This window comes from Chlamydotis macqueenii, chromosome 3 (genome assembly GCF_036417535.1).
Source record: "Chlamydotis macqueenii isolate bChlMac1 chromosome 3, bChlMac1.mat, whole genome shotgun sequence".
In the NCBI taxonomy this organism is placed as follows: Eukaryota; Metazoa; Chordata; class Aves; order Otidiformes; family Otididae; genus Chlamydotis; species Chlamydotis macqueenii.
The window spans coordinates 43,109,736-43,233,813 of NC_141558.1; the positions used below are offsets into that span (position 1 = coordinate 43,109,736).

Consider the following 124,078-nt stretch of genomic DNA (forward strand, 5'->3'; position numbering starts at 1 on the left):
GCAGGAAGACAGTAGAAACAAACCTACAATAACTTCTAGATCTAAACATTCAGAGAATTCTTCATTGGTTACAGTGAATCACATTCCTTGCCTTTTTTACTCACTCTATATCTTTAACACACACATGCAAGAATACTTAAAAAAATATTGTTAAAACTTAATTGATTAAACATGCAATGTTATTATATGTCTAAGACTATAATTACTACTTCTTATCATTTTCTTTTTTTTTTTTCTCTTTCTTTTGCCTTGAATGTGAAGATAGCTATAAAATGGCACAGATAAGTCATCTTAAAACTCCTACAAATCTTTGAAGCTTTTTTCTTTGTCTGGTCTATCAAAACACAGTGTGACCTGAATGATTGACTTTTAGTCTGATTACTCATGAGGGCTTCCAACACTAATGTTGCTAAAACCTTTAGACCTCATCATGCTACAGTGTAGTCTCCTTACACACCTTGTTCAGATCTAGATGTAAGAAAAAAAAACCTTTCAAAGCATAAAACATTCCATCATCTGTAGCTGTGTCAAGCGGTCATGTTGTTAAAACTTTTTCTTTTCTCATCAAGCTATGACAGGTATTGTGCCTTTGTTAAAAGGGAATTGAGAACCAGAATGAAGTCAGAACTGCCATTGGAGATCTGGGGTTTCAAAGTGAACCTATAATGAGTTCTACATGTGGGTAAATGAAATCACCCTCAAACTTTCCTGCTTATCAAGCGCTCCACTTATCTAGCAAAATACTTAACTATGCTCAACAGGCTTTTTCAGCCACTTGTCTTTGCACTCAAAATACACAGTCATCTTGTTGTTGCAGTAAACATTTTTCTGAAATCAATCAAAATTCTAAACAGAAAGGAGTTCAATCTTAATAAATGCAGATAAGGCAGAGTATCCCCACTTCCAACCCAGCCTGAACTCAGCTTTTGGAAATTACTCTACGAATAATGGTGTAGAAATAGTCTGGAACAAAGCAAGTAAAGTTAACAAATTTTTCAAGTGGAACTGTACATTACTGTAATTTCCACTGATCTGAAAAAAAAAAAAACAACCCAGATATTGTATCATATCAAACTTTTAAATCTAGCTGGTTTGTGTCTGGCTAGCTCAATGAGTTCATCTAGTATTAGATTTACTAATATTCACTATTCAACTAATACTACTTGCACAATTCATTGTTAGAAAACCTGAAATAATTGCTATACAAAATGATTGCATAAATATGTTCCTAGTTTTCCAGCTTTTTACCATAAGAAGTGTGTTGAAGTGCAGGATACATCGGCCATGTTCTGGAAAGGCAACAAGGTTAAAGATAATGCATATATGCGTCAATAAATAATAAAGCAAGCTATTAACCTCCTTTATAGGAGTCAGTTTTTGTGCTATGATATCTTCTGTGCATTTTTATTCGGGCAGTAATCATGTTATTGGCACTAGATTAAAAATGCTATATGCCTCATATGAATAATTGGTTTTAATTATAATTGGCTAAATAAATGTGAAGTTAAGCGTAACAGTTTGTACAACCATAGCACTAAACATCTGGATTAAATGACTATGACTGTGAGTATGAAATATAAATCTTCTGATAAAGAAGAAATAATTTACACATCTAATTCATTCTCTCTCGGTTTTATATGTGCATGAATACTACATACTACATGTGCTGTCCTACCTTCTCTTTTTTTTTCTACACACAGAACTCACATTGTGCAAGTAGTGTAAGTAGTCTGTAGCTAGAAATAATTGTGTTCAAGAGGCTATAACATTAGTTTGTTCATCGCTATGTTATTTTTGTCAAGAGCACAGAAAATGAAACTGAGCAGTCCTGAAATTTCTCAGAATGACTCATGACAGTGTGAAAGTAAATTATATTCTCTTCACCTATAGGAATAAGGGTAGTGATATTTACAGTGTCTGTTATTGTTTATTAAGTGTTTTGGAGACAAAAGGTGCTATCTCATGCTGACTTTTTCTGTTATGCCATAAAAGTGTTCTACTTTTTTTTTTTTTTGTGGAGCAATATGTCCCACGCAGACAAAGCTTTGCGTGTCAAAGTGCTCTGCTGATACAGTTAATATTATTATTAGGTTAATAATGTGTGATGCTGCTGTTAGAAATGAGAACACAATCTTTGGCAACAATATTATCCTGAGTGTCACTGCATAATATTTTTTCCTAGTATGAATATTATCTTCCATGTGATTTAATTTGGTTGCTGTGCTTTTGTTTAAATTTTAAAGAAGCATCAAAATAAAGGTACCTAAAATTCGTGTCAAGAACATATAATGAATGTTATTCTGATGCTTTTTAGCTTCAGAAACAGAAGTCTCCAAAAACACTTTTAGGGAAAGACTTTCTGTAATTGTATGAAAAAGCTGTCTCTTAATCTGCCTGTGGGAAAGCCAGCAGAAGGCTATATCGCATTTTCAGGCACGTATCCTTAATTGCAACACATTACACAGTGTAAGACACAGTTGCAGTACTGGCGGTAGCTGCACCATCTTCTCAGAAATTATGTAGGCTGTCTCTTTGTCTCAGCAGGTGCTATTTTTATGACCCACAGCTCCTATTTTCAGTAAGACTAGGGAATATAATTCCCCCTCTGAAGAATTCCAAAAGACTATAACCAAAGTTTATAAATTTTAATATTAGCCTTAACATTAAGAACTATGGAACTATCTAAGTGCCCTGGTTTTCAGAGATACTCGGTAACACTAATTGCCCAGCTCCATCTGGAAATCCTGCCAGTTACATAGATGCCTTAGTGAGTATTAGACAACCCAACCAAAAGAACTTGAGGGGAAAAAGTGTTATGTGTTACTGCAAAACAAGAGCCTGTATCAGGGCCTGAAAAAGCACATCACTTCCTGCTGCTTACTTTTTATGACTGGGTTCCTGAAAGTGTTTTCAGCATCCCGGATCAGTTTCATGTAGTGTGGTCATTTTAATCTATGAGCAACAGATCATAGATTGTTTCTCCATCACAGGTATGGATTTCATCAATCAAAAACACTAAAATATATGCCCACCTTCATTTTTAACTTGTCCCAACCAACATGCTTAATTACATTTCATTTTTTAATCAAAAATTTGAAAATAGGATATATGCTTCAAAATTATTATTTTTTATAATATTTAAAGATGAGTGCCCGATGTGAGCTGTGACAAACAGCAAAAAAACTAAAAAGTAGCAAGAGCTCCACATCTGTTAGTTCATTATCAGTGTGTGAATATGTCGGTTCATATTGTAGACCTTTTCATAAATGCCTTCCTGTAAACATGCAAATACAGATGCACCATTCCACCCTCAGTCCTCCTCTTTGTACTGCTGTAAATCTACAGTAACTCCTCAATCAACAATCCCTTTGGATTTGTATTGGTACAAACAAAGGACAAACATGGCCACTCTAGCTCAATATTTGATATGGTCCTCCAAAACCTCACTCAGAAAACAAAACTATGGACAGCTTCTCCCCCTTGATCAGCTTGTGATAAACAGAACAAAGTGGACAAATAATTTCTCAAGGACTCCTAAAGAAACTGTCATTCTGCTTAATCCCAAAGTACTTTTTGAGTAAACAAGTGTTTATGTTTAAAAGCCACAATGTGATTTCAAAGAAGACTTTCTATCCCACTCATTGCTCATGGTCAGAGGTAACTCTCACTCTATTGATGATTAATGAGTGCCATTTTGATTTTTTAAACATACCATTCTTTAGTCCAATGTAGAAAGGCAGTAGAAATCAGTGGCTTAGTAACTTAGATTTTCAGAGCAGAGAACAATTGAAACAGTGAAAGACAAAGGAGAGGACACACAACAAGCCTTATTTAAACAAATCCCCCACTGAGACCCAGGAGAGCTTGGGACCAAAAGCAGTAAGCAAAATCAAGTAATTTTGGTCTAACTTGAGTAAACTTATTGATTTTATATAAGGATTTATATAGATTTTACATAAGAGTTTGATCCACCATGCTTGTTAGTTGTCAGCATGAAAAATGAATCTCATTTGACAGCAGAGTGTTGAATGCGGAGACTGCAAGACTTTTAGTTGAAAAAGAAAGGGGTGAAAGACACTCTGTATTCATGCATTCTGAATTGCTTGGGGAGGGGGTGTCTTTCATTCTTTCTTTTTTTTAAAAAAATATGAAACTATGAATATCCATACACAGTTTAGCTTTCTTGTCCAGCACTGTGTGTCCTTTCATGCTGTCAGCACAAAAATGATGACCTACCCATGTGTTTGAATAGATGTCTTCATAAGCTAATCAAAGGATAATGAATAAAACCATTCACATAGCTACTTCCATATACTATAACCAGACTGGGAAAAGTGCTCCAAAGATGCACCCAAGAAAAAGAAACAATTGAAAAAAATGCAAGTTATAAACAGCAAAATGTGAACTATAGTAAGGTGGAGCATCAGGGATGATATCACTTCTAGCTGGCTCTGGAAAACAATAGCCCTCTCTAGCCTTTGATTTTGTAGTTACTGAAAGTAGAAGATTTCAGAACAAGACCTGGTATTTCAGTTTCCAAAGATTAAGAGAGTTTAGGAGTAGCCAGCCATACCACACCATTCTAGATTTGTATTTTCTGTATAAATCATATTTGCTCTCCAGTAGTTCTAGATTATGTAGATTTCAAAGAGAGGTCAGTAAAAAAAAATGTTGCCTTAGAGGAACAATCAATGACAAAGATCTTCGCATTTCTGCTTCAGGATTCTGGGAAGGCATCCTTCTTATTCTGTGCTGCCTTGCATTGTGTGCAGTCATCCAAGTTTCACCTGTGTGGAGCACTAAGCAAGTGTCCATATATGCAAAGCACTGATGGAACATACCACTTGTAACTAGGTATTAAGAACAAGTCAGGGAGCGGGAGGAAGCCTTATAAAGTTTCAGACACTGTTTTATAGACTTTTCCTCTTTAGTTTATCGATTTCCATTGCGTCAGTGACTTGCTCTGTGCTGCTATTGTATTAATTTTCACGCCTTTTTTCAGAGCAGGCAAAATCTTTCTGTCCTATCATCTGAAGTGTTGATGAATTATTGGATATTGTCACCTTGCAAATATCACTGATATCTGATGGTCTCTGAGAAATTACTATAGGGCAGATATTATCATAAACACATTCCCACAGCAATTAAATTTCAGTGACAACTGAAAACAACAGAGACTAGATTTTCCTCTCAACTCAAAAAGCAATCTCTGCTTTCCAATGCCAAGACATGGTAACAAGCCACTACCCAGGATCTGATGTGCAAAGCAACTGTACGGTACCAACATAAAACAAAAATACCTCTCACTTCAAGAAAACAAAGCAGACCAAGGCACAGGCAAAGCAGGCAGATGCCCTGGGCAGGACACTGCTGAGGAAGATGAGCTGGATATGTCTTACTGCTCAAAATTACTATTTCAGAGCCCTAAAAAATCATCTTGCTCTGCTGCTGCCCCCCAGGAGAGGGTGAAGGATGAAGGCCACCGCTTGGGGCTCTGACCTCCATAAAAGCTTCAAACGCTGTGTTCTGCCATTGTCATCCCTCTTGTCACAACTAGAACAGCAAGATGGTTTTCTCAGGGTTTGTCCCTTAGCTCCTCATCCATCTCCATCCCCTTTCTTCTGCTCCTCTTGTTCCTCTGGCAGCAGTAACCTCGTGTCAGCCAAAACCTGAACCTCCTTTTTAGAGCAGCATATTAAGCTTTGTCAGCACTGCTGAACATTGTTGTGCTACCTCTGAGAAAACATAAGGGCAGAGTCTTGAGTTACTCCTGTGTAACACAGCACTGAATCCTGCCCTGACCTTAAAGTATGTTCTAAACCTCCTGTCTTCAAGCAGATTAGCTGGGTTTGAGCATATGCTTAATTGCTGTCTTGAGCTAGGCTAGATTAAACCTCTGGGTCTGTCAAAACAGAAATACTTTAAAGAGAACATGAAAAAATAATCCAAAACAGGGACACTCAGTGAAATTCCATTAGCCACAATATTTTTTAAATTGTGCAAGTCGAAAGTGAACTGGGTCATTCAGCATTCAGCGACTTTTTTTTTTTACGTGCTTTACCACACACAGCGATTACTACTCTAGATTTAGATCACAGTCACAGGAGGTTTAGTGATTTAATATTTTAAAATCAAAGTGGCACTTCAAGTTAAAGGGACACAAATACTATTTGAACACGGTAAATACTGATCATATAATTACATGGTAATTAATTTTCATGTGGTATCTGTGCAATTATGAGATGAATATATGACTTTTCTATCTTCTAAACAGTACTGCAGCTTACTAGTTAATTACTTTTAGATCTGCTTTCTTAGTGTAATTACACTATAAGCCCAGAAGTCTGTACATATTCTGTCATTACTTCATGTTTACTAATAACAGCACCAAACTGCCTTAGGCCAGATCTTGTCCCTTCCTCTTCAGCATCCTGACATATCGGAATAGGTGCATTTCTTTCACAGAGAAAAAGGAGTGCAGGAATTTGTGAGGATTTCTTGGGGGCTCCACATCTTATATACGATGTACAAGGTACTCTGGTTCTACTGGGATTTCTTGCTCTACAACGTAATGAGATCTCTAAGCTCACTGTCAGAATCTGAAATTTCTAATTTTGGATATAGGGCAAAGAGAGGGGCTGAATAGTTTTGCATCCATCTAAATACATTTTTTTTATCTGGGTTGCTTATATTTAAAAAGAACAATACTTAACATCCTCTGTGCTTCCTCCAGGCTTCACATATCACCAGTTCATGAAAATATCTCAGTGACTCAGACAAAGAAGTAGTTAAGTTGAAGAAAAAGAATCCAAATCTCATCAGGCAACATCTCTGTATCCAAGAGAAAGATTCTCCCACCTGCAGCTGGAAGAGGAGTGAGGGAAGGGCAAGAATGTGCATCTGGTTGTTCTCTGTTCTCACTGGCGTTCAAAATTAGCAGGCTGCTGCTCCAGTGCGAGAGATTACAATGATGGCCATTATCCCATATATGATATAAATGGAGAAAAGGCATAATAAAACTATAGTAGCTGTATATAACACTTGTGTCTCGTGGTTTGAATAGTTGCTTATGGCTCAGTCTGTGTGTATTGTTCTTATTGTGCAAATGCAACTCTTTTTCAGGGGGAGAGAAAATGCCTACACACACTCGTGCTCAGATATGTAACTTAAGCTCCTCTCACTTATCTACATCATTCTGTGTTACCACATTTTGGTAATCTTGATTAAACATGGTATGAAAAAAAAAAATGGGCTAAAAGAAAACATAACTAACCCCTCCATGTCCAAATCAATGGGAAAATTCTTCATTTTATTAAATCAAAGGGGTGGGATTTAGGAGTGTCTAGATCAAAATTTTGAGAGCCATGAGATACCCGTCCTGATGAAAGCAAATGCCAAGGGAATTGACTTCACCAGGCCATGTGAGACAAATTATTTCCTCTGGAGTCATGATTCATAAATCATCTTCAAGGCAAATCATCGTGACTTGTCTGTGATGGCAATTTCAGCATCATAAACCATACATCATTCTAAAACAAACAACAGCTTGCAATGTCCTTCTTAATGGCACACTAATACTAGATTTTTCCTCAGATAATGAATTTTCAGTGTCTCCAAACTTAGGGCATCAAACTTCAGCAAATCCTTGTTATTATGTTTCACTCGCTAAAATCAACAGTGTTTTAAAAAGCCTTTTAAAATGTTAATTTATGCACTGGAAGTAAGACATGATTCACCATCTGTCACAGAAGGTCACTGGCTATATTTAGATCCATTAATAAATTCATGGGTTGCTAATGAGTAGAGGTGAGCCACCCCCTGCAGTAGAAGAAGCTGGCCCAAATCTTTGCCTTGTTTCTGGGCCAAACTCATAAAGTTCATTTTGAGTCAGATAAATTACACAGGGATAGCAAAGATAAGTTAGTCACTCTGCCTGCAAAACAATCCACCTGGATGGATCACTGTCAGATTGCGAGTCTGGCAGAGACATGCCAATTAAGGAGGATGACACCTGACCTCCACCTGTGAAGTTCAACACGAACTTCAGGAGACCCACAGAACTTAAAAGCCTCTGAGGGACACTGTGCGTATCTCTTTGCTTTTTAAGTTTGAAGTCTGAGCTAAAGGGTTCAAAGGTGGCAGCAGTTCTGAACTTTAGCAAGGAACAGACAGCACTTATGTCTCTCCCTGCCATTACCTGATTGCATCGTTGTTAAGTATTTCTGCTTCCTTCCGTGGTTTCTAATTGGTCTGCCTGTTGGAGGTATTTACACCGAAGGGAACTACTTTTCAGCCTAGCATTGTCCAGGCAGCACAAGATGTCTCAGACATTACATTAGTATGATTTAAGCATCAGTTTTCTGGGTGCTTTTCTATGGTATTTCTGAAGTTCAAAAAATAGAGGTAATCTGGAGATAAGAGAAGCTAGAGAATCTGCTCAAAGCCTTATCCGTTCTCCTCCATGACGAAATTGCCAGAGATAAAACTCTTGTGGGAAAAAGCTAAAGAGGGATTTTGGGTCATTTACTTTAGAATTTTAGTTCAGATCAGGAGTGTATTTTTGAAGAAAATCTCCAGATTGTCCCCACTTACCATGCTCTAGTTCACAATGCAAAGTGGACTCAAAATGCAGGAACGGCACTTCTTTCAGATGACATTAAATTGGGATATGAGCTCCATAGGTGCAGGACATGCTCTAGCTACTAAAGGACAGTCAGTCCACACAATCAGATCACACCTAATCTGTGTGCGGTCTTCTAACATGGATCCAGGAAAGATGTATCCCCTGCCCACAGGCCCAGGAGCCCCATTCCTGCTCGTCCTGGAGTTGTCAGCCCCTGCCCCAGCAATGCCACAGGAGTACCAGTCTCCAGCCCTGTGTCCATCCCAGCCCCCTGGATGAATCCAGGCCCTACATTGTAGGTAACTTGTTTCTGGGTTGGACCCCTCAGCTGTATGTTGTAGCTGCATCGCTAGTCCTCACTCTGGCCCCATCTCCTTCTGTTCCTGCCTGGACTTCCCGGCTGGACTCTTGACCTGGTTCACTGCTTGCCATGTTGGGTGCTCTCAATGGACCCTCTTACCTCCACCCAGCCCTGCCTCACCATGCTCAGACCCTTTGAGATCGAGTCCCATCAGTGAGGACACTGTCTGGGCTGATTTCACCCTCAACTCTCTATTCTTTAGGAAGCAGCTGCCCCTCATTGCACCCTGTCACGGACAAGTAAAAACAGAAGTTTACGTATGCATTCCTTCTTTTTATATGAACATTTACTTCAGGTTTATTCATTGTATGTCAGAAACAGGGACTTTAAGTTTAAAGACACAAGCTGACATCAGTCTGAGAAGGACTCAATACGCTTAACAGAGCACAAAAGCACAAAAGAGTATTTAGATATATTTCAAGTTATGCTTTTTTTCCCTCTTGGAAAATAAAATTCACAATTTGCTGCAAGCCAGAACAGATCCTCATCTTCACAGTAGTCCGTTATTTTGGAGGAGTTGTGTTTCAAAGCCGAGGAGACTGGGAGCTGTAGTCCATCAGGTAAGCAAACTGGCAAAAACTCTGGGAAATTTCCAGTTCAAGGCTATCTGTCAAGAAGGGCTCATTAGATGTATCCTATGGTTTCATTAGAACATCAACAAAAAGTTATTTTAGAAAAATATTTAGATTGCACCACACCAGAATGTAATGTCAAAAAATTTCCATCTGATCCTTATCTTGAATTGGCTCTTTTTCTCAACCATTTACCACAGATAGGAGAGGCCAGCATCACACTAAACCCATAATCTGGCAATAAAGCATAGTTTCTGAGTCAGAATCAGAAAGAAGAGAGACTGAATAAGACACCAAGGAGAAATGATCTTATTATCTGAGGGAAGAAGAAAGAAAGAAAATAGACAGAAAGGGAGTGAGATAGTCTCCCAGTAGTGCTAATGATTCCATATGAAGAATAATGCATGCTAACGTTGTATGGAAAAAGTTCATCTTTCTAGTTTGTATTAACCTATCACATTGTGAAACCTTGAAAATTTGACTTTTCTGTCCCTGGAGTTACAGATACTCATCTGTTAAAACATCTGGAAGGCTGTTTTCAAGAAAACTTAAACAGAATCCTGATGAAGGCATATAACTTCAGATGAATATATAAGGAATAAGTAGTCACCCTTCTGCTTCCTCTGATCATGAACAGCAAATCAAATTTGGTTTGTCAGTGCTAATTTCACACGGTCAAACGTACCTTAAAAAGTAAGGTTCTTTAGTTCATGCCATGCTTGACACTATAGTGAAAATATCACTAGGATATCATATTAAAAATATATCTGAAAACTCTATTGAATTTAGTGTTATTGCAATGAAAAATTAAATAAAATGACAAACTGAAAATTCACAAAATATCAAACACTTTAGCTTAAAAGAGAATGAGCCAACATATTCTTTCTTGCTGTTAATCGTCATGTTGCCTCATCAATCTTTAATGGCAATCTGTCACTGGCAATATTTGGCATAGAAAAACATATCACATGCTTGTATGTAAGTCTGACTGTGCACACGAATATATCAGCATATGTGGGCAAGTATGTCTTACCCCAAACACACACACACAGAGACACAGGTAATCTGAAGTGATTAGAGAAGACTGTAAATAGAGTGGCATTTTCACTTTCTTCCCAGGAGGGAAAGAGTAGGAGAGATCCAGCCTCAGAAGGGTCTTTCAGTGAAAGTCTAACAAAGTATGTAGGAAACTATACTTTCATCCATTTCTCAGCTGCCTTTTTCTCACAGCATGCTTTACAACCCAGACTAGCCCATCCTCAGATTTCTCCTCTTTATGCAGGTGCTGTCCATTCCTTCTTGTCAAGGCTCTCATCATAATCATCACATTGCTATTAGGATTATTCTAGTCCTAAAAATCAGTCTCTAAGAGTGGATTTTTCCCTTGCACAAAGATACATCCATTTTCAGCTTCATTTTCAGAGGAAAAGAGCCTTATGTGATCTTGCCTCTTTGTGTAGATCTACGTATCTATCCTTGAAAGTATTTGAACTCAGAGGCCACTTTCTACCAAACTTGATGAAGAGGTAAAAGCTCAAAAATACTCACTTCTGGCAGGTCTGGGAGTGGAGCTGAGGACAAGCCAAGTAGAGGAGACATCTCCTATTTGTGTCTCCACTGCAATGAATTTCACTCGTTATTAGATGTTAAGACAAAGACACAAATCCATAGGGATCCCTCTGTTTTCATAAGGGAAGCTTCTGACACCAGCAAAAGAGAACTAATTCGCTTCACTCTGGGCAGGGGCTGTGACAATTTAGCACTGACTACACAACAAAAGAGATACAAGATATTATAGCCTTTCTCCTCATGGCAATAAAACCTTTGTTTATATTTGCCAGCCTCTGCAACAGGAACCTCAGAGCATCAATTCTGTAAAAACCAAGGACCCTACAGTAAAATGCAAGTCCAGCCTGCTTTAGAGAAGGCAGGAATTTTTTTTTATGAAGACACAACAGATATAAAACAAAGAAGTGGCTGGAAGATATGCATGTGAGTTCACCACTTATTTCTTTGACAGCTAAAATTTTCTGGCTGGTACTACTCAAACAATGAAAAAAAAACCCCATACTTGTAATGTATTTTAGAAAATAGCAATAAAAATGTATATTCCAGTGCATTACTGTTCATTTATATATATACACAAGCAATGGTTTAGCTATGGAGTGTCCTGCGAGAGAACTATGAGCTGGAAAAGCCTCTGCAGAAAGGCAGGGAGAGGTCAGAGGCAGCTGAAGAAAAACAAGACTTGGTTCATTCCACATACTAGCATGCAACGACAGTTTGTAAGAAGGACTGTGACTGCCTTTACATCATGTGTCAGCTTCCCTGCCTGCTCAGTCTTTATTGGTGTCAAAATCTTATTGTTCAGACTGACAGACAACTGAACATGACATTAAAGGGTTAGGGCATTGTATTCAAATACAGTTCCAGCTGATTTAGACCAGGGAGTTGCAGCACCCCTGATTCCTCAACCTGTTGCTGCCCAGTCCTTGCACATTCATTCATGAAACCAAGGAGCTAGGTTAGTGAGCTGGTCTAACTGAGCCTGTGTTTACACAGGTATATATTGTAAGGGCAATCCAGCTAGATAGTCAGCTTTCCACACAGCTTCCCAAGCACCAGAGGAACCAGAGGGGAACATGAGAACTACATGACTGCAGGCAGAAGATGGGACCTCACCATCCCTATTACGGCCAGTTTAAATTCTGGTGGAAGCACTTCCTGAGAGCATGTTCCAACACATGCTAAATGCAACAGAGGAAAAGAACACACAACATGCAAGAGCAATACTAGGTACACAAAAAATTATGCTAAGCAGTGTTCATGTCCACTGATCATGCTCAGAGAATAACTGATTTCCATCACAGATTTTTTTTCAAGGGTGTCCAATTCTCTTCCTGTCATTAACATAGCCATGCTCCTGGTTGTACAACTGACATCCTTCCTTAAGAAACCCCTGCCATAGCTTATAGTTCCTTTGTGCTCTATCTGCACAGTCACAAGGTCTGGATAAGAGAGCGGTACACTTTGATTGCCAGCCACACTCAGAGAGACAGTAAAAAAAAAATTTCTTACATTTAAATGGAACTTCCTGTGTTTCAGTTTGTGCTCACTACTTCTGCTTCTGTCACTAAGCACCACTGAGAAGAGTTTGGCTTTGCCTTCTTGCACTATCCCATCAGGTACATATTGATCAGATCCCCCCAAGCCTTCCCTTCCTCAAGCTGAACAACCTCAGCTCTCTCAGCCTCACTCCACTGGAAAGATGCTTCAATCTCTTAATCATCTTTGTGGCCCTTTGCTGGACTCTCTCCTGTCTGTGCCTTGGACTGCGGAGTCCACACCTGGACCCAGCACTCCAGATGCATCACACCAGTGATGAGTGGAGAGGAAGGATTGCCTCCCTCAACATGCTGCAATGCAGGGGCTGCTGGCCCTCTCTGCTGCAAGGACACATTGCTGTCTCATGTCCGAGCTGTTGTGCACCAGGACCCCCAGGTCCTTCTCTGCAGAGCTGCTTTCCAGCTGGTCAGCCTCCAGCCTGTCCTGGGGCATGGGGCTATTCCTCTTAGGTGCAAGGCTTCACATTTCCCATTAAAGCATTAGCATGTAAAAGAATATTAGACATGAAAATCACTTGTTGGGCTCCATTCTCAGAGCTCCAATATCTCAGAATATTAAATACTTGAGAGGACAGACGCTGTCTGAGCATGTGGAGGCAAGTTTTTAAATAAGTATAGAGTTAAGTCTCTTTATGTGTCAGGGCTTCTCCTCTCTTGTAGAAAACACCAAGAAGGAGAAATCAGAGCAAACTGGTAAAATATTGCCTGTACAGCCTGGGCTCTATCACTTCCTTAATGTAAACATAAAGTGGAGGGAAAAAAAAAGAAAAGAAAAGAAAAATAGTCCTGTGTGCCAAAGCCCAGTTTAGTTACACAGGTGAAAAACGTGAGAATAGGTACAAACGTAAAAAAAAAAATATAGATTCTATTTATTAAGAATTTCAATTTCCAAGGCTTTCCCTTTAACAGAGCTAAATGAAAAGATTGTTAAATAATTTTCCTCTTGCACTTTCCCAGAGTAAAAGTTAGAAGTAGAACAAAAGACTTGATTCACTGAGAAGATGAGTGCTCTCAACTTACACTAAAATGAGCTTCTTACTAGATGAAGTCCTAATTGTTTTACATAAAATGCCGGAGAGGCAAGCTTAATGCTTGTTTGGTTTTTTTTTTTTCAAAATGAGGATATACACTCCCACTTCTTGTAGATACCTGCAGGCAGTTGCAGGTTTTTTGGAGAGGAGCTTTAATTTCAATTTTATTTCCATCTGTGGTGCTTGATTTAGGAATTATATATTCACAGCTTGATGCCATAGAGATGTGTGGTGTGCAAAGAAAATAGATAAGATAATACAGATGGGATAAAACACCTTGAAGTCTTTTCATTTTTATGTTGATGCTTTTACGACAAGCCTTGGAAGCTCAGCTCTCAGTGCCTGAGAGCACAGCTGCTGAGCAACTGTCATCCTCTTGGGCAGCTAGTGTGAAAGGTCTCAGGTTTAATCTATCTTTTAAAATGACAAGCATGAGAAAGTTGTTTGCAATCACAGGGGTTCCCTGCAGTGTGGCGCTCTTGCTATAAAAACCTACTCCTCCTTCCCTCCCTCCTTCCCCCAGTAATATCCAGCCACTGACCAGCGCATACTGCAAAGCCCTTCCTAACCTCACTCCTTGGCTTTGGAGAACTACAAACTAGGATAACTTTATACAGCAATATATTTATACAACAAATTTCTAAGAGCTGTCCCAAAAGCCTGAGTAAAACTTTTCTAGCTCTTTCCACATCTTGACCAGCCTGAAGCCAGAATGGGTAAGACTGAGCACAGTGGATTCCCATGGCTCTATGCCCTATCCTTGGATAAGCCAATATGTATTAAAAATGTGAATTTTGGTAAAAGCTTTTCTTGTAGTTAATTCCTACATCTTTCTCTCACGTAGGTCCTTTGGTGTCTTTAATAAAGTTCATCTTTGGCTTCACCCTTTCCTTCAGTGGAGAACTAATCTAGTTCACTTTCTTATCTTTCTGTTTCATGACAATTATAGGGAAAAAATATCTTTCAGACCTTTACCTGTAGTTAAAATTGGCCACGGCGATTACATTTCTTTTGTGGGAGAGACCAAGAACAGCTGACAGCTAAGCATTTTTTGTATGGTATCTGGATAGAAACAAATGAAAATACATAATATTCTCAGGTACTCTAAATCTTTACGTATGGTAGATGATGGAATTAACTAATTTCTATTTTTTTAAATAATATTAAGAAAAACTTCTGCTACATACTCCATAAGAAAATATGATTTATTTTATTTAATGCCTGAAACTTTTGAGTGAAGCCACAATGGTAGGTTCCTTTTAAAGGGATTTTTTTCCCCCCTTCTTAATCCAAACCATAGAAAGCTACTGTTGTCAGAAACCTTTATGCTTTTAACTTAAGGTCTGATCCAGCAGTCAAAACTGCAAATTGCAGTCCAGTTACAAAAACAGAGTTGTAGACTGCACAAGTGTTGAGCTTTTTAATCTCTGCAGTCTTGCACTCTACTTCATGTTACTATTCATTAAACAGGAGCTGTTAATGCTATTTGTTGACAGCAAGAGTTATCGCTATTTGACAGTCATTATCCTGCAGCAAGGCTTTTCAGACCTTTTTGGACCCTTTCTCTGTGATTATGCTGTACTAAATTCTTTCTGTTTGCAGTAGGTCATTTATCATTTCATGTGGGAATTACCACAGAAGCCCAATTTCCCACTAAGAAATATTGGTTAGGAAGCAAAAGGGAAGTAATATTTTAAATTAAGTTTGGTCCTTCAAATCTTTCAATTAGGAAAAAAAAATTATATTCTCCATCTAGTCTGGTACTTTCCCTAAGAGTGTTTCAAATGTGGCTGTATTACTTTCACTGATCAAATCTTTTTTTGTAAAGGGAAGAAAGAAAGGAAGAAAGGCATGACTCCTGATGCCTGCAAAATTCATCACTTAAGCAGTAGGAGGAAGACAATGAAAAAAAAAAAAAAAAGATTTAGTGGGATGATGGAGAAGAAGGGAATAAGATGATCTAAGGGAGTCTGTGAGTCACCTTGCCCTTTCAGTAGGATTTTGTAGCCCTTGGAGTATCACATTATACTGCAAAAATAATATAAGCAAAAGTTTGAATTTCTAGTCCTTCGGAAAAGCATCTTCTCATTCCAAATCAATGTCAAAATATTGAGGTTTTTTTTTCTCATCAAAAAGTTCAGAAAAAAACTCTGATTCAGAAATAGTTGAATATTTTGTTATGAGTCAGTTTGACATTAAATTGGATTATCTGCCATCTCACATGGTCTCACAGGAGCTGTATCATCACCAGCTCATAGTCTGCTCCATAAGCAGTGTCAGGACTTCATCTTTCCCAATGTACTGATACTTATGAATCTTCACATGTTTCAGTCAAAAGGCTGCTATATGGCATTAAGAGAGTTATAATCCATCTGGGGAACATAGATTACAGACAGTCTAGAGAGAGGACTCTAAGCACCTAATCTACAGATGTTAGAAAATTTCAGTGACAGGAGGAAATCCAGGATAATGCTGAACTGAAGCTAACATTTCAAAATTTGGCAAAAAGGAGTGTTTAAGTATTCCTAATGGAACTTAAAAAAAATATATCAACATAAAAACATGGTTTTATGGAAAATTTATATTGTGTAGAAGTTGGCCTCCTCTACCTGAAAGAAACAAACAAAAAATTTCATGGTCATGTCTTGGTGTGATGCAAGTTGATTATTTTAGACTATGTAGGAGAATGAGAGGTACTTGTAAAGAATGGAAGTACTTGTTCTCTTAGATTCTGGCAGAAAATAATTGTATATAGTTTCTAAATGAAGCACTGCCTCAAAAAGGGAGAACAGGCGTTAAGAGCCTGACTACTAAAAAAAGTAAGGTGGAAGGATGTAAGGCAACATGGCTAGCATATTTTGATAAATCTGTAACTGGAATGATCTATTTCAAGCTAGATTACTGACTGATTTAAAGCAGCTAATTCATCTCAGCAATCAATTTATCTGAGGTATACAGAATCACATCAGCAAAGAACTATTACATATCAAAGCATAATAAAATTGAGGGCAAGTTGAGAACCAAGGATCACTGAGGTGTTGCTTTATCCTTTATCCCCACTTAAAAAAAAGGGAAAGAAAGAGAATCTTCTAATCAGTCCAATATGAAAATTTGAGATGAGATAAGATGTCTTTTTATACTCTTTGAAACATTTCCTATGCATTTGCTTTTTCAGCATCAGAGTTTTCTCAAAATTTAGATGATTCCTGGAAAACTTTCCTCAATGCTCTAATTACAAAAAAAAAAAAATCTACTTCATAGGATATTTTTCTTTCTCTTTTTTTTAAATTTTGTTTTAGAAAATGTGAAGGAGGACACAAAAGGGTCATATCTCTTTCAACATAGTGCATTCTATTCTTAGGAATGTCATCCCCTATTACATCATGTTTCCTATTTGATGTAACTCATCATTTCTTAATCATGCCCCTTGCCTTTCCTGTTATGAAAAGATTAGCACAAGATACAGCTAAGGAAGAATCAAATTACAACTACATTTAATGTCACGTGGTGTGGCTAGAAGGAAAATTTGTCTTGTCAAACAAATAAGATTCAATTTTGGCTAAGATTACAGGCTTGATTGATAAAGATAACTGCAGAGATATAATTGAATAGTTAAGTATTGACATCTAAAATTCTGATTTAAAAATTAGCTGTCTGTATGATCGATGAGTTAAGAATTATCCAGCTGACAAACCCCCAAAAGTCAGTGGACACCATCACTTAGGGCTTTTAACTGGAACAGAGTAGAAAAGACTTTCCCATCTCTGACAACTGTGATGTAAAAAGCCTTAGTATGTCATGTAGAAACTGTTACAAAATTAGAGATAATTTCTCACCAGAAAGAACTTTCTCCCTCTCACCCAGTGAGTATTTAGCTATATATACAAAGCAAAGAAGAGGTATTGAGACTCTTCTAAGAATGACTAAAGTATGGTAAGAGATTTCATTTCGGAGATGGGTAATGTGGGTTGAAATCCAATCCTTAGGCTGACTCAAAAAAAAAAAAAAAAAAGAGAGAAATCCGCACTTGGACTTTCCAAATTTCTAAGAACTGTATTTCTCATTATTCAGGAAATGAATTCTGTTATCTTTAGTTTTCATTACATATTCCTGAATCTGAGAAATATTTCTGTAAAGTTCTTATCAAAACCAGTACACTCTATGAGGGATTATTAATTACAATATATTAACATAATCCATTTAAAAAGACCTTTAAAAATACTAACCTAGACCTATTTTCTATCGAAATTCTGCATGGTCTGACAACACAGCTGACACTGATCTGTATCTTCTTCAATGGTATGGAAATAACATAAAACCACTGCTGGTAAAATCATATCAAATGATACAAAGATAAGTGGAATGCTAAATAGTGATGAAGAAGCACTATTGCACTTGGTAAATTGCTCAGTAAACTGAGTCCATTCAGGCAGAATATGTTACACTGAAATGTGTAAGAGGCACAACACTTATAGTACTGAAGGAGGAACTATTTTGTGGACACAGCAGCTGTGAACAGGACTTAGGACTCCCACTATCTGAGTGAACTACTGCAGCAGAGGATGGATGCAGACCTTGTTCAGATGACAGGTCACTATTTCAGGCTATATATGTGTTTCTGAATGATGCTGAAAGATCTCTCAAATCTAACAGAAAAAGCCAGTCACATTCAAATTAGAAAAAGTCTTACATTTGTAACAATCAAAACACTACAGAAATAGTGAATTCATCTTCTCTCAGTGTCTTCAAGTGAAGACTTGATGTCTTCAAAAGAAATAATGCTTCAGTCCAACAATTTCCAAAGTTTTCCTAGGTAACCTTGCTTCTGTGTTCATGATCTCATCTTTGATTGCAATCCTGTAGCCTGGGAACCACTACATAGCTAAAAAAAAAAGGTTATTAGCCTTCAACATTTCCAGCAAAATGAAATTTATTAGTTTGTAAAATACAGAAGGTTTGATGAGGTTCAGTTCTTTGAAGTGTATCAGATATTTCAAGTACATCATGTGCTTCAGCTGACAGTTCAAGTGACAAATGTAGCACCTCAAGCTGCTCCACAGGATAGGTACTTTCCCATTACTGATATGTGTAATTCTGCCACACCCCATCATTGGTGTCAACTACATTATGGATCAGTCTTACAACAAAGTGAAAAATCACTCCAAACAAGCGTGTAGTTCCACAGGTTCCAGCACTGAGGAAGCTTGGCTTCCCATGAACTTTTAACCTATGTCATAGACTTTGGTATTTAAAAAAATGCTAACTCTACCTGGAAATTCAATCTCCTTCCCACATGGATTGTTCAGTGGCTCCAGAGGGTGAGGTCCCAGAAGTCCTTTTGCCTCAGGTACTGCACATGCAAAGTATTTTTCCTTCACTTATCCACCTCTTTTCATGAAACTGGAGAACTAGCCTGCAGTGTAGACAAGCAAATTCAAGCCTCAGTTTTAGGTACCTAGTGATGCTGTTTAAGTGCTTTAGCACAATAATCACTGACTGGAAAGAAGTAGGTGTTTCTGAAGGCTTTTAGAAGCACTTATTGTCCAACTAATTTTCATGCCTAAATTATGGTCATCAAGATCTCTCCTCACAGAGATTTCTAAAGGCACCTACTCCTCTGCCTTAGCTCTACAGGGAATTTAGCCAGCTACTTTAGGAGCACTTCTTTGCTAGAGCGAAAAGATAAACACATTATGAGTCTTCAGTTGAGGAGACTTGACTTTGAATGCTCGTCCTTATCAACTGTACAAAAAAATTATCAGAGAAGAGCAGAAACACAAAGGCCATATTAGCACATTAAAAATGCATGTATTGTTTGATTCCAAGTCTTCTTTCCATAGAAAGCATATTGAACATAAAATGTTTTATTTTTAATTTATCTTTCATTTTTATCTCTAAAAAATATAGCATATTTTAGAGTAGCTAATTCAAATCTTTGGAATAAATTTCTGTTGTAAAGAAATTTGAATAAAAATGTTTTCCCAAAGTCTAGCAATTTTTTTAAATTATATGAGATTTGTATTGATATCTTTATTTGTCCAAAGAACAGTGCTTTATAAATATCAACACCACTTCATCACATTTTTCTAAGCTAACATTACCACTTACCATTATCGCTGAGATGATGTTACAGCTGGCTGAACAATCCAGGAAGAATTTAACTGATCACCAGACTGGTCTTAAATACATCAGTAGAGTTGCTAGCAGCAAAGTCTGTGTGCTGAGAACACACAGATTTGCTAGATAGGCACTTTTGTGCATTATAAAGCTCCAAACTTTCAGTTAGTGTACACAGAGAACTTTTTATCCTTGGGCTACCTGTAGTTCAGGATTTGATTTGGATTTGTTTTCCTCCCTCCTCTCTGTGATAGCCCAAAGGACAGTCCTTTTTCTTCCTGAAATTTTTGTTGCTTTTTCTAGTATGCTAGCCTATGAGGGTTATTTTCTACATTATTCTGTCTTTGTCTTATTTCTTGTCTTCCTTTAGCTTGATACATTTGTTCCAAACTGATGGCTCTTTTACGTCAGTGTTCTTCCTGAAATTCAATAGGAGACATCCTTATAGAGATAAAGCTGCTCATCTCATAAATCTTCCCAGTAAGCTGGATTCATATGCTCCATAAAAGATTCAGCCTTTGATTAGAGATTCTTTTCTCTAAAATCATATGGGAATGGAAAAATTCTTAACTGCACAAGTTTTTGGAACACCTCTTGATCTGCAGTTTTTGTCTCAGAACTCATCAAATTGCTCTCTCCTGTGTTCAGACACTATTTCTAACAATGGTGCCCTATTTATTTGCTTTCTTTTTTCTCTCATCAAAATATTGAAAAGGTATTATTATTATTTCCATTTTTAAAAATCTTTATCATAGGCAGGCTTTTATAGACTCAATTCTTACATCCGTTGCTTTTATGCATAGATATTTGGTGCTTCAGCTTGAAGCTGTTTGATCTTTTTCTCAGGACTGTATTGTCCAGCTGTTAATCACAGTCTTTTCCTCAGCATGAATATCACAAAACTGAACATTACTACTGTTCTTCTGGCATCACATGTTGAGTAATGTATAAGAAGAATCTTTTTTTGGATGACCCATTGTCTTTTTATTAAGACGTAGAGATATTCTGCAATTGCAGCCAGCAATCTAGCCACACATGGGCTTCTCAGTCTCCCTTTCAACAGCTTGCTTTTGCAAGCTGGATGGTTTCTTTCCCTAAGAATTTTCCAGAATTTTTAATTAATGCAAAGTCTACTAGAGGGTAAACAAGCAAGCAGCAGTGCTGCTGATATTCAGTAGCTTTGGTTGTCCTTATGGACTAGTAATTTAGTAATCCGCTGCACATTACCAGTATACTAGTTTCCCTCTATACTAGCAGCTGAATAGCAACTGATAGGAAAAGTTTCATTGAACCATCCTGGAAATGCCACAAACTCATCTGGAACCATGAATCTCCAAAATACAACATCCATGAAATCTGTCTCTCAATATCATTTAGTGGATGTACAATTTCTCTTGTTTTCCCTGCACTTGGGACACAGACTGATTCATAAAGCAACGCTAAATTGCAAACCTAGCAGAAGACATGAGAATACAATGATCTGTGATCACAGCAAAGAGTTGTGAGGTTGTTATGTGTAAGGTAATTAATTATTGTACAAGTGTTTGAAACTCATACGACTGAAACTGCCAACACTTTAAACCTTTATTATTCGTAGCGTTAACTAATAATTGCAAAGTAGCTCAAGGCACTATAAATAAGTGCAAAGCATCTTCAGTACTTTCTCAGTCCCTGTCTCAAACTGACAAAACAAAGTATGTCTCAGATACCTGAAGAAAACAAACAGTAAGCACTAATGATTAGTAGTTTAAAAACACAGCAGTACCAGAAGGGAATGGAAGAAGGTAAAATACTAATAACAGTGTTGTTTTTTTTCAAAGGCAGGATCTAATCTGAGGTCATTAAGTGTACTCACAGTTAGCAGGAATGTGGATCTCCCATTGGCAAAAGATGTTTTACTGAATGCAACAAGCAGTCAAACATGCAAGTCACCGCTTCAGCACATTGGTACCCTTTCTCAAGCTGATGCTGCCCATTTGGGGGTACAGCTGTCAGACAGTAATACACATTTTTTAATTGTTCATCAGACTTTGAAAACAGTGATGCAGCAAGTCAGCCCTTCAGCTGGGATGAGCCACTGATGGTCCTTCTTCGAGATCCTGTTTTCAAACTAGAGGCTGGAAGTCCTGAAACGCGTTCATTTCCAGAAGTTAAAAACATTTGGCTTCTTTTCTATACCTCAACTTTACACACTTCCCTGTTTGAAGATGAGCAGAGTAGAGGGAGTGGCAAGACCTTACTCTGTCTCTTTTCTTTCCTTCTTTGTTCTCTGTAGGTTTGTTCAACAATGGTATTTTTTGTTCTGTAAGTGAAACCACAACAATGACCTTTGTTCAACAAGGACCACCAAACTTATTAGCTGGCAGTGGTGACAAAAACAGAGCCTGAGATTTTAGAAAAAAATCACGATGTATTGTTTGTTCTGTTTCTTTTCACTCCATTTTTTATCATAAAATTGTCACATCATATGTCTTTCCTTAAAAATATTGCTTTTTGCCTCCAGCAACCCACAAATCACAAACATAGATTGCTAATGATGTTTCTGTCTTCTTTTCTTCCCCTCAGAAGTAAACTTTTTGTCTGATATTCTCTCTCCAGGAGAAATGATCTTTTAACAAGTGTGGTATGTATTTATTCTGAGATCGTCTTATCCTATCATGCATCTCTTCCGTGACTGATTTTCACTTTGCTGACTTTGGTTTTTATGTCTTTTAGGTCTTCTGAAAGCTAACAGTAGGCATCAGGACTCTCACATGAGCACAGATTCTGGCGGTGTAAGTTATATACAAATTCTCCTGCCCAGCATTTTCTATTCCCCGTTGGTAGACCCTCAGAGATGAGTGGCTAATAGGAAGCACTGTACAATGAGACTGAAGTGGAACTCAGGTTGTCAGAACCTGCGTCTTTATCCTTACAAACCTGAAGTCTCAAGGAAACTCTTCCTTTGTCTGAATTGAGAGGGCTTTGTACCGAAGTACAATAGGTAGCACCCTTCAGATCTGGAGTTAGCTTTACATGAGTTAGTAATCTTTATTAAATTATATGCCTTTCCAGGTTTCTCAGGGCAGATTGGCAAAGAGCAGTAGCCAGTTGGCTGTCTTCGGTAATGTCAGTAACTCATCAAAGGCCAGTTCCATTACCACCACATATACCTGTGTGGAGCATGCTGAACCCTTCTGATCAAACAGACAGTTTGCATTAATTTAGAAATGTAAAAAATTAATGTGGTGCAAGAAAGGCACAAGTATGTATTTTATATATGGTCTTGTGCTCCTGACTAGAATTACTCCAACTTGTGCAAAGAATCCAGCCATATTTTTTATTATCAAATCATTTGTAGCAATAGAACAAGTAATTTTCCTCAAGGGCTCTCAGCAAACCAGTTTATTTTACAACATACTGGTTTTAAAGGATATTAGACTCACTACAGCTATTGAAGTCATTTAATTGGATGGAATTTGCAGCTTAGGAAGCTTTGCAGCACTACAGACTGAGAGAAGGAATAAAGAAGGAACAGTCTTTGATATTTTTTTTCTTTAGTCAGACACTACCAGAGAGCAGAAACAGGACTCCAGCCAGGTGGTCCTCTGGCCATTATGTGCATCCTTATCATGAGCTACCTCTATACTTGGGCATCTTTCAGCTTCTTAAAGCTTTCAGCGTACAAACAGGGATACAGCTATTCTGGTATGGACTGATTTAGTCTGGTTACTGACTACTATGTGAATGTTCTGGGCCGGATTTAAAAATGAGGAGAAAAAAAGGACAAATCTTAATGGAAGAGTGTCACTTCTATTGGCTGGACACAGCAGGTGGTTGAACCTGTTTTTGAAAGAAAACAAGTAATCTGTTGTTGGGTTTTTTATTTTTCATTCCTTGGTTGGTGAAACAGAAGAAAGTAAACATAAGTGTTTCAATTAATAAGAGGACATAGCATAAATGAATACTTGTGTTAAAATTCATTATATTAGTGGGATCTGCAAGACTTTTCACACATACTGGAAGTTCCTCATTTCTTGTAAATATTTAACATACAAAGTGACAGTTAACATTTCATTATTTGAAATACTTGTGATGATATTCTTTTTAGAGGAACAGAAGCCATATACCATGTCCCATTAGAGGAATTTCAGCATGCATGTTTATTATTTCTGGGTAGAAATTTGTAGTAACTCTTCCAAAATCCCATCCTCACCAATACCACTTTAGCTTAACCACAGAATCACAGAATGGCTGAGGTTGGAAGGGACCTCTGGAGGTCATTTTGTCCAATGCCTCTGCTCAAGCAGGGCGACCTAGAGCTGGTTGTCCAGGACCATATCTAGATGGCCTTTGAGTATCTCCATGGATGGAGACTCCACAACCTCTTTGGTCAACCTCTGACAGTTCTTGGCCATCCTCACAGTGGAAAAAAGTGTTTCCTAATGTCCAGGGGAAACATCCTGTGTTTTGGTATGTGCCCATTGCCTCTGATTCTGGCACTGGGCACCACTAGAAAGAGCCTGGCTCTATCCTCTTTGCACAGTCCCTATAGGTATCTATATATATTGATAAGATCCCCCAGAGCCTTCTTTGCTCCAGGCTGAATAGTCCCAGCTCTCTCAGCCTTTCCTCATTGAAGAGATGCTCCAATTCCTTCATCTTCTTTATAGCCCATCACTGGACTCTCTCCAGTATGTCGATGTCTCTCTTCTAATGGGAAGCCCAGAACTGGACGCAGCACGCCAGGTGTGGCCTCACCAGTGCTGAGTAGAGGGGAAGGATCACCTATCTTAACCTGCTGGCAATGCTTTGCCTACTGCAGCACAGGATTCCATTAGCCTTATTTCATGCCTATATTGAATAATACAAGAAGGGAATAAGTCCTTGTGTTTTCTCCCTGGAATACAAAGTGTTAGGTACTTAAATCTTCTTATAAAAAAAGGAATCATTAAGGAAAAACAGCTCATCAATGGTTATTACAAGTGAATTAATCTTCTTTATTACCATCCATAAATACTGCTAATGCATTAGTGTTTCACACATTGAACTCAGAAATGAGAAAATATAAATCATTCACACATCCAGCATTTTCCAGCCACCTCATAACACAAAAGCCTGAGGTATCTGTAGAGTACCTTGCAAAAATTGTGAGACTTTCCATATTCTGAAGAGCTGAGAGACATATGTAAGGTTATCTTCTATAATCAGCAGACAGCTAGTTGTAGGACTTCTCAGTAAATTCAGTTCCCAGAGGACAGACTCTTCAGTGTTCATAAGCCACTTGGCATCGAAAGCAGACCAGTTTGCTCCTCCATACATGGTATGGAGGTATGAACCTGAGAAGTATTCTCAGGTATGGTATCACACAGATGTGAACAGTACAATTGTACTGTGTTTATGAGGGACACATGTCTCAATCCTCCAGCAATGCTACACAACTATCCATTTTTTTCTTTCATCTGACATCTTGCTCTACTTCTGCCTATTACACACCTTTGATTTTCTTTCTATTCTCTTCCATATCTTTCCAAAACACACCCTAATGGAGAATTCTCCTCTCTCTAGGAATTGTCAGCTACTCCATGTCAGTGCTTTTTTGTTGGTTTTGTGCAGCTGATGAATGAAACAGATACAGCAATCAAAGATCTGGTTCTTCACTTTGGCTATAAGCAACATGCCAGAAGTCTGGAATTTGTAAGAAATGAAACTTAACCAGGAACTCCTGCATATATTTCATATATATCCATAGTAACAGAGCTCACAGCAGACTTTTTCACTTGGTCAGCCACCCTGACAGTAGTTGCTATGGATGTTTTGATTATTTCTTTCTGACTATTTGGCAATTAAAATGTTTTGTAGGAACTGATTTCTTTGACAGGATATAATTTCCCTGAGGTGAATTTCACATTTGACTACATGCTATTCTGGCATTCCTCTAAGTACTGCAGTAATCATTACAGATACACACATACATAGGCACAAACCAAATAGCAGAATATGCTTATTTGAGTCAGGATAGTTAATGAAAACATTCCACATGGAGATAATAACCGAAAGCAAATATGGGCAGTCTAGTTCAATGTAGTTGCAACCCATCTTCACTATAATCACTATCTGCATGGCAACAAGGGATCACACAGCCTTGCAGCACGTTAGAACCCAAACCATGCCTCTAAAGATAAAAGAAAAAAAAAAGCAAATGCTTATAGCATCTTATATGTTTTCCACATTCTTGTATACCACAATGAGACATTTTGTGGCTTTTTATTCCAGTGCAAGAATTAAACTGGAGAATGCTAGTACCAAGTGATGTGTTGCAGATTTGGAGCACATACAGATGAAAAACAGCCTGTATGGCTTTTGGATAAAATTAATAACTACAAAGCTGCAGAATACAACCATTAAAAGGTTGGTATACTAACAGATTAATTAAAATTTGTCTTTACAGGACAGATATCTTTTATTATTTCAATTTTCATCTAATTTTATTCATCTCTTTCTATGTATCCAATTAAATTCATATGAGCAATTAATATTAATCAGATAAAAGATTTGAATTATTCAATCAAATAAATCTTCCACATTTTTCCTCCTTCTAATAAGTTCTTTATATTGTAGATGTTCCAGCTGAACAGCACAAAAGTCATTTTGCATTCAACCTTTGTCTCACTTAAATGTCAGGAAAAATGATTTTTTAATAATAAATAAAAAACCATTACCATTCACAGATATACAAAAAATGACAATCAGTCATTCATGCTATTAGGCAAATCAGATTATTTCCATCCCCTCCCAGTGATGAAACTAAAATACATTCTGTACCATCCACAGCCCATGTTGGAAGACTGATTTAGAGGCATGCTGCTGATTTCAGCAGACAGGTATGGAATGGCTTCATTCATACTTGGAAATAAGAAATAATATGGGGGAAAAAAATTACTTTGAGCAAGAATTAAAATTGGGTAGTGTAAAAATGATTATCATATGTGTTAACAGATCCTAAACAGGAGTGAAAGGTGTCGTAGTTCAGCCCCGATCGGACCAGACTACGCAGTCTCTCTCTCTCGCTCCCCCCACCTTCCGAGAAAACAGGGAGAAAAAATATAAGGAAAAACAGCTCGAGGTTTGAGATAAGGACAGGGAGAAATCCTTAAAGTTACCGTCACGGGCAAAACAGACTCAACTTGGGGAAAACTATTCATTTATTACTACAAACAGCAGGATAATGAGACAGAGAACAAGATAACCTCCCTCCACCCCTCCCTCTTCCCAAGCTTAACATTATCTCTACCACCTTCCCCTCCCGAGTGGCACAGGGGGGAAGAGGGAATGGGGGTTGCAGTCAGTTCATCATACGTTGTTTCACACCGCTGCTTCATGGTCAGGGGAAGAACTCCTCACATTCCTCCTCTGCTCCATCATGGGGTCCCTCCCATGGGCCACAGTCCTTCATGGAACTGCTCTGGCGTGGGTCATCTCTTCCACGGAGTTCAGTCCCTTCAGAACAGCTGTCCCAGCGGGCCCTCCATGGGCCACAGCTGCCTTCAGGCATCCACCTCCCCCGGTATGGGGTCCTTCACGGGCTCCAAGTGGATCTCTGCTCCTCCGTGAACCTCCATGGGCTGCAGGGGGACAACCTGCTCCACCATGCTCGTCACCACAGGCTGCAGGGGAATCTTGGCCAGGAGCCGCATTACTCCTCCCCCTCCTTCTGAACTGACCTTGGCGTCTGCAGCCGTTCCTCACAACAGGCTGGTAGATGTCTCTCAGGATCTTTTTTACATCTTATTCACTTCTCATCTCCTCTCCACTTCTTGCAGCCGGGCTGGACCGAGTCAGGCCCAGTCGGCTGCCTGGCGAGAGGACAGAGGGTGAGGCCTGCAAGGCCCATGAGGCCTGTGCCTCCCCCTCTGCGCCTCTGCCCCCACTCAGCTTCTTCACATCTTCTCTCCTCTCTCTTTTTTTTTTCCTGTTTTCCCCTTTTTAAATACGTTATCGCAGAGGCGTTATCACGAGACATTCTGCTACCAATCAGCTCGGCCTTGGCCAGCAGTGGGTCCACCCTAGGCCTGGCCAAGTCCCCTGAACAAAGGGGAGCGACTTCTAGCAGTTTCCTACAGAAGCTACCACCTTAGGCCCCCCGCTACTAAACAAAACCACGACAAAAGGTAATGGCCTAATGATTGGCTTTGGAGGTCAGTCGGTGCTGGCTTCAGTTAGCTCTTAAGGGATGATCAGGTAGATAGAGTGAACGGGACAGTAATTTGAAAACATTCCTGTTGAATGGAGCTGTGAAAAGCAATGAGTTAGATGACAGAAAGACTGAGACAGACTACAAATCTGTGCCAGAAGGAGCAAAATCAGTTTTCACTCCCCAAAAAAATGCAACATAATATTCCTGGGGAAATCCAATTTAAAAAGGATAAAAAAAATACTCAATTTGGTGGACGGGCCTGGGTAAGATTAATAATATAGAAGTCCCAAGGGTGAAAGCTGAAAGTGAATGAGACAGAGGTAGGCAATGTGATATGGCTGCAAAACCAATTTTACAATTTAGGGTTATATTCACAAATGCAACACATTATGGAACAAGGTATGGGATTTTGATAGCACATGCTCATCTCCCAGCACTTTACCAAAAGAGATGCTGACAAACTTGAAGCAGTGCATAGAAAAGCAAGAGCATTTGAAATTAAATTAAAGATTTCAAGAGTGGAAACAGAAAACTGTAAAGACCTTTGACATGTTGGGGTTGAAAGGGCAACAGTGGCCATTCTTTCATATTTAAGGAAAAGTAACTTAACCTAGGAGAATTACGTGCAGAATTTAACACCATTAGGAGACAATGTTCTCACGTGCTCCTGCAAGATCCTTCTTTATGACAGCTCTCCAGTCAATTTTAGTAACAGAAACAATTCATGAACTTTTCCTGTAAAATAACTTAATAAGTAACAGAAAGACATTATTGTTGCTCAAATGCATGTTTATATGTGTACATTGTACAAACAGACAATACATAGTTGTTTAACAGGAGATATGAATTTACACCAAAGACTTGTGACAAAAAAAAAACTCTAGACACACATTTTGCAAATCCAGCCCTTGAAGGGAAAGTATATTCTTAATAGACAGAGAGGTATTGTTGGAGATCTATTATATGAAACTCTTTAAGAATTCAAGTCATCTTACATGTGAACTGTAATTCTATAAATATGATCTAATTAATATTTCAGGATGTGAGAAATTAATAACACAGTATATATTGCTACACAAACATAATTAGTGCAATAATAACTCCTCATATTCTACTAGAAATTAAGACTTTACATCAATTTTGATAACTAAACCTTTTGTATTACCGGAAGTGAAAGATCCTGCACATGAGCTGGGGCAATCCCAAGCACAAATACAGGCTGGGTGGAGAATGGATTGAGAGTAGCCCTGAGTAGAAGGACTTGGCAGTGCTGGTGGATGAGAAGCTCAACATGAGCCAGAAATGTGCGCTTGCAGCCCAAAAAGCCAACCACATACTGAGCTGCATCAAAAGAGGTTTGGCCAGCAGGTCAAGGGAGGTGATTCTGTCTCTCTACTCCATTCTGATGAGACCCCACCTGGAGTACTGCATCCAGCTGTGCAGCCCCCAACACAAGAAGGACATGGAGCTGTTGGAGTGAGTCCAGAGGAGGGCCATGAAGATGATCAGAGGGCTGGAGCACCTTTCCTATGAAGACAGGCTGAGAGAGTTGGGATTGTTCAGCCTGGAGAAGAGAAGACTGCAGGGAGACCTTATAGCAGCCTTCCAGTACCTAAAGGGGGCTTACAGGAAAGACAGGGAAAAATTCTTCAGGAGGGCCTGTTGTGATAGGACAAGGGGTAATGGTTTTAAAATAGAGGGAGGTAGATTCAGACTGGATATAAGAAAAAAATTTTTTACAATGAGGGTGGTGGAACACTGGAACAGGTTGCCCAGAAAGGTGGTAGATGCCCCATCCCTGGAAACATCCAAGGCCAGCTTGGACAGGGCTCTGAGCAACCAGATCTAGTTGGAGATGTCCCTGCTCCTTGCAGTGGGGTTGGACTAGATGACCTTTAAAAGTCCCTTCCAACCCAAACTGTTGTATGACTCTATGATTTTAAGTGACAGAATATAGGTAATTCAAATGTGTAAAGCTGTATTGATATTTGGGAAAAGTTAAGGATCAAGATGGAATGTAGAGAAGGCTGAAATCCCCTTTTGCCAATTTACTTAAAATTATAATAGTAATCTGTGTAAAAAGCATTTCACAAATATTCTCCAATAAATTATAATTAAGGAAGCCTTCATGAATGCAACCATTGCTAATCAAATGCAACTTAAGTTTTCATCTCCAGGCACTGCGTGAAATTCATGGTGTAAATCTTTGATATGAAGTGAATGAATGTGCCACAGTGATATGGAACTTTCATTAAAATGTAAAAAACATTTTATAAGGGAAAACAACCTACAGTTGTCATTTGCTTCCCTGAGCAATGATTCAATACACAGCAAGTTTTCATGGAGTTATATCTAATTTGTGATGAAATCACAACTAATATTAAAAGTATCACAGCAAAAGTTCTCTTGATTAAAGCTTCCGATTGTCCCTCTTCTTTCTCAAGTGCTCAATCCAGCTTATAAATAATCTTTGAGACAATAAAGGACATAGATACATGTGTTTTATGAGACACACATTCATTTCATTTGAGAATCCTTAAATAAGATGATTTGGAAATGTAAGATGGAGGAAAGATACAAAGTATTTCAAGTTTCCAATAACAAAAGTCCAGGCTTCTCTTGTATTCCTTGAACTAGCTTTCTTCAGATAAACATTGAAACATTTTTCCATATTTTCCTCTACCTGCTAACAAGGAAAAATCTACTCTGTCTTATCATAATTGAGAAATTGCATACAGTGTATAATACTGGCAATGACCTATGTAATTCAGAAAAAAAAAAAACACCTGCTTGTTCAAAATAATAAACTCTGCCAGGAAGCCAGCGCTGCCTGGGAGCAATAACGTGCATGAAAATATGTAGGTATCTGAACAAGTTACACAAGCTTAGGCCTGGGTAAAATGACAACTAATTTAGAAGTCATCTCACAGCTGCTGAAATGCTGACTTCCTTACAAGCATGACAGTGAAATACTGCAATTCCAGACAGGAACATTATATTTCAAAGGAATGTGAAGGGATAGGAAAGAGATGGGGAAGGGGGGTAGGAAAAGGGAAAATATTCTTTGTTTGAATTATCTATATTCTCTTAAGAGTTTTGAACAAAAGAAGACTCAAACACAGATAAAGCAATACCTTACATTCAGTAAACTTTTGACAGAATTTTGTTGCTGCCACTGACTTAATCTAATGGTTAAAAGGAAAGTTTCTTCAAATATGCCATCTAGCACTGCCAACAGTCACAGTCCAACCCATAATTCTCTAGTAAGCTTCAAAATATTCAAGCCATTTAAACAAAATATGACATTCAAGTTTGTTACATAACAAATGAATAAAAATAAAATGCAAATACTATCAATGAGGTGCCTGATCAGAGAAAAATGCTTTGTATAACATTATTTCTATGCAATTCAGAAGCAAAAAAAAATACTTTTGTGGTTCTTTACTCCCTCAAAAATTCATCCCCTCAAGTCAAATTGAAAATATCATGGATTCAAATTTATGCATACTTAATTTGGTTCTGTACTGACAGCCTTATAGGTCTGGACTGTCTTATGGATGTGCATTTAACTTGCTGGGAGTTAAATAAAAAGTGCTATTAAGAAATAATTTAGCAATGGAAAAACACTCATAAGCAGATAACAAGAGAAGCAAAAAGAAAATAACATGTTTTTTATTTTAAGAAAAATAATTTGCATACTTCTCTATCTGTACATCAAGGCAGGAAGTAGCATTAGTATTATTCAAAAAGTAGTATCACTTTCCACATTTCAAATATGGTCCTTATAACTGAGTACTGCGGCACGCTGGCCTCACAACTCACTGATTTAGGAACCTGGCTGGAGCTGTTGAGGGCTCCCAAAACTCCCCACGCATTATCATCTTTCATACAGAGTGCAGCCCATTGTTGAATTCAAAAACAGTTTTGCCTTAAGAGTTAAGATGCCAAGCCTAAACAGAAATCTGTGCTTCTCCCTTAAATGTTCTTTTATCAGTCAGGTTTATTAATGACATACAATGCTGTCATAGTGCAACAAAGGTAACATTTAAAATGGAAGTAACATGTTAAAAGAAAGAAAAAAACAACTAGAGATAATATTGTAGGATCGTCTGTGATAGGGCTGGATAAAGGAATTATGAACATACAGAATTCACACCTGCAAACACCGCTCAACTGGGCCAGTGCACACACACTGGACAGCTGGTAGGGTAAATTAACAAGTTGGTACACATAAAAGAAAAACACAAAGTACAAAATTCCATTTGAAAGAGTCTGGAAAAGGGCTGATAAAGAAAAGTGTGATCTGCAAAAAGACCTCTGTACTGAGAAAATTTTGTCGGGACACGGGTTGAATTTCCTTGCCATAAGCTCCCTCATTCTTAGGGTTATGGCTGGAGTTGAGACAAAGAGAAAACTCAAAGCTACATTGTCAAGAAAAAGATCTAGAAATGAAAGTAAGAGCCGAGGCAGAATGGACAGAACAGTCCTTAGATGAATACAGCACCTGTGATGGGACTGGTGTCTCTGCCTGTACGAGCAAGGAAAGAGAGAAAGGGAAATCACAGAGGCACAGCTTTGAGGGCTCTGGAAAAGTTCCAGCAAACTAAAAAGGACAGGTTGATACCAGAATTCTGATATGGAAATATTTGAGTCTGGGATAGGAGTAGAATCAGTGGCAAAAAGGTCAGGACACAGTAAGGTTATAACTTGTGAGAAAGCTGATATCATCACCAAGCGCAAGGGTTACGAGTTAGGTCTAAGAAAGAGAGAAAATCTAGAGCTCTGATTGTAATAGTCTGGTTGTAATAGGGCTACAAAAGGAAAGCAAAAACAGAGCTGGGGAGGGGTGAGGTTGTAAAAGAATGAGGAAATCCTCTGAAAATTTTCTCAGCTTGGTATTGTCTGGGAATATGGATACAAAGCGCAGCATGTGCCTAGGTGAGGATTTGGATTAGGATTCTCTTGGGATTAGGGGAAAGAGAAAGCATAGAGCCTCAGTGCCCCAGGATGTGGGTTGCAAACAGACTGAAAAAGTGAGGGCAAAGCTGTAAAAAGAATTGTCCCCTGAGAACTCATTCATCTGGGCCACTGAGTCTTGGACAAAGACTCAGCTAAGGCCAGGACCAGTATCAAGGGTTAGGGTATTGGTTAGGAAAGGGACAAAGCCTACAGATGTGCTTAGAGAGAGGCTGCAGAGAGGTTGACAAAAAAAAATGCTGCCAAAAGAATTGTCCCCTCAGGCCAAGGAAGATGGTTAGGGTCAGGAAAGAGAGAAGTCCTACAGCTGGAGCAGGAATGGAGCTACAAAGGGGTTGCTCCAGGAAGGTGTAGGTGCAGAAGGAATTCTCCCCTCACATCTTGTTGGTCACGGCGCCAAGGCCTAGGGTTAGGGTTAAGGTTCATGCTAGGAAAGAAGCAAAGCCTTAAGCTGCACTTGCAGTGGGTCTACAGAGACACTGCCAGTGAAAAATGTATGCTGCGTAAAAAATTCTCCCTAGAGAGCTTGTTCATCTGGGTCATGGCACTGGGTCTTGGCATAGGGTTCATCTTAACTTGGATGGTTTTGTTTTACAGGTTGTTTCTTTCCTAACCCTAATCCTAGTATCAGCTGAGCTTTTGTCAAAGATCCCCCAAATGAAAAAGTGCTTTGGGACAACATTTTTGCGAGTCCATGCCTTCCTTTGGCAGCCCCTCTGCACCACTCCAACCACAGCACTAGGCTTTCTCTCTTTCCTCATCATAACCCTAAGGCTAAGTCTTGACATTCGTCTTGACTGGATCTTATCCCAACACATTGAGCCAGGGTCCACATGAACAGATTCCCAGACGACAATTCTGTTTGCAATCTACACCTTCCTTGGGCAGCCTCTTTGCAGCTGCACTCCAACTGTGGCTTTCTCCCTTTCCAAACCCTTGGCCTCGGCCTTTGTCTTGGCTGAGCCCCAACTCGAGAACCAGCGCCACACCCCAGATGAAAATGTTTTCCGGGGGACAAGTCTTTCTGCAGCCTAGATCTTTCTTGTGGCAGTCTCTTTGCAGCTCCACTCCAACTGGATTTTTGTGGTTATTTTTTTTAGAACCCTAAGAATCCCAAGTGATAGGCTCACCACCCTGGCCGTGGTTCCTGGTCCTACCAGATGCTCCACATTCCTGAGAGGAAAATTCAAGTATCAGCTGTTCCTTTTCTTAGAGGATTTTCCAGACTCCTCAAGACAGTTATTCCACAGTTTATCTTTTTCTCTTAACAGTAATTTTATTCCTAAATATAATCCCAACCGTAAAATAAGCCTAGAGTCTGGCCTTCTTCATTGTACACAGGAAAGGATTTACTCAAGAGGGAAATCTAGCCTACAGGATTTTTTTCAGACAGCCATTCTCCTGCACCACTCAAGCTGTAGCTCTAGGCTTTATTTCAATCATTAAGGAGCTGTTAAAGGAACTGAGTGGTGCAAAAATAATTGTTTCCTTAGAAATTGTTCATCTTCACTGGCATGTTTTTCCAAGGTTCATTTTAGGGTTGGAGTTAAGGTTATTTTTGACTGAAAGTCCAAAGCTAAGTTTGATCGCATCTGGATAGCAGCTGACAAAGAGACCTATGGGCATACTCTAATATCCTCCTCAGAAGAACACTGAATCTTTGCATGGAGGACCATCTTTGGCATATGCACCAGCCAAGCATTTGTGTTAGAGGAGGTTTAGAGACAAAGGGAACCAGAGATGAAGGGATGCCATCCAGAGAGACCTCAACAGGCTGGAGAGGTGGGCCCACATAAACCCCACAAAGTTCAACAAGGCCAAGTGCAAGGTTCTGCACATGGGTTGGGACAATGCCAAGGAAAAAGAGAGGCTGGGCAGAGGCTGCCAAGTCCTACGGAGAAGGACTTGGCAGTGCTGGTGGATGAGAAGCTCAACATGAGCCAGAAATGTAGGCTTGCAGCCCAGAAAGCCAACCACATCCTGAGCTGCATCAAAAGAAGTGTGGCCAGCAGGTCAAGGGAGATGATTCTGTCTCTCTACTCCATTCTGATGAGACCCCACCTGAAGTACTGCATCCAGCTGTGGAGCCCCTAACATAAGAAGGACGTGGACCTGTTGGAGTGAGTCCAGAGGAGGGCCACGAAGATGATCAGAGGGCTGGAGCACCTCTCCTATAAGGACAGGCTGAGAGAGCTGGGGCTGTTCAGCCTGGAGAAGAGAAGACTGCAGGGAGACCTTGTAATGGTTTTCCTGTACCTAGAGGGGGCTTCTGAGAAAGATGGGAAGAAACTCTTTAGCAGGGCTTGTTGTGAAAGGACAAGGGGTAAGGGTTTTAAAATAGAGGGAGGTAGATTCAGACTGGATATAAGGAAAAAATTTTTTACAATGAGGGTGGTGGAACACTGGACCAGGTTGCCCAGAAAGGTGGTAGATGCCCCATCCCTGGAAACATCCAAGGCCAGCTTGGACGGGGCTCTGAGCAGCCTGATCTGGTTGAAGATGTCTCTGCTTGTTGTAGGGGGGTTGGACTAGATGACCTTTAAAGGTCCCTTCCAACCCAAACTGTTGTATGATTCTATGAAGTTTTAGTGGGGCTGCAAGGTACCCTCCACTGTTAAGTGAGAGTTGGTGCTACAACTGAAGAATTGCATTGCATTTATCTAAGCATATTTCTGAATGGAGAGTGTTTCCTCTCCTATGGCCTAGGCTAGGCTTAAGGTACACAGTTAGGGTAAAGTTTGTGGAGGAAAAGAAGAAGTCCAGAGCTTTAGGGGGATGAGGTCTGGAAAGGGGCTGCCAAAGGGAATTGGGAGTTCCAAAAAAGAATTCTTTTGGCCAATTTTCAGTATGGATAAAGTCTGTCTGGCCTTTTGTGAAAGTCAGCTGAGGTGCAGGATTTGGTGTTAGGGCTTTGGTTACTATAGTGAAAAAGAGAAATCTTAGAATGATGCTTTGGATGAATCTTTTAAAGTTAAGTAAAGACTAATGTGAAAATTCTTTTGAATTGTTTCATTTTGGTTGGAGTGTTAGCCCTGTCCTATACATCAAACTAACCTTAAATAACTTGCAGAATAGTGATGCATTCATGTGTTTGCATGGTACGATCAGTAAGTATTCCTTGTGCTAACCACAAACTCACAGAGTAGGCATATATTCACTTAGGCTAAGTGCAAAAAGTGTGGAGGAGAAAGTTGCAAGGTCCTTTGTAAAGGAATGGACTTTTTTTTCCATTTTCCAACATACAGCAGCAAATACTTTCACCTTGCTGATATTACATTAACAATGAAAAATCTACATGTTCTTGTTTTGTAAGATACTGTTTTCTTGACCCTCTGTTGCATTGTAGGCACATGCACACACACATAAGTGTGCTCCAGGGTTTTCTGTTGAGATAGTAACATTAAAAAGCCTTAGAACCACCACCAGTGGTTAGAAGCAACTGAATGTGTCTTCAGTTACTTTCAAGGAAAAAAAAAAAATTCTATACAATTTTTCTACATGATTATTTAAATGTAAAATTTCATTCATGCTCATCATCGCAGTATCTATCTGTTTATGTGTGCTATGCGCTACAGCAAAGCATCAAACCAACAGCTTTAGGACTGTAAATATAGCACACATGACATAGCTTACATTTGAGAGAACATAAATAAAACTTTTTTGTTTCTTCTGGCAGCATGGATAATCTTCCATAAACAAATTGAGGATGACTGGGCAATGTTAGCCTGAGCGTGTCTATTTAGGAGGTCTTTTGTAATAAAAAACCCTTTCTCAAGGAAAGGCTTATGCCTTAGGCCCTCCTCAGTAAGAACCAGAATCTAATTTCTTAACTTGAGAGAGCGTAGATTCTATTCAGTTTAGTTCAGTAAGAGCAACAGAGACCCAACTGAAACATGATCAAACAGGTTAGTGTATTCATGCTAGGATTTGATTGAGACCTATCCCATCTTCTTGTCTAGATATAAGCAAATCAGTATCGGCGAAATAACGAGCCTCTCTGAAAGGCTCTGACATAAATAAGGATAGTTTTGGCAGGAATGGTTATGGGAATAATCCTAACAGTATTGCACTGACAGCTTATATTTGGTTTGCTTCTTCGGACTAAATTCTTCCCGTGAAGCTGACCCAGTTTATGGCTATGTTCCTTATTGCTTCTTTGAGCATAGCATCCATTTATCAAGTCAGAATTCAGACCACTGTTATGCATTCTGCATCAGACATCACTCAAAATCCTCTTCCACCTTCTGCATGACAATCTTTGGAGCTTGAAAGCAGTATTTTGAGTAAAGTATACGAGCTCATTACTTCCCAAGAAATGACTGTTATTAACCTCCCCATTTAACCTCTTATCATTGTTATCTAAATATATGTGTATACAAAATATTTAACATTTTTATATTCAACACTGTATATATTCAAATTAAAGTATAATGTATAGGTATTGTGCTCCATGTACAAAATAAATCCTATACAATTGCACAGTATCACTGGACATATCACTAATGCTTACAATGAAGATATTAGAGAACAAGAAAATGTGATACTGCAGCATTCAGCTAGATGATATTGAAAAGTTCCTCAAATTGTTTGCTTACTGCCTAGAGCGTAAGACCGAGGCAAACATAGATATGTGGCATATTTTGTTGTTCTTCCTGCATAGAAATCCTGAAGATTCTAGCCTGTAAATCTCTGCATATCCAGTCATGTCCTAATCACAGAAGCAAGAGTATCACAATGGAGAGTCAAGTCAGATGTTAACAGCTGGAAAAAAGAATCTGCGCCATTTTCAAGTCCTTGCCTGTTTGGTATTAATGAGAAGTAGAGATATCTCTGGAGAGAAATGAAATTTTTAAGGACAAATGTGAATTTTAGCAGTTGCTATATTTCATATTTCATAGGTTATAGAGAGTCACTTTCTAGTTACATAGAGGAGGTAGGTGAGCAGGAGTGTAGGCTGAGGGTAATCAAAGTTTAACAGATTTTGCTCACATATCAAGCTCACTCCCTTCTCAGTGCCCATTCTGGAACACCAAGCAAGCAAATTTAATCATCTCTCTTATTTTTAGTGGCTTTATATGTGTGTGCACACATGTGGATAAGGGTTTGGACTGGTGTCCTATCTACACATTTTTTCCTTTTCTTTTTTTTTCCCTGAGTGCTAGTATTGCTGTGTAGTATTGTAACACCAGATTGCTACAGATAAACTATTTTACGGCTCTGCTCATTGCACCCAGGGATCCAATTGTCCAAGCCTAAGGCAATATCTGTACAAATACTCTAAAGAAGCAATTTAATCACTACACAGTATCACTGGAAACAGCCCGAAAGAGATTTACCCAGGTAGTGAGAGCAGTCATGTTTATACCATGTCAGGGCACAGGCTTGTCCATGTATTTGCCCTATGGCAAGAGGGCTATAATTAGACCTGTAGCTGCTGGATTAAAAGAGATTACACGCAAAACTCTTGTTACGAGCAAAAGGGAACATACCATATAAACGAAGCTAAGAATGGATTTTTATTCCAATTAAAGTTTTAGTACTCTAACAGTCTGTATTAGATAATTAATTGTCATGGCCCTCAGTGCATCAACAGGTTTTAATCGCTTTGACCTCCACCCATGCTCGTTGGTCCAGGAACTGCAGTTAAGCTCCTTGCCTGAATTACACTGTAGGTATGTTTGTGCTTAGTTCTGGTCCCATCTTGTTTTGGCTTGTTGCTTTCTGTATCTCAGAGCATCACTAGACTGCAAATGAGTCTTCTAATTGTCACCATCCCTATATTTGTCCGGTCTATGCCTCCATCAGAATGGATGCTGCTCTTCTTCACACTGTTGCTCCTGGCTTGTTTTCTCTCATGAAGCAGCCCCACTTTTGTTATTCCCTGACTGTACTACATCAGCCTTTTTCATAATAGACCTAAAATTATTTTAGACAGAATAAATTTCTTGTATCTAACACTTTTCTCTGCTGTTATGGTCACCCTTCCAATGTTATCCCAGATCCTACAGGAGAGGAGTGAGTGACTGGATGAGCGCTCAACTGCTCGTTGGTACAATACATTGCTACTGTTCTGGTTTCACTATGGGTCTTAAAAAATGTTTCTGGCCTTGTTTATTAGTTGCCGATACCCGAGTACACTTTTCACTAGCCAGACTTTTACATCAAGTTCTACATTAGATTAGCCAGATACTTGGTGAGAGCTAAGAAGAAAGGGAGACTTTCTTCCCAGCCCAGAAAAAGCTTTGCACACCAGAGGGAAAGAATGAGCATGGAATAAGAGTCCTGTTTCTGTAGTGCCAACCAGCTTAATCTTTTACATATTCCCTAAGGCTCTTTCTCAGGGGAGATCAATAACCACCTGCACAATCTGACATCAGGACGTAACTGCATCTTATATTGTGGAAAAAAAAACCAGCTCACAGACATTCTCTAACCCACCTTCACTTCCAATACATTTAAACAAGGACAGCTAGAAAAGCCCTTGAGTACTGGTTTCTGTGGTGGAGAAGACTTGCATAGATACACCCCCAGCCTTTCATAACCCTGACAAGGCATAGACTGTTACAGCATAAGCAGCTACTGAAGAGCCAAGGCACAGATATGCACCTTACTTTCTATGTCAGCAGTAAAAATGCACATTTTCTACCAAGCAAGATCCACTCTGTCCAAGACTAGGATGACTGAGTGCCCTGTGCTGCCCTCCCTCATCTGTGCCTCAAGCTACAGTAAAGGACAGGAGTCTGCTCTGAACCATCGGGAAAGCTCCGTTAACTTGCCGATCTGAACTCTTTCAACACTTGTATGTTAAGCATATTGCTAGGTTTTCTAGGATGAAAATAAAGACTCAGAGGACAAAAAAAAATAAGTGCTTTTAAGGAAGACTAGTCCATAATGGTTAGCAATTGAGACGTGTTTGAAATCAGTAGTTTAGCACAAACGTCTAATATTCACTCACAGATGCTGCCACCTAGAGCCCAGCATCGTGACATTATGAAAACATGGATAGCAGACTAACTTTCAAGAAAAATTATTGTATTTGTGTGGTTATTTTAAGAAGTAGAGAAAGGTGGAAGTGTTTGTATTCAGGGAAGTAGGTGGAAGGAAAAGGTGGAAGTGCAGACAAGCAAGCAGCAGGTGATAATCTTAAACTTGAATTTTGTGTCTTCCTTACAAAATCTGTAATGGAAAAATTCAGATTTTACACTAAAAAATGGAACAGTGGAATTTAGCACAGGAAAGCAAGTCAGAGATGCTGTTCTGTACGTTTATCAAAATACTTTAAAAACATATTTATTTCCAGTTCAATTTCCAGGTCTGCAAAATAATGGTCAGCAGACTCAGAGATGTTCTAGTTGAGCAGCCTTGCCTTCAATTTTGATGAAAAAGCCTGAAAAGATACCTTAAAGAAGGTATCTTTAAGCTTCTCTCTCTTCACTAGCAGAATATTGCAGAAGACAAAGTATCCCCATGAGGTAGTGTAACTGAAAATCCAAGGCAGCCTGCAAAATGAGTTATCCTGCTATGCTTTAGAAATTGCAAACAGCAGCAACCCAGTTCCTCAGTTAACCTGAAGGAGCTGGCAGCATTTGCTACAGGATGCCTAATTCAGTGCCTGGACTCTCATACTGTGTGTAATTTGTTTAGAAATGAGCTATGAACTTGGATCTCAATTTGCGCAACGGGATATGGTTTGATTAAATGTGTCTGGATGCATTTGTAATGGGATTATAGATTTCAATTAGGAGTAAGCAACAATCATTACAAGGTAATATTTTTTCATGCATGTTTTAACACGCTGAATTGGGGCAAGAAATTGGAATATGATGGAAAAGTCTTCCATTTCTTTCTCCCCTCCACAACATTGAGACTGCTTCTTCAGGCTCAAGTACTGTTTCTTTCCAACATAACCTTATCTTTCTTTTCTTTCCCTTTGCTGGCCTGCTGTCAAAGCGATGGCTTCTAGTTCCCCTGAGCTCTGAACGTGGCTGTGCCCCCAGGAATAGGCTGATCTGCCTGCTAGTGAATGACAATGACTAGATCTTTACCATATTTGATTGCTGAGCTAGGAGGGTTAAGCCAGTTGTTTCCAGACTGTTTCCATGCTGGGGCACTGCTTGACTGAACTAGCCACCACTGCCTTACCTGGGCTTCTGTCTACACTGCAAGGTGGAGAACAGGCTTGAGAAGAAAGTGTCTGTTCACCAAGCCCCGTGATTGTCACAGCTGGTGGTACCTGAGGAAGAGCCAGCTCCCAATACTTCCTGCTCAACAGGTGTTTAAGCATCACTCATACCAACTCTATCAGGCTGCACCTACAAGAGTCATTTTGTAGAACCATGCACACTTGGATTCTTTCTTCTCCAGAAAGCTTTAGAGCTTCGACTAGTTTGGCCCCGTAGTGTAAAAGTGAGGATTTACACCATGGATTGTGGTCAGCTCTCTTCATATGAGTGGACTCAAATCTCTGTTCCTTGCACTAGAGAAAGACTGTTACAGAGGCATGTGCCAAAGAACAACATGCAGACAAATTTTCTTTCCACCAAACAAGACAGCCTCATTCAAAATGGAAACACTCCCTGGTCTGTACCACTCTCTCGACCCTGTACAGGAAGTCTGAGAAGCTGTTACCTGACACGGGCCAAAATCACGCTAGAAAGAGTGTTAACAGTGCTGGACTTTGTATCTGTACCCTGTGTCCTCAGAGAGCAGGAACTTAAGACAGTGGTGAAAGTAGGCATACAACTTTCTGAATAGGATTTTGTTCCTTTGTTAAGACATACTGTTTGTTAACTATGATTTAAGTGCCCTGATTCATCCTGTGGAAAAACAGGAATGCTTAATGGAGAGGATGAGAACAAGGCAAAGCAGATTATTCTCCCTGCTTCATTCTAGGGGCTTTATGAATAACCACTGAATGATACAAATAACAATCACTCATGACAGACAAGAGAGTAAGTTTCCAAAATATGTTTTACAAGCATGCTGTCAGGACATCCATTCAGTCCCATAAAATATCCTCCTGGGGTTGCTAGGAGTGGGACAAGAAGGGTAAGTGCTTATGTTAATACACTCTCAAGAATTTACCTGATGCATTCCTTATGGAAGCCGAGTGAAGATAGGATGTCAGAGATAGCATCTATTCCTTTATCTTTCTCCATTCCTCCTAATCTCTTGAAAAATGAAGCTACTTAAGACTACTAAAAGTAAGAAATCACACAGGATGACACATAAAAATGTATATATATGTGTTGTGGTTTAGCCCTGCTCAGGACCAAGGGCACTCTCTCTGCCCTCTGAGGGAATCGGGGAGAGATATTACAACAAAAAGCTTGAAGTTTGAGATAAGGACGGGGAGAGATCATTCAAGTTACCATTACAAGCAAAACAGACTTGACTTGGGAAAAACTATTTCAATGTATTATTAATAATAAAACCAAAGCAGGATAATGAGAGAGAGAACAAAAACAACTTCCCCCTACCCCTCCCTTTTCCCAAGCTTAACTTCATTTCAAATTATCTCTACCTCTTTCCCCCACCCGAGCGGCACAGAGTGGGAATAGGGAATGGGGGTTGTGTTCATCACACGTTGTTTTCTGCTGCTCCTTCCTCCGCAGGGGAAGAACTCACATTCCTCCCCTGCTGCAGTGTGGGGTCCCTCCCATGGGCTACAGTCCTTTGTGAAACTGCTCCAGCGTGAGGTCCTTTTCCATGGTGTGCAGTACCTCAGGAACAGCTGCCCCAGCGTGGGCCCTCCAGGGGCTACAGCCTCCCTCAGGTACCCACCTGCTCCGACGTGGGGTCCTCCTTGGGCTGCAGGTGGATCTCTGCTCCTCTGTGGGCCTCCATGGGCTGCAGGGGGACAGCCTGCCTCACCATGGCGCAGATAGTATGGAAAGGATTCATAGGCAATGCTCTAGTTATATTTTTCTCAAATGGGGCAAAGGATTGGCAATTTTGTTTTATCTCCAATAATATTCAGGCCAGATTTCTCTTCTGCAAAGGAAAGCAAACAGTCTTTCAGAACAGATTAATTTAAAAGGAAATATGACAAATTCTACCCATTTATCCCTTTCACACATTTCTGTTGCCTAGTTAAAGTATATTCATCACTGTTTTATTTATAACCTGTAAAGTAAGGGGAGATCTGGTGCATCTTTGCACCAGTGTTCTGGATAGCTGTTACCAACCCATGGAATTGAGTAGACTACTAAGATCAAACCCAGATTCTACAAGAGTAGCTTAAAAATATGCAGTTGCTTAGCCTGAGTTGATCACCTAGTCTCTTGCTAATCCTTTCTTTGATGGGGTCCTAGTTTGAGTGTACATTTCAGGAGTGTACATGTCAGGAAAAAAAGTCAGAGTTTAGCGTACACATAGAGAAACGGAAAGTCAACTGAAGAAAGAAGGACAAGTGAAAGTGAGACACACAGGTAACATTTCCAAAGCCTCAGAGCAGATTCACATGAGGAATTATCATTAATCGTGGCAGGAAGGAATTAACTGTATCTCGGACACATCTCCGATTACTTCAGCAAGTAAGAGAATGGGAGGACAAAGGGCTGGTGAGCTGCAGTGGCATGAGATTAACTTATCTGAAAAGCAGTCCATAAGGGAAATAAATTTTAAAAGATATAGATATGTTTCTGAAAAGTATTCACCTCTATCCCATTTTCCAGGATCACCAAGCACATAATGTTAGAGGTTCTTTAGACATGATTGTCTGAGGAGCAAACCAAGTTTTAGTTAAATATTAGGGTTACTAGACCAGACGATGTCACTGAAGGCATCTCTTTCAGAGGGTATCTCCCTTATGTCTGAAACCAAAACCTGACCTGCAGATTCGCTATTCTGCCCAACTTCCTAAACTCCCTCTAGCCCTCTCTGCGTCCTGTTGACCACTCATGGAAACCCTCCAGGAGAAGGATGTCAGTCAAAGACTCACAGATTAGAAGTAAGCCTGAGATGTAGTGTGGCCGAGAAGTTCAGAGTAACTCAAGCAACCAGCAGACTGATAGAAAATACCTTAAATTGTCTGTGTGATTCTTCCATCCAATTTAAGCTAAGCTGCCTGAGCCAGCACTGACTCAGGAAAAGATAAGAGGCAGTGGAGCCCATGGAACCGTTTAGAAAGGGGTCACCCTTACACTCCCCTTCCTCTTCATCCTCTCATCATCCAAACTCACATTTCCTAAGATTTTAATTTATATTGCAATACTGTTTATAACAGATGCTCTTGCGTTCTGTTTATAACAGATGCTTCGTATTCAATCCTTTTCTCCACAGTTAAAACTAAGAGACAGGGAAGTATAAATATGATGGGATTCATGCAGTGATGGGATTAACATATAAAATCCAAAAGGTATGCCTGGGAGAACTAAATGTCAGCAGCCATAAGCAGTGGTAAATTCTTTTCACAACATGCAGACAAGCTTTAATGCTTTAAATCAGAGTACATTCAAGTTTTAGGTGTGAGGCTTGGAGGGTCTTTGGGGGGGCTTGGTTTTTTGTTTGTTTAGAGAAAATAGAAAGTATATCTAAGACTGGATACTAGAAGGAATGCAGTCCTTCATCTTACAGCATCAGAGAAGAAAGTATCGGGTCTGTGTTCCCAGTAACTCATCTGCTTCTACTGAGCAATGCCAGTACCTCTGCATTCAATGTGACAGCATAATGAAGTTCTTCAGAAACTCAGATGGCCCATATTTATTCCAGTGCCTCATTTTTTAGTGCTGTTCTAGATAACAATTTTGATCTATAATTCCCTGTGTGGTTAAAAGCTGCTGCTCTTCTCCTATTTTTCACCAGTAGCTGAAATCTGCTAAACCAGCAGCCACTGCAGTGTGTTTGTCAGGAGGCATGGCTGGGGGTTTTCAGCAGTTAGCCTTTGGAACTTGCCCTTGATTCAATGAAGCTGAAAGACGTCTGACTTCCAGTTAATAGGGTGAGGCAGACAGCATTTTTCATTGGATTGGAAGGCAATTTCAGCAGGATTGCAGGCATAAACATCGTGGTGTTTTCTTTGGAAAGATAATTAACACATTATGTGGATGAGGACATTTCATGGACATATACCTTCTCTGCACCCTACCCTCAAGGAAAGGGCTTCACTGTCCATGTGGCTAGAAAAGCAGAGGCAAATCCTACTCTGGGTTTACAGAGCTGTTAGCTCCCCAGTAAGTCTACACCCCTGACACCATGCTTAATGTGGGAACGCATATACATATTTAAACCAACTACAAACAGGGCTATTTTCTAAACAGCTACTTGCAAAAGTTACAATATTTCAGCATGCTAATTCTTTCTTCACATTCGCCTTTGTTTTGATTCTTTATTCAATGGAAAACTGGAGAACAGTAGAACAATATTAGTGCCTTTGGGGCTTCCCATAATAGGAACTGAGATGATCAGTATAACATTCCTGGTAAGCACTCTGTCAAGAACTGAAATATATAAAAAAAAGATTACCAACTTTCTGCTTTAGGCCAGCTCTGCCTGTTCAGCACTCACAGCTTTACTACTGCTGAGAATGTGGTACTAACAGGAAACAAACAGCACTTACATGTGGAGCATCTCTTACACATCTTGGGTAACTGTAGAATGCATGATTCAGATCAATTCACTCCCAGTGGGAAGCATGGACAAAACACATCATTGCAGGAATTACAAATTCTGACTTTTTATGCAAAGGAACTTGGTTCACTCTATGAAAGGTATTGCATTTTAAAAGATCTCAGAAAATACCATCTGTTCTCTGGGGATGTCAATCTTTCCATCATATTAATGTACGATTTTCCCCAACGTCTCTGGTTTCAGATTTCCCTTTCTATGTCTCTTATACAATGCCAGACCATTTGATTTAGCAGTCATACTACCCACCTCTGAAGTCATTCTACTAAGGTAGCTGATTGGCCATGGGAAACACAAGAAAAATAAAATCAGAAAAAAACAAAACAAAACAAAACAAAAAACAACCAGAAGGGAATATGTTCACTACCTCAGGAATTTTTCATTTTAAATAAATAAGCGATGCAATTTAGATACATAGAATGTGACAATCCAAGTTTTGGCTCCAATTTGCAGATGTTACTTCATGCAGAAAAGCACGTATTTAAGCGGATAACTCTTTTGATTCCAGAATTATAAATTTATAAATGGTGTCAATTTTACTCTACTTTGAAGCAGTCTTCTCTATTGTGAGGTTTTTTTTCTATAATATAGACATCTGAGTTTCTGAAAGGATGAAAAGCTGTACTATCAGTGTTGAGCTGCAGCTACTCAAATTCACTGGCATTTAGGTTACAGCTTTCTTCTGTGCAAAATCCAGGAGTAAAATAGTGGAACTTATTTATAACCATCCAAGCTGCTATCAGCTGGATGGTTATAAACCACGCCTTTGATTTCTGTTTACTATGCTTTCCAGTCTTTTAAAAGATTATTGCCTCAGCTACCTGCAAGCTGCATTCCTGTCATGTAACCTACACCTCTCATAGCCCACTGCAGACTAATCAGAGTTTTATAAAAGCATATTTAATCCATTGGCACGCATATTTTCTTCATTATGTATTTCATGCCTCATGCCATGAGGTTTTTTACTGTATGGACCTAGAGTGCCTGCCTTAAAAATGTCTGAGTCTCTGAATTTATTAAATAAACTTTATTATAAGAAGAGAAAAAAAGGTTTAAAGAAGTCACAGCTGATTTCTGAACTTTCAAAGCAGCAACAAACAGATTTGGGTTTGTTATAGGGCACTTGTATTACCCTACCAGATTTTGCCTCTACAATTAGGCTTCTGTGAAATCCACTCCACTTTTTTTCTCCAGTTTTAAAAATTCCATTCCCTAAAAGGTCTGCTACAAGATGGTTTTACCTACACATATATTTCCTTTTCCTACATAAGATGAGTGTGCTGCTGTCCAGAGGGACCTTGACAGGCTGCAAAGTGGGCCTGAGAGGAGTATCATGAAGCTCAACAAAGGGAAATGCAAAATCTTGCCACTTGGGAGGCATAATCCCAGGCACCAGTACATGCTGGAGGCTGAACAGCTGGAAAACATCTCTGCAGAGAAGGATTTTGCAGTCTCGGTAGACAACAAATTGTCCATGAGCCAACAACACACCCTCATGGCAAAAAAAAGGGCAAGAGCATTAGGAAGAGTGCTGCCAGCAGGCTGATGATCTCCTCTACTCAGCCATGGTGAGTCCACACCTGAAGTACTGTATCCAGTTCTGGGCTCCCCAGTATAAAAGATATGGAGCTACTGGAGTGAGTCAAATGAAGGGCCATGAAGATGATGCAGGAACTGGAGCATCTGACATATGAGGAGAAGCTGAGAGAGCTGGGTTGTTCTGCCTGAAGAAGGCTCAGAGAGGATCTAATCAGTCTATATAAATACTTGAAGGGAGGGAACGAAGAAGAGGGAGCCAGACTCTTCTCAGTCGTGCCCACTGACAGAATAAATTGGAATACAAGTGATTCCATTTAAACAAAAGAGAAATCTTCTTACTCTGAGAGTGGTTGAACTAGCTGATCTCAAGAAGTCTGTTCCAACTTCAACCATTCTGATTCTGTGAAGACGCCTGCCACTGAGATGGAGGAAGCTGTCTTTAAAATAGTCTTTCAAAAGCAGTCTGGAGTTCCTCTGCTGCTTCTGGTTTTAGAGTTCAGAACTGTGAATTCAATGAAATCTGGCATCTTAGGCCTTAATTGCATGAGTTTAAATTTTCATTCTTGGAGGAATATCAACCTCCATAGCGTCCAAGAAAACATAAGGAGTGAATCAAAAAGACTGTAAACCAAGAAGGCAAATAAAGAACTCAAAAAATATTCCTTTAATAGAAAAGAGAAAAATATATATAGAAAGTTAAAACTCATAATTTTGGGGCTAGGTTCAGGTTTTGCTGAACATTCCTTGCCCAATCGCCAAGGAAGTTAACTGTTGAGTCTCTGTTTGTGTCTCCTGTTCACAGCACTCCAGGTCACTACAATCTTGAAATGCCAATTAAAGAGCAAACAGAAGCCAGGCACAGGCATCTCTCACTCTTGTGCAAGACCTCCCCTCAGGAAGTTCCTTCTTGTAAAACTAAACGTGCTCCTCATGTACCTCCTGGCCACAGCTCACTAGCTCATGAACATCATTACCACCAGATGCTCCTTCTGCCCATGCTGACCTCACAGCAAACTCAAGTATAATAATAAGGAATTTCAAAGGAACACAGGTATTGGTTACAAATTAAATGGACACTTCTCAGTGTGACCTGGTGTGATAGTCTCAGTGAGTGCTGAATAATCAAACGCTATACATATTTTTTTTTCTCCAGACTGCATTTAAGCTGTTCTAAGCAGCTTTGTTACGGATTCTCATGGCTGAGTAACGGACAAACTTGAATAATTTCCTGTGAAACAGCTTTGGACGCAATACCAAAAGACCAGCAGAAACATCTACCATCTGTAAGCTAAATCTGAGTGTTCAGTGGCAGTGCAGCTTTGATGAAAAGTGCGAGAGCTTGTTAGCACATTCTCAGCTGTGCACTTCCAATTACAAAAGGGAAGATTAATATCATCAACTTCTGTCGCCTGAAAGTTAGTTGACTACTTCAAAAGCGTAACCTTAAACCCTGTATGTATCAAGAGAATGAATGAGGCACCTCCAGAGGGTAATTCATCTCATCCTAAATCTGGTGGTTTAGACAAGATGAATTTCTCCCTGCAGACACTTGATTCATTTCACTGACTACAGAACTCAGAGTTTAAACTTAGGATAACTTCCAAGACTATAAGTCAGGTAGGATAAAGGTTGTATAACAGATTCTTATCTAAAGTCTGTTATATCAGACATCTACATAGGCATTTTCATCGGGAATACACGTGGGCTCTGGGTGCAATTCTTTCAGAGTACAGCACAATTATTATATAGCCCGTAGTTACTAGTATCTGAAGATATTACATAGTGCTACATAATACGTAGGAGCCTTCAGTAAAAAAAAAAAACCACAATTTTGTAAAATTCTGCTAATGGACTTTTCAAATATCCTGTTTCGGACACTGCTAAATGAGCAAACAAATTTCCAAGGAGAGGAGCTGTTGACGAGGCTACAGTAGTTAGAGAAACTAAACAAAGCACAAACTCTAAATCTAAAGCACCCAATTTACTTGTGGTTTTACTATTTAAAATGTGTTACTCATTTTCATGCTTGGATTTCTGCATATACAAGGTAAGAAAAGGTAATTTTCCAGTTTTCTTATACAGCAAATGCCAAAAGTACTGATACCGTACAGATGTGCCATGAGAGAAGGAGTAAACATGTAACAAAACAAAAGAGCACAGGAGTGTTATGGAAATAGTTAGGGAGTTGGCTTACAAACACCTCAGACTGAAGTTGTTAACGTCTTATGTTAAATTAACTGGTGTTATCCTTTCTGTTAAAAGGTGGACTATCCTCCTCAGTCTTTTTTTGTCACTGCACACTGACAGGAATTGGAAATTTGACTTCTGATCACAACATTTGGGGGCCATCATAGGAAATGTTTTCCTTCTTGTCCCTGAGTATAAAATGAAGATAATGGCCGGGATTCAGCTTGAGGTTAAGGGACCTAGAGAGTAATTCAGTTGCCCAAGTGCAGACATCTCGAGTATATACAATGCTTTCAGCTATTCAAAACGTCTGCATCGGGCTGATGAATAAGACACAATGCCTGAGAAAGACACATGCTTCTACACTGGCAGTGAGAGAGCAGACAAAATATCCCACAGAGCCTAAATGACACTAGGGGTGTCATATATGCAACTGAATCTTTCCACAAGGCAGGTGCTTACAAGCATGCTGCTTCCTTAAGCTCTCATTCCAACCAAAGAGATCTAATCAGCATAATCAAAGGAGCCTTACAAGTGACCTCTCACTGAGTAGATATGGACAGCTTGATTTAGTTGCCCATCTGCAGACACTCAGTATTATTTAAGACTCATAGCTGCCAAACATGGTACTGGACTTGAGGAAGACCTCCTTCTGGAGTGGTGGCTGCAGGCCAGCAGGGTAGCTCTTCAGTACTTCAAATAGCACTAAATACCTATGCAACCACCCCTCATGGCTGGTCACCTGAACCTTGCTCTGGGCTCCACTGACTATATTCACTAGATGCTCATTTTAGTTGCCTAAGCATAAGAATCTAATACCATTTGAGATGTCTAAAGGTCTTCTGTGTGGCTTCCAGAAATACTTAGGCCTTTTTTCAGACTTACCACATCCATGCAGATACTCTGGACACTTTATTACATCTCAAATGTCTCTTCTTCCTCTTATTTAGGTAGCTGAATAAAGCCTTAGCTCTCCATTGACTATAGAAGTAGCTTAGACATCTAGTATATCTACAGATAGCTACAGACAGATGAAAAATTTAGGCACATTAATCTCAGACTGAATCCCATGCAAGGTTCCTTATCTAATCCTAAAATTAACTACCTCAAAGGCTGTTAGAAGAGGGAAAAAAAAGCATGAAGTGCTCAAGGACTTTCAGTTGAGGGCATTTTCAAGAACACTATGCTGTTACTAGTAAGAAGAGTAAAATTTGTACTGTGTTATGGGAGACAATGTTATGCACAGAGCTTCAGTTGCACGTCAATGTAATTGCTGGGTTTTCCTCAGACAAGAGTGCATTCCTCCATTTCTAAAAACTGCATAACATTGTTCTGCTACTTTGCACTGTCACAGCTATTAGGTATTCTTTTCCCAAACTGGGCTTCCATTTTATTATGGGATATATATAGCCAATAGCAGGACAAACCTCTGCCCTAGGAATGTGCAGTCTATTAATAAGGCAGGAGATAGCAGATGGAGACTGGCTGGCACATAGAAGCAGCACAACAGAGCTTTACAATGTCAAGTGATCTCTGTATACTGACAACCCAACTGCTAAGTTCTGTAAGAAAATATAATTTCTACGAGAAGTTTTTTGTTCCTAAACTGATGTAAATGGTTTTTCCTTATTTTGAAGCAAATTTTTTAAAAACTTACCTCAGAAACAAAGACATAAACAGATTTTTTTTAAATTGTAGATTGTATCTAGATTCGAACAGAAAAATCACTACTCTTGACACTATTGACATTATTTCCCACTCCAGAATAAAGGCACAGGTAAGATGAATTAATTACTTCTAAATTTTTTCCCTTTTTTTTTGGCTTTTAATCTTCCTATCACCCTCCAGCTGCAGTTTCCTCTGTGTTCTTTCATTAGATTGACACTATATTAAAAGAGGGTGACTTCTGTAAGGAAAGAGTTAATCATGTAATATCCAAAATACTGAGAGGATGTGACACATGGAGAAAACAGAGGAGAAAAATGTCTAAAAAATTAATTTTCTGAGATTTAAATTTTACATCAGTCCTGAAAAAAAAAAAGCATTGTGATAATAAATACATGGTACAGAAGACCAAAATCTAAGGCTATTTTTCCTACTTAAACAACTGACTCTTTAGCTTTAGTGGTTATCATTTGAGCACTTAGGAAGATTTTTTTCTCAAATCTAATATTTGCAGATGAAAATTTGTTAGAAGAAGGTTTGGATTTATTTTTCTTTCTTTTTTTTTTTTTTTTTTGCTGTGTTTGTTTCTAATAGGATGAATCTGCTTCTCAGCGTGCACTGGCATTTCATAGAGATCCATCTGAAAGATACTGGAGGTTTTTTTATTCTAGCACAGCTGTGCTATTTGCAGTGTGTGCAACATGAAGGCACCCTCTAACAAAATGATACAGAATGGAATGGATTAATATGTTGAGCTAAAATAGAACACAGTTGTTTTGCTTGAGCATGCCTATAATTTCAGAGCCTTGGTGCAGGACTGAGTTGAAACAAAAAAAAAACATACTGTCGCAGTTCAGCCCCGATCGGGACCAGACTACGTAGTCTCGCTCTCTCGCTCCTCCCACCCTCCGAGAGAATAGGAGGAGATGATATAAGAAAAACGGCTCGAGGTTTGAGATAAGGACAGGGAGAAATCCTTAAAGTTACTGTCACGGGGAAAACAGACTCAACTTGGGGAAAAGTATTCATTTATTTCTAAAATTAGCAGGAGAATGAGACAGGGAACAAGATAACCTCCCCCCACCCCTCCCTATTCACGGGCTTAACATTATCTCTACGAGGGGGGGAAAGGGAATGGGGGTCGCGGTCAGTTCATCACACGTTGTTTTACGCTGCTGTATCATCGTCAGGGGAAGAACTCCTCTCATTTCTCCTCTGCTCCAGCGTGGGGTCCCTCCCACGGGCCACAGTCCTTCGTGAAACTGCTCCAGCGTGGGTCATCTCTTCCACGGGGTGCAGTCCCTCCAGAACAGCTGCCCAAGCAGGCCCTCCATGGGCCACAGCCTCCTTCAGGCCTCCACCTGCTCTGGCGTGGGGTCCTCCACGGGCTGCAGGTGAATCTCTGCCCCTCCGTGGACCTCCATGGGCTGCAGGGGGACAACCTGCTCCACCATGGTCGTCACCACGAGTTGCAGAGGATTCTTGGCCAGGAGCCGCATTACTCCTTCCCCTCCTTCTGAACTGACCTTGGCGCCTGCAGTCGTTCCTTACAACAGGCTGGCAGACACCTCTCAGGATCCTTTTTACATCTTATTCACGTCTCATCTCCTCCACTTCTTGCAGCCGGGCTGGGCCGAGTTGGGCCCAGTCGGCTGCCCGGCAGGAGGACAGAGGGTGAGGCCTGCAAGGCCCACAAGGCTCGTGCCTCCCCCTCTCTGCCCCCTACTCAGCTGCTTCACATCTCTCCTTCCTTTTTTTTTCTGTTTTCCCCTACTTAAATACGTTATCGCAGAGACATTATCACGGGACATTCTGCTACCAATTGGCTCAGCCTTGGCCAGCAGTGGGTCCGCCCTAGGCCCAGCCGAGTCCACTAAACAAAGGGGAGCGACTTCTAGCAGTTTCCTACAGAAGCTACCACCTTAGGCCCCCCCTCACTAACAAAACCAGAACACATACAAAATTCACATTAACATTTGAATGCTTTCTCCACAAGCACTTTTACTTCTTTGAGTTTGTTTAACTACTTTTCTAGAAAGATGTTGACATTAACTTTTAAAAATAATTTTATTGTTCAGTTCCTAAAAGAAAAATCAAATAATAGGACTGTTAACTTACAAATGTAAATGAATTTTTTCTAAGAGCAATCAGGAAATGGATTAGCAAACAATGTGCAAGAACAATTAGAAGCATTTGGGCTACTGCAGCTTGGCAAGATACCACACATTAGCTGAGATGTGATGATTGACCCCTGCCAGCTCCTAGCCTGTCCCAGCTGCAACGTAAGATAGTCGTTCCAACCCTGAGTTTATTTCATTTCAGTTGGAGAGGGCTGGAGCACATTCATCCATGGATATTATCATGCTTTTTGACTCTCTCCACTCACAGAACCTAACTTAAATCTAACATGAAGTTATGTATTAATATCATTAGACTGATTTACTAGGGAATTCAGAGTCACAATACATTTCAAATAATCATATTAGATCAGAACTTGAAATGTGTTGATCACCTTTAATTTCCTTTACTCACATTTACAAAATGATCAGATCTCTGAATCATATGAGCTCTGAATCATTTGTGATTCATTTTTCTTACAAAATCACTTAACCGCACACAAGACCGCATGTAAGAGAGAGATGTCCTACAGTGTTCCAGACCCCGGATATTTTAGACAACTGAGTCTCATAGTTCTACCTTAGAAAATTCCAATAGAAAACCAGTACAGTTTTTTGCCTCATAACTCACATCTTGAGGTAGTTCCAGAACCTCATTGTTCTGGGGGTTTGTGCCAATTTGGTCTCTAACTTAATTACAGCTTTCCCCTGTATACCAGTTGTTTACCTTCTGATTAAAGGCTCAGTCATATTTCAGCCTTTTTAAATTAAACAAGACAGATCCTTCTTGTAAAACAGTTCCTCCATTCCCCTGCCCCCATAAATTGTATCTACAGATCTTAAAAGGTTTGGTTTTTTTCTTCTTAACTTGGACACTTAGTATTGTACATGATTCTGATAACCAGTGGCATTAACAAAGCCATCTCTACCAGAAATATCTTACCTCAAGCACCCTTGCATCATACTGATCCTTTTCACAAATATTACACATTTTTAGGCCACACTGATGCTATGATTGACTAATTCAACTAAAGCACTAGAGTGACACAAACATTAATGCTCACGAATTAATTCCGTCTGGAAATCAGATTATTTCTAATCATCTAGACTGACTCCAAAACAGTCTTTCACAGGGAAGAGAGCATGAGGGAACAACTAAATTACTAATCATACTTTGAAATGAGAAACATAATGTGGTCACCTGTGAGGTGATACAAGAGAAGGCAAACCAGTGATCCAAAGTCTCTATTCTTATTCAAGCCTGAAAGCAGCCCAAGGAGGATGGGAGAGAAAGAGAAACCACAGTCAAAAGCCTGCTTGCTTGTAAAGTTATGGAAACCACAAGATTCAAAGGGGCAATTTCAGAGGTCAGGAGGTGACAGAGTGGCAGGCAGGCTTGAAACATGGCTCCTCTCTTCCTATTAAAATTCCTCCCTCCCTCATGTGAAATATAGAATGCTGTACTTGTCTGAAGTACTCTTCCATTTTATGGCAATGGACTTTCAGGACTTTTAAGACTTGAACCTACTGAGCTGGCACTCTGCTGAGGCTTCAGTGCCTGCCAAGAATATGCAAAATCTGAGCTGACTGCTGCTTTAGGACGGGATCAATGATACCTCGACTGCCACATAAGCTTAATACAGAGGAAGTATCACAAAAAGTTATTTGAAAATACATCACTGTGAAAAAAAGTATTCTGGGATAAAAACATCTAGTTTCCTTATATTTGCATGTTTGTTAACATTGCATTTTGAAATTACATTTGAAATAAATCTGTACTTCCCTTCTGTCTTTAAATTCTTTTATTTTATTTCTCTGGTCTTAATTGCTACTCAAGTCTTTGTTTGGCATTGCATTTCGAGAATTTCTGTTGACAGATCCCTTAAAAGTTTCTCTGTTGCCTTGGATGGTATAAATGCTTGTTTATTTATGCAACAGCATATATTTTATATTGTTTGCACTATCTTACAAGTGCTTCTGGTTTACTATGAATAAAAATTTTACATACTGCTTCAATGCTCTGTTCCATGACAGCTCAGTATATCAGAGAAAGATATACTTGATGCTTACAGTATTTCACTATGACATGCTATGCTATTACTGACAAATTGGTCTTCTATTTAGCATTAATCAAAATAGTCAGTTGAATGGCAAAATGTGGGTATTTACAGTAGCTTTTGTTCTTCTTTAACAAACACAGAAGTACATTGGACTTTTAACTGGGCATACGGCTGAAAGTCTGCAGAAATACGTCTCTCTTCCCCTAAATATTCTGCATTATATTTGAAGATCAGGTGAAAAAAACAGTTACTCTAGATTCTGTATATTATGTTTAAACGTTTCTCAGAAAAGATCAAAGAGAGTTTTGTCTAACAGAATGTGGGAATTTGTTCATTTAAACACTTCAGTACCCTCAGTCTTCTCATACAAATAGAGAAAACAACCCTGCCAAACAAGGATATAAACTAGACTTACTATTTTGAAGCAGAGAAAATTTAATTACCTCTATATACAGACTAATAAAAATAAGAGTTACTTAAAACAGTAAAAATGGTATCTATATTAATAGAATTTTCTGAATATATGTCTGAACTACATGCATGAAGTGCACAAACAAGGCAGCTGCTGATGCATGTAGTATTCAGTTTTCCTTGTGAGACTTCCCACATGCATGTGCTGTTTCATGCCCCATACATCTATAAATATTTTACTGAGGGAAGGCTTTATTATTGATATGAACATTCACTGCAAAGGAAGAACCAAATGAATACCAAGTTTCTCCTATCTAGAGCTAGGTAGGTAATCAGGCTAATTAACTGATAGTATGGTGTTGCGTAACTAAACCAATTATGTAGAAAAGGCTGCCTGAGGTTGAACTAAGCACCCTCCCATTAGCATACAGCACAGCCACTGTACAACAGGACAGTGACAGAGAAAACAGTACAGTGGAAAGCAAAACATTACGTTATTTATTACTGTGCATTAAAGAGGAACTGTGAAAATGAAAAAAAAAAAAAAAAGCCAAAGCTCCCCATGGTACACACAGCCAGGGTGAAAACTCTGTCATTCTAATATATGTCCAATATCCTGTTATCATTTTTAAAAAGCTTGTGCTTTATCTCGCCAGCTCTCTCTGATAAAGGAAGAGGTTGTTAGGCACCTATTCCTTCATCAGAGTAATCCCTCTGAACCACCACATCAAAGTTGTCACTCAAACTTTATATACCAGCACAACAGAAACCAAATGAGACGTGAGGTTTTGATTGTTAAAATCAAAGTATGCACATTAAAGAGCAAACCCTAATAGCTACACTTTTCAAATTCACAAACTCAGCTGTTTGGTATGTAAAGATGACCAGCAGGTGATGAAGATAGTATCATGACATATGCAGAATGAAAGAATCATTTAATACAATTCTAATTTATACTCCATTTAATCTAGTTTACAGACTGGTTTTTTTGACATCCTGTTGGACAAGCATTTACTCATTTCCACTTACATCATTTCTACTTCTTCATCATTACAGTGGTTACACTGTTTTGTCCTGTCTTTGCAGATATCTTAACAAAATGCCCCATATCAAAAACATACAGTCTGCACACAGTCCAGTCTACCAAATATTCACGTCTTTATGCTTTATTCCCCCATTAATATCAGATCAATTCCATTCCCAGATGAACAAGGTGCGACACTACTCTTTCTGAGTGAAAAGAAAATATACTATGCATATCATAATTCCTCTAATTCATTTTTTATGACAAGTAAAAAGTTTTGTTAAACCACATCTCTTAGGAAATTTGTTCTTCTCTACTTTGCATTACTCATTCTTTCTATGCACATCCTATATACTGCTAAAAATACTTTGTGTGGTCAAAAAAGCCCACCTACTATTTTATCAGTTTAATTTGTCACGTCCTTTGCATGGTAATTTAACATTATAGTCCTGTCCTCTTGTCTTGTGGATTTTCCTTTATCAATAGATTCATTTCCTAATCTATCTTGAGCTGAACAGGAGCTACATCGTCACATAGAAATCATTTAACATATTATCCCTAGCTAGTCAGATTCCAATGGCATTAATAACAATACCTTTTCATGACAGGTTTAATATGGGAGGCTTGACTATACCTTTACCTTTCTTTCTTTCCTAAATAAATGCTAACAATTTCAGACAGGATCATCAATGTTTGAAAAATCTACTCGGCAGTAAAGGAGGATGCACCAGGGAAATTTTTGCTGGGTCACTAATTACTTCAAACAGGCATCGTATTAACATCTTCTTTCAATTATTTTTTATTAATTCATCTCTTTTTCAGGATAATTGCTATAAAGCAACATACAGATACCATAAAATACGCAACCAATTTATGTGTGTACACAGAGATCACAATGGAAAATAGAAAACTGCAGATTTTTCAGAGCTCTTGCCTTCTTCCAGGATGGCTTCTAGAGTTGAAAGGTGAGTTCTCAAAAAATTAAAGGATACTCCAATTCGGCCTTAGGAGTGCTCCAGAGTATGGAAATACATGTGCCTGGAGTCTTTTGACACAATTCCAAAGCAGAATTGTGTATTTCTACACAAACAATAATAGAAGTTTGTGTACTTGAGTGTCATGTTTGTCTCCTGCTCTAAATGCTCTCATGATTGTATGAACAGTCATTACAGACCACAGAGTGGTCTTTTAGCTGTAAGGCGGTACTATCAGCTGACTGGAATAGGGAAGTATTAGACAGAACTTTCTGTAACACTTGGCAGCCAGAAGTGACTCAGTCCATTTCTTCAAGTTTCGCTCTTTCGGTGGTTAATGCATTGCATTAGCAAGTAGAACCAACCACAGAACAGAAAATCTGTTCCTTTAACTCACGCTACTTCAGTGGACCAGTAGAAATTCCAAATTCCTCAAGGAGAGTTCAGAATAGTGTATGAACATACATAAATATTACAATATGATCTTTTACAGCGTACTTTATGTCATACAGACAACATTGATTCATTTTGACAGGATTAATAACCTCATCATTTTCTTTTATTGTCCCCAATTAAGACAGGGTAATTGATACTCCCAGAGTGATTCAATGCAATATTGTACATGACCTTCATAAGAAATTATCGGCTTTGTTTTGTGTCAATGAAATGTGGCCATCAATCCATATTGTAATGTTATGTAAAGGTTTATTTAAACCTTTGCTATCATTGAAGCTATAAAAACCTTCACACTTAGTTTATATACCTGCAACAACAAAACAAATACATTTCTGTTACCATGGCGGCTCTGGAATCAGTAAACTTTGGAGTACTGTAGTAAAATAAATTGTATCAACTTTATTTTTAAGCAACACACTTATTGCACAAAATATATGCTAATAACATTGGAGTTCAGTTAACTGCAAGAGGTTTGTGCATGTATAGTAAAATTAGTTACTGTATTTTTAACAGAAGATTTAACTTAGTTTATAAACTATCTAAAGAAAACTGATTTCTATAGCAAAAAAAAAAATCTGAATTTTTACTTGAATAACAATTAGGTATAGAAAATATTAACATAAATGTTGTGCACATGTACATATACCTCGAAATAAAAGAGTCCTTATAAAATCTCTTTGATTGCAGACTCAAAACAGAACCTGCAATTTAGAAATATCAATATGTTTATAAGTGTTGTGTGTTTATATGGTTTATCTGCCCCTTCTTTGCATGCTAGTAAAACACAACTCTAAAAAAAAAAGACCCAACAACCCAACTCTATTTACAGATTACTACTTCCACAGATCTTGCAACTGTGGCTTGAATTCAAGTCGTACACACACAACTGAAGGTCAAAACCATTATGCTTCACTTTTGGATCTTAACTACAATGCTCAATTTTTCCAGCTCAAAGAGAGATTCAGATTTTAGGTGGGATTCTCCATAGCCTGTAGTCTACAGTAACAATTAAAGCACTTCAGATACATTTAAGGTTAGGCAGGAGGAACCCAGTTCTAAGTTCCCAGTTCTTTTTTCTGGTGGTCCCTGTGATAGCCTGTCTCTAGGTCATCTTCATAAAAGTTGCCCCCACAATTGCTATCACATTTTTTCCCTACCCTTCCAATACACTATTCATTCCACCTAAATACTGATGTTCAAATCAAAAATCTGGCTAAGAAATCTCCTTGCTGTCTTCTTTGGCAATGGAGAAAAACAGGCACCTCCAGTGAGTAATTAGTTAACTTGTCTCAGATGAGTTTCAGGAAGAGCTGAATAACAATTTGAGGAGCCTGTCTCACTGTCTAGGAAGGGCTCCAAGCCTAGACCTCAACAGCCAACTCCAGATACCTAAGCTAAATGAATCCTGCCCCAAGTTTCTCATCACAAAGAAGATGACCAGTAGAACTGAAGCCACGTACTTACCCCACTACAAACATGCTGCTACAATTTATTATGCCAGTATCTTGCAGAGTTCACACTATTTAGACAGCACCCAGCATGACACAAACCATGCCAGAGACATTTTCCCGTAACTTTTGGAAGGCGGAGGAAACAGTGTCAGGGAAATCAGCGGCTATGCAGCGTCTGTGGCAGGATCTGTGGCAGGAACAGTGGCTATGCAGGATCAGAGAGAATTTTGCCAGCAAGACCTACAGCAGGACAGGGGTGCAGCCTCAGCAGCACAGACCACCTTCCCCATGTCAGGCCCCTCGCAGCCTCCTGCCACTGCTTCGCGCGGGCGATATCACGCGTTGCTGACCGACACTTTCTCCGCTTGCCCTGGGACGGGAGCGGTCCTGGGTGCAGTACTCCCAGTCACCACCACAGACAAGTCAAGCTCCCCTAACAGCCAAAAAGGCCTTTAAAACTGTGCGGCTGACCTCTGATCCACAGCTAAGTAAATTCAGCTCACCCCTCACTGTGGGATAGCGGTGCCGTTAAATGGCGACACGATGCGCCTCATACCCCACTTCTAGTCAGACGGAGTCCCGTTTCAATATTTAGTAGTGTCAGCTTCTAACGTTACTCATATTTCCACGAGTACGCTGAAAGCTCGGCTCACGTTTCAGACCCAAGTTTTAGCCCTTGCCCCGTCTGAGAAGTCACCCTCATGTTGACAGTGGGTGAGGCACACTGCCCAGGCCTCAGCATGGGACAACCTCACTGCTGACAGCACGTTTCCGGCTGCACTCGTGGCTACGTCCCCCTGCGCGGGGAAACTGCATTTTTCTTGGTTTTAGGTTTTTTTTTTTAATACCGACCACGGCTGCGGCGAGGCCCGGCAGCCGGGGAGCGGCTCCCGCCCGACAGGTGGCGCTGCGGCGGCTGGCGCAGCGAGGAGGTTTGACCCCGCTCGCCGCCCGTAGCTCGGCCGGCGGGGGCTGACGTGTAGAGGCGAGGCGGCGATGGCGGCCGCCTGGGAGGAGATTCGGCGCCTGGCGGCCGATTTCCAGCGGGCGCAGTTTGCCGAGGTGGCCCACAGGTGAGCAGGGCGGCGGCAGTGCCCACCGCGGCCTCTGCTACCCGCAGCCTGCAGCTGCAGGCCGCCTGCCCGAGCCCCCTCCCCACTCCCGGCCCCCGGGAGGGCTGTGCCGCGGCCCGCGCTCCTCACACACAGCGGAGTGGTCCTGGAGGCAGGGCCCCTTCTCATTCCCGCTTTGATTTGCGCTGTCCGGTGTGTCAGTGCTTGTGTCAGGGCTGACAGCTGTTCAGGAGAAGAGTAAAAAGTAGTTTTAGAGAGATGACTCACGTAAGTGAAGCCATATGGATGATTTGAGGGGTGAGAAGTAGGATCCTGAAATTAGTTTTTTGTTGTAAAAAGTATTCACACAGAGCAGCGAGTAATCCTCACTACATTTCCTGTGTTTACTGGTTTTGAAACATCAATTTAAAGATAGCTTTAGCAAGTACTTAGTTAGAATAACTGAATATTCTTTATGGTGGTGATAGGTTGTCAGAACGGAACTGTATAGAAATTGTCACGAAACTGATTGCGGAAAAGCAGCTGGAAGTAGTGCACACACTTGATGGGAAGGAGTATGTCACTCCAGCACAGATTAGTAAGGAGATCCGGGATGAGCTTCATGTTTGTGGTGGTAAGTGTGGCATTTGCTTTCTTCCTCTGGATTTGGAAATTAATTTTGAAGACTACAGAAAGAATTTGAACGTTTTCTTCAGTACCCTTAACCCTGCAAAAAAAAGTGAGCTTGCTTCCTTTTGCTTCATCTTTACGTGAGTTCACCTGATATTATTTTATTTTCGCTTCACATCTCTATTAAGCTTTTAGGTAAGCATATCAAGGTATAGTACTTGGTTCATTTTCACCCATGCAGAATTTCTGAGGTAAAAGTGGTTTAAGAACCCTTTTGAAGGAAATTTGACATTTTAGTATGGTTAAGTAGTTTCAAAATCATTCTCCTTTCACGTCATTAGTAATAATGGTGTTTTAAAATTATCATTGACAGGTCTTTTATTTTGCTGGTATGAAGAACCATCTGCTTTGTAAGATCTGATTTGGATATGTAGGGAAGCAAATATGCTTCAAACTGCATTTTGTCAATGATTTTAATGAGAAGACAGTGTAATGTACTTTTAGTTCTCTTTGAGGATTAATTTCACAGCATTGTATGTTTGGAAAACTAACTTCCTTCTTATGTTCATAGAGATTAGTAGTTTTCTTATGATTACCGTAAGTGTGCCTCAGTTTGTGTTATGTCATTGTGTATTATATCAGTATGATAGCTTGAATTGAATTTAAAGTTGCTAGGTTTTGTTGGTAGCCTCATGCAAAGCTTTTGGCAATCTCTGTTTTGATACCTATGGACTAGTGGCCAAATCCAGATCAGCATCATGAAAAAACTAGTTGGAAGGGAATTTGAACAGCGATTTTTACTTCTGGAATTTCTGTGTTGGATTGTCAGCAAGGCCATAGGGTAGAACAATATGGGATGTCCTGCGCTGACCACCTGTGGTTTCTGTGATTTGACAATATATAAAGCTGAAATTGGTTCAGTTGGTCTACAAAAAAAGTTATAAAGAAGTACTTTGTACACGATGGACTATGCTATATTCTAAAACTGTTTCAACATGTTTTATATACTAAAAGTATATTTGTGCTTTTTTTTGAAGGTCGAGTAAACATTGTTGACTTACAACAGGTAACTTTTTAGTAATAAAATACTATATACGTCTTTCTTTTCCACACCATATGTATTGTAAATATGGAGTTCGTCAATTATACTCCAGCTAAGTTATTTTTTTAAAAGAGAATAAACTTTCTCAAGAGCTGGTAGCTCACGTCAGAGTACTGCAGATTCATTAAACCATCCATTTAGTGCTTTATTAAAATCTCCTCTCTGCTTAATGATAATCTAAGACCTCTGAAATCACCACAAAAAAATATACAGATTTTCTTTATGAACTCTTCCTTTGTGAACTAAGGGAGGGCAAACAGAAAAGAAATATGTTTCCCATTTAAATTTAAAGCTGCAGGAGCATGCATAATTAACTTTGCATGCTTTTTTGGATCTTCCCTCTTCCGTCATTAATCTCTTGTCTCCACTAATCTTTATCCTCCAGTAGTTTTCCTCTGTGACTAATTTTCCCTTCTGGCTTGAGTAAAATTGCTTGGAATCGGGAAAACGTTTCTGAAAGACAATTTAGTATTTTCTGTTCATAGCTTTCTGGAATTTTTAATTATATAGGTTTCTTTTAACCTTATCATAGATGCAAAAAGAGCTTTTCCCCCCCTGAAGCATTACTGCTTTATTCCAAATCATAGATTAACTGCATATGTGTGCAATAGCAGAAAAAAATAAAAGGAGATTTCCTCAAGACATAGGAATGTGTAAGTATAATATCTCAATGTTTGAGAATGATTTTCAATTTAAAGTTCTGATAAGAGGTTTTGCTGGGTTTTTTTAGGTAATAAATGTGGACCTTCTGCATATTGAAAATAGAGCTAATGACATCGTTAAATCTGAAAAAACTATTCAACTTGTACTGGGACAGCTTATAAATGAGTGAGTACTTTCAGGAGCAATATGTATAATTCACATCTCTTTTATTTTGAAAATGCAGACTAAAAGCGATGGCCAGCCTTTTTTGCTTCTGAAGTGAAATACATTTTTCTTGACTGCTACTAGGGCTGCTTAGTGGTGATGAGTGCTTCTTTTCCAAATGGTGAGTGAGGCCTGTCTCAGGAGAGCATCCAGTGAATCCATGGAGCAAAGGCATTACTGCATTTCTCTGCCCAGTACCCTGCGCTTAAGAGGCTTCATTTGTTACGCAGTATCTTTGTGTACAGCTGCCAGATCTCACTTGTTCTGTGGCTTTGCTGTCTGCCTCAGCTGTTGCCAAACCTTCTCATTTTTTCCCACCTCTTGCTTTACCTCACAAGCCTAAGAGGTATGAGCAAGTTATTTCATGGCATTCAGCACATTAACAGCCACCGAAGTAATACCCTTATGGAGTTGTCTCTATTATTGACTGCACTGCAGGATTTATTCTTGGCAAAGAATGTGAAATTCCTGGTTCTCTTGAAATAATAACTAAGACCTATCTTGCTCACTAAAGCCTTTTTTCTAAGTCTCATTGACATATGTTTTCCTTTTCCTGCTTTTTGAAAGTTCCAAACAAGCAGATAAATGGCCAATTTTAATACTAGCTCCCTGGTTAGCAACCTTTTACGAAGAACTCACATTTTCACTAACATAATTCTTAACTTTCAGTTTATTTTTGCAAAGATTCAACAGGAAGAGGTATAGTGCCAGATCAATTAATAACTCAGCATGTGGCTGACAGGTTGACCTTGAATTTCACAGTTAATGTGTTGGGATTTTTTTTTCTTGTTTTTAAACAAGGAGTTACCTGGATCAATTAGCAGAAGAAATAAATGATAAACTACAGGAAACTGGCCAGGTGACAATATCGGAACTCTGCAAGGCATACGACCTCCCAGGAGACTTTCTAATACAGGTGATGCAAGCCACCAACCTAGCAAATGTAGAATTGATTGTATTCACCTTCTTTTGTCATCTTTGCAATATCCATGGCTTAGTGATGATGAGCTGTTTGTCATTCTAACCAGAAAAGTACTAGATAAATACAAGTTTTAGTGTAACAGTTGTTCACAGATTGAGGTTGATATTTTCCTTTTTACTTTTGGGCAAAATTTCTTCAGTATCTTTATGACTGTTAGGAACAGATTAGGATTAGGAATGTTAGGAAGAGGTTAGATTAGTGGAAGATCTGAAAATGGCTTTGTTTGAAATATTAGAGAGAAAATGTAGGGGTAATTTAATCAGTCTCAGTAGCTACCCAGGAAGTAGAAATACAGTGGTAGAGACCTTTCGGTTTATTCAGAAAAGGTAAAATAAATGTTTGTTTCTAGAAGCTGAAGCCAGACATTCCAAGTAGAAACGAAAAACTATTTACCTTTGTTAGTGACTATTATAGTGTTAGGATAAGGGAGAATTCTCTTACCATTGTTGACTTTCCATCAAGGTTGGATTTTGTTTGGAAGGTATTTTTTTCAAAGGGTAATCCTGTGGGTTGTGTTAGGTGAACAGTCATGTTGAGCACCACAGACAACCTTGTGGACTCTCAATTTATGAACAGATTTCCTCTTAATATTTTTTGCATGATCAGCTTCTACAAAAACATTTCTAACATATGAAAATTATTACATAGTTTCTCTTTGTTTTCTGGGCAATATTTCCTGGATTTAGTTCACTTTGCAAGGATGCACATTTATAAACTGTTGGCACCTCTTTCTTTTGCGTTTATGGTTGCTAATTTTTGTCTTGACTGTTTGAAAAAAATGGATAGTGAATTCCTCTGCCACTGTTTTATACGAAATTAATACAGAGGTTAAATCTTAGTTTTCATTGTGCATTTCCAAACCATACTTATTTCTTTTGCAAAGTTTTCTTTCATCATTAGATACACATATATCTGATAGAAGAGGACACTGATAGGAAAGCTGAATTCCCTGAAGTTTGGACTGTGGGCCCTAGTGGCAGCAACTTACATGTAATAAGACTCATTCTCAATACCCCTAAGTAATAATTTCCACTTGTAGTCCTTATTTCTTAATATTTTGTCCATCTTAGCAAAACTAAATTGCTGATCTGTTAATACATATTTATTTATTAATTTTTGTTCAGCGTCGTTGATATACATTTTTAGCAGTCACCTCAGCTTCTATTTACAGGTGTTATCCAGGCGTTTGGGTAGAATTATTCATGGACAACTAGACCAGGAAAACCGTGGGGTGATTTTTACAGAAGCCTTTGTGTCCCGGCATCGAGCACGCATTCGTGGTCTCTTCACTGCAATTACTCGGTAAGTTGCAACACCTGCAACCAGATAGTAAAATATTTTTTACTATAGGACTTTATAGACGAAATCCACTTGTGATTGAAAAAGAAAAAAGAAAAAAAAACCCTATGGATAGCTTTCTTTAAGTGTAGTTTGGTTCCTGGGGTAAAATATTTAGTTATATCAGACTGACTTTTTTGAAATGGGGACCTCCTTTTGAAGGAGAACAGAGAAAGTATGAGAGTATACAACATACTTATATTTTTCAACTGGAGAAGACATTTATCAGTGGTTCTTCTGTTTGTTTGATGAGTATCTATCCTTATTGTCATTCCACTGCTCCCCAGTCAATTACATATTGATGTCTACCCACTCACTGCATGTGATTGTAGAGAACTTTTTCTTATTAAATTAATAATCTTCTGTGTTAATTTGTATGAAGAGGAAAACTTGGGACAGCAAAAGTTTCCTTACGGTAATTATTGTAGCTTTGTTATAAGATATAACTTCATAGTAATTAAAAATTAAAACCTTGTAAACTGTGTTAAACATCAGTGTAGCACCCTGAGGCTAAGATAGTAACTAATTTTGTCCATCTGGAGTAACCTCTTATTTCTAGATTCTACACATCAATTTCAGGTCATTAACTTTGTTGTTTTGTTTTCCTTTTTTCCAAGGCCTACTCCTGTAAGTAACTTGATCACTCGATACGGATTTCAAGAACATTTACTTTACTGTGAGTTTCATTCAGACTCTTGTATTTTTGTTAGTTAATTCATAGATTCTTCATTACTAGAAGTGTGTTTTCAAAGAAGCATTTTAGTATATAGACTTAGTTCTGGAATAAAGAACAATATGTTACTCTCTAGTGTAAAAAGTGTTAAACTTTTTGTGCTATCCGTAACTGAAGAGATGTTCTCTGTATCTAAAGCAATGAAAGCGTATGCTGATGAAATGCCTGTGGGGGCAGAACGGTGCAAGTACAGTATTCATTTTGTCATCTGTTCTGTTATTTGCCCTTAGCTACTGGGAGTTTTATCAGTGGAGCACACAAAAGGGGACAGATTTTATGTAGTCAAATGGCATTAACTGCTCTGGATTTTATTTATTGACTTTCCTCTGTGATAGCAGAGGCAGAGCTTTTGTTATGCTCTTCGTTAAATGTCTTTATATGCTGAGAGATAAAGCACATCCTTAAACTGTTTGCTTTTATTTTCCGCAGTTTCTTTTTAAAATAGAAATTTATAAAGATTTCCTAGCCAACTGCTGAAACTTTTAGGTAGGGCTTAATTCTTTCTCACTTCTACTGTTGCAGCTTTTTTTTGACTACCAGCAATCTCCTGCCATCTGTACAAAATGCTGCTTCAAGCATCATTAGTCTTGTATGCTGGTTGACCAAGTGCTGGTGGTCTTTGGAATCCTTTACTGTTTTTCTGTCTCATCTCATTAAAGTTAATATTTCTCTTTTATTTGATTGGGTCTTCTTGCCTCCAGGGCATTGCACGCTTTAGCTGCACTGTAGTATCCCTCTGCTTACCTTCTTGTTCTTTGCGAAAAGCTTGTTCATTAAAAATGAAAATCTTAGCATTTAAATAAGATCACATAAACACTCTACTTTCACATAATCAATTTAAAACTTCCTCTTTTTTTTTGGAATGTGCTGTCTAGGTATTCATAGATTAAAAGGAAAATCTGCTGAACTGCGATATAGTAATGTTGCAGTACCCAACAAATTTCGGTGTGCGGTTACAGTCTTTTTCAAGCAGGTCCTGCAAGTACCTCGTAATGAATTGCTCATGTACAGTGTTAATGTGAATTGAAGTTCTAGTATTTTCCTGTCACCAGTAATCATCATGATGACTAAGTGTACTTAGTACTTTATTTTTCTTGTTTGTTTTTTTTTTTACTGAGTTTGTTAATCTTTTTCTTTAGTTTATCTTACTGTATTTCATTTCCTCTGTAGTTTCATGAGTTTCAAGGAGCTTTTTACTCACTGCCAGTGCACATTTGATTTTATTCTGTCTGTTTTCTGAGATACCATTTCAATTCCACAAATGCTGGAAACTTGAGAAATATCTTGTAAATTATGTTAATTATACTCTGCGCTTTTTATGTTTATCATTATTAGCGATGTGTTTTAAAGTGATCTTTGTCCGTTTTATGTCTTTTCCAGAAAGAAACGTAAGTTTGGTGTAATGTTTGTATAATTTATGAACAGCTTATTATTTAATGAACACTTAGTGTTAGACAAGATAAACAGTAATCTTTGGTTCTGTCGCGTTGTTGTGCTGCTATTCATGTTAAGCTGACATGAATTTACGATAGAAAATAAATAATTTTAGAAATGAGAAACTGTTTAAGTTAAAACACTAAGTACAAAGCATAGTAAAAGCACAGATGTTTGTAATTTCTGAATATTGTGTTGCTGATGTAGGACAGGCATGGAGTGATGCGTATTGTTTTTAACAGACTTTGACAGAGACCTGATAAGACACTACAAACTAGTCAATCAGCTTTAAAAATACGTGTCAGATTACAGTAGTTCTGCAAAGGTCCTGTTGTTTTCTTTTAAAACAAAAGATGGCATTAGGCGTAATTGTAGTAGGGGCTGTGAAATCTCCTATGAAAGCACCTTCCCTGCCCTGGAGTTTTAGAACTAGCGCTTGCAATAATATAGAAAGATTAATTGGCATCTTCATTTCTCCCCCTTTCTCTACAGAGACTCTGATTTATTGCTAGTGCTCCACAAAATTATTTGAAATACCTATAAAAGTCTTATTCCTTTTCCCAAAAACCTTGAATAAAAACAAGTTGAGATTGCAAACTGTATTGTCTGACAATTGTTTACATAGAGTAAGCACAATGACTCTTATTTTCTAGTGTAACTAAACTATTAGTGTAAAAATCTAATTTGATTTTCAGAAAGCTCCATTTTATACAAGGTAACTGAGCCATGGCAGAACATGATTTCTAGTTTTTTTCTTAGATTACATAAAACTATATCTTGTTTAAATCAGTTTCTTTCTTCTACATTTTTTCAGTGTAACTATGGTTCAGCTTTGTTAGTGGCAGTCATGTTCAATAGCTGCTAGCTTATAGAGATTTATCTACACTGTAGGCATATCTGACAAAAAAAAATTTATTATTTAAAATGTAGTGTTTCTTCTGGAACCAGATTTTTCTGTGTAGCTGAGCTAAACCTCCATATGCTGTACTAACCATGTTGAAATGTTGACTGCTACTTGTATTTAGTGAGGAAGGAGCCATACCATGTGATGTCATTTGATGTTCAGTTCCAGGGTAAAATCTGTCTTTTAATGAAATAGAAATCAACACAAATGGAAGGTAAAAAGGCTGTCAAACAGAGCTGTAGAAATCAGCAGAGCTTGGTAGTTATGTCACTGATTTTTTTAGTATATCTAGTGACTTATGAAAAGGCAAAAGGAGAACATAGAAGGCAAACCAGATACTCCTGTGCACCTTTAATGGACTGAATATACCTTACTTAGCATCAAGAAGGTCTTAGTACTTTGGTACTACCAGTTACCAATATGTTCTTTGTCAGCAATATTTGTGCATTATTATTAGCAACAACACTGTGAATGTTGTAAACCATGAAGACAATCACCAGTGGGCAGTGCTCACATTTATGTGGTTTAGGTCGCAATTTTTCATGTCATTTTAGTGTGTTCGAATCTCTCCTTTTTCCATCTTGGTTATCATGCAAGCATGCAAGTGAATTCAAGGAGAACATTATTAATAAAATGCTCGTATAGTTTATTGTCTGGCCAGAGAAAGATTCTTTTATGACTACATTTTCTAAATTAAGAGTTCTAAACTGTCTAGGTGTATGCTCAATAAAAAGTGTTTTGATCCTACCGTTGTGACTCACTATTTTGAAACATTGTATGACTTCCAGAGCTTTTATCAAGACATTCTCATAAGTGTTAAAAATAATGGATAGAACTTAGAAATGTTTCATTAGAACAAGAACTTGTAGTTTGGTCTTCAGTTTCTTTCAATTGATAGTAAAAAGAAAAACAACTAATGGGTGAGAAAAAAAGAAACAAAACAGGGAAGATAATTTCTATGTTTTGGTCAATGGATATATCAAAGTGGAAAATGTCACTTAATGTATTTTCTTCTTATAGCTCTACTAGAAGAACTTGTTAACAGTGGTCGTCTAAAAGGCACTGTGGTTGGTGGGAGACAGGATAAAGCTGTGTTTGTTCCAGACATTTATGCAAGAACACAGAGCAACTGGGTGGATTCCTTTTTCAAGCAGAATGGTTACTTAGGTAATTAATCTTTATTGTCATAGATAAAATATCTTTATAAAACTAGTATAATTGGTCTTATCCTAATATAGCTAGTGTCTAGAATGAAGCCTCACAAGAATAAGTGGAAAGTAATACAGTAGTTGATACTCCTGTGTTAAAAAACCATCTTGCTTATAACGATGTGTGTTGCTTTGTCTTAAGGAACCGTATTTCCACAGGGAGAACCGTATTGCTGAACAGTGACTTTATTTCTCACAGACAGAGTTACAAGTGCTACTTTTGTTACTGTTCTGAAAACATTTCTTAGACTGCTAATTGTGGGCTTTTCAGATGATCATGTTTGACCCACATGGTTGGAGTTTCAGTCCAGGTGTCCAGATTACCACCAAACTTCAGCTGTTAATAGTCCAGATAGCTAAGCGTGCAGTGCACAGGAAGAACCTTTCCCAAAATAAAATTTGTAGAACTGGAGTGGGTAGCACTAGTGTTCTGATTTGAATCCAAATAAGTCTGTCAGACTTAAAGCTGAGTGATGCTGGATGATGATGTTTTAAAACAGGAGCTGTGGGAAAACGCGGACCTGAATAAATAGAGGAATGTACCCATATGGTCCCAAAGGGCCAGTCCCTAAGTAACAGTTAGTCTTGGAAGTTTGAAAAGGTTCAGCATAATTTAGTGTAGTAGTATTAAGTGTTTCTGTAACACTTGATAGAGTGTTAAGTGTTAACTTAACGGAGTGTTAAGAGTTATTAAGTGTTTCCGTACACTTGACAGAGTATCTGTCAAAGTCTTTGAATGTTTTCAGAATGTCTTAAGTAAAAACTGCCGAATAACTGAAATGCTTTGCTTGTGAGGCATTGCACAATTCTAGGAGTAAATTGGAGTAACTTTTGAGAACAAAACATTTTGATGTTGTATATATTGTAAATATTGTTCATGTTGTATTAGAATACTTTGGAAAGATATCATTGCAAAGATAAATTTAATGATCTAAGAATCTGATTTTTTTTTTTTTTTCCAAAACTCAGACCAAAGTCATGTCTGTGATTTAATCTTTGTATTTCTATTACTATGTTTAGGTGTGGCTTGTACAGAACTAAGTTTTAGGTCAGCATCAGCTTGAGGCTGTATTTACTTATATGAAAACTATATGTAATTCTTTTTTTCCTGCTTTAAAAAAATATTACTACATAAGATCCTGTATGTATATGAAGGTACTTAAATGTAACAGACATCTAACTATTTTCTAGAATTTGATGCATTGTACAGACTTGGCATCCCCGACCCAACAGGCTACATTAAAAAAAGATACAAGTCCACACAACTCTTATTTCTGAGAGCAGCTTGTGTTGGTCAAGAAATTGTGGATCAAGTTGAAGCCTCCGTAGAGGAAGCCATCAGCTCGGGAAACTGGATAGACGTAGCAGTAAGCAATCCTTTCAGTTGCTGGTTTTATTTATTCTGTCTTATTTTTGTGTCAAATGGTAATTTATTGAAACTACGTATTGTAGTTGTATATGTACGTATAATGAAAATTCCATATTGTCAAAGAAGAATATTCAGTTTAAATAAAATAGCAAGCGGAAAGGCGCTATTTGCCCTTAACTTAGTCCGAACAAAAACATGGGAAGGACATGCCAGTATTCAGTTGACAGGTACCTAGTACTGACTTTCATTTAAAAAGTAGTGCTAATGTGTTCTGCTAGAGAGCAATGTATTTCTATGGGGGCTTTGGGGGGAAAAAAGTTTAAACTGAGCTCTTTTGGGCCCAACCCTGTTCAACATATTTGTCGGCGACATGGACAGTGGGATAGAGTGCACCCTCAGCAAGTTCGCCAATGACACCAAGCTGTGTGGTGCTGTCGACACGTGTGGTGCTGGAAGGGAGGGATGCCATCCAGAGGGACTTTGACAGGCTGGAGAGGTGGGCCCGTGCCAACCTCATGAAGTTCAGCCAGGCTAAGTGCAAGGTCCTGCACCTGGGTCGTGGCAGTCCCAGGCACAAATACAGGCTGGGCGGGGAATGGATTGAGAGCAGCCCTGAGGAGAAGGACTTGGGAGTGCTGGTGGACGAGAAGCTCAATATGAGCTGGCAATGCGCCCTTGTGGCCCAGAAGGCCAAGCGCATCCTGGGCTGCATCAAGAGGAGCATGGCCAGCAGGTCGAGGGAGGTGATTCTCTCCCTCTACTCTACCCTGGTGAGACCCAGCCTGTAGTACTGTGTCCAGTTCTGGAGCCCCCAACATAAGAAGGACAATGACCAGTTGGAGAAGGTCCAGAGGAGGTCCACGAAGATGATCAGAGGGCTGGAGCATCTTTCCTATGAAGACAGGCTGAGAGAGTTGGGGCTGTTCAGCCTGCAGAAGAGGAGGCTTCGGGGAGACCTAATAGCGGTCTTCCAGTACCTCAAGGGGGCCTACAAGAAAGATGGGGAAAGGCTGTTCAGTAGGGCCTGTTGCAATAGGACGAGGGGTAATGGTCTTAAAATAGAGGAAGGTAGATTTAGATTGGATATTAGGAAAAAATTTTTTACAATGCGAGTTGTAGAACACTGGAACAGGTTGTCCAGAGAGGTGGTGGATGCCCCATCCCCGGAAACGTTCAAGGCCAGGCTGGATGAGGCTCTGAGCAACCTGATCTAGTTGGGGATGTCCCTGCTTGTTGCAGGGGGGTTGGACTAGATGACCTTTGAAGGTCCCTTCCAACCCTAACCATTCTATGATTCTATGATTCTTGTGGCAGTTTCAGTAAGCAGAGGGATATTAGCCATTTTGGCCTGCCTAAATCTGTTTTAGGCCTTAGAGCACTACTTTGTCATTAAGGAGGCCTGCTGTTGTTTTGTGTTTGGTGTTACTCTGTATCTGTTGAGCAGCATTTCGAAGAAGTTGCATTTTCCCAGAGGTAATACATATTCTAGAGCAATGTTAATTTGGGATGTTAGAAGATTTAAAAGTGTTTATTCTTAAATCACTAGTTTAATTTTGAAAGTGCAATACATTCTAAGTAGTTAACAGATGTCAAATGGGATGTCTGATGTCTGTGGATTCTATTTATCTACATACGAGTATATCTGTCCATTCTAGAACACATTATTGTGTGTAAATGATTTTGATTTTTCTTTACCCTAGACTCTTCTGCCCAGTTCGTTGTCAGTAGAAGATGTTGGGATTTTGCTTCAGCAAGTGATGCGATCTTTAAACAAAAATTCTTCAGGTTTAGTCTTCAGTGACACCATTGTGGTCAGTGAGAAATTTCTAAGCAGCTGTGCTGATCTGTTTTCTGATATGATGCAACAGAAGGCTGAAAAGGTACAAATTTTTTTTTATTGATGAAGATGCAATATACGTTGAGCGCTGGAGTACAGTTTATGTGACTTTCTATTTGCTGTTACCATCTCTTTACATCTCATCTGAAATTCAACTTGAGAAGAAGGGCAAAAATGAAGAAATGGTTTGTATATGTGATCGGTGTAATTTTATGTATATTCGGTTGCAGTCAGGGAGCACCATCACACTAACAGTATGATCAGATGCTGAATTTTCAAGAGAGAAATAAATGTCTCTTCATGTGTTGCACTTGGAAAATACGGTGTTAGATGAGTATGCTTTAAAATGGCCAAATGGCTTAAATGTTTCTGTATTTATCTTTTGTTGCTGTGTGTATCTTTTTGCTACTAAGTGCATGTTCTTCATTTTAGGAAATGAAAAATAACCCTGTTAATTTAATCACTGAAGAAGATTTAAAACAGGCTTCTGCTTTAGAGAATTCATATGCTAATAAAAAAGACAAAAAGGATGAAAGAAGAAAGAAAGCAACAGGTAAGTCATCAATATTTAGCTTAAGCCAAAAAAAAAAAAAAGGATTGTTTAACTTTGGAAATGTTCAAATATAAAGTTACTGTATTTTGTAGTCCATTACTTGCCTCCAGTTCATTGCTGAAATATTCCTTAAGAAATAATCCATCCACTTCTTGTCATTGTACTGTAGGTGTAGATATACCTGAGCTATGTCCATGAGGACTAATTTCAGATATAGAAGTGCAGACGAAGTACCGTAAAGATATCTTGAGTTAGTCCAACACAAGACGACTGGCTTTAGAAGCAAGGAGTCCATGGTGGTTTATTAATGCGTGTGGTATGGTCACGTAAGATTGAGTTGTGCAGTGAGGACTGACCAAACCAGTATTAGCTCAAGGGCCTCTGTACCATTTTTTATTACACAGTATAGATGCACTCTGACTCCTCACTTTTTAGGGATCTAAGAAAATGAAAATATTTCTTCATAGTCTTGAGAAGTTACTTCCAAAATCACTGTGTCTAAATTGAGAAATGAGGTATTAAGATGGGGGCTTTTTGGAGGATATTGTACATCTTTTCTGAGAATCCCATGGCAGACAATTTTCTGTTGTTTGCACACATAACAGTTATTTGAAGATTCACACAGTTTACTTTAAGGTATATTCTGGGTTAAATTAGTCACAAACTTTACTCCATTTCTGTGGCTGTTTGGAATAGAGCTTAATCAGAGGAAGAATAAAATTGCATGGGTTTAACCCTTTCAAATCTTTCTGGTTTTTAAAACATTATTCAGACTAAAGACTGTATTTTCCGTCCCAAAAACTTTATGTGGCTATTGTGTTGCTACAGCACAGCTGAGCAGTCTGTGTTGAACTCACATGCAGAGTTTCATGTGCTACTGAAAGTAACAGAATTAGGGCACTGATGCATCTAGCCTAGCTTAATTGAATATACTAATCTGAAAAATAAAACATTATATTCTGCTCTTAAAAAGGCCATCACTGAGTTGGCATGGAATCTAAACTTATTCTTGCCACAGAAGACAGCAGATTTTTCTAGTTTAGAGCTAAAGCAGAGAAGCTTGAACTTTAATGGAACTTTCATAAATAGAATAAGTTCACTTTCCAACCCTCTGAGGAGTGAGCCTCTACTGAGCATGTGCTACACATTCGTGTCCACAGGTGATGTGTGCTTCACCATCAGCAAGCACTACCCTGAAGTGATTTTTTTTTTTTTTTTTTTTATGGACTGTTAGGTGTATGACCTTAAAACAATCAACATCATGGTTTAAGGATTAGATATTGTTATTGCGTAGTGGCAGAGTGTGGCCAATGTCACATTGCCTGTCTTAAGATCTGTGCGTGACTGTGTCAATGTCTACTGTTTAAGTGTAACCTGACGTGGTGAGGTGTTAATGCAGGTTGTTACAAATAGGGATTCTGCCATGTGTTAGATAAATGAAAATTTTCAAGGTCAATTCTGTGTTCTCTATTTACAATACCATTTGCAACGGTCAAACAAGATACAAACAGTTATCTGTAGAGGCAGGTACTATTGTAATCCTTTCTATACGTTACAGTCCATGTATCCTATTTTCACAAAATATGGCTTGTCTGGCAGTGGTCTCTCCTACTTCATCTCTCTGTGGATAAGATCTTGACTGCAGATTGCAGCTCTTTCTGTATGGCTATAAAGTGGAATACAGAATGAAGGAGCTTGTTTCCAGAATAACTGGTATGTTGCACAGTTGACAAACAGCTTGTATCTGCTCAGCTGAATGCAGTCACATAAGCTTGTGGAAAACACAAACTTTTTTTCTTCTTTTTTTTTTTTTTTTTTTGAGAGGTCAAAAACTGAGAGAGTCTCACAGGTACACCATCCACTGATGGCTGCAACTGAACTAGTTTGCTGTTCCTGCAAAGAAATGCTTAAAAATCCATCTATACCGCATAACAGATGCAGTTAGCTTTGTGAAGTAGTAGCATCTTGTCTTTGTGTTTCCTTTTCTTACATGATATTACTGTTACATAATACAGCTACTTGAAATCTTGGACCTTATATTTAAATTTAAAAATAACTACTTTCTCAAGACTTAGTGCCTGCATAGAACCAATTATTCTGGAGTTTAAATTTATTTCAAGTGAAAAAAAGAAAGGAACAAGCTGTGATAAAGGGAGCAAACAGCAGAGCAGTTTACCTTGTGGAAAGGGAGTGTATTGCAAGTTGAGATCCTGTCTGCAGTGTGGATACATCGATTATGGGACCTTTAAACTAAATAATTTGTTATTTTTGTCTGAATTAGGACATCTCGTTGCTTTGTATACTAAAGGTCAAAGAAGAATTAGTGTTGTAGTTAATTGAATGCACACTTCCAATAATATTTTGGATAAATGCTTAGTACATAGGATTCTTTCTCTGAAAGTTAACAAAATTACATTATCTGGGATATTTTTTAGTAGCTTAGTTATTCAGCATCACTGAATAAAAATGCTAAATACATACGAAGATGCTATTTTCAGCCAACAGAAAATCTCCTGTTATGTTATGGATACTGGTATTTCATCTATTTTCAGATGAAAAAAGATACTGCCGTTTTTTAATGAAATGTACATTTGATATGATTAGTATTTGTGTGTATTAATAATGACATTAGCTTAAACAAAGCTTTGGCTCAGTTGCTTTTTTTTTTTTCTTAAGAATAAAACTTCTGGCCCTACAATTCTGGAATATGTATTGTAGGTTACGTTTAGCATCAGGTTTTGTGGGTTTTTTTTAATTCCACATTAACAAGTTATGCAGATAAATTACCACAATATTGTAAACTTTTTAAGTGCTAGAACTTTACTGTATCCTAACCAAATAATTGTCCACCAGAGGGCAGTGGAAGTGTAAGAGGAGGAGGAGGTGGTTATGCTAGAGAGATCAAGATCAAGAAAACCAAGAAGAAAGGAAGAAAGGATGCTGACAGCGATGAAGAGTCACAAGCAACTAGCACAGGTTTGTCATTTTATTTGGGCACTACGTACTCATACTGACAAGTTTTTGTAACTTACTTTTCCACATCTCTGTTTTTCCCCAGTGTATTCACAAGGTCAGGTAGAACGTAAAAGAATTTGAGAATCCTATTCCATTAGAATTGTATCAATGGATATGATCTTGCTATCTAAATGAAATGGACATACTGTATTCACTGAATAGTATAACTTAGTCTTCTAAAAAGAAATTTAAGTAAAAAAAATTAAAGCAGGTGGGTTTTTATAAATTTGATTTTATGTAGAAAATGTCTTAGATTTCAGGATACATATTATAGTTGGTTTCTTAGCACCTGCTGTGTAGCATATGATAAATAGAGATGTTCTCATCAAGTTCCAAAGCTTAATTAGCTTGAATTAAGAAATCATAGCAACGAACGGTTCTCAGATGTTTTTCCTCATAAGGATAAAATATACACTCTAAATGAAATTTTACTATTTTAAATAAGATTGCTTAACTGAGACTTCTACATATGAGCTAGCTACCTTTGTAACTATTGATTGTGTAATGGAGGAAAGTAGGTACTTTGAAGGCCTATTCTGTCTCACTTAGTTTAGATGCGTATTACAGGATGAGTTTGAATCGCTCCCTATTGGTGCCTGTTTCACTACCTTTGTTAGGAGAAGGAGCATGGGTGGCTTCCTGCTTGCATTGTTAGACTTTTAGCAAACCGATTGAAAATGAAGCAATCATAATCACGTGTTATTTCTTTTATTCGATGGAGTACCAGAAATGTGTACTTCTAGTTGAAGATGTCCCTGCTCCTTGCAGGAGGGTTGGACTTGATGACCTTTGAAGGTCTCTTCCAACACTAACTATTCTATGATTCTGTAGTATCTGGGATTCCAATACTGACTGAAAAATACTTTTAAACATATTTGAAGCTGTGAAGTACTGCATCTTAATTTTGTATGATACTACTGTCATAAAGTACTGTAATTCACGTATAAAATTATTTTTCAAGACTGCTCAGTTACTGTGTAAAACAGTGTTAAATCACCTTTTTTTGGTGTAGCCTTTCATGTTTTACAATTGTTGCTCTTTCTATTGCTCTATTGTAATAAATAGGTTGAACCAAAATCCCCAGATAAATTCAGATGTAACCATTCAAGTATAAATAAGACCCTTTCAAAACCTGATTTAAGCTCCCTTTCCACCTGTTTATATAGCCTTATATGTTGTTCACTGCTACTGTGCCGCAACTAGGAACATCATTCATACAGTTACCTTATGTGCAGAATAAACCCGTTCTGTGCTGCATTTGGAACGTGGAATGCCTGTCCTTTTCTGGTTCCCTGTCATCGTCTTGATGCCATTCTTATATATAAAAACTAAGTTCTGCCGCATGCAGACAAACTTTGTATTTTGCCCAAAACCAAAATACAGATGCACTCATTTGTTTGCCTTTACAAGCAGCACGTAAGTTGATTTTGTTACTGGAACTTCTTGTCTGGTTTATCCTGTCTCAAATTTTATGCTGTAACCTCAAGTTTAGGATACTCTCTGTTACATGATCGTGTGCCTTGTTAAATGGGGTTTAAAAAAAACCCAACAACTTTGTAAAGTCTTTCAATTAGGAACATTATGTTCAGTTTTGGTATTTTAAAAAAATTGTTTTGTCGTGGTGACATAGTTTCGAAACTAATGGATAGGCCAGGCAGTTTGAAATCTCTCACCAAAAATGCATATCCTCATGTACTACTTAACTTGTCTGTTACAGAAAATAACTTTGATGTGATCAAAAGAGAAATTCTGTCAGTTTTTCATATGTGTAAAATTTAACTGTCATGGGTAGTCATCCCTTTTTTTGCATTGTTGGTGGTACATTTCTTCTGTGAAGGTTTGGACTCAGAGGCATTTCAATGTCTCATGCCACAGAGTAACTGCAACAAAACTAAATATGTTTTCTTCATGAATGTTGCTCATGGCCACTACAGGTCGGAATAAGCAACCGGAGTTCCCTTTCATGTCACGAGAGGAAATTCAGGATGTTTTAAAGACCCACATGCAGGATTGCCCTGAAGAGCTTATTACAGAACTTGCTGAACATCTAATAAGGTAATTTCAGTAATTCAACTGGAGTTAGAAAGTCTGTGATTCACTTCAGATTAATCTTATCTTCAGCTTGTTTTCTTGCTTAGAAAAAAATGTTTGGCTGATGGAAGTGAACCACAATATTATTTTTCTGTACAACTCTGTATTTCATACTTGTGTATGTATTAGAAAACCATGCTGACACAGTAATGAGAAATAATGCTTCTGCTTAGTAGTAGGTGCTTCTGTGTGCTTTGTCAGCAGGCCTATTTTCAGGTTCATGGGTGTATTTGCACCCCCTTACACTGATCTCCGTCGAGGTTTCACCAATCCCATATTCTGTACGGCCCTTGGTGTATATTCCATGTTCTCTGTCTTGTGCGGCTCCGCTGGTACCTGTATGAACTGAGTAGTGAGCTAGGTCAGCAAACTGATCTAAGCAAAGATTAATAACTTCTTTTAAAAGATGTCCCATACAAGACAAGGATGTGAATGTGCGTGTTGAGGGCAAAAAGGACATGATAGGACTGTAACAGCCCAAGCTTGAATAAACTTGGAGTGCAATCGTAACTGCATCTTTAGAAGGGCCTCTGCTATTTTAATGCAACTTAAGTCTTGTGCTCTTATAGCTCTCATTGATCTGAAATTTGTCCACAGTCCCCTGAAGGAGTTTGTGAATAGCATTGCTTCCGAAAGGCTTTTGTATATTTCATCTTGTTGCCATTTAGGAGTTGTTACGAATTAAAACCTTGGCAAGCACTTACGTACCATGTGTACTGTAACTAATAGTACTTCTGCAATTAAGAAGTACGTTTTAATTTCCTAGTGCTTTTTTATTATTTAAATTATTTGCTTTTTATTTATCTCACCATTCTGTGGCATTCATGTTCCGTTCATTTACTGTATAATGGGGTAGGTTGCTTTATTGGTGATATATTTGGAAATGCTAATGTTCCCTTTTTGTCCTTTCTTCTTCCCTGTTCTAAGACCTTTAACAAAAACTTACCAGGAAGTTGTGCGTTCTGTTTTTACGTCTTCAACATCTTCCTCTGGAGCTAGCAGAAGACAGACTATGAAGGACTTGCAGGAGGAATTCTCGAACATGTACAACAACATCCGGTTATTTGAAAAGGGAACAAGGCATTTCACAGGTACAATAAATATCTATGTTAAAAAAATAATATTGTCCTTCAAGGATGTTGAATTTATTCCTGAATCTACATTCAAGGTCAAAGAGGAGCAACAGTTTAAAAAGGAAAAACTTAGAGATATGTTTACACTGTCTAATGCTGACCTTATGCTGGATTGCATTGCTTTACACACTTACTAAAATACATTCTCTTTATTTCAAGATAATTGTGGTTTCTTGTCCTTCCTTCCAAAGTGTTTGCATCGCTTCCCAGTTTTGATTGTCTGGGAAAAAAATAAAAAGAAAAAGAAAAGAAAAAAATTAATAAGCTTACTTCATTCTGTCACCTGTGCCACTAATGAAAAGAATTGAAAGCTGCCTGATTCTAAGAAACCCCTGTTAAAACCTCTTTTAAATTTGAAGCTGAAAGTAGCTGTGCCTCGAGTGTAGTTTTTCAACAATAGGTAGATTCATTTTGCAGTGGGTTACTTTATAAGGTGTCTTCCTTAGCTACCTGTATTTTGTGACAGAAAAATAGCATTAGTAAAATATTGTAGACATTTCCAAGATTCTCTGCTCTATTCAACTTTCTTCTAGAACTTGCCCCACACAAAACTTATAACAAAAGGAAACACTAGCCATGAACCCCAGTATTCCTGTGTTTAGGAATAAAATGGATTATTTCCCGTTGGCCCCTGTTCTTGTACATGTGTTCTGTGGCCTCTTTTTTTCTAAAATTCTACTGTTTCAGTCTTAAGTCATGTGCCTGCTATTCTGTTTAACGGCTTTTCCTGTAGACTTTTCTTTTACATGGTTTTTACTTGTTGATGGATAGCAGTGGCTACCATCATTAGTGGTTCAGGAGGATTGTACAGGGACTAGTTTACTGGTTATACAGATACACCTTCAAAGTACTAACAGTGCTTTAAAATGTGCTTATAGATCTGAGAGCTCGCATTTTTCACTGAAGAGTGTTCCATAAGCAGCTGAAAATCAGAGATGTTAGCTTCATTTATCCAATCTCATACTACTCATGGTTGATCGAGTCCACGTTTTAGGAAGTGCTGTGCTAGCTGTCATAGGCATCAGATAACTATAATAAGTTACTTATAATCACTTACTTCTTTTAACAGATGACACTCAGGCTAACCTTGCCAAACACCTGTTGAAGACCGTCTGTACGGACATTACAAATCTTATTTTCAACTTCCTAGCGTCCGATTCAATGATGACAACAGAAAATTATTCTGCAATCACAAGTGAGGTACACAGATAACAGTTCCTTTTTAACAGTCTCAAGTAGATTGGTGATGTTTATTTAATATTTGTCTTCTGTTTAAATATGCTTACAGCTGAAATGGTAATTAATATTATGGATTATTTCCATTCTTATCTCATAAAGGTCCGGACCAAGATTTTAGGTAAATTACCAGAAGACACCAAAGGTCCTTTAACTAAACTGCATACTTCTCTGAATGGCAAGGTAAAATGATCCAGAATCTTTGAGTTCAGTTTTTCCATTCTGCTGTTACAATGCTAATAAACGACTGACATAGGTAGTGTAGTACGTAACTGCTGCTGCTGTGAAGGAGGAAGGCAAAGTCATCTTTTGAATTTGTGTAAGTCAGTGAGAGTAAGTACATTTTGATATCCATGAATTATAAGAGGTGAAAAAGTGATCTTCCATTTTGATCCTGATAGTCACCTAGTTCTTCACTTTCAGATGGAATCCAGTATATCTTTTATGTGCAGATGAGAAAAGTAAAAGCTGAGAGAGAATCTGCAGTTTGAAGTGGTTGATGTTTTTTGAGGTTTCCTCCTAAAGTTCCTGATTGCTCTCTAATATATTTCTTAGTTAGTAAAATCCTGGATATTAAAAAAAAAAAAACAGCTTCAGATTATGGCAGTGTAACTACAAAGGAGAATAATGTATTACTTCTTTTATGCAAAAAGCCATACTGATGTGTTTCTTAAGAAAAAAAAGATCTGTAAATAATTGTAGAACATGTATTCCTTTTTAAATTCTATTTCTAAGACTAATGGATTATAGTTTGTTTTAGTCTTTAAGTATATGAACTATTGACAGATTAACAAAGTTAATTTCTGCTAAATACTTTTTTCTTTTCTTCCATAGGTTATTACAAATGTATTTACAGTGATCTGTGTGATTTAATTGTGAACAGTAGTTAACCTTTTTTATAATCTGCTAACAGAGATTAAATATTTATACCATTATTTAACAGAGTGTAGAAGATTTTCTTTCGTGCCTTGATTCTGCAGTGGACATTTGTGGTATTATGGTGAAAAAAGGAGACAAAAAGAAGGAAAGGTACCTATTTTATTTATTTTATGTACTGTATGTGAAATTTAACTCTCTTGCTGCACAAATGTCAGATGGTTAATTTCGTAGCAGTCACACAGAATGTGTAAGAAAGAGGCAGTCTTTCTTTCCAAACTAACTGAAAAATACAAAGCCAAGGAGTCCTTATTCCATGGGAGAAGGAGGAGGGGAGGGTTCATCTTTAGCTAATTTGCTTGACTGATTTACTACAACATAGCAGTTTCTAATTCTCTAGGGGGCTTTTCAAAATCTGAGCTCCACCAGTGCTAGCTTGTTTGTTTGTTTGTTTTTGGGTTTTTTTAAATGTGGAATTTCACATAAAGAAGGAGAAAATTAGAAATAATTTAAGTTAGATATGTTTAAAGTCTATTATCAACTACTATAAGACAGAACAAGAAACACGGTTTTATACAATGTATTCCTGTTCTTTAGGCAAGTCCTATTTCAGCATAGACAAGCTCTGATTGAACAGCTGAAAGTCACAGAAGATCCAGCTCTTGTTCTGCACCTGACATCAGTGCTGTTATTTCAGTTTTCAACCCACTGTATGCTTCATGCACCAGGAAGATCAGTACCGCAGATCATTAGTTTCCTAAGTGGCAAGATCCCAGAGGTATTCCTTTCCAGCCTTTTAAGGGGAAAGTACTTTTTTTTTCTCTGACAGAACGTAAAAGTTGTTCCTTATACTATTTCTGCTGCATAAGACTGACACCTTTGTATTTCATATCTAATCATTATTTTCTGCACAGAATATACAATTTCTCTGATCTGATTGTATTCAAACCTATCATTTCAGGGATCTGTCTTCAGTATATTTTAAAACAACATTAAAAATCAGTCTGTTATTATTACTGTAGCTTTTGCCTTTATCCATAGAGACAGCTATGTATTGGGAGATGTTATAATTCTTGCAATGGAAAATGTTTTACATTCTCTTTCCTCCCAGCTAGAGCATGATTGCTTTTTAAACTTTTCTACTTCAGTTTCAAAGAAAGATATATCTCTTCAAAAATAAAAATATTTAAATACTATATTCTAGTCTGCCAAAACTGGTGGTATTTACTATCTGCAATGCTTTACTGCTTCAGCAGTTAATTGTCCCATTCTTGCAGCATGGATGCACTTTCATTTTTCTACCTCTTTGAATATCTCTCAGAATTTAGGTTACAAAATACCTTGATGGAAATACACTTATGTATCACTAACCCTTTTTAGGCAAGAATGGGAGAATACTTTTTAAAAAATTTAATCTTTAATGAAAGGTCTGTATACCTTCTCTGTAACATTGACATTCCTCTGTTCTGTTTATTTTTTCCTCTCAGGATCAGCATTCTCTGTTAGTCAAATACCAGGGATTAGTAGTGAAACAATTAATCAGCCAGACTAAGAAAACTGAACAGGGAGACTGTGACACGCCAGATAACCTGGAAGAGGAGGAAGGAGCAGATATCATTCAGAAAGAGCTCCGGGAGATCACTGCCTCTGTCAAGGATCTTGTTCTCAGACCTAGGAAATCTTCTGTAACAGAGGAATAAAATTATTATTCAGTGCATCCACATCCATGATACAGTCAGAATTTATTTTTTCTATCCTGAAGGCAGGGATAGCAGAAAATACTTGAAAAACTTTAAAATCTGGTTTCTGACAATTGCAAATCGCAGTCAGGGAACACAGTTGTTGGGTGGTTGGTGGCAAATGGAGTTTTGTTATGTAGTAGTACTGTGTCTGTAGTACTACACATTGAACGTAGATGTGACGGAGCACAGTTGTGAACGCTTTGGGTATGAAATCAGTGGTTTTTAATTGCCATCTTCATGTGAGGCCTCAAGAAATGGTTATTCTTTGAATAATAATTATTCTGTTCCATAACACACAGGCTTATAGTTTTACTTCTCTGATTTGTATTTATAATAATCTAAGAATTACTTGTAACTGTATGTAAGCCTGTACATCTTAATTTCAAAGAGGGGTTTTGAAACATATACTGATACCTAATGGTAACCCAATGAAAGGCCACTTTTAATTTTTGGTATCATTAGTGAGTGTTCTCAGCTTCTGGTCACTGGACCGCAACAGTAAAAACATTGGGTACCAGTGTATATTGCTAAACTTAAGAGAAGTGACCCAGTAACTAATGTGAGTTTCTAAATGTACTGAAAGCTTATGGAAATCAGCGCGCTCATGCTATTAATGTATTCTGTTAATGTCCGTACTAGCAGTGCATTTAAAACTTGTAGTTGGGACAGAGGAGGTGATGCCCTTTTGCATTGGTGTTTTAGGGGTGGATAAATAACAGTTTTGCCTCTCATATTTTACCTGCTGTATGTTCATTCAGCGGACTTGTTAAGTTCTTTGTCCAGTTTCCATAGCAGTTAGAAGCACTTGCTTGTATTCTGTCAGCTCGTTGAGAGAACTTGTGGTATTCTGTTTATCCTGAGTTTCTTGAAAATAATTTAGTTTATGATCATTCTACATAAACTTTATAGACCAAAATATTGTCTAAAGTGTTTCCCTCAAGTGTTTTACCAGCCTTATTTGTACATGAGGGGTACTTTATGTCTTCAGGAAAGTAGAAAAATATGTAAAATAGAATTCTGCCACTGCTAATGACATAATTCTTGTATGTCAAATGTACTTATTTTTAAGAGAAGATTATTTTCAAACTGGAAATATTTTAGTTTTATTACTTCAGTAATGCCCATTGATTTCATGTGTGTAATTTCAGGTTTTTGCTTAAAATCAAATTTGAGTAGTAAGACAAGAAATTGAGTTCTTTTCACTAAAAATGTCACTCACCCGTTCTTGCCAAAATTCTTCGATGCTGAAGGAAAGCAAATGCTGTGCAAGCCCTACTCTTCTCAAATATTTCTGTTTTCCAACAGTTCACGTATTCTATAAGCTTAATTATAAATTTATCCAACCCTGAAATTACAACAAATGAAAGTTGAAGAGGCCACATATGGAAGCTCTGTAACAGATTAACCAAGGTTAAATTAATTTTGGTAAGGTGAAAAATTTAATTTTATGCATATATAAAAGGCAGTAATGTTTAGCAGTGTTCACATCAGCGCTGATCTTTTACCAAGTGTAAGGCAAAACAGTTTGCCAATTGTAAGGAAGAGGCAAAGGTAGCTGTTTCTCTTTCCTTGCCTGGAGGCTGTCATAGCTGACAGTAAAGGACAATGTGGAGTAAGAGATGAAAAATACTCGGGCTGTTTGACTTTGTTTCAGAAGAGTTTGCATACTGGGAGTACGTTTGATTTCATGTTATTTAGCCAGAATAATTAAGAAGTTCCTATACTGAATGTAAACAATTTTATATGACATTGAGCTATTTTATAAATAATATGCGATATGACATTCTGTATGCAAATATGAAATTATTTTAATAACATTAAATGATGATGTATTTAAAATGCATTCTAGTGACTGAACCAATGATTGATCATCTTGCAACTGGCAGCTTTCAAGCAGCAATTGGTAAAATGCATCATTTGATTTAACATGCCATTCTGAGTGTCCCTGTATTTTTGTTTGATACAATTTTATGCTAGAATAATAGTGAACTTACTATAGATTTTACTATATCATGTGTTATGCTTGATATATTGTAGCCAATGTTATAAGAATATTTTAAAAATACATATTCGTCAAAGCAGATATGAGGGAAACACTAACATTCAGATACATCTGGCTACTAACAGAATTCAAGGAGACATAGATTGAAAGACCTCAGATATTTTTGTTGTCTCTTAGATGTGGAAAGTCAAGCTGTAGTTTATGAAATAGAAGTATTTTGAAAGAGAAAGAAAAGGAATATTCACATTTTCCTGAATATTTTGCTAATTCATGGGTTTTTCCTCTCCCTAGGAGGAATGTATGCAGGAGGAAGAGTACTTGTCTTAGAAATCAGAGGCTCAGTTCACAAAACAAAACTGCCCTCTAGAATATCTAGCAAAACGAAAGGCTATAGAAATTAATGTTTTTACTTTGGTTTCAAGTATTTAGTGTCAGCCTCCTATGCCCTACACCTGTGGTATTTAAACACCACCATTGTATTTTTAGATTTATAAAGCCGATGTGTAAATATGCATGTGTGTATTTATAAACATGCATCTCAGAGCCTCATTTGCTGCTACTCTCAGCAAATTGGAATGGGTGCATTAGCCATAGGTAGAATAATACCTTTCTCAGCGACAGCATTTCCTGTCCCCGTTTTTAAGTGGCAAAATGTGACTTTTGTAGCTGGTTATTGGCATATCTAAGCAAACTGTTGCTCTGTTAGAACTTGCAGCCTTCTTTCCAATTCTCTTGTTTCACAGCTTCTTAAAAAAAAAAGAAATGGCATAAGTTTCTAAGTAATAGCATTGGGATTTGTTGTCTGCATGAATCCATCTTACAGCTTGTTCAGATAAAACTAGAGTACTTCTCTGTGTAGGCTCATGAGTAGGCTACTCATGCCGTGCTGGCTCATTTATTTTTATTTTTTTTAATAAGTAACAGTTACATTTTCCTTAGACCGGGAAAATGGAAATTTCTATAAAATTGAATAGATTTTTGAATTTTTTTTTTTAATTGTAAGTTTAGTACTCCTGCAGAAGACACAAGAGCGTGCTGAATCAGATCAAAGATCTGTGTAGCACAGTTTCGTGTCTCCAGCAGGGGCCAAAAGTGGATGCCTAGGGAGGAACAGAAGAGCAAGGCATGTAGCGGTTTTTCCCTTGAGTGCTTTTTGAGGCTCTCAATATGTGCTACGCAAACTTTTGGAATGATGGTTGTACTTTAAACGTAGAAAATGGTAATTATCTGAAACTTTTGGATAAACAGGATATTTGTAAAAGCAGGATTCCTTTCTCTGCAGACCCAAATAACATTCAGTAAATGCCAAAGATGCTTTCTCAGGAAAACAACAAATTATTTATTTAATTAATTAATTATTTAGGAATTGTTAAGGAATGACATCTTTAAAAAAATAAAAATAAAAATATGAAGGAGAAAGAGCAACTTGAGATGTTTAAAGAGATACAGCTATTTTGTTGATGAATTTCCCAAATCCGCAATGTGAAGAGGAAGCTAGGTCAAGACAGATCATGTCTGGGGACAGATGAAGTAAGCTGCTTTCTGTTTCAGGAGGTTTAGAAAGAGATGTGGGAGGTGTATGAGACATCATCTAACTGATACTCTGAAGAAGCAGCAAAGTTTTTGTTTTCCTCTTCAGTGGTGCTCAATTTGCACCTGTTGGCAAAAGCTCTTCACTGTTTTAAGTGCTTCTCAGGGCATGTCTTCTATTAGTGTAGTTATGATCTCTGTCTACAGTGAGAGAAATCTAAGGATGGTCTTTGAAGTTTAAGGAAGGTGATACACTAGAGGAGATGTCTGTACCTCTCAGCCTTTCTTGAAAGAACATATTGTGTAAGAGCTACTTCTAATTGTTGTTGGCTCCTTTGACAGGTCTGTTTGGATAATAATTCTGTCTTGCTCTGTCTGACAAGCTTCAAAAGGTTCTTAGTCAAGATTTGTACTTTCATTTTTTCTTTTTCGTTGTAAAGGTAAGAGGAAGCTATTCATGATTCTCATTCTAAACTCAAATTCAGACCTAACTTGTCCTCTTTCTGAGGACAATCTGCAAAAAAAAATTGCAAGCTTGAAAAATCAATATAGAAGTGTTTGGTATAAATAAAGCTTATAGTTGTATAACAATGGGAGGACAGAATTCCATCTAGTCTGAGTATATGACAAAGTAAGTGACTACAGAGATTTAATAAAACAGTCATCTACCAATAGAGATGATGAATTCTTGGCAATAATAAGCAGATGATCAGTCTGATGCAGTATCTTGCAAGATACTACCTAGACGCAGATAACCTCTGAAACATCTTGTCCAGATTTGACAATTTTAACAAAGCCTTCAGATAACTTAATACATCTTTAAAAAATTTACATGTTCCCTTCTTTTTTCTATCACTGATATAAAACAGCCCCCACCCACTTGACATTATAGACTAAATGATTCAGATGCATTGGCTCTTGGTTATGGAAAAATCTGCCTGGAAGCCAGTAGTGGTTCATACCACAAGCAGCCATCTTTTTTTTTTTTTCACTCTGCTTAACTCCATCCTGCATTTTAAAGTGGACACAATATCCTTACTTTCAGTTGTGATTGATTCAAGGTCTGCATAGAGTCTTATGCAAAGTGCCAGCACTTCTGTATGCTCCATGCATAAGGTAGACTGACTGTGAAAGTTAGCTGACCTCTCCTCTCTGTCCAAGCAAAAAGTAAGAGAGGTTACTGCAATTGAAAGATGGCCAGAACTGAGAAATACAGAGAGAGAACCTAGAGGAGGTCATTGCTGCCACTCTGATGAACACCTTCCTGCCGTCTGGAAGAGTGTCCAATCGTTCCAGCCCAAAAGTTGCTTTAGTAGTGTCAGAGCAGTTCTGCTGGGTCCCCAAAAGTATTTTTGAAATTGGAATTTGAAATTGTTTTTCCCTGCCCCCCATTTCCTGTACACAGCAGTCAGACTTCAGTAATCACGACTTTTCTATTTCTTTTCTGATTTACAAGCCCACATGAAGCCTTTTGAATTTTTTATGCATGGACCCAAATGTGTCTGGGAATGAATGATGATCCATCTTCTTTGTTTTTTTTTTCTTTCTTTTTTCCTTGTACTAAACAGTTTGGGCCTTTGGGGTGTTTTGATTCTTTAGTTTTTTAACAGAAATGGCTTTTTCCTTTTGACAACTGTCTGAAATACGTTCCTTTAAGAACCTCCTACATGGTATGCATTTGCAATTTGTAAACACAATATGTCAAAGAATGATTTGATTCAGTGGTGAGGCAGCCAGCTATTTGCATGTCATGAGGTCTAAGGGAAACAAACTGACCCTCAGCCTTCCTTCATCCAGCCAAATTCTGATGAGACCCTCAAATAGCTCTGGCAAAGTCTTCTGTTTCTTTTGGACTTGAGGAATGCTTGTTTCTGTGAAGACGTGTAATTATTTCTTCCTTTATTTTGCTGTACAAGTTACCGAGAGAAGCAGCTTAAAACCAAATGTGAGTATTGAGGCTCTTTTCCATTATTGCTTTATCTGATAATGTTTAAATGTGGGAGTATACAAGGTACGTATTTAACATTTTGAGCAAGTTAACAGTTTTTTCTTCGCATACAAAACTACTAATTAAATTAGATGTAGCATTCTACACATATATCTTTTTTTTTTTTTTAAATTTTGTGTACCAAAAGAGATACCACACTTCTTTTGGATGCAATTGTTTTCATTTTATTAATTGGCTCACTCATTAATTTATGGGGAGATTGTTTGGGGTTTCCTTTGTAGTGAGATTAGGATTCATTTTGTTTACTCCAAAGAACAAGCCCGCAAAAAAAATGTATATGCTGTTTCCTGTGACATTTGAATCACCATTTTTGTCTTTTAGCAAGCTTTCATAGCTTTTCACTATTGCAATAAAACTTTCTAGATTGTACCTTTTCTGATAAGGTAAGTCACTTGTTTCTAGCATAACTAATTTTAATGCCTGATGTGGTTTATTCTTGCTTTTTTTTTTTTTTAAGTAAAACCAGTTTTCAAGCTGGTGTTTATAGCAATATTTTGGCTTATTATAAAATCGAGTATCATCTCCAAATTCTCCCTCCGTAAGACATTTTGGTTTGTCTTTCAACTACCACATTTTTAGGATCATAATTTTGGTTTGCAATCTGAAGGGAAAGAGAACTGAAAGGATATACCACTGTTTGCTAAAATAGTGCTGGAAATGTGTGCCTGTATGGCAGAATTTAAAAAGTGTGAATAATGGTGGCAATAGTCCTTAAATTAAAGTGTGTGTACATTAATTGTACTGCCAACTGATTTCATAATGGCAGTCTATTTGATAATGAGGTTACGATTAAACTTGGACAAAACTAGCACATGTAATTTCCATTTCCATTTATATTATTTTTCCAATAATATAAATGTTTGAAAACATATTTCTTTAACTGTGCTTGTTTTCAAAAACATCTGGTTTTATATCTGGAGCTGGGCACAAAATCTCGTACATTGAGAAAACAAGTTTCAGATGCCTTTTTTGTTTGTGGTTAATATTTTCACCCATATTTTTCTTCTGTTTGTATGACAAAATTGACATTTATAGAGTATTTTAACAGAGCGGGCTGTAGTGGATTTCATATATTAACATTATAACAGATTGCTGTTTGTCTTGCTGTGTAATTTTATTGCAGTATCTCAAAAATCACTTTGATTCAAAGTTGTGTAGTTGGTAGAAACTTAAGATGACATACTAACCTTCTTGTAGGATTAGAGCAAAATGAAATCAAACGCTGCTTGAAAGATTCTGATCAGTTGTGACCCATGATATCTCCAGGTTGTTTGCAGACAGTCATATTTTATGGAGCATGTATTTTTGGTTGACGTGATAAGACATGTGGGGGTCTATACCAATATGCCCAGCTTTCTTCATTTTTTTCCTGTATCTGAGTTTTATTTCTCAAAAAAAAAAAAAAAGTTTAAAGCTTTTAGTATTGCCTAACCATGGACAGACAGAAAGAAATGTGAAAATCTTAACCAGTGTGCTTCCGAATATCAAGCCCAAAATCAAAGAAGGGTGAAATTCTGAACCTGTTTGAATCAACAGATGTCTTGTTTACTAAAAAAGCTCTAGATGCTGTTCAGGCTTTTGGAATACCTGGGGAATAAAACTGACTTGAGTTTTTCTGCACACTTCCTTGCCAGTTAAGGATAACATGATGTCTTATGTCTAATTCTTGAATGCTCATAAAATTAATGATTTCCAGTTCAACTGTTCTATTAAAATCTCTAGAGCCCCAAGTTTGGAAGTTGGCATGGCGAAATGCTGCTGATGCTCCACTTGGGCTCCTGCAGTGGAATTCATTCTTCTGGGAACTGAGTGTGCAGCTCCAGTGAGAAAGGAGGCTGTGAAATCCTTGTTTCACACATTTGTATTTTCCTGTAAAATGTAAGAGGGATGAAATAAGGATAGTTTTGTAGAAATATGCAAATATTACTTGAAAAATACTGAACTAGCATATTGAAAACAAGTTAATAAAATACCATGACATGAAATTCTGTAGCAGACATACAGTGAAGGACAGAACTGTTACGAAGGCGAACTAATCTCCCCTGGTTGCTTTTATAATGACAGCTAAATTAAGTTTCTGCTAGGGATCACCCTGGAGAGGAACGTATCCTCTCCCTTAACTATAAAAAATGCCTTGTTCATTAGCCTCAGTAGTCTTAGCTTAGCTTTTGTGACTATCATCATTCTTCTCTGATACTGTACAGTATGCATCACCTGTCATCCCTTCCTGTTTCCCTTTCTTAGACTGAGTTTTCTTTGATTTTACCTTATTCATGGTAGTATGTTCCTTTTCTTCTCAGCCATGGTTGCATTTGAGTTTGAATTTGTTCTCGGTCTGTGCATAAGGACTGGTAAATTCTTGCACATCTCAATGTATTATGGATAATGGATCTGAACAGGCTGCCCTGGTTGGTTGCTGGCTTCATGTTTAGAGGCTTTGTAACTCAGAGAAATATTCATCTTGCTGTTATGTGTCTTTGTGCATAGATAGCAGAATTGAGAGAATGACAAAGTGACAGAGCACAGAGTTGTTGACAGAGCACACATGCAGGAGACCAGAATTCAGTCCAGAATGACCTGTTGTCTCAGTTCCCCATCTGTAAACCAATTTTGTTATGTTGGGGAGAAAAAAAAAAATTAGTTCAAAACAATATTATCTGAGACGGTCTGGAAACAACCCAAATTCACTGGAAAGTCCTTCATAATTGGGACCTCTCTCAACCACTGTGACCCTAAGAGGTTTGACACAAAACTGGAAAAATTCCACCCAGAACATTTTGCATAAGAATACTAATCATAAGCTTAGAGTCATTCTGGACAATTGCAGAGTTCACCACTGCAACATTTTATTGTTCCAGCTGATTTTGGAAGTGCTTTCTACCTCTAGCCCTGGAAGTTGACCACCTTTGTACAGTGCTTTTGACTTTCCCGGGCCAGTGCCATAGGTACAGCCTGATGAGCAGACCCATCTAATGGCAAAGGCATGGTGACTGGCTTCTTTTCTTCCCACTCCTCCAGGTTTGCTCTCTGACCTTGAGCAAGTCAATTACTTTGGTTTGACAAGTTTTAACCTTTTCTCTAGACAAGCATCTTTTTTACAACTGTGTTTTAGGATTACTTTATTATTGTTGTTAGAAAAGCATTCTGAAAACTTTGAAAGGAAGGCTGTGAAATACTTTAGAGTATTAGGTTAGAATTTTGTTTCTTAGAAGCCTAGAACAGTGTTAGACTGTAAATCCACTTACCAGGAACCTAGTCTTCCTCAGGTCAGCTCTTCAGGTTCCAAATTCAGCCACATTACGATTCATTTATGTATTATAAACATGGAAAATTGTGGCATAATTAGAGTTCTGTGAGTCTGGGATCCTATTTGCATGAATAAAAAAAGGAAAATATTAGGGGAAAACTGTTTCATGCCAATCTTCTAATTGTCAATCTTTGTTTAGTTTGGTGCTTGAAAATTGAAGACCATTGAGAAACATTCCAAATTAAAAGCTAAAAATATTTTGGGGTTTGGGTGATTTTTAATATAGTTGCAGAATTCTTAATTTGGTTAACCACTTGCTTAGGCTTTTTACTGAAAACATCTACCAAATTTAACATAAATTAGCAAAAAGGACTTGAATTTTATTTGTTCCTTAATGCAGTTTCTGTTCCTTAATGCAGTTTCTGCCTACCACTGTCCTCCTCCTCAGACCGACCTTATCCCCCACAGCTGGTCAGAGTTATGGCCTCTGAGCATCATCCTGTACTGAAACCGGACAATTCCATTCTAAGAAAGATGGTCATAGAATCATACAACAGTTTGGGTTGGAAGGAACCTTTAAAGGTCATCCAGTCCAACCCCCCTGCAAGGAGCAGGGACATCTCCAACCAGATCAGGTTGCTCAGAGCGCCATTCAACCCCTGTTTCCAGGGATGGGGCATCAACCACCTCTCTGGGCTTCGTATCATCACTTGAATAGACTTTACAGGATTCAGTAGACTCATTCTTCCACAATATGCTTGAGTTAAATGGCATGGTTTTAAATGTTCCTAAATGTTATAAAGGAGTTTCTTCACCCTTTCCAAATTTGTTCCAGAATTCTAAGACTTTACTGATGGTTTTTATTTGTCTGAGTCAAATAAACTTAATTTTCTTTCAGTCAGAATAGGGCAATCCCACACTGAAACTAGTTTTTAGATAGCATGTATTTATCATCACAGAAAGAAATCCACTCTGAAAGTCATAGTGCCAAAAAAAAAAAAAAAAAAAAAAGACCTTTTCACATGCCAGAACATTACAAAAATCCCAGCAGGGCAGTAACTGAAGGGTCAGTAACCTCACATCATAATAAAGACAGACAGAATACCATGGTCTACTCATTGCGGGGTCTAATTTTAAATCATTGCCACTTTTAGGAAGATAGACTGTGTTAAAATAGAAAGATATATGTTTAATGTCTGGCAGAGAGATTTTAAGACTTAAGGGAAATGTTAGGATACCCAGTCACATAGTTGTTCAGCAGACCTTATCTCCTAAGTAGGCAGAACAGGTAACGTAAGAGGCACAAAGATTTCAAATAAATGGCAAAAATTGCTGGCAGGACACAAACAGAACTGAGGACTGAGTATCTCTAAGGACTGTTTGATGTTGCTGCTCACAGAAGGTGAGGATTGAAGTTAAAACAGAGTTGATGCCATTATATACTCTGTCTTGTTTGAGAGGACATTGTCTACTCAGCTACTCAAGAGGTCTTCAATTAACTTTTTTTTTTTTCTGGTTAATGGATAATGCACAAAGCCACATATGTAAAGAAAAGGCGGGGTGGGGGGGGCGGGAAGAAAAAAACTCCAAAACAAAAAAGCAAGCCCAATATTTTTTTCTATACTCATCCTAGTTACACTCCATTATTTTTCCTCCCTGGTTGAGGATGAACAAGAAGCTGAAGACCTCCACTTCCTGCCCTTTCTCCTGTCAGCCCACTCCTGAATATTTTATTTTTTTTTCCCGCAACCCGAAGACCAGCAGCCTGCCCTTGATGCACCTGCATAGTTAAACTAATAAGGTTTTCCAGTTTACAATGTGTCTAAAACAAATACAGGGCAGAAAACAAAAGGAAAATGTCACCTTGCTATAACTCCACATCTCTGGTGAAATGTGCATGCAGCCCCATTGTGCTAGTTTGTGACTGCAACCTTGGTGTAGATGCTGACACTTCTTAAGTGAACTGTGCCTAGCACTTCTTGATAGATGTGAGGACACCAGCCCTAACATGAAGAAAATACTCCACCACCTGATTTGACATTACAAATTGCATGAATTTTTTCAGCTACATTAGTTTTCATACATATACAGGTGTTCCTGGTGTCTTGTTCTGAGAGAAGACAAAGCAGGCATTCGTGTAACACATAGGGGGAAGCAGAAGGAAGCTAAGTAAGTCTGCTTAAGAACACCCACACCATATTATGATGGTTGGCTGTTGTGCGCTTTCCTGGAAACCTTTCTTGCCCTCTGTCTCGTACTGTATAACCAGTTCATTACTGTAAAAGTAGTAGAATACAACAGTACCGCATCTTTCAGGTTTTCTTCACCAGATTAGACCTTTCATGGGCTGTCCACCCAGCAAATGCAATATATGCATATGTATTTTAATAAGGCTGTGTCATACTGGATCCCTGTATTGCAAAGACAGTGCAATCACAGAGAATCGTCACTCTTGGGTACCATAGCAATACCCAGTGTGTTAATTGTTGGAAAAAATCCAGAGTATATAGGTAATCCTTGCTTTGAGATCAGGCTGCTACTAGCTCTATTCAATGTTTCTGCTTATTTCTTCTCTTCTTGATCCTGCCCCTTGGGAGTGCCAGTCTGGAAGCCTGTTTTCCTTTGGGATAGTTCATGGAGGCACATCATAGAGTTCGTCTCCACAAAGAAGAGAGTGCCACAGCAATGGTCACCCTAAACAGCTCACACATAATGTGAAGAGAGGGTCTATATGCAACATTTGCTGTTGCTAGCATTTCTTTGACTGTACACAGCACTGGCTTCACAAACTATGATTCCTGTGGACTTAATAGGCGGTCTGCAGTTTGTCTGCAGAGCCATATCATCTCTGTTTTCAGTGAAAAGTTTTGTAAGAAGGTGACAGCCAAGAGAGATGGAGTTCTGCAAGCAGCAAAACTGGCTGTTCGTTGGGCCTACAAATCTAAATACCTGGGAACGAGGATACTTGAAGTAGGGGTCTTGCATACCAATGCTCCTCACAGTATCCTTTGCTTTTCCTAAGCTGTAATGCCACATAGTTCCTGACAATCTTTCAGCAGGGCTGAGATCAGAAATCTTCAGATATGGTTCATTTTGATAAGGTGTCGTATGTTTGTTACAAAAGTGCTGCCACTCGATTTATTTTTTTTTTCCTCCGAAAACTAGGTCAGGTTGGCACAGTGTGGTTGGGAGAGAGAAAGAAAAGGCTGAGCCACTGCAGCAGATGCTTTGTTACCGCTTGGGGGTTTTATGTTTGGTTTGGGGGGAAGGAGGTCGTGTTTTTTTTTTTTAAATAGAGAAATGAAAATCCTTTCCAATTTTAGCTTGCTGCTAACATTGCTGCTGCTGCTCATCTTTTTCTTATTGCGCATTTTATTTCGTAAAGCAGTTCTAAAGTAGGTCACAGGCTTTTAAAGGACCCAGCTAGAAAAAGTTGTACTACATAGTCAGGTGTAGTTATATTTTTAAAAGGATTTCAATTCATGTGATGCACCGTTCTCACAAGACACAGTACTCTTCATCTGCCTTTCTGTCCCTGAAATCAAATGTAAGGATGAGGGAAATTGCTGCATCTGCAAAGACAAGAAATGGCCTGTTTTTTATTCAGATTGTAAAAATTGCAGTCCGTATCAGCATTGCCTATTGAAGCTCCGTTACCTCTTGTTAGTGGCAAGGCTGTTTCGTTTCACCATCTGTGAGCGCTTCACTCCCCGCTGTATCACAGGCATCATTTCCCATTGCTACGGTTTTCCCCAGGAAAGCTTTCAATCCCAAAGGCAGACTTACTTGTCTCATTTCAGGGAGATGTGTTCCTGCCCGCTGGTGTTCATGTATTGCTAAGATGCTGCTGTTTCCTTGATGGACTTCCGCTCAGCTGTGCAGGCATTTTGAGTTTAGTGTGTTGTGCAGCAGGGAATCGGGAGGCCGATGTTTGATGTGCAGATGCTGTTCTGGCAGAGATCACTGGTCGCTCATATCAGTGCTCTGGTTTGCACGCTGGGGTTGAACTCATTGGTAAAAGTCTCAGATCAGGACTGCAGCACGTGTCTTCATTTGTAACTTTCGTTTTCTTTTTATTTAAGCACTCTTTGAAGTATTTTCCATGATTAGGGGATTGTAGGTGAGGAAGGAGGCAGGAAAGGGGACTGGAAAAAAACAGACAGAAAGGGCAGGGGGGAAAAATTCATATCCACTGCCAGAGAGCAGCTGTGACCTCAATGATCAGTTCTCATCTTGATCAATTAAGCCTCAAATATTTAATGTTTCTTTTTCTCTTTGAAAGACATTTAGTATTTGCTGGGATTGTAGGCTGATAGAAGGAAAATACATTACTATTTCCATGCAGGTACAATATGTTACTCTCTGCATTCCCACCATTTTAACTGAAGAAACTGTAACCCAGCATAAATATCCTTTTGCTATCAAACTTCTTCTCTCAAAATGAGATTACTCTAACTCAAATCTTTTTTTTCATAGAATAAAACACAGTTAGCTATTAAAATGCTTATTCAAATTAAATTTTAAATTTTGTATCAGAAATTTTTCTGTTGAGAATTTAAGATCCATTTTTAGAACAAGATTTTTCAGTCAAATTTGACTTTTTGAATCCTACTTTTATAAAACAAACTGACATTTTCCATGAAGTAGGTTTTTGTTTTTATTCACCAATATTTTCAATTAAATAGATCAAAATTTTTAAAATAAAAGTGTTAAAATATTTTGGATCAAGCTTAGTGCAAACTCCTTTTTCTTCCAAAACTACCCTGATGCAATAACTTTTCTTTTATGTTATACTAGTTTTGGAAGCTTATAAATGCTGAAGTTTCAGAGCATGAATTTAATCTCTGAAAGGGATTAGGAAACTTTCCTCATGAGCAGGTTGTTTCCTAGCCATCTCTTGTACAGTTTCTTGCATCTTCCTTAGGATCATTTTGCCTCCTGAACTGAAAACAACAACAAAAAAAAAAAGGTATGTACAATCATAGCCATTTTCCTTGACATAAGTCATGGCAAAACAATTTTTAGATGTACCTTCCCTTCTGAGTCCTGGTGAGGGGTGTATTTAGTGTAGACGTCACTGCCCCAAGCTCTCTTTTATTCCTCGTTGCTCTGTACAGGGCAGTGGCTGAGCACTAGGGTGGACCACTGCCTACGTTTCCTTCTGAGCCAGGTCATTGAAATAGCCAAGATTACTGAAGTCATCCAGACCTTCACTTCTCTTCAGTAGCCTGGTCTGTAACAATCAACACCAGCTTACTATTCAAAATGATCTGTGAGAAAAAGGAGTTTAGACTTGCAGCACCCCGCGACAACAAAAATAACAAAATCCTCTTTACTGTGGTAAACCAGATACTGCAGACAAGCCAGTAACTAATTTCCATCAAAAAAGGCCCAGCTTTTGGGCAGTACTCATATCTTAAGTGTCAGAATGGTTGACTGAGGACATGTTGATCATGTTCCACACTCAGTGACAACATATATAGAAAATAATATGTGTCTGTCTTAATTTCACACATGGCTGAGACGTGAGAATGTTGGAAGTGGTTTTTCCCTGTGGAAATGCTGAATCCACTGAAACTGTTTATTTCTTATCTAAAATCACTAGTTTCCTTTGCTCTTTCCTTTGTAACCAAATGCCCTGCAGGATGCTCTTGGTCTTCTTACTTGCAAGGACACATTGTTGGCTCATGTTCAACTTGGTGTCCACCAGGGCCCCCAGATCTTTCTCTGCAAAGCTGCTCTCCATCTGATTGGCCCCCAGCATGTGCTGGTACCTGGAGTTATTCCTCCTCAGAGGCAGAACTTCGCATCTTCACTTGCTGAACTTCATTAAGTTCTGGTCACCCCACTTCTCCATCCTGGGGAGGTCACTCTGGATGACAGCACACCCATCTGGTGTATCAACCACTCCTCCCAGTTATTTGTAGTCTGCCAATTTGCTGTGGGTGTACTCTGTTCCATCTCCAAATCATTAATGAAGATGTTGAACAGTATTGGTCCCAGTGTCAACCCCTGGTGTAGACCACTAATGACATTACTTTAAATTGTCTCCTTTTAACACTGTAGCTAGGATTCACTAATGATTTCTCATCCACAACTTAGGCTCATGGCTGCTTTGGTTTTGGAAATTAGGCAGCAGAAGCTAATCCATTTAAAACTGTCTAAATGTCTTCTAAGTATATAACTCACCAGCTAATTTGGGTGTACTTGATCACATGGCCCTTTTGTACCAAAAATGCAATCCTCAAGCCTATTTTATGGTCAAATATAGAGAGCATGACTGACAATACTGCCAGGGTTTTACATGAAAAAGTACATCAATGCACAGCTGAAATATTTAATGGTTTCATTTAATTCTATAAAGCTGACAGTAGTCAGAAAGGAATGAGCTCCATGATGAACACAGGAGAAAATTCTGGCTCACATACTATGTGAAAACTTGTAAAAAATGTGGGTAAGAATGATTTCAGAAAAATAAAAGAAATTACCTAAGCCATGGCATTTACCCTGCTATTTTTCATGTTCTGCTGCTGGTGAAGATATTGACAGCACCCAGGACTCTGAGGAGATGAAAAGGTTTTGTGTTCCCAGGTAATAGCTTGGGAGAGACTCAGATCAATACCGAGCACTCCAAAGACAATTTGTCTCTACTTAAACACGGAGCTGCATTACTGACCAGCAATACTGTTGATCAGCTGAGATTGTTGTGTTCAGAGTAACAGGGACAGTTATTCGGGGCTGGAATCTCTGGACACCAGAGTAGTCCTTGTATTAAATGATGAATTGCACTGCCTGACTCTTACATGTTGGTTAGTTAAAAGGAAAAAAAAAATCCAGCAAATAATCTAGGTTTAATTCTGTAGCCAGTTAGCAACTTTTCTGTCCCCTTCTTCCAAAAAAAAAAAAACAGCTTTCAGCTACCACGTAAGACATGCTTATTTCTGACTGCTAATTTCCCTGTACAGTGGGTTCACTGTGATGGTAATTTTTGAGCTTCACTAGCAAGGCTTAAAACTGAGGAAGAGTATTCATTAGGAGAGATGCATACAGAGCCATTAATTTTTGTTTTGCTAAATAAATCGCTCAGGCTGATCTCAGTAGCAAGTACAAGTTGTACTGGACAAGCTGGATGCTTCTGGTGAAAGTTCTGTGGGTGTCTCAGTGTGATGAATGAGTGGTGTCCCTCAGGGGTCCTACTGAGACCGGTGCTGCTTCATATCTTCATCAATGACATAGATAGTGGGATCAAGTGCACTCTCAGCAAGTTTGCAGATGATATCAAGCTGAGTGGTGTGGTTGACGTGCCTGAGGGACAGGATGCTCTCCTGAGGGACCAGGACAAGCTCAAGAAATGGACCCATGTGAACTTCAAGAGGTTCAACAAGACCAAGTGCAAGGTCCTGCACTGGTATCAATACAGGTTGGGGGATGAAGGGATCGAGAGAAGCCCTGCCAAGAGGGCCTTGAGGGTACTGGTGGATGAAAAGCTGGACATAAGGCGGCAATGTGCGCTTGTAGCCCAGAAGGCCAACCGCATCCTGGGCTGCATCAAAAGAAATGTGGCCAGTAGGTCGAGGGAGGTAATTCTGCCCCTCTGCTCCACTCTTTTGAGACTCCACCTGCAGTACTACGTCCAGCTCTGGAACCTGCAACATAAGAAGAACATGGACCTGTTGGAGAGGGTCCAGAGGAGGGCCATGAAGATGATCAGAGGTCTGGAGCACCTCTCCTGTGAGGACAGGCTAAGAGAGTTGGGCTGTTCAGCCTGGAGAAGAGAAGGCTCCAGGAAGACCTTATAGCAGCCTTTCAGTACCTAACTGGGGTTTACGAGAAAGATGGGAACAGAATTTTAGCAGGGCCTGTCATGATAGGAAAACGGGCAATGGTTTTAAAACAGAAGGAGGAAGATTTAGGCTGGACGTAAGGAAAAACTTTTTTACAACGAGGGTGGTGGAACACAGGAACAGGTTGTCCAGAGAGGTGGTGGATGCCCCATCCCTGGAAACATTCAAGGCCAGGTTGGACAGGGCTCTGAGTAACCTGACTGAGTTGGAGATGTCCCTACTCTTTGCAGGGGGTTTGGCCTAGATGACCTTTAAAGGTCCCTTCCAATCCAAACTATTCTACGATTCTATGAATTAAAGAAAACACCTAGCTTGCCGTAGAGGCAATGGGGCTAGGCTGTTCCAACCTACTCTGTAGCTGGTAATGAGAATTTGAGGGACATAGCTAGTGAAGTCTTTTCTACAACAGCATTTCTGTATGGCTGCACCACTGTAAACACGTAGTTGAGGTGCTTTCACTACTCTAATTTGTTCTAGTTTGAAGTTTAAGTAAGTAGTAAATTATGCTGTACTGGAATAAAGGAAGAATTTAGATGACTACACCAACATTTGAATTTTGTGGTGTAAACAAAGCAGACAGCAGTACCAATTAAGGAGAAAATTACACAATTCCTAAGATGTTTGATCCCCTAGTTAAGCCAGAGCGCATTTTCCTTTTTGCTTGTGGTCATGCATGTGTAAACACAGTACAATGCAAGATGGTGCAATTACCAGATCAACCTCTAAATGAGCTGCTTTGCCTAGGTAGTCCACCAAAACAGTGTCACTTGTGGACCTTGAAGTGGTATAGCGGAATTGTTACAGCATCATCCTGGTTAGCATCCATCCTGGCTGCTCAAAGCAGAACTTCATCAGTGAGAGCTCTGCACCCACTCGGAGGCTTCCAGGACCCGACTTTGTATTTCTGTGCTGTGCCACAGAGATAAAACAGCTTGTTGAAAGTTAGCACCTCTGTCTCTGCTTTCCTGCAGGTACTTGTTTTGACTTGATCTCTACTATATGCTTCTGGTTCCTATTGCCTCTCTAGCCATTTTTAGAAGAGTAAAAATTCTGATGTCCTTAAACACTCCGGTATAACTTAAAGCTATCACTGGGAAACCTGTAGTTACTGTAAGGGAAGGAAGAGACAAAGCAAGGATATTGCCAGTGTTTTGAAAATACATCATACATTTAACTTGTGGGCTGGGTTTTTTTTTGAGGGGCCAGGACTTCTATTAGATCGAGTTACAATGAAATAATGGATTTCTGGGGGGGTAGAAATCCAGAGAAATTGAGTAACTGTGGTCTCTGAAATGAAGAAAAATTTATTTGCAGAACACTGTTAGAAACTTTCATTTATAAAATAATAATATTGTTAGAAACTTTTCCTTATAATTATATTGTTAGCTTTATAATGCACTTGTAACCTTGAATCACTAATGTATTTTGCAAATGTATGTGATGAATTGTTCAGCAGCTCTCACCAAAAAAAAAAAAAATAGGGCAAATGAAGTCAGCAAATTCATGTAAATAAGCAAAACTGTGTTGCAAGATAAAAACAGGTATTTACCTGAAAATAAACAAGTGCCTGGGGTGGCTTGCAGGGATGTACCCCTCATAATAGATCAATTTGGTTTTCTTATCCTTCAATGTTGTTGCAATTATTTATTTTGCCATCATTTTTCTTTCTTTATGCCTCTCCAGTAGAGAGCTTTATTCCAATCATTGTATGTTCTTAAAGAAAAAGATGATGCAGTTCAATGACAGGCTTATTTAGATCAGGAAATAGTCCATTAGAATTGCAATAAAGCAAAAGATAGAATATTTTTATGTGTATATATGTACCTACATGCATATGTATAGTCATTTCCATCTAAGTAGTATTAATGCTTCTGGTCTTTTTATACTTATATAACATAGGAGGGATTAACACATATTCATAGAAAATATCAACATAAATTGTTAAGAGATATATTAACATTGTGGCTCTGCTTTTTAGCTCCAGTGAGAAAACAAGCATTCTTTTCCTGACGGTTCCACATTTATCAGGTTTCACAACTTCACAATCATTTTCTTATGTCTTTCTTCACTGGAAGACTTCTAGTGCTCTGCATTTTATAGGAAACTATTTGACATTACAGAAAGTCCCTCTCCTACTTTGTTGTAGCTAAATTCTATCTTAATCTGCTGGAACAACAGGCAGACCAGCCAGCTCTGTTGTTTTATTTTCATTTGCTTTATAATTCATACCATGAGACTGTAGCATTCTCGAATCTGACCCCAGGGACTCTAATTGCAATATCCTCACATCCTTGGCAACATCTCTCTGTGTACCCTTGGAATATTCTAACGCTACAGATCATATCACATATCCGTGCCCACTAGATACATAAAAATCAACAGTATTTAGCTTTGTTCCAATTTAAATAGCAAAATCCTCTTTTCCCAAGGAGTGAAGACATCGCAGTCTTTCCCTGTGCCTAGGACACGAATTAACAGCTGGAATGCTGGAGTCAGCGTTTCATTCCATGAGAGTGAATAGCATCAGTCCTCCAGAGATTTTTTAACTGACCTTCAAAACACAAAGTCTAGCTTCCAGCAAACTTAAAGTAAGCATATTTCTCTAGAGATTAGGATCAAAGCACAAGAAAAACATTCTACTTAACTACGTGGTGCTTGTACCATTACTTATTTATTGGAGCAAGGGTAAGTGGTGCTGGGGGAGATAAGATTCAATTTTTCTGTTGCATTGTCTAGTGGTAAAAGTAGCTCACAAAGGTTACCGAGTACTTTGCCAAGAGATTTACTGAAGTCATCATTCTTTTTCATACTATCACTGCTTCATTCCCAAATATGGTCTTGTATCATCATGGTCAAACTCTGAAGACTTTCTCTGAAGCAAAGTGTTGGGCAACTTCAGCGTTTTACTAGAGGAGCAGCTCAAGGACATCCCCAGGCTTTGACTCTGGTCTTGACATCCTCTCTTTCAGTGTTCTCAAGCAACCACTGTCATCTGTCAAACAGGAGTAATAGCACTTTTTGCTCCATATCCATATAGATTTTTAGGAGGATAATTACATTACAAATTCAGAAATTCTGAGCTATTACAATAGCAGATCTTTTTTGTGCACATAATCTGGGCTTCCTGGGACAGGTTGACTTCCTGGGGAAAAAAACAAAAATAATAATCCAGAAAACTACTTTTTAAAGAAAAATGTTGGATATGCAGAGTTTTCAATAACTTAAAAACGTATCACCATTCATTAGAATAAAAAAACAGAGATATATCTGAAGCTGTTTGTTGGTGAGCTTTGTACAACAAAAAGCACTGTAAGTAAGGTAAGTTCTCTGTGCATGCCCTGTTAGAATTTTGCTGTTGCCACTTTCAGGCTGAGATGAAACTGTGTTAGGAAGCTGGGGTACTGATTCTTCAGGGAGGAGATCAAAAAGGTGGTTCACTCAGGGTTATCCTTAGAGAAGGTTCATAACTCTAATTCCCACAAAAAAAAAAAAAAAAAAAAGGAAGGAAAATTCCTCTGAAACTCAGTTTCAAGCCTTTCCAATGACCTTGAATATGGAGCCCAGTTAACCACAAACATTCCTTGACTGTCTCCCTAGCCACCAATTTATCTTGCTTCCCCAATATAGAAGAAAATGAGCAAAATTTAACCTTGGTTTTGGAGATAACTGCATAACGATTGTGCACTAAATGCACTACACTGTGTCTGGTTTTTGTAAGTCATGTTGTGTGCATGTACCAGTGGATGTAATTTTCTCATATACATGGGTTCATTTGTTTCACGTTCAAATCTTTGTTTGATCTTAACGAAATGGAACTTCAGATTCAAGCCCTGTTACACTATTATTCCAAGGATATCACATAAAACACATCTGTAATATTTTTAAGCAAGCATGTTTCCCACTGATCTGAGTTACAGATTATTTTATTTCCTTACTACACCCTGTCTTGGCTAGCACAAAGATTTATGGCAGTCAGAAATATAGTAAATCAATTCAATTCAAAAGATTTTCAAGTTACAGGAACGAGTTTTCCACAGCTTGTGCCAAATGATCAAATCATTACTTTTGGTTGGAAATAAGCATTTTAGCCTCTCTCCCTGCCCCTTTTCCACTGTCTTACTACTATACCTCCAGGAATAGATTAATAAATGCCTGACCTTATGCACTGATGCCAGTGCAGACCTGCACTAATTGTTCTTTCTCATAGTTCAAACAATCATTTTGGATTATACCTCACAAAGGAGAAACCCAGAAAAAAAAAGATGAAATGCCTTTAAAAAACTGAACCATAGGTATGAGACTGGCAGTGAGTGTATAAAAACAAGAATGAGGGAGTAACTCTAAGTGGACTAAACGTAAGCTCTGGGATGGTAAGCATTCCCTCGAATATTGTTCCTCATATGTTTCTCTTCCTTACTCTCAGGCTTTGCACCGGGTTAAGATAGACTAATTTGAACTGTTACTCTAAGTGCAAAGATTTCAGCTGCCCAAAGTCACTGATATGTAAATATTTTAGGAGACCTTCCCTGGTTGTTCTCAAGTCCTCTAAAATTTATGATTGCTGGCTCTGCCTGCAGCTACACTCAACAAGTTTAATGAAGAGTGCAATCCAATGAGTCCAGCAGATGTTTCTGGGTTTGCTTCACTGGGAACTTTTTGGATTCTTCTTCCTTCATTCCCAGGAATCAAGACCCAATTTTAGCAAAGTGCTGACGATCCAAGCAGCAACAACAAGACTGAAATAAGTCTTTATCTCCACAATCCTTAATACGTTCAGCATTGCAGATCTATAAGCAACTGAGGTTTGGATGCTTATCCAAGGCTCTTTAGCCTGGAAAACTGAAGGATAGGAAACTCGTACAATTGGCCCTCAATAGATTTGTGGTATTTCCAGCACTTGTCTGGCAAAGAAATGAAATCAATTTCACAGCATTTTGGCACTGCCCACATGGAACCTGGGAATAAAGAAATATGTAAGAAAAGATAATCTTTTCCAATAACAACAAGGGAAAATTTTTTGAGTTATGATATTGTTTGAGTTATGATTTAGTTTATTTTTCTTTATATTTTTCTCTTTTGCTATCCAGGAGTATTTGTGTCCTCTTACACTGCCACCAAATGATAGCAGCACAGCTGGGATTATGCAAAAAACCAGCCATATAGCTTGGAGTCCCTTGTCTTCCTTCTGTTCAGTCAGGTAGAGTTGGAGGTATTTTGAAAAGGAAGGAATGAGCAGAAAGACAGGAATGGCAAGAGAAAGCCAGGAACACACTACAAAGTGCTTGCCACTTCACTTTTGCCTTCTAACTCTGCAGTTGATTTAATTTTTGAACTATTGCTTCTATCTCCATTCCCTGTTTCTGGATAAACCATGCTTCACAATCCAGTACATAATGCTCATGATGCCAATACTTGTACGTAAAGAATGTGGAGATAGCTTCATTTTCAAGTATCTGACATATCAGTGTAAGTACCATTAGATTAAGGTGGAGCAACCTTCTTTCTCCCCATTACATAGGCAACACAATACACAGTGTATATTGTTAAAGATTATGATTTTATTATGGAACAGCCCAGCATCAGAAATCCACGGCACTGCAAATTACCAAGAAGTACCTGTCCCAGCTTTCACAGATAAAGTAACATTACTTATTATTTCAGCCAGCAAATGGTCATCCACTGAATTACATTATTTTTTCCATCTTTATAGATCACATGGAGAACCCCACCAAAATGACCAGCAATCAGACTGACTGCCATTACTGCCTGCAGTCTCTTCGTGGGAGGAAGTATGCGTTAAGAGAAGAAAACGCTTATTGTGTTACATGTTATGACAGCCTGTTTGCCAACCCCTGTGAAGAGTGCAAGCAACCTATTGAGTGTGATTCCAAGGTAAAGATTTAGCTTTCACTTTTTGTTCTTTGCTAAATTATGCATAAATCCCATTTCTTCTATGGCAGATTCTAAATCCAGCCCTCTGCATATCCTTGTACTGGTGAAGAGACCTTGCCATTGTACATCCATGCACAGCAGAGAGAAACAGTGCCATTTTCTCAGAACAGGAAAGCTCTGGGGCCAAAGATTATGAAATCCGCACATGTATATATATACCTCAAACATACAGCACAGCTGTGGTGTAGGTGTGGACCACAACTAGACTCCATCCTTCACCTCCAGTCACTCACCAGCTGCAGAGACTGCACAGTGCCTGAGGGATGGTAAGGTACTGGTGTAGTTCAGTGGATCAGGCTGAATGAAACTTTGGAATTTCTGAGAGATGTCCATTGAAAAAAAATATTTTGAGTATTATATAAATTACTTTTGCTGTAGGTGTTGATATGCAGATGACTAGCTGAAAAGAAACCATGTTTATGATTTGTATATTATTCCCTCTGTCTTTTGGAAATGAAGTATATTTTAATTTTAGCTTAATTCCATGCTTACCTCGCTCATCTCACAGATGGCATGAAAGTGGCAGTGTTTCTGAGCTTGGCTTTCCTTTCACCTCTCCCCTTTTCTAGAATATTAATTAATAATACGAGTTCCTCTGTGGTCTTCGACAGGGTTTCAGTACCCTATACTTCAATTTAAAATCTGTACACTTGACTTTGAATTTTAAGTTCAGATGAAACCTATCAAATTGTCTTTGTTTTGCCAAGTTCAGTATGTAGTGCTCACCTTCTTCCCATGCTCATTTTGCCTACATTTGCTTGAAATAAAAGGTCAGAAAGTTATTAAAATAAGACTCAGGGGAAGCCTCTCCAGCCAAAGCACTTCATGATTTTCAAAGCACATTGTGTGAGTACAGCTCAGTACTGTAAAGGAATCATCCAAGGAAAATGCTGATTTGGATGATGACACTTCTAAAACTCTCATCAGCATTTTTCAACAGTTAAAGTTGTACACATAGGACCAGTCAGGGTCACCTGGAGAACACGTGCTCTGAGGTCACTAATTTCACTTCTAAAACTGAAAATTAAGTAAGCAGCAGGACTACCGATGTCAAAGATCATTAACAAAAAATTGTGTCTTTGGACTGAGTGGAAAGAAAAACTGGGAGAAAAAAGCAGGAGCAACACAAAAGGAGTGTAAAGGCCAGAGTCAGCTAGAAAAGCAATCCATAGAGACCTGCATCTTGTTTTCCCACCTCTGCCAAGGTGCTAGGACTTGGCTCTCTTCCTCTCCTTCTTACCCAGTCCTTGCCTCAGGCTGCTCTGGGGCAATAGCCTACTTTTTACAAAGTTTAGAGTGCTAACTAAAGCAAATAAAACTGGTAAGTGCCCAGCACCGCCTGAAATGAAACATGGTATTTATTTCATTTTTAGCACTTTAAAAGGTGGGGATCTGACAAAAGAGAAAAACGAGATTGGATTTGTGCCGTTTTGTGCATCTTTCTTACAAAGGTGACCTGGAAGGATCTGGTTTGTTTTTTAAGGTGGAAGGGTTTTTTTGGAGGTGCATTTTTCCCTTGTTTTTTTAGCCTTGGAAAAGTAAAATGTGCTGTTTGCTCTTTTTTTGAATTCTTAATCAAAGTCTCATACATATGCTGTTAGCTTTTTTATCCCCTAAGCCTGCTGAGTCTTAAACAAATGTTTTTTTCTGCCAAGTTTTTAGGAGGAGTTGTAATAGGTATAAACAAAAGCAATGATTTTTTAATAATCTTTCTAAGAATCTTTTTGTTCCCAATGAGATTTTAATTTCTTATGTTCTGCAATAATATGATCTTTCTTTAGTGTTACGTAGTGTCAGTTAGAAGGAAAACTAGTAACATTAAATATAGATGAGGTTCATTTCAACGTCTCTAAGAATGCACTTCTTGTCAGGTGGCCTGAGCACACTAAAAATGTTGATCACTAGTTTCCCCTTGAAGACCAACTGTAAAATATAAAACAATTCTTCCAATAAAAGCGTATCTCTGATGTTACATAAGGAAGGACAAGTGCCTGTGCCAAAGCAACTCCTAATGTACCTTGCAGGTGATCTACAAAACATACCAACACGGTGATGGTGAGCACTTGTATTGCCTCTGAGCACACCTCCCGCCGGATGCACATGTCCTCTCTTCAATGCTCTCCATTTTTACATTATTTCTGGGAGGAGCTGAGGGATAAAAACACTGCAAAGAAATGTCTTCATTAACGTAGACTTACTTTCTCCAAGGATCTGGCCTACAAAGGCCGCCACTGGCATGAGGGGTGCTTCAAGTGTGCCAAATGCAGTCGCTCACTGGTGGAGAAACCGTTTGCTGCCAAGGACGAGCTCTTGCTGTGTACTGAATGTTATTCTGATGAGTATTCATCTAAGTGTTTCCACTGCCAGAGAACCATTATGCCTGGTAAGCCAACAGGAACCCTTCAGTGACAAATGGAACTGCTGTGCAGAATTATTGTCTTAGTATAAATACTAGCTTACTGATGCTGTGGTTCAGCCTGTAAAATTGATTTGTATTTTTACGGTTTATTTCCATTTCATTACAGCTAAAATCTGTATTAGTGCAAATAAATGTAGCAGTTTAAGGATAATAAGGATGATGAAATGTTGTATTTAGTTTAAGGATGATAAAGTTCTTAAAGTTTATATAGTTTAAAAAAATATTGTCTCATAGGCATGTCTTACTAGATGTGATGAGAATAGTACCAGCATGTACTTGAGCTTGCATTATTATCCTCTAGTGTATATCCACCTTGCAGATTTTGCCCCAGAGTCCAGGAAATTAAATCCTTGCAGTAAAAGTGCTGAGGGTAGGAGTAACAGTGCAAACAGAGAACTGAAGTGGCATGGGAATGCCAACCAGTTTCTAAATCATTAACTTCTTTGTCATCAGCTTGCTAGCTCTGTGTTGAAAAGACCCAGCAACCACAGACAGTGAAGTCAGCCTTCTGATCACTGGGAGGAAGCTGCAAACCTTTTCTGTTTAAATACAACCAGTAGATTCTGTCTTCACTAGCTCCACAGTCCAGGAAACAGGCATTGCAGGATTATTCAGTAGTATCAGCAATTCTCTTCTTCATGTGGAAAGGATGGTAAAGCACCTGGCAGCTCTCTTTGCAGTCTCATGCTACCAGCATGGGAGGAAGTTATGGTGGAGAATCACTGGAAAAATCATTCTCAGATATGTGGGCATATCTTAGACTTACACGTGTACATTACTGTGTACAGGGCACTTGTATACAGAGCTAAGAGCTCCTGAAACTCCTCTGGCAGAAATTTAACTGAGCAACTTTCTGTCCTTGCTCTGTATCAAAAGCATCTAGTTAAACATGACAAAAAGAGCTGTTGATCTCAAATGGAAATGATGAGTTATAAGAAGAGGCAGTGTAGTGTATCACAGAAAAGATATTTACTTTAAAAAAGACTGCCAGCTTAAGCTGAATAAGATAAATAATGCATTCATAAGTCAAGGAGCCTTAGATTAAGGAAGACAAAAGACAGGACATTAATAGACATACTAAATATCCAACAAATTAATCTTTAATATATAAAGTCCCTGAACATTATCACTGAGTTGGCCAGCCTGAGAGAAACTCTGAGCAACTGAAGGATATAATAGAGAAGTAATCCTAAAATGTTAATATAAGGACAGACTTTAAAAATCACAGCTTAGGCAGTTTAGCACATCTTTTGCCAGGTGATCATGTGGCACTGAATGTGTTCTTGCGATTTCAAGTACATGCTTAGAAGCTCTATTAAATTGAGGATAAGTGCTTTCTTGGGTTATCCAATACTGAGATAGAAGTTTAAAAACAAGAGTATTCCCAACATTTAAAACTTACGTTACAAGGCTGTATCTGGTGGGGGGGGGCGATTGTTCGCTTTGGGTTTTTGCAGGTTCCCGTAAAATGGAATTTAAGGGAAGTTCCTGGCATGAATCCTGTTTCGTTTGCCAGTATTGCCGGCAACCATTGGGAACAAAACCATTGATCACCAAAGACAATGAGAATTACTGCGTGCCCTGTTTTGAGAAGCAATTTGCTCACCATTGCTACTCTTGCAAAAAGGTAATTAAACACACAATGACAAAATTGCCCTAATGAGGCAATATTGCTCATGGGGAAAGGGGCTGGATCACGTAAAATGTCCAGTGAACTAAGAGTAAGAGCAGAGTCTTCCTTTTCGCATCGACGATGAAAGCCAACTGTGACAGCATCAGCTGTCGCTTCTGGTTAATATAAATCTAAGCCTTACAATATTTGAAATGTTTGTTGACCAAAACAAATACTTTGACATTCTTTTGTTATTGATTATGATTTTTTAACAAAGGTTGAATTTTTCACTGAAAGTTATCTAAACCCCTTCTTTACTGATAATCTCTGATTTTACCTTGATAAACATGCCTCTCTTTCCAACATTTTTAAGTTGTGTTTACATGCATAATAAGCCACTTAAGCTGAGCAAAGCATTCACAGTCTTTCCTGTTTTTTTCTTGAAATGAATCAGGCAAGAATCAGATTAAGTAATATTCAATTTTGAGAATACTCATCAAGAGTCCCACTGTTTCAGTGAATGGTGTTTCCCCTGTGGGTACCACAAAGCTTGATTTCAGATGAGCTTTTCTTTTTTTCCACAAAATACAAATAAATCAATTCATCTCTCCCTCAGTTTCTCATGTTTTAAAATTGTCTCTTGTTGATGAAAACACTCAAAGTATCGTATCATTCCAGTATTCTATCACACTATTTACTGTGATACTGTTCTCTAGGGAAATGTTTTAAGCTGCTTTTTATGGCAGAATTTAGTTTATTCTTTAGTATCTGTGTCATTCTAGAAGCAAACATGATTTTTTTTTCACTTCATCAAATAGCTTATAATTCAGATGTTATTTAATGTTTATTTGTAAACCTATAACTCTAACAAAAGCTTTTAATTTAAGAAAAATCTGCTGCCTGTTCTTTTCTTCGGTAGTTAAACTTCAGAAAGTACTTTTTTATATTCCTATGTCTCTACATCTAGCCTTTAATTTGTATTAAATGATCACATGGCAAATATAGTAATTCTGCTCTGTATTTATTAGAGGCATTAAGGTTAGCAGCACTTATGTGAAATAATCAGGATTTTGTTCTTAGAAGTTTTATGAATGCAAAGAGTCTCCCTATGTAATAACTAAAACAATTTTACTACTTAAACTTGCACCGATTCCCATAAATAAGAATTGAGCTCAATGAGATTAAATTGCCAAACTGGAGTCTGGAGATTTTGAGATTTTAATGGAAAAGCAAATAAGAGCTAGAAGTAGCTCAATACTGGAATGCTAAGGGGATCGGGAATATTTAATTTTTTTTCTTGCCTGATATTATACAGTATTATTCTATATTTCCCTGAAATATATTCCCCAGGAAAATTTGATGGTGCCACTATTTCTACTTAATTAAATTTCTCCAACTTTTTTCTCCTCATGTTCTAACTATATTCCTTCCCTCCTTCCTTCCTTCACTGTTGTGCGTGTGATTTGACAGTAGAAACACTATCTTACAGCTCATCTTTATCTCTACAGAAATTTCTCTAGACAGTCTCTCACAACTTCTGTGAAAGCAGCTCTTTACCACAGATATGGAAGCCATAGAGCAACTGGAAATTTCCCTCTTCAGAAATAACCACTGGAGAGCTGTGAGTGAGTTGCAGGGAATGAGAAGTTTGATAACACTGATAAACACGATTTTTTCTTCTTTGGACTGTGTAGATCTCCTTTCTGTCTTACTTCTTTACTGCTTCTTTGTTCCTACGTAAAATACTGTTTCAGTTGTGAGATAGCAAAATGCCAGTTCCAGTCAGAGATTAGCCATAATTTCAGCATCAGTTCACTCATCCACTGTCCATCACTGAGAATTGCTCTTCTGAGAGCGTGCCTGATGCTAAGCCTTTATCCACGTCTTTAACAAAAAGTTCATAAGAAGCTAACCTGTTTATTACAAACCATGAGGTGATCCTGTGACAGAAAATCAAGAATAACCAACCAGTGCCATGTTCAGCTCAACTGCCATTAGTCAAGTCGATATTCCAGATGAAAAACTGTTGATGTGACCATGCTCTCTTCTCCTGTGCATACGGGAAGAGAGAAAACAAGTGGAAGGACTTGTGAAGGGTGGGATAGTTCTTCACGATTCACACCTTTGTTTCTGTGCTTTGTCCTTTTTTGTCAATATATTAGGTAATAACTTCTGGAGGAGTGACCTACCATGACCAGCCTTGGCATAAAGAATGCTTTGTGTGTGCTGGGTGTAAAACCCAGCTGTTTGGACAAAGATTTATTTCCAAAGATGAATATCCATACTGTGTAGACTGTTTCAGCAAATTGTATGCTAAGAAGTGTGCTGCTTGCAAGAAACCTATTACAGGTGAGTCTCATCTTCTAGAAGGGACTAGACACTGATGAATCATGAGACTCCTCTCAAAGCAGACCTTTACTTTAGCAAACAGTGTTAAAAATAGTCCCATCATAATGAAAGACTGAGGGAGTTAACTACTAGAGAGACGCTCACTCGATGTGTATCGTATCTTGCTAGGGCATGCTGATCACACGTGCTTCCTAACTGCTGAGGAGTTGTTCTATGTGCCAGAAAGGAGTTCCTCCATTGTTTGACTTAGTGTTTTCTGCACTAAAATTTATCCTTAAGTATGTAAGAAAAGGCACTTTTTGGCTCTTCCCAGGACAGTACACACAAGTCCCTTGTGTCTGTAATTTCTTCAGCTTTGTTTTTAAATACAAATGTGATCAAATGAGACATGAATTAACTGCCTGCTGGTAAGGCACACCTGTCAAATTAGAAAGGTTGCCAAATGCAACAAATGTCTATTGCATGCATCCTTGTGTACTTACATGATTTATAATTAGCTATGTATATCACTGGTCTATGATATCTGAAGTTTTGTGAGAGCATTTGCTGGTGTTCTGCATTGTAATTCTATTATGTGTGGACTCAGCTGTTGAAAAGTACAGCCTGATTGCTACAGGTGCATGCTACATATGTAAGTGGACAAAGAAAATTATGAATACTCAAGAAAACGGGCATGATTTTAAAAAGAAAAAATAATAAACAAACTTCAAATCCCCCCAAAATGTGATATTTTATTTCAGATACTCATGCTAGAAACTCCATGATTTGGTAATCTCTGAAAGACTCCATCTTGAAGAAACTTATGGTGAAATAATTAAATTTCACTCAATGTTGTATAGAAACTACATGTATCAACAAATTGCAAATAATTTTCATGACAGTTTATTGGGAAGATCAGCAAACGTGAATAGACATTCTGATAAACCCATTCTGTTCAGAGTTCATAATGAGATATGAAAACAAGCAAGCGACTTGGGGCTTCGCTTAAAATATTTCGCCCTGTATTTAATTTTGAAGTTTTTTTCAATTCAGCCAACAAAGGATATTTCAGATCATGGATTTTTATTCATTTGTTTGTTTACTATATGAGTGACAACCTGATCACACATCAGAAAACAATCTGTTGCATTTCTGAACCAGAAATACTGGATTCACATCTTCTTTCCCACCATCTCTTTCAGCTCTTGGAGGTGCCAAATTTATCTCATTTGAAGAGCGCCAGTGGCATGGGGAATGCTTTAACTGCGTGAAATGCTCTGTCTCACTGGTGGGCCAGGGATTCCTCACTCGGCAGGATGATGTCCTTTGTCATGAATGTGGCTCTGCTTCATAGTGCTGTGCAGAGCTGTACAGCTGCATTATTCTCGGTCAGTAATGAGGTACTTCATTACCCTGCAGTAAGAAAACCATATAAAAGACATAACAGTTATTTAGTCATTCAAGTAATTTTCCAACAGCAGTTTAATTCTATCATAGTTCTCAACTGCTAATAGAAGAATTTTAAACAGCCTCATTTGGGTTAAGAAAACACTGCAGGAAAGATGTGAATATTTTAAAACTAACTATGGTATGTTTCTTCTTGTAACACACTGCACTCTGCTGTTAGAAGCTTAAAAATTTCCATTTAATCTTCTGTGAACCAAGAAGGACTGCAAAATGTCTATATGGCATATGACTAATGATGAGGCTTTACCACCGCTTCACAGATGCAGGCCTTGGTGTGGAAAGTTGAGCACATGCATTTTTCTATTGGATCGTAACATTGATAAGAACAACTTGTAAACATTTCAGACAAAAAAAAAGCTGCTGGCAGAAAATAAGAGGAGGGGGTACTTTTACACAGAGAGCCATAGAGTCAGAGGCACCCAATGCCAGGACCAGATAAAGGGAAAAATGTTCATTTTCCTCTCCTTACTGAGATTACTCCTCAGAAACATAGTCTCTAGTCATCAAAAAAAATCTGACTGACAGGTCCTTTCCCCAAATTGGTTAACTGTACTTAATTTTTTAGGCATAATTGCTTTAGAACATAAATAAATCCATATTTTAAGCTACTGTAAGAGATGAGGATTGCCCAAGATTGGGTAATGCTGATGTACATTTTCCCATAGCTAATATGCCTTAAGACTCTGTCCCCATTGTCTTCACTAGACTCTTCAAATGCACACATAAAATATATATTTTTGTTAGTAGACATGAAAGACAGCTTATACTTGACCCTTTAACCTTATATTTTTCCTCCCCTCAAAACCCATTTGCCAGCAATCAAAGCACTGTTGATGGTCTTACCATTTTCACTCTGCTAGGTCTTTGATTGACAGTCTACCCTTTTTCTTGTAAATGGCTGCTTGTCTATAGCAGGCTATAAGCTCTTCAGAACAAATACCCAATTCATTTTGCCATTTGCCACATGCATTTGCCAATATTATGTCAAGAATTGGTAATGTCATTGCAAGCTGAGCAGTCCTCGCTTGTAGTACAAGGTATTAACTTCTAGGTAGCTGGCTTTGAGAAGCTTTTATCTCCTTGCTGAGCTTCAGTGCTCAAGTGTCTGATATTAAAAGTCATCTAGAGCTGAGTTACAAGCATGTCTCTTCTTCCTTGTTCCATACTGTATGTTACAGTGCCCGATGAAACCATGCAATGATGTTAAGAATGGCAGATTCTGCACTGCTCAGCAGTGTTTAGGTCTGCACCTCACGCGACTTTAAGTCATACATTCTCCTTTAGACTCTGACCTTAAGTGCATAGTTATTTGGCTGACTTGAGCGGGCTTCATTCATACTGAAGACAGCCATTACTTTAGGTAGAAAAGTGAAAAAAAGAAGAAAAAGAAAAAAAAAGAATATGTGTGCATAGCTAAGCCAGAGCTGAACTGCAGTGGCATAAAATCAATATGGATAATGACTGACCAACAAGTACATAGAGGTCTGTTTTCCAGTCAATAAAATATTGATCTTTTGCTCTATGTGGTGTTCATTTTTGGTTTTCAGTTCCTTCTTTCATGGCAGCTTTTATTGCAGTCTAGAGTTTGATTAGTTTATGCCTTTTCATTTCATCCCAGCTCTGTCCTTCTCTGTTTCCACATTTCATACAGCTGATACAGGTTCTTGGTGAGACTTGGATTCCCATAAATAGAAATATGTTTCATTGCCTTAAATATATATCTATATACACACACATATAGTTGTTCACAGTTATGTATGATGTTCTAAAAATGTGCACTAATTTATCAGAAATTAGCCCATTAGTAAATGTTAATCATCTTAAATGTTTAAATGAAAATGTTGAATCACCAGATGCAGACTTGTCTTGTCCTTTTGTTTGTGTTTTCTGAAATAATGTTCAGCAAATAGCAAGAATGCAGTTTGGGCCCTTTATTCAGTCTTGTCTGAACAATCTTCCAGATTAACTGAAAACTGACGCAAGAATTACCAGGCAGAGTCCTAAGGCATGACAGAGTCACAGGTCAGACACACTGATCATGATAATCCCTATCTTCCAGCCTTAGCATTTAGGAAAATGAAATTCTTCTCTGACTCATCAACTATTTATATTTTTAGAAATACCAACTGAATTATTTATTTCTCCTGCAGTAAATACACTACAGTCAAATCTAAAACTGAGCATTTTCACTTGAGAGTAATAATGAGAAACAAATGTGATAGCTATAAATAGTTCGAATAAAAGTCATATTAGCTATCAGATTGGTATCTCCTAGCCTCTGTCACCAGCTACCAATGCCTAAACATAAATGCAGTAGTGCTCAGTACAATTTGGGTCACCTATGCTTGTGTAGATGAAATCCAACTTGAATAGATGCAGAGAAGGGCTGCAAGAAGGAGCAGTGTGGCTCTGTGGAGGACTGTAGATCACAAAGGGGATTAGATGGCTACTGTAAGCCGAGAGACATTTGGTTCAAGAACAAAGGCAAGTCCTCAGGACTGGAAACTGGAAATTAGAAGGCTTCTGCTGACAAGTGATGCTCCAGGAGAACCTTTTTCCAGAACCAAGAGGGAAACAGCTATGCTGTCGGTTTTAAAGTGATGCTTGATCAGTGTGTTAAATGCAATATATAATATGATTGCCTAGGATAGCAAAGCACTGGGCGAAATGAACCAGATGCTCAACTTCAGTCTTTGTTGCTAACATTTGATGCGCTGCAGGATGATCAGAGTACAGGCTCCAGTGCAATTCAATTTTCTTTAATAAACTTCAGAGGATGGCATTTTGAGACATTTATTTTTAAGTCAATCTTTTTAAATGTCATGTACTTTTCTTTAACATTGTACTGTTTTATTTTAAAATGTATCTAGTTCTTCCCTGTTTATTAGATGCCCAGCTCTAAGGTAATCACATTGTTTTTGTTACGGTCAAGCTCAATTATCCTAAGGTGCAGTGAGTCTCTAATGCCCTGATCACATCTCCACTGTACTCATAGTTATCCCAGGGGACTGGGAGGGAGGCTGTCATTTGGGACTAATTTCTGAAGAGTGAAGTAGATGCCCTATCACTCCCCCCTCAATCCTTAAGGCTAAAGTTTAAGTTCTTCAGCTAATGCCAGAGAACTCCTGGAGGTAACACACTTACAATACGAAGACAAGTCCTGTGGTATTAGTACCAAGTGACCCTTCTCTAACCATATTTCACATTTTTCACTCTGAGACAAGTTCATATAGTGAGAGCAAGATATCAGCCTTTTTCTGGACTACTACTTTTAAAATCCAGGCATGTTTTCAGTAGGTGTTGTAGCAGGCAACACATAGCAGCAGTAAACTCAGATACCCAAGATCACTTCCCAAACGTTTCACAGGTGGAGGTGCATGGTCCAGATTCATGACTTAGGTCTAGGATGAAACCCAGATGTCGTCCATTCTCTCTCCTTTTTTCTTGGTTTTCTGGAAAGAAAATCTGTAAGCCACAGCTGCGGAAGACCTAGGGCATAGTCTGACCATATCACTGATGCCAGTGTCACAACACAGTGTATTTTTTTTCTGCAGTATCTCAGTACATGCAAGTTCAACTGGTTCTTGTACTCTGTGGGTGGATATCATCCCAGGCTTTCCTCATGGTAAGAGTGGCTCAGTGCAAACACAGGGGCATTAGGAACTGGGTTGGTAAGGTTTTGCAATGCCTTCTGGACCTGTGGTTTCAAACACTTCATGTGTTCCATCACTAGGGGGGAAGTCTGTTTATACCCCATTGAGTTGATCAGCAATTTCAGCACCTGGTCAAAGTTTTTATGAGTCTTGCTTCATTTAATAGAATAGATGTAGAACAGTGTATTGTATTTTAGGAAGACAAGTAAGAACATAGTGACATTTATACAATGACAGATATCAATATCTGAAGGAAAGTAATGCTAAATGACTGCCTGAGTTAAAGCTAGGAGATCATTTCTGTAAACAAAAAAGTTGGATGGAATTCAAGCCTATAGCCAGAACAAACTTGTTTACGAATCAAGCAGGAATGCTGCAATAAATCCTCTGCATTCTTGTTAATAGTATCTCAGAGAAAACGTGTATGTGTGCATGCACGCTTGTTCACCCTCAAATTGCCAAAACTTGAATGGACTAAACCACAGGAAACCTGGCAACTTAAATCAAAGTACAAAACACCGAGCATGGTTAGAGACTGCTATTTCCAAACAGAAGTTTCCATTCATTATATTCAGAAGTACCAGGTACAAGGACATTGATATGAAAAGAGGGGGATAAGACCTTTAGAAGGCAGATATGGCTGCAGTTTTTTTTTAACATAGGGGTGTTATCCAATTGGCATCACACAGGTGCAGTGGAGGGTCTAGAGGTACCAGATTTGGCCTGAATCAGAAAGTTTTTCTTAGCTTGCTAGAGAGAACATTTGTCCAATGGTATCCATTTAAATATTTCTGTTCACTTTCATGCTGCTTTTTTCACCCAAGACCTTTCTGGGACTCTTGAAGATAAGGCCAGACAGGAGCATTTCAACAGCACAGTCACACAGACATCCACAATTGCTAGTGAATACAGCACATAAGAACCTGGATTTGCTCAGTGAAAATTAATTCAATGTCAGAAAAACAACCATTGTACAACATTACATCCAAGCTAATAAACCCTATATCTGTCTTGGATATAATCCAATATCTTTTTTTTTTTATCAGATTTTCCCTCTACTGTATGTCTTTTACTGTCCTCTCCAGTAAGATATTCAAAACTGTAGATGCTCACCTGATTCACTGCAGATTTTTTTAGCACTAACTGAATTAAGTTACTGCATACAAGATACTACACTACCACCACATATCTGAAAAAATGGAGCTTCAAGTCCCTTTCAGGCATAGTCTCTGTGAGGTTTTGAGAACAAATCACACAAAAACAACAAAGAAACACTCAGCTCCTGCCTACACTCTGGGCACAGATACAAAGGCAACCACCAAAATATTCAGACAAGACAACTTACAGAGCAATCAAAGCAGCATGGCCTCACATGTTTAATCATAGAATGGTTCAGGTTGGAAGGGACCTTAAAGATCATCTAGTTCCAATCCCTCTGCCCTAGGCAGGGACATCTTGCACTAGACTAGGTCACTCAAAGTCCCATCCAGCCTGGCCTTGAACACTTCAAGGGATGAGGCATCCACAGTATCTCTGGGCAACATGTTCCCGTCCCTCACCATTCTCACAGTAAAAATTTCCTCCTTATGTCAAATCACAATCTACCCTCTTCAAGTTTAAAGCCGTTATCCCTTGCCCTATCACTATGTGCCCCTGACAAAAGTCCCTTTCCAGTTTTCTGCAGGCCGCCTTTACGTATTGAAAGGCCACAATAAGATCTTCCTGGAGCTTTCTATTCTCCAAGCTAAACAACCTCAACTCTCTCAGCCCTCTCATCTTCATGGCCCTCCTCTGGACTCGCTCCAACTGGTCCATGTCTTTTTTTTGTTCGGGGCTCCAGAGCTGGACACAGCACTCCAAGTGGTGTCTCGTGAGAGTGGAGTAGAGGGGCAGAATCACTTCCCTTGACCTGGTGGCCACGCTCCTTTTGATGCGGCCCAGGATATGATTGGCTTTCTGGGCTGCAAGTACACATTACCAGCTCATGTTGAGCTTCTCATCCACCAACACTCCCAAGTCCTTCTCCTCAGGGCTACTCTCAATCCCTTCATACCCCAGCCTGCATTGACACTGGGGATTGCCTTGACCCATGTGCAGGACCTTGCACTTGGCCTGGTTGAACTTCATGAGGTTTGCATGGGCCCACCTCTCCAGCCTGTCAAGGTCCCTTTGGAGGGCTTCCCTCCCCTCCAGCATGTCGACCGTACCACACAGCTTGGTGTTGTCAGCAAACTTGCTGAGGATGCACTCTATCCCATTGTCCATGTCACTGACAAAGGTGTTAAACAGCATTGGTCTCTGCAGAATACCACTCGTCTCCGGTCTCCACTTGGACATCAAGCCCTTGATTGCAACCCTTTGAGTGCAACCATCCAGCCAATTCCTTATCCACCATGTGGTCCATCCATCAAATCTGTGTCCCTTCAGTTTAGAGACAAGGATATAGTGCAGGACAGTGTCAAATGCTTTGCACAAGTCCAAGTAGATGGCATCAGTTGCTCTTTCCTTATCCACCAGGGCTGTAACCTCATCATAGAAGGACATCAGATTTGCCAGGCATGATTTGCCCTTAGTGAAGTCGTGTTGGCTGTCATCAATCACCTCCTTATTTCACATGTGCCTTAGCATAGTTTCCAGGAGGATCTGCTTCATGATCTTGCTAAGCACAGAAATGGGACTGAGGTTTAACCTTTGTGAGGCACAGAGGTTTAAGAACTGAATAAAGCAGAAAACTACATAGCAAAATCAACAAACAATTGAGCAAGTTTGAGGGTTCAGATGTTTCACTCCACTATCTCAGCTCCCTCTCAAGTCGCTTGTTATCTCTCTCCCAACACCTCATGTCCTGATTGTCCTCAGGTGCATTCCCATATTTCCACACATGACCAGGAGAGCAGTTTGCTGGGAAAGGGCCTCAGTCTGGCACAATGGCATAGCCTTAGGAGTCTCCTGGTTGACTTATTTAAATAAAGGATTGGCCCAGCAGGAGGTAACAAAATCCAAACAGCCTTAGATAGTTGCTCACATTTCAACCCCAGTGCTCATTTAGAGAGCTTTTAGAGGAAAGACATACCCAAGATAGCTGCACCCACACTGTTCTGCGATTAAGATCTTAATTTGACCATCTCTGTCTTCACCTTAGACTTTGGATTAGATTTTGCTAGACTAATTACCAAAGAAATTAATAAAAATAATGTCTTTCACCAGAGTACAGCTTTCCTGGATTTAAAAAATCATAGAGTGCAAAGTAGTGTAAACAATTTATCCAGTTCTGCTGAATCACATTTTTTGTTGTTCTTGTTTCCCAAAGGAGGGAAAAAAAAAAAAAAAAGACTACTTATTTCTTGAGAACAAGCTCTTTACTTATAAAAAAAGCAAACCAAGCGCTTAGTCAAACATTTTCATTGGAAGGACAGCAATCTGAGCAGAAATTTCTGACTATGAAAACAGATGGCCATAAAAGGCTGCTAATATGAAGAACAGGACTTATTTTGAATAACAGAAAACTTGATAACAATTCTGTAACAGAAATGGTAGCCTAGCATGTACTTTGTGAGGACCAGTCTCAGGACACTAGTCTCCTGTTGGGGGCCAGCCTGTTCTCATACGGCCTTGGAGAAGTGACAAGTTGGGTGACCCTAATGTCACATTCCAATGCTTTTAAACATTTGGATTTCTTTAACCTTTAACTCTTGAATTTTCCAGCTCTCTCATGATAGCCATCTTATTCCTTGTTAGCTTGATTTTTATTTTTTTTTTAGTTACTACAAAATCCTTATTGTAATCTTAACTCTTAAGTCACTGGAAAGTAAACTCACCTTGATTGATTGTGAGGGAAAGTGCAGCATGTGTTATTATCTACCAAGATCTTTGATTTAAAGCATGTTTTCACTTACCTATAAAACACTGTCAAAGTTAAATCCTTTGAGCTGGGCTCTGTGCCAGACTTTCTCAGGCCAGTTCCTGCTTTCCTCTTCTCCTTTTCATTTTCAGAAGATTCTAGTTAAAATCATTTTATCATTTCTCAAAACAAAACACAGGAGAAAAATACAATATTTGACCTAAAGAACCCTGAACCTTTTCTTTGAGGTGTTCAGGTGCTTCACTTGATTTTGGCTCAGGAATTTAATTGACGACAAAAAGGAAAACTTTTTCTCATGGAGATGTCTCCTGCCATCTCCACAAAAATCCACTTGTCCCAATTACATCTGTTCTACATTAAGGAATTGCAGACACATTTGCCACAAGGCAAGTATGTGGTCCAGATACTACGTGCTCAGTGACAACCACTTGTAAGCATTTTAAGTTGAGTACATGTTTCAGTTTCTCAGCTGTAAAACGGAGATAACTCTCCACCTTGGAGGAATCAAGTTAGATAATTGCAAAAATTGATCTGTCTAAAGCACTGTCATACCAGACTGCTGGTGTCCAACCTGATGAGGCCAACCTGGGAATAAAGCTCCCAATTCTGTCTTCAGAGTAGCCGTCACCATGGAGCCGCATAGCAAGTAGAGTTGAGAGTCCCAAATGCAAGACAGTGCTCACTGTGAGAGAACGATCCCCTCTGCACAGACAACGGAGAATGGGTTCCCTAGGAACATAATCAGTTTGGGCCTTTTTGCTTAAAGGCTGTGCTATGCTGTATGGGTGCCAGAGAGGCAGCTCTAATTCCAGTGTTTCCTCACCGGGATCAGAGACAAGCTCTGAAAAGTTTAACCCAAATTAGCCAGGATTAGTCACTTTTATTTTCGTTTAATATTCTTGGCAACTCACCAGAGCCCACAAGGCTTTTCAAAAGAGGGCTTTAGTGGGATTTCTGCCCTCTGCCTATGCCAAATACAAGTGGGCTGGCCAAGGCACCTGAATAGCCCTTCCTGCCAGCCCCCTCTACACTGCACAGCATGGTGGCCTCCTGGCCCATGGCCAATCCCATGCAAACGTGATATCAACCACAAAACTTCACAAATTTTTACAGTTACATGAACCCAAACAAGTTTCCCTGGCTTCTGAGGTAGGGATGTGCTCCACAGACTCAAACTCACTGTACGTTTAGAGTGCGCTGCCTCAGAAATGCAGTGATAGGTATTTTCTGGATTTATTAATGTCACCTGCTCTTCCTGTTTACATGCTGCTGTCAGAGACAGAGAGGGGAGGTGCAGTGCTCTGCTGCCTCTCTCGGCCTAAGTGACCCCCACTGATTTCCACAGAACTGGTTCTGGAAGACAGAGATTTCCCATCAGAAAGCAAACCCCATGGCTCTTGACCTTTTTGACTTAAGGCTGTGATACTGCTCTTTATGAGTATCTAATTGGTTCTCATTACTGAAATTAAAGCCACTCTGTGAGACAAAAAGCAATGGTCAAGGGCAGAAATTCAGCAGTAACTATAGTCTGACAGTTAAACAAGAGTAACTTAGATTTGCCAGAACTATTAAAGAGTAATTTAGGCTGAACAGGGTTGCTGCCTTGCTTCCCTTTTGCCCAGAGGCAAACCTGAAGTTACAGGTGTAGGCTGTCACACAGTGTGTGCCAGCCACGTGAGGTGGCTCAGAGGCGAGCGCACCCATCTTGACCTGGTCATAGAAAGCTCGCATAGCAGCCCCCCTGCTGTCCTGTACATCAAGCTGGTGCTGTACAAGCCTTCCAGAATGCATTCTCCAGTGAACTCAAAAACTTAATTTGTCAGTTCACGAAAGAGAGTTGGCAGCTCTGACAGGTTTAACGGAAAACCAGAGCAAGTGGCTTTTATGATCTTCACATCAGCCCTCAGGAATGACCAGAAACTCACCTTTCAGCATGAAAAAGCAGAAATGCAAGTCATTTGCCATTATCCTTTAAAAATTCAAAACTCACTAAAGAAAGCTGTTGAGAGAATGGTCTAATAGAGTTGGTTAAACGTCACCTGCAGTGCAGTAGATCTCTCCTACCACAGAAATGTTGTTAATGTGTCAGTCAGATGAGCTTTGTTACCTCTCACAAAGGGGTGAGAGCCCATGATTTACATCCAGAGACGTGCAGCTAACTTTCATGAAGTTCATCATTAAGTTTGTCACAAAACACATGTCACTTCCTTGGAAACAAAAAAAATAGTCAGTGTGCCACACTTTTGCCTTTTCCATATTTTTGGGCTTGAAAGTCAGCTCTCTTTTGAAACAGAGTTGCTTAGTGTTGTTACATATTACTTGACAAACAGTCTGTCAGAGAAAAGTCCATGTCCCTAAGACCACCTATAATCTCCGGACATCGCCAGTTACCTGAAGGTTTACTGCATGACGTCATGTAAAGGAAAAAAAAAAAAAAAAAAAAAAAACCCACAAAAAACAAACACCAACCTCCAATGTTTCTCTCATTTCCCTACCAATTGTCAGGCAAGCCAATAATTCATCATAGATACCAATACGCCTTGGTAAGTAACATTCACT

The 124,078-nt window shown here is 38.6% G+C and overlaps 2 protein-coding genes across 3 annotated transcripts; both read left to right on the plus strand.

Moving 5' to 3' along the window:
* The first annotated feature begins 60,475 nt into the window (after positions 1-60,475).
* On the plus strand, positions 60,476-85,438 carry UFL1 (UFM1 specific ligase 1). Its single transcript, XM_086745462.1, has 19 exons — positions 60,476-60,566; positions 61,034-61,179; positions 62,213-62,241; positions 63,008-63,105; positions 63,946-64,060; positions 65,298-65,428; positions 66,082-66,140; positions 69,556-69,702; positions 70,935-71,110; positions 72,813-72,992; positions 73,382-73,502; positions 76,356-76,478; positions 78,452-78,572; positions 79,536-79,699; positions 80,811-80,941; positions 81,080-81,160; positions 81,921-82,006; positions 82,451-82,631; positions 83,341-85,438. The coding sequence occupies exons 1-19, from the start codon at positions 60,490-60,492 to the stop codon at positions 83,551-83,553; spliced, it is 2,379 nt and encodes a 792-aa protein (XP_086601588.1). The 5' UTR covers positions 60,476-60,489; the 3' UTR covers positions 83,554-85,438.
* Positions 85,439-88,786: 3,348 nt separating this feature from the next.
* On the plus strand, positions 88,787-115,136 carry FHL5 (four and a half LIM domains 5). 2 transcript variants are annotated; one of them, XM_086744334.1, is made up of 6 exons: positions 88,787-89,084; positions 105,948-106,118; positions 108,387-108,561; positions 110,055-110,224; positions 112,372-112,558; positions 113,740-115,136. In XM_086744334.1, exons 1-6 carry the CDS (start codon positions 88,989-88,991, stop codon positions 113,889-113,891), a joined length of 951 nt encoding a protein of 316 aa, XP_086600460.1. In that variant the 5' UTR covers positions 88,787-88,988; the 3' UTR covers positions 113,892-115,136. The 2 variants fall into 2 exon arrangements, with proteins under 2 accessions (XP_086600460.1, XP_086600459.1); XM_086744333.1 differs by having other exon boundaries at positions 88,792-89,072; positions 105,937-106,118.
* The last annotated feature ends 8,942 nt before the right edge of the window (positions 115,137-124,078 follow it).

Excerpts from the sequence above, each read along its gene's own strand:
- UFL1 (XM_086745462.1), top strand. The coding sequence starts at position 60,490 with ATGGCGGCCGCCTGGGAGGAGATTCGGCGCCTGGCGGCCGATTTCCAG. Across the intron at positions 63,106-63,945 it reads CTGGGACAGCTTATAAATGA|GAGTTACCTGGATCAATTAG; the intron begins GTGAGTACTTTC and ends TTTTTAAACAAG. Across the intron at positions 65,429-66,081 it reads CTCTTCACTGCAATTACTCG|GCCTACTCCTGTAAGTAACT; the intron begins GTAAGTTGCAAC and ends CTTTTTTCCAAG.
- FHL5 (XM_086744334.1), top strand. The coding sequence starts at position 88,989 with ATGCTTGTTTCTGTGAAGACGTGTAATTATTTCTTCCTTTATTTTGCT. Across the intron at positions 89,085-105,947 it reads AACCAAATGTGAGTATTGAG|AACCCCACCAAAATGACCAG; the intron begins GCTCTTTTCCAT and ends GATCACATGGAG. Across the intron at positions 108,562-110,054 it reads CCAGAGAACCATTATGCCTG|GTTCCCGTAAAATGGAATTT; the intron begins GTAAGCCAACAG and ends GGGTTTTTGCAG.